Below are 144,179 nucleotides of genomic sequence, written 5' to 3'. Positions count from 1 at the left end.
CGCTGATTGACTCTCAGACACACGTTCACACTCCCGCTCGCCTATTGTCACAAACGCAGATAAGCGGCAGGAGACGCTATGTGTTCACAGTAAGTTAAATGCACGGTGATAGCAAAAGGCGGCGACACATTGGAGATAAGGCACTCATCAATCAGGAACCACTCTGCGTGTTGTCTCGTCAGATATTGTTAAACATTCAATCTAAGTGTAAGATTACACAGCTGTAAGTACCGTATTTTTCCGAGTATAAGTCGCACTGGCCGAAAATGCATAATAAAGAAGGAAAAAAACATATATAAGTCGCATTTTTGGGGGAAATTTAATTGATAAAACCCAACACCAAGAATAGACATTTGAAAGGCAATTTACAAACCTCGTTTCCATATGAGTTGGGAAATTGTGTTAGGTGTAAATATAAACGGAATACAATCATTTGCAAATCCTTTTCAACCCATATTCAATTGAATGCACTACAAAGACAAGATATTTGATGTTGAAACTCATAAACTTTTTTTTTTTTTTTTGCAAATAATTAACTTAGAATTTCATGGCTGCAACACGTGCCAATGTAGTTGGGAAAAGGCATGTTCACCACTGTGTTACATGGCCTTTCCTTTTAACAACACTCAATAAACATTTGGGAACTGAGGAGACACATTTTTTAAGCTTCTCAGGTGGAATTATTTCCCATTCTTGCTTGATGTACAGCTTAAGTTGTTCAACAGTCCGGGGGTCTCCGTTGTGGTATTTTAGGCTTAATAATGCGCCACGCATTTTCAATGGGAGACAGGTCTGGACTACAGGAAGTCCAGTCTAGTACCCGCACTCTTTTACTATGAAGCCACGTTGATGTAACACGTGGCTTGGCATTGTCTTGCTGAAATAAGCAGGGGTGTCCATGGTAACGTTGCTTCGATGGCAACATATGTTGCTCCAAAACCTGTATGTACCTTTCAGCATTAATGGCGCCTTCACAGATGTGTAAGTTACTCAGTCTTGGGCACTAATACACCCCCATACCATCACAGATGCTGGCTTTTCAACTTTGCGCCTACAACCATCCGGATGGTTCTTTTCCTCTTTGGTCCGGAGGAAACGACGTCCACAGTTTCCAAAAACAATTTGAAATGTGGACTCGTCAGACCACAGAACACTTTGCCACTTTGTATCAGTCCATCTTAGATGAGCTCAGGCCTAGCGAAGCCGACGGCATTTCTGGGTGTTCGCCTTGCATAGGAGAGTTTTAACTTGCACTTACAGATGTAGCGACCAACTGTAGTTACTGACAGTGGGTTTCTGAAGTGTTCCTGAGCCCAGGTGGTGATATCCTTTACACACTGATGTCGCTTGTTGATGCAGTACAGCCTGAGGGATCGAAGGTCACGGGCTTAGCTGCTTATGTACAATGATTTCTCCAGATTTGCTGAACCCTTTGATGATATTACGGACCGTAGATGGTGGTTGAGAAAGGTTTTTCTTAAACTGTTCAACAATTTGCTCATGCATTTGTTGACAAAGTGGTGACCCTTGCCCCATCGTTGTTTGTGAATGACTGAGCATTTCATGGAATCTACTTTTATACCCAATCATGGCACCCTCCTGTTCCTAATTTGCCTGTTCACCTGTTGGATGTTCCAAATAAGTGTTTGATGAGCATTCCTCAACTTTATCAGTATTTATTGCCACCTTTCCCAACTTCTTTGTCACGTGTTGCTGGCATCAAATTCTAAAGTTAATAATTATTTGCAAAAAAAAAAATGTTTATCAGTTTGAACATCAAATATGTTGTCTTTGTAGCATATTCAACTGAATATGGGTTGAAAATGATTTGCAAATCATTGTATTCCGTTTATATTTACATCTAACACAATGTCCCAACTCATATGGAAACGGGGTTTGTAAAATAAATAAAGAATAGTGAACAGGCTGAATAAGTGTACGTTATATGAGGCATAAATAACCAACTGAGAACGTGCCTGGTATGTTTACGTAACATATTATGGTAAGAGTCATTCAAATAACTATAACATATAGAACATGCTATACGTTTACCAAACAATCTGTCACTCCTAATCGCTAAATCCCATGAAATCTTATACGTCTAGTCTCTTACGTGAATGAGCTAAATAATATTATTTGATATTTTACGGCAATGTGTTAATAATTTCACACATAAGTCGCTCCTGAGTGTAAGTCGCACCCCCAACCAAGCTATGAAAAAAACTGCGACTTATAGTCCGAAAAATACGGTAAATATTTTTACATGACAACTTTTTCAATGTAAAACACTATTTCAGGATGTTGGTTGACCTAATTTTCCTATAGAAAAAATGGAAATAGAAATACGGTAATCAGTTGCATTGATTGATTGATTGAAACTTTTATTAGTAGATTGTACAGTACAGTACATATTCTGTACAATTGACCACTAAATGGTAACACCCGAATACGTTTTTCAACTTGTTTAACGTAATCAATTCATGGTACACATATATACTATCAGCATAATACAGTCATCACACAAGTTACTCATCAGAGTATATACATTGAATTATTTACATTATTTACAATCCGGGGGGTTTAGGTTTGGTTGATATCAGCACTTCCGTCATCAACAATTGCATCATCTGAGAAATGGACATTGAAACAGTGTAGGTCTGACTTTGTAGGATATGTACAGCGAGCAGTGAACATAGTGAGCTCAGAAAGCATAAGAACAAGTATATACATTTGATTATTTACATTAGATTATTTACAATCCGTGGAGGTGGGATGTGGAGGAGGAAGGTAAATCTACAGGGTCAATCTGTTGCTATTTTTAAATCTTTACTAACTGTTCGGGCTAGCTGTGATGCTTGATAAGCAGAATTCTGTTGCGACATTGTGCATGTTTTTCTGCTTTAAGTTAAAACTGGTGTTTTCGTGTCAATTGGCAGTCACATCCAAAATAAATTATCTTGTTTATTGGCAAAACCAAGTCAGAAGTGCATTCAACTAAGAGCATTATTAGTCTTCAATGCAGCTCAAGGGAAAAGAGGCTTATCTTTAAAGAAAGATAGGAAGCGTCTTAATATTTTTGGCAGCAAAAGAAGCCCCTGCGCAGTAAACACACACACACAGTCTGTTATCTATCCTAAAATACATCTCTTGACTCGTGGGCCGTCTTTTTGCTCGCAGGCGGCTGGACGTACTGCGCCATCGCCTCCTTATGTTTGATGGGTCGATTGGAAGAAGCGCTGACTCAGCGGGAGCTGGACAGGATCCGCCGCTGGTGCATCATGAGACAGCAGAGTGGCTTCCACGGGCGCCCCAACAAACCTGTAGACACGTGTTACTCTTTTTGGGTGGGCGCAACATTAGAGGTACACGTCACATGTTCTGTGTATGGTCACACATTGTTTTGCTGTAAGATATTGTTTTCAAGCACACATTTTTTGTTTCATGTTTGTTGTAATGATTTATTGCACGTTGTGTTCTTTATTACTAGACATTCAGTGTCTGTCAATACTATTGCAATTAGGCAATTCATTATGTAGTTCAGTAATTTAGCTCTCTGGTTTTGTACATAGACTCTCTAAACTGCATGGGTGTCCAAAGTGAGCTCCAGGGGCCATTTGCAACGCACATTTTTTTTAAATTGGTCTGTTGCACATTGTAGAAATAACAATACCAAAAAATTTGAAAACAGTGATTTAAAAAGAAAAAGTTTAAAAACTAAAATCATTACTAAAAACCATAACCCAAAGCTTTGTCTTTAAGTATTACTTTTTGTATCCTTTTTAGAAAATTGTATCTGTTAGTTATCAATATAGCTCAAAAGGTAATATGCTGATTTTGATGAAACCTTAAGGTAATGTCAGAAATGGGATAACGAACAAGTGATTCAAATTTCGGGGTGATCCGCAACAAATGTACTCCGTTACCTTTCAGGGATTTATATTGTTAGGGTTTTATCGATATTCCTTATCGATGCCGCTATACATCAGTTCTCTTATCTGTGCTATTTATAATGGGTGTCAATAAAGATGTGAAAAAAAAAATATTTCTTTTATAAGCACAATAGGTTGTACACCACCAACATAATGTAACATCTCACAGCAAGAAAGTATTTTATCAACACCTGCTTTGTAGGTCTTAAACAAGACAACAATGTTTGCAGTGCAAAGTGCAATGCAGTTATGTCATCATCTTGTTAAAGGGGAACTGCATTTTTGGGGGGAATTTTGCCTATCGTTCACAATCATTATGAAAAACATGACGATTTTTTACGCATTCTAAATATTGAGTAACGTAAATAAAAGTCTCCTTACAGCAGAGCCAATGGGAACTCCACTATTTTATCCATAAAATGTAATAAATAACCATTCAAAAAGTGCCAACAATACTCCATTTACATTTTGTGACTTCAATATTAACCAAGTATTCGTGATATTGTTATTATAGACATTAACGCAGACAAACTATTTATAGCGGCCCTGTGATCACTACCGTGTGTCCCTTTTTGTTTACATCATTGAGTAGTCTACTGCTTCCTATAAGTTTATTCTATATCATGAATCATGCATCTCACCTGGACAGAAGAAGTCTGAGTAGGTATTCCGACAAGTTGGTACCCTTTGGCAGCCATTTAGGACCCGAAAATGGCCAGAACGACACGAAAAGATGCTTCAGAGCAACTTTATGGATTGTTATTACTTAAATGTTTCACTTTTTTGAGTATATTATTGTGGTTTGTGGGTTACTGGATTGCTAGGGGGACGGTTGATAAAGCGCGATTGCGATCAAAACGGGTTCACTTCAAACTGACACTAACTCTTATTTGCATGTGTGAGTTTGAGGGACTTTTGAGGAGAAAATATTGTTGCTACAAACTTTTGTGTGATTTGGCTTCCTTATTTGTAATCATTCCAAGCCACTTATCAGCAGTGTTGGGTTAGTTACTGCAGAGCAGTAACTAGTTACAGTTACTAGTTACTTCATTTCAAAAGTAACTCAGTTACTAACTCAGTTACTTACACCAAAAAGTAATGCATTACTGTGAAAAGTAACTATTTAGTTACTTCTTTTTTTCTTCTTTTTTTTTTTTAAAGCTCCCATTAATGCCCTTTTAGCCTTCATTTCAGTACTGTTATTGCACTGGAGAATAATACAATCTGTTGATCAACTTGACATGCATTTGCATCACTGAACTCTGCTAAGCAATGTGCTCTACATACAACACACAAAGACAAAGATATGTTACAAAGGCCAATTTGTTTCTGGCCAGAACAAATTGACAAAACTATTTTAAATAGCTGCAACATAACGTACATAAGTAACAAACAGCATAATAACAGCATAGATGTAAACCAAGAAAGGCACACACTACATACACAAAGCCTAACCAGGCATTTTCTTTACTGAGCAAAACTCTTTACTGTCGGCCATAAACACATCACCAAAACATTAGTAAAAAAAATGATATCTAGCAAAAGTGGTCATTTTCTGCAGTACAAACCAGACCAAAAGCTACTTTGTTATATCAACAGCAGCCACTCGCTCTTTCTCACGTGTGCCAACACTTGCACATATGGCACTTAGCCAGTGATGAGTTTACAGCCACACAAAAAGTCAGACAACTCCAACACCACACATAAAGTGTAATTCCAGGTCGTTACACTATGATTTACCAATCAAATGTGTGCTTATTCTAGTGTCATTTATTAGGAATCTTAATTTATAAATATTAATTATTAAATGCTGTTAGTATATTAAATAAATACTAATAAAAATATATTTTTTACAAACAGGAAGTTGCAGGAATGTACACATGATCCCCTGCTTACATCTCATTGTGCAACATGTGAATGTTTTAATGGGAACTAAATGAAAGGGGTACAAACTATTTCCAAAGCAGGACCTCCACCCAGACAAACAATACAAGTACACAGTTCATGAAAAACAATATTTGTTGTTATTGTCATTGTAAGTGGGCCTAAACACTTATATTAGAAATGGAAATGACTGCTGTCATTTGATTATAATAATAAGAGAATGTTGTCTGTGTATCTGTGTTGGCCCTGTGATGAGGGGGGGACTTGTCCAGGGTGTACCCTGCCTTCCGCCCGAATGCAGCTGAGATAGGCTCCTGCGACCCCGAAAGAGACAAGCGGTAGTAAAAATGGATGGATGGATGGAGATTGAACTTATTTAGTGAGGTTTGGGACAGGTGTGCTGCTGGTGTAGCCACAGTGTGCACGTGTGATGTTGCCCACATGGGCTCCACTCATGCTCAGGGAGTTTTTGCGTTTGCTCGCACACATGAACAATTAGAGTGACAGAGTGTGTACCTTCAGCGGTGAATGATGAGAAGAGGCAAAGTTAATCCTTAAATGGTGGAGGTGAAGTGGCATCAGAGTCTCTGTCTCTCTTTACTAGCTTCGTCGAAGCCTGTTGCTATGTAGCTTGTTTCAGCAGATTTGAATTGCTGTTTTGGGCAGTAGATGGGATCTTTGATCCAAAGCACAATTTACATTTAACTAAGATGTTCTTTTCTTTGTGCTCGACAAAAGAAAAGTAGTGAAAATATCTCCATGTTAGCAAACTCGACTTCTGGCTCCGCCATGATCAGACACGCCCCCCTCCCCTCCCTCCCTCCACACTCACACACACAGAGCGCACGTCTCTCTTCTCCGGCTTGTGACACAAGAAGAATCAGAACGATGACAGAGCAGCGCTCCGATAAAACACACTTTATACTACATAAAAAGTAACGTAAAATAACGCAGTAACGCATCATGTAGTAACGGTAACTGAGTTACTGAATATAAAAAATAACGCGTTAGATTACTAGTTACCGCCGAAACTAACGGCGTTACAGTAACGCGTTACTTTGTAACGCGTTAGTCCCAACACTGCTTATCAGATTCTACTCGTTTCTTTTTTTATGCGTAGCAGTGGCACCCGAAGTGAATGTGACAATGTGTTATAATTACAACGGCCTTATCATTTGTCTGGTAATTCATGGTCCTTCTGGACCGACCTAATTAGGAAACGGTACCAAATAATACCAGTATTTTGTATACATTCCTCGTTACCTTACGTTCATGTTATGAGCCTCAACTGCTCTGTGTTTGTATTGGTGTTACCCTGCCTCTGCCCACGGAGACAAAGTGAGTGGAAGATGGAGAGAGTTCACTGTGTTCATTTCAATCCGCTACATAGAAGCTCAAAAAGTAACTGTAAAATGTTGATTTAACTTTCAGAAAATGTCAGAAATGGGATAAGATAGAACCTTTTCTCTAGGGACTCAAAGCGCTTTACATGAAACCAATTGTCTACATTTAAGCAACATTTAAGCCAGTGTGGGTGTCATTGGGAATAGGAGGGTGAAATGTCTTGGACCCAACGGCAGTGAATAGGATGGCGGAAGCTGGAATCAAACCTGGAGCCCTCAAGTTGCTGGAATGGCCGCCCTTCCAATTGAGCCGCGGCGCCTCTTGGCCATTAAAAAAAAGAAATTAAAGCTGCAAGCAGCATTGAACAAGCCCTGTGCACCGTGGGATTCATGCGCGTCTGCGGGCACGCATGTCGCATGCCGTCACCTCTTTCCCAACATCCTGACCTACAAAAGGGCCCTTGCCATGCTTTGCATCGCCTGCTTGGGCCCTAATTAATACATTTTCCCCACTCCCAATATTTAAAAAATTAAGACAAATTATTATTGATAATATATGTGTATATATATATATATATATATATATATATATATATATATATATATATATATATATATATATTATGTAATTATTTAATTTTTTACATAAGCGCTAAAAAAAACTATGGAACTATTACATTTCCAAAAAAGGCATAACTAGGACAAAACAAATAACACATAAATACAACAATGACTACATGGAACACATAAGCTTATAACTGTGTGGACAAAAAGTACATAATATCTATTGAAAAAGTTTTCAGTGACCAAGAGAGACGAGAGACCAAAATGTATAGGGGGAAAAGATCATTTTGGTTGACGTATTCTTAGTCTTATTACTATACAAGCATGTGGGTCATAACGGTGCCTGCCAGCGGTACCCACCACAGCGTGATCCAAAAATAAAGAGCTTGACTTAAACAGCAATGAGTAACGCGCTATCACACCAATGGAGCTAATCTGTAAATATGTAGGTCACAGCTGTGCCAGAGGTGCAAAGGAATTTTTTTATATTTATATATTTAAAAAATGGCCAACGTGGAGGTTTTTCATGTTTTTAGGGTTGTTTTGCAAAAAACAGTTGATGGTCATTATAACATGGTCTTGCCTTTTATTGTCTGCTGTCTCAGCTACTAGATGTGTTCCAGTACACCGACTTTGACAAGAACAGAACCTTCATCCTGTCCACGCAGGATCGATTAGTGGGAGGCTTCGCCAAGTGGCCAGACAGCCATCCAGGTATGTGATTGCAAAGCTTAACTGTACAGTATCTGATAAAGGAAAATATACTGACCCTTTTGGTAGACTAGTCTCTAAAATCAGTCATCTTACCCTTTTCATTACCTCCCTGGCTTGTGTTTCTCTCTTTCTTTCTCTCGCGCTGTACGTGCTCTAGTTTGTCCTTATAATGTGTAATTGATGAGGGGATGGAAGTGCTCACGTTACAAACACAAAGCAATGAGGCAAAGCGGTCAGCTCTATTTGAAGCAAACCTCATACATACGGTCGAACAAAAGAGGGGTTGAAAAAAGATGAAAGGTGGATGGATAGAGAGCATTGAGCTCGCTGTGGTTGCGTGTGCTCACATAAAGACGAAGAAGTTAGAAAGCTAAAGATTCCTTGCCACAAAAGGCAGATCAGAAGCACTATAAAAAAAAACAAAAATTGCAATTGTCCAGCTGTAAGACTTTGTATTATTTTAGGGATGGGCTGAGAGATTACGCTAAGCCTTTTATTTTGACGGACTATTTGGCTGGCAGTCGATCCTTTTTACTGCAATCCATATCTGACCATTGTAGTGTGGTCTTTGCTTATTGTGATCAATATATGCGATAGTAAAACACTTTTATTATATATTATAAACGTATCTCTAAAAGAGTGCAATGGTTGCCAGTAACTAACATTTTTCGACTGGACAATTTGTTCTCTAGTTCTATCAAAGAAAGGTCCCCTATTAATATAACATTACTTTTTAAAGTCTCAGACTATTGTGTATTGAAAGTGTGTTGTGTACTTGATGCTGGAATTTTAGACTGTAAAAGTGCTTTAAAGTAAACCCTACCAGGCGCATAGCAGTGTGTGTGTCTGTAGCTTTAATGCTAATGAGCGGAGTGTGACCACATTTGTCTTCAACAAAGTGTCTCCAAGAAATGCTATTATAGTTACACTATGTATAAACTGTGTCCAACGTAATAGATGCCATAAATCACATACAATAACGCAGCATTAAGGAGTGGGACAACTACAGTGCTAACTTTACAGCAGTGTCAGGCTAGGTTAGCCTGTTTGTTGAAGAAAAACACAATGATCATAATGATATCTCATATCCATAGCTGATTATTCCCTTTCTGAGATGTGTAGCAAATACTTTTTTGTACAAAGCTGTCTCAAGTGATGTGGTGGGCGTATACGCGGGGCAGGCTTGTCTAGCTAGGAGCGGCTCAGAGTTGACTCAGAGGTTTTTCCTTAATGATGTCATGAAAAAGCCCCATGTTCAAAAGGGACCTTTCTCTCAAAAGTGGACCAATGAAGTGAAGAAAATTTGTTTTTTTCTAATGTCATAAATCAGCTTATATAGGACACCCATCCATCCATCCATTTTCTACTGCTTACTCCCTTCGGGGACACGGGGGGTGCTGGAGCCTATCTCAGCTGCATTCGGGCGGAAGGCGGAGTACACCCTGGGCCAGGGGTCGGCAACCCAAAATGTTGAAAGAGCCATATTGGACCAAAAATACAAAAACAAATCTGTCTGGAGCCGCAAAAAATTAAAAGCCATATTACATACAGATAGTGTGTCATGAGATATAAATTGAATTAAGAGGACTTAAAGGAAACTAAATGACCTCAAATATACCTATAAATGAGGCATAATGATGCAATATGTACATATAGCTAGCCTAAATAACATGTTAGCATCGATTAGCTTGCAGTCATGCAGTGACCAAATATGTCTGATTAGCACTCCACACAAGTCAATAACATCAACGAAACTCACCTTTGTGCATTCATGCACAACGTTAAAAGTTTGGTGGACAAAATGAGACAGAAAAAGAAGTGGCATAAAACACGTCCCCGAAAGTCGGAGAAAGTTGTACATGTAAACAAACTACAGTGAGTTCAGGGACCGCCAAAATTAGTAGGACAAAACGGCGCTCGCCAAATACTCGAATCAGTGAAGCATGTTTAATACAAACAGTGTGCTTTATAACAATTAGGGAGGTTTGTGTCATGTTTGTCTCCTACAGAAACCATATTAAAACAAAAAAATTTTTTTTTTCCCCCTAATCTTTTTCCATTTTTCATACATTTTTGAAAAAGCTCCAGAGAGCCACCAGGGCGGCGCTAAAGAGCCGCATGCGGCTCTAGAGCCGCGGGTTGCCGACCCCTGCCCTGAGCCAACACAGATAGACAGACAACATTCACATTCACATTCACACACTAGGGACACATTACTGTTAAAACATCATAAAAATTTATTGTGTAAGCGGTAGGGCTGCAGCGATTTATTGATTAAATGGATTACAAAAAAGCATCGATTTGTATTTTGTAGCTTCGATGATTTCTTTAATTACCGTATTTTCCGCACTATAAGGCGCACCGGATTATAAGGCGCACCTTCAATGAATGGCATATTTTAAAACTGTGTCCATATATAAGGCGCACCGCATTATAAGGCGCATAGAATAGATGCTACAGTAGAGGCTGGGGTTACGTTATGCATCCATTAGATGGCGCTGCGCTAAAGGGAATGTCAACAAAACAGTCAGATAGGTCAGTCTAACTTTATTAATAGATTACAAACCAGCGTTCTGACAACTCTGTTCACTCCCAAAATGACTAAACAGCTGCTTTTATTATTTTCCCCGAGGTAAAGTCAGTGACGTGGTGTTTTGTTTATCTTTTAACAGCAAGGTATAACATGTAGTGCAACATTTATATCACATAGTGGAGGGGAACTTTTCCCTGATTCAATAAACACGCAAAAAACCGTCTGATACTGTTACGGTAAATCAAACGTTAGTGCAATCACAATATAGTAACATTCGAAATAGTGCAGAGCAATAGCAATATATCAATAACTCAACGTTGCTCAAACGTCAATGTCACACAGCACAAAATAAACATGTAAAGCTCACTTTATGAAGTTATTCCTCATCCACGGATCCCTCGAATTCTTCTTCTTCAGTGTCCGAATTAAACAATTGGGCGGATACGGCATCCAACATGCCGTCTCGTCGAAGTCGTCATTAATCGAGTCAGTGTCGCTGCTGCTCTATTCCCGTGTTCTACTGCGTGACTGATCATCTTAAGTTTAAACTCTGCGTCGTAAGCGTGTCTCTTAATAGGAGCCATTTTGGGGTCTTTACATAAACAAACAAATGAAAATGAAACGGCACGCCTCGCGCAGTCATATATCCCAGCATGCACTGCGCACTTCTTCTTCCTCTACGGGGGAAAATGAAGTCGGCGGTTGCTTACCGTAGTTGCGATTGATTGATTGATTGATTGATTGAAACTTTTACCTGTTGGAGGCTCAATATTGGTCCATATATAAGGCGCGCCGGATTATAAGGCGCACTGTCAGCTTTTGACAAAATTGGAGGTTTTTAGGTGCGCCTTATAGTGCGGAACATACGGTAGTATAATACGCAGACATTGTATTGCGCAGTGCACACGAGTGCAGTGTACCTATTGATGATGCAGCTTGTGCTGCTAATGATGTGGCCTGTGTGTGGGGGGGTGGAGATGGACGGCCGATGGGAAGAGATGGCTTGGAAAAACGACGACGACAAAGTGGACGAGATTTTGCAATCATTCAAAAGTGAAAAAGACAGACCTTGTGGTGAAATGTATGCACCTGTCAACTGGAGCTGACATTTACTTACTACCAAGGATCCAGCACATAACCAGAAATCATTCTGCATGTTTAAGAGTAGCAAACGGCAATAAGGTAAAAGTCTATTTAGGTACTGCGCATCTCGAAAGTATTCACAGCGCTTTACTTTTTATCCACATGTCGTTATGTTACTTACTAATTCCAAAATGGAATACTTTCGTTTTTGTCCTTAAAATTCTACACACAATGACGCATAATGACGATGTGAAAAATTAGCTTTTTACAAATGTATTAAAAAATAAACTAAGAAATCATAAGCACATAAGTATTTACATCTTTTGCTAAGTACTTTATTGATGCACCTTTGGCAGGAATTACAGCCTCAAGCCTTTTTGTATACGATGCAAACCGCCTTGGCACACCTATCTTTGGACAGTTTCGACCTTTCCTCTATGCAGCTCTTCTCAAGCTCAATCAGGTTGGATGGGAAGCGTCGGTGGTATTGGCCTGGTTTCCTCCAAACATGATGCCTGGCATTCACGCCAAAGAGTTCAAGCTTTGTCTCATCAGACCAGTGAATATTGGTTGTCATAGTCTGAGACTCTTTCAGGTGTATTTTGGCAAACTCCAGGTGGGATCCCATGTGCTTTCCACTGCAAAATGGCTTCTGTCTGGCCACTATACCATACAGGCCTGATTGGTGGATTGCTGCATGGATGGTTGTCCTTTTGGGCTTCACGGTGGCAGAGGGGTTAGTGCATCTGCCTCACAATACGAAGGTCCTGAGTAGTCTTGGGTTCAATCCCGGGCTCGGGATCTTTCTGTGTGGAGTTTGCATGTTCTCCCCGTGACTGCGTGGGTTCCCTCCGGGTACTCCGGCTTCCTCCCACCTCCAAAGACATGCACCTGGGGATAAGTTGATTGGCAACACTAAATTGGCCCTAGTGTGTGGATGTGAGTGTGAATGTTGTCTGTCTATCTGTATTGGCCCTGCGATGAGGTGGCGACTTGTCCAGGGTGTACCCCGCCTTCCGCCCGATTGTAGCTGAGATAGGCTCCAGCGCCCCCCGCGACCCCAAAGGGAATAAGCGGTAGAAAATGGATGGATGGATGGTTGTCCTTTTGTATGGAATGCAGAGACATCCTGGATGAAAACCCAACGCTTCCCATCTAATCTGATGGAGCTTGAGAAGTGCTGCAAAGATGAATGGGCAGAACTGGCCAAAGATAGGTCTGCCACGCTTGTGGCATCGTATTTAAAAAGACTTTAGGCTGGAATTTTTGCCAAAGGTGCATCAACGAAGTTTGAATAGTTAAGTGATTTTTTTTACGTTTTTACTTTTAATACATTTACAAGCATTTGAACTTTTCTGTGTTTTTTTTCTAACAAGATGGGGTGCTGAAGGTACAATGTTTGGGATTTTAGCAAATTGTTGCAATGAAGCAAAGGGAAACATTTAAAGGGGTCTGAATACTTTCCATACCCACTGTATACTCATTAATTTTATATTAAAATTGTATTTCATATTTATTTATATAATATTTTTTTCATCAATTGTATTTCATATTTTTTTTATAATATATTTTTTCCATATTTATTTGTGTGTCTGTGTATGTGTATATATGTGTATGTATATATATATATACCGTATATTACCAAATAGTAGCCCGGGCGTTTATTTCACAAAATGGGGTCAGACCCCGGGCGGCTATTAGGACATGGGCGGTTATTTGCACAAGGGCGTTTATTTATTTTTGCACCAGCCTGCACCAGGCCATTATTTGGTTACAATGGTTAGTGTCCAGTATTTTTTTTCGTACTAAAAACTTTAAATGTAAAAGCTAATGTAAACATACAAACAAAAAAACAAGACTATCAAAAGACAAGAGATCAACAAGGCCTCAACATGACAGTAGTGCAACAATTGTCAAATAGAATACAAATACTAAAAATAAATAAACTTTTTAGATAAAGCAGCCTACCGGGAAAAATAAAATTATGGTACCAAGTACCGTATTTTCCGCACCATAAGGCGCCCTGGGTTATAAGCCGCGCCTTCAATGAACGGCATATTTCAAAACTTTGTCCACCTATAAGCCGCCCCGTGTTATAAGCCGCATCTAACTGCGCTAAAGGAATGTCAAAAAAACAGTCAGATAGGTCAGTCAAACTTTAATAATATATTAAAAACCAGCGTGATGTGGGCGCGCATGGAGTCGTATATCAACATGGACGGAGCTGCGTGAAAAAAGCCACCCGGCCTCTTCGCGTAAACTTACCTTAACCACTCGCTCATCTTTTCTTCATCCATCCATCCTTTCGAGTTAGCTTTTATGATGACGCCGGCTGGAAAGGTCTCTTTTGGCAAGGTCTTCCTTTTGAATATCACCATGGGTGGAAGTTTCTGGCCATTAGCATGGCAAGCTAGAACCACAGTGAAGGATGACTTCTCATTCCCTGTGGTGCGAATATTCACCGTACGTGCTCCCGTTGTATCCACAGTGCGGTTCACAGGAATATCAAAAGTCAGTGGAACCTCGTCCATGTTGATAATGTTCTCTGGCCGGATCTTTTTTTCAGCTATCTTGTTTTTACAATATGCACGGAAAGTAGCCAGCTTTTCTTGAAAGTCTTTAGGCAGTTGCTGTGAAATAGTAGTCCGTGTGCGGATGGAGAGATTGCGTCTTGGAAAACTGTCGCTTAGTAGGAGCCATTTGTGGTCTTTACAGATGTAAACACACAAAGGAAATGAAACGTAATATTCGCGCGCTTCTTCTTCTTCTACGCGGGCGGGTGGTTGCTTACAGTAGAAGAAGAAGCGCTTCCTGTTCTATGGGGGCGGGTGCTTACCTTGGCGGTTGCTTGCGTAGAAGAAGAAGCACTTCCTCTTCTACGGGGAAAAAAGATGGCGGCTGTTTACCGTAGTTGCGAGACCGAAACTTTATGAAAATGAATCTTAATATTAATCCATATATAAAGCGCACCGGGTTATAAGCCGCACTGTCAGCTTTTGAGTAAATTTGTGGTTTTTAGGTGCGGCTAATAGTGCGGAAAATACGGTACTCAAGTATAAAACCCACCATCAAAACAGAACAATAATACTGTCACTGTCCTTTGCCTTAATGCGGATCATTTTGCGGGACACACGGTGGTTCAGTCCACGAACGTGATGTATCCACTGACACAAATTAGCATCAAGCTCGTCGCTCACTTTCTTCCTACCTCCACCAGATAAGCGAGCCCGTTTTCCATCGATTGCCGACTGAGATTGTAGTTCTCCCTTTTTTTGTTTCCATTCTCGTACACGTTTTGGGTCAACGTTAAACTGCCTGGCCGCTGCCAAATCAGAATTCTGCTCCGCATACTTCACAACCGCTAGCTTGAACTTTAAGTCAAACTTTCTGTTCTTCACCCTTAAAGTATTCCCGTCCATCAGTTGTGGTGTACCGGTATCCTGTTCATTCAACTCACTGCTGCTGTTGCTTGCCATGTTGAAACTTTTCCTCGTGGGTTTGTTGTTGTCGTTGAGTGTGTGTTACGCTATATGCGGTCACCCATTGCAATATGTTGATTACCCAGAATCCCCACGTAACGTCTGCTGTTACCGTAATGACCAGAATTATTGCACCTTTGCTTTTCCTTTTAGCTTATAAATTGGGTTTAATGAAGTCAATATGATTTTAATCTAAATTATGCAAAGAACAGCCCATGGGCGGCTATTTGGACATAGGCGTTTATTAGGAAGAGGCGTTTTATTCACCAAAATGATTCCCGGGCGCAGCCACCGCTGCTGCCCACTGCTCCCCTCACCTCCCAGGGGGTGATCAAGGGTGATGGGTCAAATGCAGAGAATAATTTCGCCACACCTAGTGTGTGTGTGACAATCATTGGTACTTTAACTTTAACTTTAATTCACAAAATGGGGTCAGACCCCGGGCGGCTATTAGGACATGAGCGGTTATTTGCACAAGGGCGTTTATTTGGTAATATACGGTGTATATATATATATATATATATATATATATATATATATATATATATATATATTGGTTTTTATATATACATGTGTCCATTTCCATTTATTACAAGTAATAAGAAAACGTAAATGCCTTACTTACCTATCAAGGAAGAAATTAACAAGTTTGGCTTCATATTAAAAAATCTTCTTTGCCTTCAATCGTCTCTATCTTTCAAAAAGGAATCCCCAATACAAATCCTCGTTTTGTTCCTGGCTTTGTCATGAATAAGTTGAGAATTGTAACAACGCCATTTCGATTTACTAAAGTCTGACATGTTTAGTAACTTTACCAGTGGCAGTAGCTCAATGAAGAGGGTGGTACATAACTGGCAACCTGGATGTGACACACTCAGACTTTTTAATTGGTCAAACGGTGGAGAGCAAGGCATCGAAATGAAAACAATAACAATATTTCGGGGCTGTAAATCTAGTTTTGAAATAAGCATATCCTGGCTGAGCTACCGTTATCACTTATAAAGGTATTTGAAAAGAACGCGATTTATTTATGCCTTTTAGGGACAAGCGGTAGAAAAATGGATGGATGGATGGACATATCAGGGCCATTTAATGATGACTTGACATGAAATTATAACATATGGCACCTTTTAAGTGGGTTAGATGGAATTACCGAATACGATTAAAATCAAAAGTAAGATTAATAATTCACTACTATATTTTGAGAGGGCCCCTCTGTTGTGGAATACTTGGTTCCTAAGGTCAAAAAGGTTGAGAACCCCCCGTTAAAAAAAGCACCTTGAGACAAGAATATGTCTTCCTTCACTTGTCATTTTCGCAATTTTATGTGTGAAATTAAAAAATCACAAATCGAATTGCAGTTGCAATTTTGAAGGGAAAAACCGCAAATTTTTTTTCTCTCAAAATCGTGCAGCCCTAATTACATAATTACTAAAGTAATTGATAAGTGCAGCCCTAATAAGCAAAGACCTTTAAAACTGACCAGACTTAAAAATCTCCATGTTATGCCTGCTAACATAATCACAGGAATGAAGAAATGCAGCACGAGTAAATAGATACACATATTAATGCAAGCCTTCTGATTTAACAGCCTTTTTATGTATGTTATCTGATTGTCAGTAACCTTGGATGTTTTATAGCTCCAGTGACGGTTGCGGGTCCAATACACACACACACACACACACACATCACATGATTGAGTCACTATAAATCCAGCGAGCTGTGCTTCGATTGATTCTAATGCAGGTTTCCAATCGTCTATCATTTCATTATAATTCAATTACTGGTCCATTTACTGGTCTGTGCAGCTTTTACGCCGATCCCCGAGGACAGGCAAGGGTTATGGGACTATTTCCTTTGAATTATTCATTATCTGTTTGAAGGAGCAACACAAAGAGAAGGGATGTGTCATGGCAGGGTCAGATGCTTGTTTAATTGAGTAAATGTGACGTGAGGTGACACGCATTGTGGTGTCTTAGCTGAGTGTGTACTGACCTGACACGTGCAGATGCTTTATGCTCGGACACATGATTACCATCCCTGACCTACATTCACCCAGTCACTCTTTTTATTCATCTTTGTCCACCGCCAGACCCTCTGCACGCCTACTTGGGCCTGTGCGGTTTGTCTCTGATCGGAGAGCCCAGCCTGAGGAAGGTCCACCCGGCTCTTAACATCACCCAGAGGGCCTTTGAGCACCTCCTCCAGCTGCAGCAGACATGGAGGGACAATAGCGGCGGCTGTAGTGGACAGCACTGACAGGACGACCATCCAGCATGTTCAGTAAACACACGTCTAAGGAGTCTTTTTTTTACCTAGGTGGCCTAGTGTCCAGCTAGTAACTTTGGAAAGTGGCCTTTCCTTTACATAAAGCTGCCTTTTGGTGAAAAAAAAAAAATATGTGCCAGGACAAAATCACCAGAGACCTGAAGACATAACAGGTGCCAAATTGTCTCCCATCATGATTAAGAATAGAAAGAAAACCTGTGTGGATGTGGAGCAGCAATGTTTAAGGATGTGTTTTGGCTGATTTATAGTTGAACAGTGTTATGTAAGATGGACATGAAACCTTTTAGCAGCACCCTCATGGACAACAGCTTCTTACGCACACAAGACGTAATCATGCATTTGAAGGGGACCAGTCTTAATTCTGACTGAAATTGTGGAAAAAGGTTGAGACCAATCATGTTGTCCTTGGAAGCAAAGCGCCTTCTAAGGACAGGCGGTTCGTAATAACTAACACCTTTCCAGTGCTTTTATTGACCTTTTCAAAGCTTGCCACGCTCAAAAAGGTTAATTCCAGCCCTGCAGCTTTCATCTCCACCCTTCTTCTCCCACCATCTTTGTTTGCTAATGAGGAGGTATGATCAGGTGGTGCTGCACCCAAAGGAGATTAGTAGCCAACAACCACCTGAAGGGACTCTTTGGTCTTCTGGAAGATTGTTCTACAACACCTGCAGGAAACAAAAGAAAACAACAGCTTCTAGGAGCAAGCGGGAATCAAACGTCTCTTAGGGAATTTCTCTTTTTGATCCCGTGAGCTGGCCTGGTTCAGACAGATTCACCATTGCCGACAGTAACTATTTAATGGATCCACTTGATAGCCATCTTTCACCTCAGGCTCTAGTTGCAACGTCCTGTTTTTCCCTATCATTGGTGTGGAATCCTTCCCGAAGCCTTTTTCAGCAAGTGAATCGTAAGCCCCGTTTTAAAGGGGAACATTATCACCAGACCTATGTAAGCGTCAATATATATCTTGATGTTGCAGAAAAAAGACCATATATTTTTTTAACCGATTTCCGAACTCTAAATGGGTGAATTTTGGCGAATTAAACGCCTTTCTATTATTCGCTCTCGGAGTGATCGGGAAGCAATCCGCCATTTTCTCAAACACCGAGTCAAATCAGCTCTGTTATTTTCCGTTTTTTCGACTGTTTTCCGTACCTTGGAGACATCATGCCTCGTCGGTGTGTTGTCGGAGGGTGTAACAACGCGAACGGAGACGGATTCAAGTTGCACCAGTGGCCCAAAGATGCAAAAGTGGCAAGAAATTGGACGTTTGTTCCGCACACTTTACCGACGAAAGCTATGCTACGACAGAGATGGCAAGAATGTGTGGATATCCTGCGACACTCAAAGCAGATGCATTTCCAACGATAAAGTCAAAGAAATCTGCCGCCACACCCCCAGGAAAAGAGAGCGGATGAGGGTATGTCTACAGAATATATTAATTGATGAAAACTGGGCTATCTGCACTCTCAAAGTGCATGTTGTTGCCAAATGTATTTCATATGCTGTAAACCTAGTTCATAGTTGTTAGTTTCCTTTAATGCCAAACAAACACATACCAATCGTTGGTTAGAAGGCGATCGCCGAATTCGTCCTCGCTTTCTCCCGTGTCGCTGGCTTTCGTGTCATTTTCGTCGGTTTCGCTTGCATACGGTTCAAACCGATATGGCTCAATAGCTTCAGTTTCTTCTTCAATTTCGTTTTCGCTACCTGCCTCCACACTACAACCATCCGTTTCAATACATGCGTAATCTGTTGAATCGCTTAAGCCGCTGAAATCCGAGTCTGAATCCGAGCTAATGTCGCTATAAAGTTGCTGTTCTATCCGCCATGTTTGTTTGTATCGGCATCACTATGTGACGTCACAGGAAAATGGACGGGTGTATATAACGATGGTTAAAATCAGGCACTTTGAAGCTTTTTTTAGGGATATTGCGTGATGGGTAAAATTTTGAAAAAAACTTCGAAAAATAAAATAAGCCACTGGGAACTGATTTTTAATGGTTTTAACCCTTCTGAAATTGTGATAATGTTCCTCTTTAAGGAAGATCCTGCAAAATGGCTGTCAATGAAAGATCCAGCATTTATTCACCTTTGCCTTTTTACACAGAACACAATGAACCGAAATATTTCCAATCAGAGGTAGTGTTAGCATCTAGTGTGACGAATACAAAACTTGACAAACAACCACGCTACTGTTAGTTCTAGTGCCTGGTCAGCTGGGGTTCCACATTGGGTGACGCAAACCACTGCTGGCTCACTGGTCGTCATCGCTGCATCATTCTAGCATTTGATACACGGATATAAATGACACACAAGCTAACTTTAGCTTAGCTGTGCCTTACACTCTATCGTCTTCTCAGTCTGTTACGTGCCAACCCTACCGTTTTCCCCGTCAAACTCAAGTATTTTTGTCCTTCTGTCCCAGCGTCTTCCTGTTCCCATAAACTTCAGCTGAAGCAGTGCTTCCCAATTATTTTCTGTTTCGCCCTAAGAAGAAAAAAACCTTCCACGCCTCACACCACTCTCTGCCACGACTGAATAGCATCATTTGTCTAATTGGTATAAGTACACCTCTGCATAACATTGTATCGTTATTAGCAATTGAGAAGAAGAAGATGATCTTTATTGTCGCATGTACAGTGCCCTCCAAAAGTATTGGAACAGTGAGTCCAATTTGTTTATTTTTGTTGTAGACTGAAAACATTTGGGGTTGACATCAAAAGGTGAATATGGGACAAGAGATCAACATTTCAGCTTTCATTTCCAGGTATTTACATCTGGATCTGATACACAACTTAGAAGATAGCATTATTTGTAATGGAACACAACATTTTTAGGTGAGCAATTGTATTGGAACATATAAACTTAAAATAGATAAAAGTGAACAAGGCTTAAGATTTATAGCTACAATGAGCACGTTTTGTAGTGCGCAGCTATTCGAAATGGGGTTTTAAGAACGACACTTCATGATACTGATAAAGCATGTTTCCCGGAGTCACACACGCGCTCCCCGCCAAGGCACCACTTGATAAACATTGCTGTTCAAAATAAAAGCACACCACTGCACCATACTTGCCAACCTTGAGACCTCCGATTTCGGGAGGTGGGGTGGGGGGGTGGGGCGTGGTTAAGAGGGGAGGAGTATATTGACAGCTAGAATTCACCAAGTCAAGTATTTCATACATATATATATATATACACATACATATATATATATATATATACATCCTGAAAATATGCAAACAAAACTGTGTTTGGATAATTGATACTTCAAACTTGCATAAATAAATATTAAGGAATATAACATAACTTGGCTTCTGAGAGCTTCAAAATGTAGTGAATAAAATGCTAAAGTTGTTGATGAACAAGCAATTATTTTAATAATTAAATATGGTCATTTTAAATGAATTATGATCATTTAAAATTAATTATTTCAAATATGTTTATTTTAATGTAAAATTCTATGGCTGGATGTAATGAGTCAGAAAAAATAAAAATAAAAATACAATTAATTTTGATGTTTTTAGCAAAATATAGTAAAAATGTATTTAGTTGTTTTTTTTTTTTTTAATTAATAAATATATTTATTTTTAGGTAAGATAAACATAATAATACAATGTATCTCTAGTCTGGATGATTTAGTTCTTGTTACCCTGTTGTCCTCCCGTAGTGAAAAAAGGCTGTCCTCACTCAGGTCCACATGGAGCTGGAGGGGGCGTGGCCTCCAGCTCCGGCTGAAAATCGGGAGATTTTCGGGAGAATATTTGTCCCGGGAGGTTTTCGGGAGAGGCGCTGAATTTCGAGAGTCTCCCGGAAAATTCGGGAGGGTTGGCAAGTATGCCACTGCACAGGTGACAATGATGACAAATGGACAGCGTTGTAGAGGTGGATGGACATGAAGACATATAAAGCCCACATTTGTATAAATATCTTGACAAATGGGAGGCTTATTTATCTGAAGAGGGAGGTCAAACACTCATCATTTTTTTGTAAGATTTGTAACGCCGATTGTCGGACATCACACAGAGGGAAAAAAATGAAGTGAGCCAGCATGAAAAATCTCTCAAGTGTAATACCAGTTTATTTTTTTATTCACGCTACATCATCTAGAAATGTTACACTTCCCGTGTTTTGTAACGCTAATGTTGCCAATTTGTGTCCTTGACGTGACCAACAGGCTGAGAACCCTCATTCTCACACTTGCCAATAGAGATGTCCGATAATATCGGCCTGCCGATAAATGCTTTAAAATGTATTATATGGGGCGGCATGGCGTAGTGGGTAGAGCAACCGTGCCAGAAACCTGAGGGTTGCAGGTTCGCTCCCCGCCTCTTACCATCCAAAAATCGCTGCCGTTGAGTCCTTGGGCAGGACACTTCACCCTTTGCCCCCGGTGCCACTCACACCGGTGAACTGAATGATGAATGATAGGTGGTGCTCAAATTGCAGCCACGCTTCCGTCAGCCTACCCCAGGGCAGCTGTGGCTATGAAAGTAGCTTACCACCACCACGTGTGAATGATTGATGGGTTCTACATGTAAAGCGACTATGGGTACTTAGAAAAGCGCTATATAAATCCCAGTTATTATTATTATTAATATGGGAAAATATCAGTATCGTTTTTTTAAATTATCGGTATCTTTTTTATTTTTATTTATTTTTTATTTTTTTATTAAATCAACATAAAAACACAAGATACACCTACAATTAGTGCACCAACCCAAAAAACCTCCCTCCCCCATTTGCACTCATTCACACTCATTCACACAAAAGGGTTGTTTCTTTCTGTTATTAATATTCTGGTTCCTACATTATATATCAATATATATCAATACAGTCTGCAAGGGATACAGTCCGTAAGCACACATGATTGTTAATTTTACTCATTTTCATTAATTACTAGTTTCTATGTAACTGTTTTTATATTGTTTTACTTTCTTTTTTATTCAAGAAAATGTTTTTAATTTAATTATCTTATTTTATTTGATTAATTTTTTTTAAAAAAAGGACCTTATCTTCACCATACCTGGTTGTCCAAATTAGGCATAATAATGTGTTAATTCCACGACTGTATACATCAGTATCGGTTGATATCGGTATCGGTAATTAAAGAGTTGGACAATATCGAATATCGGCAAAAAACCATTATCGGACATCCCTACTTGCCAACCTTGAGACCTCCGAATTCGAGAGATGGGCGAGGTTTGGTGGTAGCGGGGGGTGTATATTGTAGCGTCCCGTAAGAGTTAGTGCTGCAAGGGGTTCTGGGTATTTCTTCTGTTGTGTTACGGTGCGGATGTTCTCCCGAAATGTGTTTGTCATTCTTGTTTGGTGTGGGTTCACAGTGTGGTGCATATTTGTAACAGTGTTAAAGTTGTTTATACGGCCACCCTCAGTGTGACCTGTATGGCTGTTGACCAAGTATGCTTTGCATTCACTTATGTGTGTGGAAAAGCCGCATTTATTATGTGACTGGGCCGGCACGCTGTTTGTATGGAGGAAATGCGGATGTGACGACAGGTTGTAGAGGACTATAAAGGCAGTGCCTTTAAGGCATACCCCCAATATTGTTGTCCGGGTGGAAATCGGGAGAAATTCGGGAGAATGGTTGCCCCGGGAGATTTACTGAAATTCGGGAGTCTCCCGGAAAAATCGGGAGGGTTGGTAAGTATGCTCATTCTCACTCGCTGTCTCCTTTCCGCTGATGCGTTCAATGTGACGTGATTTTCAGTTTCCAGCCTCTCCTGTCACAGGTGTTCCTCAGGGCTCAACCGTAGGGCCCTTGCTATTTTATGTTAAATAATCTTTTGTCACTACCACCAGCCACCCCCCCTCATTTTGGCAAGTGAATTGGATCAACTACGAGGAGGGACAAGCAAACATGTTGTGGATTAAGCCATGATGGACCTCATCTTGTAAACGTAAAGGTTGTTGGAACAACACCGTCCCACCTTGGGTAAAAACCAAGAGGAGACTTCTGTCTTCTAAGCCCAGGCAGAGAGATGGAGGAGGAGGGATCACTGAGAGTGGAGCAGCAGGATGAATAAATCATTGGCAACATCCATTATTAAGGGAAACTGGCGGGCAATGGCGTCACCGCTCAAACTCCTTATGACGAGAGAACAATAACAACGCGTCTGTTACTATTATTGTCACCATGTTACAGAATTTCCCTGGCCTGTTTGGAGTGCAAGTGTCATCCGGGAATGGTTGTTTCAGCTGGCCGTCTCAGACACAACAACAAAACTGAACACACACACAATTTTGTCCGCAATCTCCATGATTCTGGCTTTCAAATGCAGCGCTGCTTTATCGGGAGCCCGGATCGATTCTAATGGAATTAGATGCATCTTCTATAAAGCCTGAAGACCGCTCCATTCTGGAAAAGTACTTCTTCGCCACACTAGTTACAACGTGTCACGTAGAGTGTTGTTCTAATGCAGGGGTCGGCAACCTTTACCAGTCAAAGAGCCATTTTGACCAGTTTCACAAATTAAAGATAACAATGGGAGCCACAAGAATTTTTTGAAATTTAAAATGAAATAACACTGCATAAAAAGTATTGTTTTTGCTTTGTGCTATGTATAAACCAAACCAGGGGTCTCAGACACGCTGCCCACACCTTTATATGGAATTTGATTGCTGGTGCGGCACGCAGGTTTTATATGAATGGCGATTGTCAGCGTCGTGCGTGCCGTGATCGTAGAGCATATAACACCTATTACAACCAGCGTGCCTGATCAGCCACATGTTGAATGGAGCTTCCGCTTGCTCACGTAGGTGACAGCAAGGCATACTTGGTCAACAACCACACAGGTTACACTGACGGTGGCGGTATAAAAAAATAAAACTTTAACACTCTTACTAATAATGCACCACACTGTGAACCCACACCAAACAAGAATGACAAACACATTTCGGGAGAACATCTGCACCGTAACACAACATAAACACAACAGGACAAATACCCAGAATCCCATGCAAACCCCGCCCACCTCAACCGACGCACAGAGAGGGGTGGGGGTGAGGGGTGTATAATGTAGCCTGGAAGACTCAGGGCTGCATGGGATTCTGGGTATTTGTTCTGTTATGTTTATGTTGTGTTAAGGTGCAGATGTTCTCCCGAAATGTGTTTGTCATTCTTGTTTGGTTTTGGTTCAAAGTGTGGCGCATTATTAGTAAGAGTGTTAAAGTTGTTTTATATGGTCACCGTCAGTGTAACCTGTGTGGCTGTTGACCAAGTATGCCTTGCTGTCACGTACGTGTGCGAGCAGAAGTTGCAAACTGCATAACAAGGGGTTGGGCTGGCACGCTGTTAATACAGATGTAGAGGGCGCCAAATGCTGCACTATCATGGCACGCACTTATTATAACTGTAAGTAAGAGGCATTAAAATCCGGAAGACTCCCGGGAAATGGGGGAGGGTCGGCAAGTAAGCTGCTGAGCCGCATCAGAGTGATCAAAGAGCCGCATGCGGCTCCGGAGCCGCGGGTTGCCGACCCCTGTTCTAATGTCTCCGCTCGGGATGGTCTCCTGCTGGCCCCACTATGGACTGGACTCCCACTATTATGTTAGATCCACTATGGACTGGACTCTCACAATATTATGCTAGATCCACTCGACGTCCATTGCACCGGTCGCCCAGGGGGGGTGCCCACATCTGCGGTCCCCTCCAAGGTTTCTCATTGTCCCATTGGGTTGAGTTTTTCCTTGCCCTGATGTGGGATCTGAGCCGAGGATGTCGTCGTGGCTTGTGCAGCCCTTTGAGACACTCGTGATTTAGGGCCATATAAGTAAACTGATTGATTGATAATGTCCCTCAGCAATGCTTTTTCCGTCGATTTTTTTTTCCCTCCATCCATCCATCCATCCATCTTCTTCCGCTTATCCGAGGTCGGGTCGCGGGGGCAGCAGCCTAAGCAGGGAAGCCCAGACTTCCCTCTCCCCAGCCACTTCGTCCAGCTCTTCCTGTGGGACCCCGAGGCGTTCCCAGGCCAGCCGGGAGACATAGTCTTCCCAACGTGTCCTGGGTCTTCCCCGCGGCCTCCTACCGGTCGGACGTGCCCTAAACACCTCCCCAGGGACCAATCCATTTTTTTTTTTTTGAAACAGACAAACCGAAAAGTTGAACTTCCGGGAAAACACGCCTTTTTGTTCCTGTAATCAGGATTCTAATGCATTTCTCAGAGGAAGAAAATAAATTCCCTCCGTCGCTTACTCGGCTTTCCAAAGGAAAAGGGAACGAGATCACGCCGCTTACCCGCAGATGGAGCCTGTTACTCGGCCTCAATAGCTGCCTGCTGCCTGGGGGGGGGGTCATTGTTTGGACCCCTCCCACGCCACCCACGGATATACATAATGTAACATGAAATGCCATTTATTTTTTCTATGCTTTGTAGAGACATCAAGTGTAGGCAAAAAGTGTACATGACGATAAATATTTGCAAGCAAGATGTTTCAGCGGGGCGGATATGCAAATGTTGATTGGTTAGCCATGTTTGAATAATGTGAGGAGCCGAGCTTGGCAGCAAATACTACATCTGTGGTAAATAATAAAAACAAAACGCACACATATCCCTGTGTCTTTTGTTTCATCTATATTTACTTATATTAGAATAAACAGATTCGGTGGCATCCGTGCAAACATGAATTTGCATTGAATGAAATGTTTGTCATCAATTTTTCCACATGACTAAATTATGGAAATCTTTGTCTGGAAGACAAAGATTTGTAATCATTTGACCAGTGATTCTCAAACTATGGTACGTGTACCGCTAGTGGTACTCGGAATAAATACATGACTTGTATAAAGTACAGTGTTTTATTTTCCTATATTCAGTGTTACTGTTCAAACTGTGTGTAATGTTATATATATATATATATATATATATACATATATATATATACAGTCGTGGTCAAAAATGTACATACACTTGTAATTAACATAATGTCATGGCTGTCTTGAGTTTCCTATAATTTCTACAACTCTTATTTTTGTTGTGACAGAGTGATTGGAGCACATACTTGTTGGTCACAAAAAAACATTCATGAAGTTTGGTTCTTCTATGAAATGTGACCAAATCTGCTGGGTCAAAAGTATACATACAGCAATGTTAATATTTGGTTACATGTCCTTTGGCAAGTTTCACTGCAATAAGGCGCTTTTGGTAGCCATCCACAAGCTTCCGGTTGAATTTGTGACCACTCCTCTTGACAAAATTGGTGCATTTCAGCTAAATTTGTTTTTTTGTTTCTGACATTGACTTGTTTCTTCAGCATTGTCCACAGGTTTAAGTCAGGACTTTGGGAAGGCCATTCTAAAACCTCAACTTTTACCACTTTTGACAAGTGTTGGAGGTCATTGTCCTGATGGAACACCCAACTTCGCCCAAGACCCAACCTCCGGGCTGATGAGTTTAGGTTGTCCTGAGGAATTTGGAGGTAATCCTCCTTTTTCATTGTCCCATTTACTCTCTGTAAAGCACCAGTTCCATTGGCTGCAAAACAGGCCCAGAGTGTAATACTACCACCACCATGCTTGACGGTAGGTGTGGTGTTCCTGGGATTAAAGGCCTCGCCTTTTCTCCTCCAAACATATTGCTGGGTATTGTGGCCAAACAGCTCAATTTTTGTTTCATCTGACCACAGACCTTTCCCAGCCAAGTTTTTCAACCAGTCTTGCGCAAATTGTCAGTCTTACCAAAAGAACACAAACGTATGAAAAAGCTGACAATGTGATGTCCAAATCTGTGTGAGAAATGTCAAGTTTTAAACTTTGGGGTTCAGTACCCAGCATGTGGCGTATTTGTCAGAAAAAGAACACAGTAGGGGTGTGCCTGTTTTCACACATTTCACTCATTTAGGAGTAGAAGACTGAATGACATCATTCCAACATTTAGTCCCAACATTCTCAATCCAAGGCCTCAAACATCCTGGAAATCTAAATTTAGCTGCAGACATGACAAGCGTCAAGTTGGTCCTTATTTTTTAGCATCACAGATCTCTGCTCCATGTGTTTAAAATGTAGTGTTTGTTCAATAAGAAGACATTTTGTCTTATGTTTACTGTACTAAAGTGCAGACTGACTGATACTGGACTTTCTAAGAATTCTTCCTTGGGGAATTCAGCCCGACCCAAATCGAAGTTGTCCAGAGAGACTATCCTCTAACATCTCATCTGCAGCTGTGTTGAGGTGTGGTGGGATTGTCCCTTTGTGAGACATGCAACCCAACACAAGCACTACAACTACTAGAATCGCGAGACAAGGAGATAGTTCTCAGAAATAATGATGAAGAAACCGGATGATGTTCATCTTTATATTGTTCACCGGTGTCCTATTTTTACACAGGGCGGTTTGTACTTCTCTCTAACTTGACACAGTAACCTTTGTGCTAGACTGTTCCCATGGCAACCATAGTAGTAATACCTTGAGAGTCAAAGAAAAGGGACATTTTCATTGAGCAAATAAAATATATAAAAACACTATCAAAATAGGGACATAACCCCCAACTTGACTTGTAAATTGTGTGTTTGTGATCTCCTACGTTTTATTTCTCCATGCAATGCTGCAAATGTTTCATTGTTTAACAGTGATAACGTTTTGTTGTATTCTAAAAGAAGAACAAACGAATTAATGACAATCGATTTTTGCTTTGAAATTATTGGAAAGTAATACAATTTTGTGGAATAAAAAATCCGTCTGATAAGTCCATTGTCCAATTTTTAAGGTGGAAGGACGAAGGGCTTTGTTGCAAAAAAATCTACCTTTAAAAAAAAAAAAAAAAAAAGTAGCTTGCAATGACATGAGTTTTACTAGATTTTTAGATTTCACAGAATTTAATCTTTTTTTTTTTTTTTTACAATTGTTTTTAGTTTATTAAAATGTTTAATTAAAAATGTTACCAATTTTGTAAAAAAAAAATGTTTTAAAAGGATTTCTTATATTGACAGGTTGTTTTTTATTTTAGACTTTTTTTAAAATTTTTATTTCATAACCATTTCATAATTAAAACGTTTTATCTCCTAACTTTGACTTTATCTCATAAATACAACTTTATCTCCTAATTTCTATTTTACCTCGGAATTTTGTATTTTTATGTCAATATGTCCTTTTTTCCTCGTAATTTCACCTATTTTTTTTTTTAAAAATCTCATAATCCGACTTTCATCTCATAATTCAGATTTTTTTTAATCTCACGAGTAAGACTCTTTTTTTTAAACGTTTAATCTCATAATTCCGACATTCTTATTTTATAACTTCGACTTTTTAATCTCACAATTTTGACTTTTTATACGGAGCCACTAAAGGGACATGGGGGAAAACATTTTTTTTAATAATTTTTGTATTTTTAAAAAAATTTTTAGACATGTATCTCGTGCGCACGAGAAACTTTTTATAAAGTTATAAAAAAAAAAATAATTATTATAAAATAATTATAAAATGTTTTTTTTATTTTTTTTTATAACTTTATAAAAAGTTTCTCGTGCGCACGAGATACATGTCTAAAAAAATTTTAAAAAATACAATAATTATAAAAAAAATGTTTTTCCCCCATGTCCCTTTAGTGGACATGGGGGCACGAGAAACTTTTTATAAAGTTATAAAAAAAATTAATTATAAAATAATTATAAAATGTTTTTATTTTTTTTATTTATAACTTTATAAAAAGTTTCTCGTGCACATGAGATACGTGTCTGAAAAAATAAATAAAAATAATAAAAAAAATAAAAAATTCCCCCATGTCCCTTTACGGCTTTTTTTTTTTTTTATCTCATAATTTTGACTTTTTACCACACAATTTCTCATCTCACAATTTTGACTTTGTATCTTATAATTATGAATTACCATAGGGGTATAAAAAAAAAAATTACTTAAGTGGCGAAAATAGTCTTCCATGAAAAAAAGTGACACATTTAGAAAAATAAGTGTTGCACCAAATATAGTTGCAAAAAAAAAAATAGGGAAGGACTGTACTGCACTTCAATTTTTATGTTGAAAACTTTTCTTTTAGTTTGAAATAAAAAATTTACAAAGATATACAAAAAAATTATCTTTATACCTAAAGTGGTCGTAGCAAAAATGTAAATTTTTTTTGCAATTTTTTTAACACTTTTTCACCTATAATAGTCCCACAGTAAGCATATAGGCACATCATTTCCATTTTCTATTTACAATGTATTATTATTGCCTTGGAGCAACATTCCTTTACTGGAAAGTTTAACGCCAATCAATAAAACATTGCTCCTATTGATTAGTTCATAGGTCACTGGGGGTCAGTTAAGTGTCATTTCCACACACGGACACTCAAACCCCCCCGCACAATCATTACTTCATCATGTTTCATTGATTTCATTCAATAGGAAAAGCCTGACTTTTAACATATTGAGACTGTTCCTGCAGACTACAGAGCAGTAGCCATTGACTGCAATGTGAAAGGGGCTCTGTGATGGGGAGACGTCACCATGAGGGATGCTGGAGATGGTACCCAAGTGAGGGCGGAGGGGGTACCTTCCCTCCCAAATAAATAAAGATTTGTCTACTTGTGGTAAGGAAGGAAGAGAGGGAGGGAGGTGTCAAGCTTGCCTCATCTAAAGCACATCTGCTGTGTGTGTGTATGTGTGTGTGTGTGTGTGTGTGTGTGTGTGCAGTTTTAATACACCTCCCTAGCGCTTGCATCATCCCCATCCTCATCCTCATCCTCATCCTCCACGCCAACCCCTCAGCTGCAGCCATGTCGGACTCGGAGGACATGACGGAGTTCGCCAGCATCGTGGAGCGCATCGAGCGGGGCGAGGTAAGGAGAGACGCCGGCTGACGGTGCACACTGGGCGGCTTAACAGCCGGCAGCGGTCCGCTCGCTGGCCTGCAAAATGTGTTCCGTATGACTCTCGGTGTCACATTTACTGGATTGATCGCTATTAAAAGGAAGGGTGGGCTTCACCTCCTGGACCGTTTTGTGTCACATTTAGATGTTTTATTGTCGTTTTTAATGATTTTTTATTTATTTTTTTAACCAGAGAACGTGCAGGCTGCCATTCATTCTCACTAGCTTCACATATATGATATTGGACTAAAACCACATTCATTATATTCATACTGTACCCTCAACAGTCACTTCATTAGGCACACCCTTCTGTTGTAATGCACATATAATAATGCAACTAATGTTGTTGAACAGTGGAGCCATTTGTTTAAAAATGACATAATGCATCACTTTTGACTGACATGGTCACATATATGCACATGTTTCCAACATTCTTACCAGGTTATAGAATATTAAAAACTGAAATAAACCAATATTTTATAGTCCCACAAAAATATAAACATTTTTTTAATATATATTATCATTTGTCAGTGGCAACTCCTGCATGCTTATTTGTTTTGATTTATTTCATTTTGTTTAATATGTATGTATTATTCGCCTGTATTGAAGCCATTTTCCTCAATTCTGCCGTGTTGGCATGATGATTGTGTGAATGCTCCAAAGCATTCACACATATGGTTTTCTACAACAAAATGCATCTATTTATTGTGTGAATGCACCAAAGCATCCTCCCTTTTTTTTTTTTTACCCCCAAATTCATCTTTTTAAACGTATTACTGTGTGAATGGTTTTCTACACCAAAATGTATCCATTTATTAGTCAACTTGTTATGTGTGAATGCTTTGGAGCATTCACACATATGGTTTTCTACACCAAAATTCATCTTTTTAAACATATTACTGTGTTAATGCTCCAAAGCATTCACACATGGTTTTCTACACCAAAATTCATCTATTTAAATGTATTACTGTGTGACTGCTCCAAAGCATTCACACATATGGTTTTCTACACCAAAATTCATCTATTTAAATGTATTACTGTGTGAATGCTCCAAAGCATTCACACATATGGTTTTCTACACCAAAATTCATCTATATAAAATCTAAGTGGATACATTTTTTGGTGTAGAAAACCATATGTGTGAATGCTCCAAAGCATTCACACAGTAATACGTTTACATTTTATACGTACTACTGTGTGAATGCTCCAAAGCATATGGTTTTCTACACCAAAATTCATCTATTTATTGTGTGAATGCTCCAAAGCATTCACACATATGTTTTTTTACCCCAAAATTCATCTTTTTAAACGTATTACTGTGTGAATGCTCCAAAGCATTCACACATATGGTTTTCTACACCAAAATGTATCCATTTATTAGTCAACTTATGTGTGAATGCTTTGGAGCATTCACACATATGGTTTTCTACACCAAAATTCATCTATTTAAACTTATTACTGTGTTAATGCTCCAAAGCATTCACACATATGGTTTTCTACACCAAAATTCATGTATTTAAACTTATTACTGTGTTAATGCTCCAAAGCATTCACACATATGGTTTTCTACACCAAAATTCATCTATTTCAAGTTTAAATGGATGAATTTTGGTGTAGAAAACCATATGTGTGAATGCTCCAAAGCATTCACACAGTAATACATTTACATTTTATACGTATTACTGTGTGAATGCTCCAAAGCATTCACACATATGGTTTTCTACACCAAAATGAATCTATTTATTGTGTGAATGCTTCAAAGCATTCACACATATGGTTTTCTACACCAACATTCATCTATTTATTATTCAACTTATTATGTGTGAATGCTTTGGAGCATTCACACATATGGTTTTCTACACCAAAATTCATCTTTTTAAACGTATTACTGTGTGAATGCTCCAAAGCATTCACACATATGGTTTTCTACACCAAAATGTATCCATTTATTAGTCAACTTGTTATGTGTGAATGCTCTGGAGCATTCACACATATGGTTTTTTACCCCAAAATTCATCTATTTAAACATATTACTGTGTTAATGCTCCAAAGCATTCACACATATGGTTTTCTACACCAAAATTCATCTATTTAAACATATTACTGTGTTAATGCTCCAAAGCATTCACACATGGTTTTCTACACCAAAATTCATCTATTTAAATGTATTACTGTGTGACTGCTCCAAAGCATTCACACATATGGTTTTCTACACCAAAATTCATCTATTTAAATGTATTACTGTGTGAATGCTCCAAAGCATTCACACATATGGTTTTCTACACCAAAATTCATCTATATAAAATTTAAGTGGATACATTTTTTGGTGTAGAAAACCATATGTGTGAATGCTCCAAAGCATTCACACAGTAATACGTTTACATTTTATACGTACTACTGTGTGAATGCTCCAAAGCATATGGTTTTCTACACCAAAATTCATCTATTTATTGTGTGAATGCTCCAAAGCATTCACACATATGTTTTTTTACCCCAAAATTCATCTTTTTAAACGTATTACTGTGTGAATGCTCCAAAGCATTCACACATATGGTTTTCTACACCAAAATGTATCCATTTATTAGTCAACTTATGTGTGAATGCTTTGGAGCATTCACACATATGGTTTTCTACACCAAAATTCATCTATTTAAACTTATTACTGTGTTAATGCTCCAAAGCATTCACACATATGGTTTTCTACACCAAAATTCATGTATTTAAACTTATTACTGTGTTAATGCTCCAAAGCATTCACACATATGGTTTTCTACACCAAAATTCATCTATTTCAAGTTTAAATGGATGAATTTTGGTGTAGAAAACCATATGTGTGAATGCTCCAAAGCATTCACACAGTAATACATTTACATTTTATACGTATTACTGTGTGAATGCTCCAAAGCATTCACACATATGGTTTTCTACACCAAAATGAATCTATTTATTGTGTGAATGCTTCAAAGCATTCACACATATGGTTTTCTACACCAACATTCATCTATTTATTATTCAACTTATTATGTGTGAATGCTTTGGAGCATTCACACATATGGTTTTCTACACCAAAATTCATCTTTTTAAACGTATTACTGTGTGAATGCTCCAAAGCATTCACACATATGGTTTTCTACACCAAAATGTATCCATTTATTAGTCAACTTGTTATGTGTGAATGCTCTGGAGCATTCACACATATGGTTTTTTACCCCAAAATTCATCTATTTAAACATATTACTGTGTTAATGCTCCAAAGCATTCACACATATGGTTTTCTACACCAAAATTCATCTATTTAAACGTATTACTGTGTGAATGCTCCAAAGCATTCACACATATGGTTTTCTACACCAATATTCATCTATTATTCAACTTATTATGTGTGAATGCTTTGGAGCATTCACACATATGGTTTTCTACACCAAAATTCATCTTTTTAAACGTATTACTGTGTGAATGCTCCAAAGCATTCACACATATGGTTTTCTACACCAAAATGTATCCATTTATTAGTCAACTTGTTATGTGTGAATGCTCCAAAGCATTCACACATATGGTTTTCTACACCAAAATGTATCCATTTATTAGTCAACTTGTTATGTGTGAATGCTCTGGAGCATTCACACATATGTTTTTTTACCCCAAAATTCATCTATTTAAACATATTACTGTGTTAATGCTCCAAAGCATTCACACATATGGTTTTCTACACCAAAATTCATCTATTTAAACGTATTACTGTGTGAATGCTCCAAAGCAATCACACATATGGTTTTCTACACCAATATTCATCTATTATTCAACTTATTATGTGTGAATGCTTTGGAGCATTCACACATATGGTTTTCTACACCAAAATTCATCTTTTTAAACGTATTACTGTGTGAATGCTCCAAAGCATTCACACATATGGTTTTCTACACCAAAATGTATCCATTTATTAGTCAACTTGTTATGTGTGAATGCTCCAAAGCATTCACACATATGGTTTTCTACACCAAAATGTATCCATTTATTAGTCAACTTGTTATGTGTGAATGCTCTGGAGCATTCACACATATGTTTTTTTACCCCAAAATTCATCTATTTAAACATATTACTGTGTTAATGCTCCAAAGCATTCACACATATGGTTTTCTACACCAAAATTCATCTATTTAAACGTATTACTGTGTGAATGCTCCAAAGCAATCACACATATGGTTTTCTACACCAAAATTCATCTTTTTAAACGTATTATTGTGTGAATGCTCCAAAGCATTCACACATATGGTTTTTTACACCAAAATGTATCCATTTATTAGTCAACTTGTTATGTGTGAATGCTCCAAAGCATTCACACATATGGTTTTCTACACCAAAATGTATCCATTTATTAGTCAACTTGTTATGTGTGAATGCTCTGGAGCATTCACACATATGGTTTTTTACCCCAAAATTCATCTATTTAAACATATTACTGTGTTAATGCTCCAAAGCATTCACACATATGGTTTTCTACACCAAAATTCATCTATTTAAACGTATTACTGTGTGAATGCTCCAAAGCATTCACACATATGGTTTTCTACACCAAAATTCATCTATTTCAAGTTTAAATGGATGAATTTTGGTGTAGAAAACCATATGTGTGAATGCTCCAAAGCATTCACACAGTAATACATTTACATTTTATACGTATTACTGTGTGAATGCTCCAAAGCATTCACACATATGGTTTTCTACACCAAAATGAATCTATTTATTGTGTGAATGCTTCAAAGCATTCACACATATGGTTTTCTACACCAACATTCATCTATTTATTATTCAACTTATTATGTGTGAATGCTTTGGAGCATTCACACATATGATTTTCTACACCAAAATTAATCTATTTAAACATATTACTGTGTGAATGTTCCAAAGCATTCACACATATGGTTTTCTACACCAAAATGCATCTATTTATTGTGTAAATGCTCCAAAGCATTCACACATATGGTTTTCTACACCAAAATTCATCTATTTATTGTGTGAATGCCCCAAAGTATTCACATGTATGGTTTTCTACACCAAAATTCATCTATTTATTATTGAACTTGTTATGTGTGAATGCTCCAAAGCATTCACACATATGGTTTTCTACACCAAAATTCATCTATTTATTATTCAACTTATTATTGTGTGAATGTTCCAAAGCATTCACACATATGGTTTTGTACACCAAAATTCATCTATTTATTGTGTGAATGCTCCAAAGCAGTGGTCCCCAACCACCGGGCCGCGGCCCGGTACCGGTCCGTGGACCGGTTGGTACCGGACCGCACAAGAAATAAAAAAATTAAAAATTTTTTATTTTATTTTATTTATTTATTTTTTATTAAATCAACATAAACAACACAATATATACATTATATATCAATATAGATCAATAAAGTCTGCAGTGATACACTCCGTAAGCACACATGATTGTATTTCTTTATGACAAAAAATAAAAAAAATAAAAAATACCAATGCTTTGGAGCATTCAAACATATAGTTTTCTACACCCAAATGCATCTATTTATTGTGTGAATGCTCCAAAGCATTCACACATACGGTTTTCTACACCAAAATGTATCTATTTAGCATTCACACATATGGTTTTCTACACCAAAATTCATCTATTTAAACGTATCATTGTGTGAATGCTCCAAAGCATTCACACAATTAATTATTTCTCTACTTCTTCTTCTTCTCCAGATTTTGGCGCGCTCTACCTTCCACATTATTCACCCGATTCAAGCCGTTCCAACTTCAAACTGTTCAGCCTATTTGGGAATCGCGGGCTTTCCCTTGACAAATTGCAAAAAAATTCCCAAATTTCCTGTAATTCCAGGTTTTGCGGGACATTTTTCCCATTCAAAATGAATTAGCCATTTTTCAAACTTCCACCATTTCCACATTTTTCAACCTATTCAAACCATTCTACTTTCAACACGTCCCACTCACCCTGGACATTCCAACTATCGTGTTTCCAAGTAAAAAAAAATTCCAGGAATTCCCGTTTTTCAAACCCTTTTTTCATGTCGACTACTCCTTCCACGGTTTTTCAACCCACTTCAACCGTTCCACCGTCAAATTATTCCTCTTAATCAAAAAAATGAAGTTGTTTTTTGAACTGTAAAAATTCCCGGTTTTCCTGAAATTCCAGGAATTCCGTAATACTATTTCTCAATTAAAAATGTTACGCCTTCAACATTTTGTCGACTGATTTGAAACATTCTAACACCTACAAGTCACAGCATTCAAAATATTTAGCATTTTCCAAAAAAATCCCAAATTTCCATTAAATTCCCATTGAAAAGAATGGGTCATTTTTCAAAGTTCCACAATTCCCACATATTTTTCCTGATTCACACCGTTCCAACTTCAAACATTTCAGCCTGTTCAGGAATTGAAGTGAATTGAAGTGAATTATATTTATATAGCGCTTTTTCTCTAGTGACTCAAAGCGTTTTACATAGTGAAACCCAATATCTAAGTTACATTTAAACCAGTGTGGGTGGGCACTGGGACCAGGATGGCGGAAGCGGGGATTGAACCTCGAACCCTCAAGTTGCTGGCACGGCCACTCTACCAACCGAGCTATACCGCCCCAATTGTGTTCTCCCTGTCAAGAATTAGTCATTTTGAACTAATAATATTTTGTCCATCCATCCATCTTCTTCCACTTATCCGAGATCGGTTCGCAATTTTGTTTTCCATCCATCCATTTTCTACCGTTTGTCCCTTTTTGGGGTCGCAGGAGCCTATCTCAGCTGCATTCGGGCGGAAGGCGGTGTACACCCTGGACAAGTCGCCCCCTCATCGCAGGGCCAACACAGATAGACAGACAACATTCACACTCACATTCACACACTAGGGCCAATTTAGTGTTGCCAATCAACCTATCCCCAATTAAATCAATTGATTGCGGGGCATGATTTCGATGTTTTTTCTTTTCCTAATAATGAGAAGCCAAAGGGACAAGCGGTAGAAAAAATGGATGGATGGATAGTGCTGCAGGCAGTGTGCACACGCCTCTTGTTTACTCCTTATGTGGCACACTTGGCAGCAGCTGTGCAGTAAGCTTGTGGATAATAAGGAAGAGGGTGCTTCCATTTATTTTAGTATCATTTCAGTGCAAAGTGCACCTGGCGTGATTCAAACATTTTTTAAATGAATTACTGTACTCTCACGGCGTCATTATGCAGGTGTACCTAATCAAGTGTCACCCTAAGTGTGTTAGCATTAGCAGCTTAGCACTCAGGTCGTTAACTGGCGAATTAATGTATGTAGTAAGAGTGCAGTGGAGTCTTTAAAACTCCAGCACTTCACTCCAGCGGTGGTGTCAATATAACGTTTTTACGTTCTGTGGGCAGGAAAACGCGTTAACGTAACAGTTAGGCGATGAATCATTCAACACGTAACAACAATGAATGAATGGACGCCATGTTGGATACGTGAAGTTTACGAGATGCTCTTGAAAGCAACATCCGTTCCTATGGAGATATCCCTTCTCCGCCCCCCTCCCCCCTGCTGGCGTGTTGCCTTCACTGTCAAACTAGTGTGCTGTATTTAGTGGCACTCTCCGCTGCTTGTTGCTGATTCACAACTGCTGCTCGTTCTGCCGCGTCACGAAAAGTTCCCACGGTCTTTCGTTTTCTGTCTTTTATTACATTTGTCGAGAAACGACAGAGACAAAAGAACGCTTTTTTTTTTAAATTTGTGTCTTTCGTCATGACGAGCGAGATGCGGCGAAACAGCACACACGCGGTAAGTTCCAAACTTTTTTTTTTTGGTCAATATTTCGTTGCTGTTCGTACATAAACGTTGACAAAAGCTTCAAACGTACATTATTATTAAAACGTGTTATTTTTATTTTTTTAAATGTTCTTTGATGTATTTGACGTTTTTGTTCCCGTCGCACGTGCCCTGTGTCTTTGATTAACGTCGCCAAACAAACGACAAACATTTGCTCGGTCACTCGTAAACGTGAGCAAGTTGGACGCAAGCTTGTGTGTTTTTCCCTCTATATTTAGCTGTTGGTGGACTTAATCCGTCCTTATGTTACGTCATGTATGATAAAGCAAGTGTAAAGAAGACGCTATTATTGTATTGACGCACTACTGCTAGCAATGTAAGTAGAGATGTCCGATAATGGCTTTTTTGCCGATATTGTCCAACTCTTAATTACCGATGCCGATATATACACTCGTGGGATTAACACATTATTATGCCTAATTTTGTTGTGATGCCCCGCTGGATGCGTTAAACAATGTAACAAAGTTTTCCAAAATAAATCAACTCAAGTTATGGAAAAAAATGCCATATTTATTATTGAAGTCACAAAGTGCATTATTTTTTTTAACATGCCTCAAAACAGCAGCTTGGAATTTGGGACACGCTCTCCCTGAGAGAGCATGAGGAGGTTGAGGGAGTGGGGTTCAGTTGGGGCGGTAGGGGGTAGCGGGGGTGTATATTGTAGAGTCCCGGAAGAGTTAGTGCTGCAAGGGATTCTGGGTATTTGTTCTGTTGTGTGTGTTGTGTTACGGTGCGGATGTTCTACCGAAATGTGTTTTGTCATTCTTGTTTGGTGTGGGTTTACAGTGTGGCGCATATTTGTAACAGTGTTAAAGTTGTTCATACGGCCACCCTCAGTGTGACCTGTATGGCTGTTGACCAAGTATGAATTGCATTCACTTGTGTGTATGAAAAGCCGTAGATATTATGTGATTGGGCCGACACGCAAAGGCAGTGCCTTTTTAAGGCACGTCACCAATATTGTTGTCTGGGTGGAAATCGGGAGAAATTCGGGAGAATGGTTGCCCTGGGAGATTTTCGGGAGGGGCACTGAAGTTCGGGAGTCTCCCGGGAAAATCGGGAGGGTTGGCAAGTAATGACTGGGAGACGCAACTGCTTTGTACTTCTCCCTACGTCCGTGTACCACACCGTACAGCGTCGTTTTAAAAAGTCATACATTTTACTTTTTGAAACCGATACCGATAATTTCCGATATTACATTTTAAAGCATTTATCGGCCGATAATATCGGCAGTCCGATATTATCGGACATCTCTAGTAAATACTAAAAACAATACTATGGCTGAAACTACATAAAGAAGACATGTAGCAAGTAAAACACACTTTGTTAAAAATAAAACAAAAATTGTAGGAATTTGTTACGAAATTCACTTAATTCACTTGCATTAGTTTACGCTACGGGGGCGGTTTTGACTCCGCTAATAATTGGCAACGGGCCACTGTATGCAGCGTCTACGTATCTATATGAACACAGCAGGGGAGCTTGTAAACTACATTCTGTTGGTCTTTAAAGTCCTTGTGCAGGTCTGGATGCTTGTCCTTTAAATGTTTACCCAAGTTTGAAGTATTACCACCTTTGGCACGGCATGTTTTAAAGCACAACTTGATGCCAAAATACCTCCATATTGCGTTTCGTGCACTTTCTTTACTAACCAGTAAAATTGCAGTTCATGCCATTCTCCCTCTTCTGTTTCCACTTGTATGTGCACTGTATGTGTGTGTTGACTCATTCAAGTTGTGCCTTGACTCTTACTCCCAGCAGCGTCACTGCGGTGTGGCAGTATATACAAAAGTACTGGTATTTTTCATAGTACCTTTTTTGATTCATTAGTACTGCTGTACTTTGTTAGTACCGACATACCATACAACCGTAGTGTGCGCCTTTTTTGAACGAAGATTGTCAGGAGGCATCTTAAACTTGTCAGTAGGAAACTCTTTTCTTCTTCAGCATCAAGTATTAATAGCTGGCTGAGTGTTTAAAAACGGGAAGGAAATCCCTACAAATGACATTAAACTCACAGTCCAACACAATTACAAGACAACATGCAAACTGTTAAGTAAAATCACACACTAAGACTTCAAAGATTCTGTTTGAATGCTTTACATTATTTTTTTGGCGATAGTACAAAATAATCATTTTTTATCACAATTATACTCAGACAAAAACAAATGTTGGTAGTCTAACAATATCAGTGAAATATTTAAATGATTTCCTACTATTGGCTCTGATTTAAATCCTGTGGTTTTTTTTTGCCCTTATAGCCCCTCCCACCCCCGTGTCCTGGGACTTATTTCCTAAGTTTGTAAACAATAAGAAAAAATGCTTTAATAATAACATATACAATCTAACCACTCTACCTTTTTAGTTTTCCTGAGGGAACTCTCCTGAAAGAATCAATAAAGTACTATCTATCTCTACCTACCTACCTACCTACTCAGTGGCCTAGTGGTTAGAGTGTCCGCCCTGAGATCGGTAGGTCGTGAGTTCAAACCCCAGCAGAGTCATACCAAAGACTATAAAAATGGAACCCGTTACCTCCCTGCTAGGCACTCAGCATCAAGGGTTGGAATTGGGGGTTAAATCACCGAAAATGGGGCAGCACAGTGGAAGAGGGGTTAGTGCGTCTGCCTCACAATACGAGGGTCCTGAGTAGTCGTGAGTTCAATCCCGGCCTCGGGATCTTTCTGTGTGGAGTTTGCATGTTCTCTGCATGGGTTCCCTCCGGGTACTCCGGCTTCCTCCCACCTCCAAAGACATGCACCTGGGGATAGGTTGATTGGCAACACTAAATTGGCCCTAGTATGTGAATGTGAGTGTGAATGTTGTCTGTCTATCTGTGTTGGCCCTGCGATCAGGTGGTGACTTGTCCAGGGTGTACCCCGCCTTCCGCCCGATTGTAGCTGAGATAGGCTCCAGCGCCCCCCGCGACCCCGAAGGGAATAAGCGGTAGAAAATGGATGGATGGATATCTATCTCTACCTACTCAGTGGCCTATTGGTTAGAGTGTCCGCCCTGAGATCGGTAGGTCATACCAAAGACTATAAAAATGGGACCCATTACCTCCCTGCTTGGCACTCAGCATCAAGGGTTGGAATTGGGGGTTAAATCACCAAAATCACCTGCTGCTCACTGCTCCCCTGACCTCCCAGTGGGTGATCAAGGGTGATGGGTCAAATGCAGAGAATAATTTAGCCACACCTGGTGTGTGTGTGATAGGGGTGTAACGGTACACAAAAATTTCGGTTCGGTACGTACCTCGGTTTAGAGGTCACGGTTCGGTTCATTTTCGGTACAGTAAGAAAACAACAAAATATACATTTTTGGGTTATTTATTTACCAATTTTGCAAAATCTTCCACCAAAAATATTTTTCTTAGTGGAATATTTAATGTGAAGTAATGGGAACCTTGGATAGGTCAATAATTCATAATAACATTGATTTTGATTCAATATTATGTTTTGAGCAATGACAGTTTGAAAGTAAAAAAAACAGCTTTGTTTTATTAGTCAACATTGCAACTTTTTCTAAATTACATTTAACCTTTTAAGCTTTTTTAATTCACTTTCGTTATGTTTTTGTTTATTTTAATCATATTTTTAGAATGTGCCGTGGGCCTTTAAAACATTAGCTGTGGGCCGCAAATGGCCTCCGGGGCACACTTTTGACACTCCTGCTATAGATAATAAAAAATTAAATCTGATAAATATTTGGATAAAAAGGAGAGCCTGGCGACGCATGCGCGTTTATCATAACTCTCTCTCTCTCTCTCTCTCTGTCTCTGCCCCTCTCTCACGAATGGTGCTGCGCGCACAATTTGTTTTGTTTTTAACCCCTTCTTAACCCTGAATGTACATTGAAAATACACGCAACTCAAAATGCCGGACATTTGAGGCATTTAAGAAACTCCGTCCTGACAGCTCCGCAAAAGAGGACATGCCCGGTGAAAAGAGGACGTATGGTTAGTCTATCATAGCCCGTTAGCTGCTAGCATGTGTTGTGCCTAGGTGTGCGTTACGCTACTTAATATGTATGTGTGGAAACTCGTTCGGTACACCTCCGAACCGAACCGGAACCTCCGTACCGAAACGGCTCAATACAAATACATGTACAGTTACACCCCTAGTGTGTGACAATCATTGGTACTTTAACTTTAATATCGACCATATAATGATATTACACTTTGTATCGTTACTGTCGATATTTGTATCAATCCGCCCAAAATGTTCACATACATTTATGATCTTTAGCCTACATTGTACCCTCTTACAGTGTGTAGTGTAGCATATTTAGCTATTCCTCATCCTTTAGGTGTCAGAAACGGAGTTTATTTACCGACATGGAGGCGAGGATTGCACTCTATCGTTGGCCGAATTCATATAATTGATATTTTACTTATTGCACAACCCAAACTGGTGTATATTATTTGCTGTCGATGTCATCAATCCCTGTATTTTATTGACATCAGGCTTTTTCCGATCTTTCCGTTTATGCTACAGTCGGACATTTGATTCTTGCTTGATTTTAATCCATATTTTGTTAAAATATACAGACTATTACTAACGCTGATGACTTCCCCGTCCCAGGTTCCCATCAAGAACATTGAGAGGGAGCTGATCTGTCCCATCTGCAAGGAGCTGTTTACCCACCCTCTCATCCTGCCATGCCAGCACAGCGTTTGCCACAAGTGTGTCAGGGAGCTTCTCATGCTCAACCACGAAGACTCCTTCGACGGCGGCTCGGAGTGCTCGCTGCCCGGGAGCCCCAGGTCGCGTGTGCCCTCGCCCTCCATGGAGCGGCTGGACAGGCTGGTGCGATCAGGTTAGTAAACACTCCCAACGATGGAGAAATGTCCTTCTTATGATGCGACCTTACAGAGAAAATTTACCTTGAAGTGTTTTAAAGTAGGGGGGGTTTAAAAAGATTGATTTACACCCAACACTCGATTCTTATTTTTTTCCGATTCTAAATTGATTCATAATTTGTATTTTTAATTGTACCGTATTTTCCGCACCATAAGGCGCCCTGGGTTATAAGCCGCGCCTTCAATGAACGGCATATTTCAAAACTTTGTCCACCCATAAGCCGCCCCGTGTTGTAAGCCGCATCTAACTGCGCTAAAGGAATGTCAAAAAAACAGTCATGGAATCGTATATCAACATGGACGGAGCTGCTGAAAAAAGCCACCCGGCCTCTTCGCGTAAACTTAAACTTACCTTAACCACTCGCTCATCTTTTCTTCATCCATCCCTTCGAGTTAGCTTTTATGATGACGCCGGCTGGAAAGGTCTCTTTTGGCAAGGTCTTCCTTTTGAATATCACCATGGGTGGAAGTTTCTGGCCATTAGCATGGCAAGCTAGAACCACAGTGAAGGATGACTTCTCATTCCCTGTGGTGCGAATATTCACCGTACGTGCTCCCGTTGTATCCACAGTGCGGTTCACAGGAATATCAGTTGCTGTGAAATAGTAATCCGTGTGCGGATGGAGAGATTGCGTCTTTTCATGAACCGGATCCCTGTCACTTGGTAGGAGCCATTTTGTGGTCTTTACAGATGTAAACACACAAAGGAAATGAAACGTACGGTATATCCGCGCGCTTTTTCTTCTTCTACGCGGGCGGGTGGTTGCTTACAGTAGAAGAAGAAGCGCTTCCTGTTCTATGGGGGCGGGTGCTTACCTTGGCGGTTGCTTGCGTAGAAGAAGAAGCGCTTCCTGTTCTACCGGGAAAAAAGATGGCGGCTGTTTACCGAAGTTGCGAGACCGAAACTTTATGAAAATGAATCTTAATATTTATCCATATATAAAGCGCACCGGGTTATAAGGCGCACTGTCAGCTTTTGAGAAAATTTGTGGTTTTTAGGTGCGCCTTATAGTGCGGAAAATACGGTATACATTTTTTAAATTTTTGTTATACATTTTTTAAGAATCAATTTTTTAAAATAAGTTTTAAGGCCCTCGCCATGCACACTACATCATACGTCAGCAACCAAAACCGGTTTTACAATGTTTAAAAAAAAAAAAATGACGACACCAAATGATACATTGCAAGATTCTGTTTGAATGGAGAATTGTGTTGAATCGCTTCTGAATCGAATCATCAGCCAAAGAATCTGAATCGGATCAAATCGTGATGTGCCCGAAGATTACCACCCCTATTTAAAAGTATATGCATCTCCAAAATAATGGAAAATGAAATGGTCCGTTCCCAAGTCAAGCTGTTTTAAAGTACAGGCAACCTTTTATTGATCTTAATTCTTAATTTATGTGATATTAAGTATAAAAAAAAATCAACAGAAGAACATTTTAATGGCCTAATGCAGCAGATTGTATTTTTGTGCAAATTAAACATTAACTGCTGTTGATATTGATGCATGGAAACAATAGATTAAACAGTTATAATGACAAAGGCCTTTTAATTGTTGCGCAAGTGTAAAAAAGATAACCGTAAACATAAAAAACTGCTAATAATATTAAGAAAAGAATGTTGACAAATGAGGTAGGTTTTATGTAATTTACCAGTACACTTTTCTTCTTTTTTCTTACAAATGTTGAGGCTTATTTTACAAGCTTGAAAACAGTCAACCACTCTGCTATAACAAGTAAGTTTCCCTGTAGGAGGAGTAAGACAAAGGGACAAGGCTTAAAATGGGCCAAGCGTCATTATTATGTGACCCCCCCCCAGCCCCTCGCTCTTGTTGAATGAACACAAACGATTTAATTAATGACAATGTCGCGCACGTCCATTCTTCTAATTTTTTTTATATTTTCTTATGAACGCTTTATGTCTTGCAAATAGAAGTGAAATCAACTTTTGACAAACCGTCTCAAGCCCAACTGTGGTTGAAATTGGTTTTTAAAACTAACAGTAATTAACCAAAGCTTCTTTTCACTGCCTCACTCAGTCAGCACATGGTTGAAGAGTCCAGTTCTAGTCAAAAATCCACATCTTTAAACAGCCAGGAGGGCTGGTAATTTTGTTTTATCAATACATTGAAACCTGTTTATGTTGCAGTCATTTCGTTGTGCGCCTTTAGTACGCTGTGTTAGGATCCACGTTAGTACCGCCATGCTTTTATTTTGAAGCTTACTTTACACTGAGCAATAAGTGACTGTGCACATTTTATTGCAGTGTAAACAGTAGGCATGTAACAATATGAACATTTTATATCCGGGTTATTCTGACTAAAATGATCCGTTGTGCTCAAAAAGTACCGGTACTTATACATACATTGTAATCTTTTGACTGTTTTTAAATTGCTAAAAAAAATATATACGCACTTTTAAAAAGCCCACTATTTTGCATGTTTTGTTTCTTATGTCTAATTGTTGAGTTTTCTGGCAGGCTTTGTGGCGACCTACTCTATTTAGCGGTCCTTAAACGCACTGTAAAAACACCCATGTGTCATATTCCTCCGAATATACAGTATATCAATCACTCTGTTCTGAGAGAGCACAGCTTGTAGGTTCAATGTGCACAATTTAAATAGCTTAGTTGCTCCGACAGCAATGTGTTTATACACGTTTAGATTGGGATATGTAGTTTATTAATGGGCAAATGCATTGTCTCTTGTTTTCATGTTAGTATTTAAGCTAGTGAGCTGGCGCCAGTCAGTCCGTGACTTTATTGCAGTGCACTTATCAATCACGGTTTTTCGATAATTTCGTTGAAAGCTTTACCACGGTTATCAATAATACAGTTTATCGTTACATCCCTAGTAACAAAACAGTAGTTATGTAGTATAGATGTCCGATAATATCGGCCGATAAATGCTTTAAAATTTAGTATCGGAAATTATCGGTATCTGTTTCAAAAAGTAAAATTGATGACTTTTTAAAACGCCGCTGTATAGAGTGGTACACGGACATAGGGAGAAGTACAGAGCGCTAATAAACCTTAAAGGCACTGCCTTTGCGTGCCGGCCCAATCACATATCTACGGCTTTTCACACACACAAGTGAATGCATGCATACTTGGTCAATAGCCATACAGGTCACACTGACGGTGGCCGTATAAACAACTTTAACACTGTTACAAATATGCGCCACACTGTGAACCCACACCAAACAAGAATGACAAACACATTTCGGGAGAACATCCGCACCGTAACACAACATAAACACAACAGAACAAATACCCAGAACCCCGTGCAGCACTAACTCTTCCGGGACGCTACAATATCGGAATACCGGATATCGGCAAAAAAGCCATTATCGGACATCTCTAATGGAAACACAATGAATTATCTGCCAGCTGCTAGCACGGGGACTGCAAAATAAATAACAGTGTCAGCCAGAGGGTATCTGTGTTCGTGATTGGCCTTAAACTGCATTAATAGGCAATTGCGATCATGTACTTATTCACGAAAATTGGTCAATACTGATCGTTTGGCACATCCCTACTTGAAAGATCAGGTGTCCAACAATTTATGCGAAATGGAATGATTTTGATGTCTTTAACGGGTGTATCATGACCAGACCACCAGTGCTAGCGTCTCATTTTGAAAGTTACAAGTGGTTTCCCAGACGACGAGGTCCTGGGTCACACAAGTAACTCTCTATGGGAATGTTATCCACCCCGACTCTCCACGACCTGCATGAGTTTTATGATTGAGCATGTGTTGACACAGGAAACTAAAACCCTTACTTTTTTTTTGAATAAGCAAATCTCTTGAGCACACTGAAAGCCCTCCTTTATGCAAACGTATGAACAGGTTCATTCAGCTAATGTAAAGAATTACGCGCTTGGAAACATTTTCTTGAGGATTATAAATGATGTACATCTTTTATAAGACGATTACAAAACAATATTCAATCTCGTCGGATTTAATAGAGCAACGTTGGAGGCTCTGAAAACTTAAGGAGAGGGTCGCCTATGTGGGATGATTGGTCGCCACAGTGACGCGACCTGCCTGTTAAGGAATGAATGAGGGGATTAGTAGGCAGGGAGAGAATAAATTTGCTATATTTATCAGTGTCCAACTGGGACAGGCCTCACAATGCTGGGAGAGATGAAGGAATGCTTTTAAATTGTTGTCGCTTTCTCAAGGTCTGCGATGACACACCAGAATCTCGCATCTGGAGCTCCAAAACTACTGTTTGAGTAGTTTGTCCTGCATTTTCGGTGTTCACAGCAACACAAATGGAAATTATAAACAAGAGCATTGATATGGTACACTTCTTGTATTAGGGTGAGCTTTGTTACTATTCTAATTTGAGTCGCATGTTCCAACACACGCATTAAATTCACCTTAATGCCAGTTTGCACTGCTTCACACCGAGAGCAGTTGGTAATATTTTAGCAATATAAGGTGATATTGGACTGTTAAATGTGGCGCCCCTCTGGGTTTTGGTCAAAATGCTTTGAAAGAATGCCAGCATGCGTTCAATTGGAGCTGAGTGATATGGGGGAAAAAAAATCATATCATGATATCTACCGTATTTTTCGGAGTATAAGTCGCTCTGGAGTATAAGTCGCACCGGCCGAAAATGCACAATAAAGAAGGAAAAAAACATAAGTCGCACTGGAGTATAAGTCGCATTTTTGGAGGAAATGTATTTGATAAAACCCAACACCAAGAATAGACATTTGAAAGGCAATTTAAAATAAATAAAGAATAGTGAACAACAGGCTGAATAAGTGTACGTTATATGAGGCATAAATAACCAACTGGTATGTTAACATAACATATTATGGTAAGAGTCATTCAAATAACAATAACATATAGAACATGCTATTCGTTTACCAAACAATCTGTCACTCCTAATCGCTAAATCCCATGAAATCTAATACGTCTAGTCTCTTACGTGAATTAGCTAAATAATATTATTTGATATTTTACGGTAATGTGTTAATAATTTCACACATAAGTCGCTCCTGAGTATAAGTCGCACCCCCGGCCAAACTATGAAAAAAACTGCCGACTTATAGTCCGAAAAATACGGTATATGTATCGCGATTTAAATGAAATGGATAACTTTGTAATGCTTCAATGTTACATTGCGAATAACTGAGATGTGATGGCAGCAAAAGGTTATTTTTGACAGATAAATATATTTTATGTTGGGGTTTGAACATAACTGATGTACCGAAACTTGATACAACCGTTTCCAATAACCGGTGCTTTGTACAGTATCGTACTGTATAAATGCCAATATTACTTTACAAATGTCATTTTGCTCACAGCTTTCTGTTATTAATAAAGCTATTGTTATTGTGTAAGTATCATGCACACAGCTGTTCATGGCAATTGCATCATGCACGTAACATGTGAGCACATACACAAACGAAACGGTAATTTCAAATAATTACAATGTGTAATATTATCTGATGTTTTAAACCTTGTTTAATGACAGAACACAAAGTTATTTACTTCCAAGTGTTGGTTTCATTTTGTCCAGTGGCAGACGCGTGTACGTTTTAAAACAAAGTTCTTCTCCGTGTAAGTGCGCTCTGATTTTAATTTTCTAATGTGCACATGAATTTAAGTGCAATATGTCACTATAATAATGCAAATATGATAAATGTTGGTCAAAACAAATCCGAAAGTCACACCATTTGTCCTTTAGCTTGTGGAGTAGAACGGTGTGTGTTATGCCAAAGACAACATTCAGACACACACAAACTATAAACAGACTTCCGACATGGCTTTACGTTTATTATAAACATTTTACTCTTATTTGTTAAATAAAATGTGTCCTATTCCTGGCAATTTACATGACAAAGTGAGACCTCTGTTCAACTTTGGCAACTACATACATGATCTTTGTGCCGCATGGTATTCTGTGCAAATTGCAGTCTTTCGCAAGTGAGTCTTATGTCTGTTATAATGTTTATAAAATTGACACTATTGAAATTGTCTATTACTTTCGAAGGAAAGTATATATTATATATTGTTTTACCCCCCAGGTCTATGTGTCGTACATATACTATACCTTCAACGTATTGTAATCGGTATACAAAATGAATTGCTAAGTTTACCCCCACAAGGTCCATGTTTTCCAACCTATCTTGCTCACATTTTACACACGTGCTTGTCTGTCCCAAATTTCACTGTGATTCGGCTCAACAATCTAATGTTACAGTGTGTGTTTTGTTGAGCTTATTGAGATGTGTGAGACTTTTCAAGTCAATCCGAGTTATGGGGTCAAATGTTGGGGTTTAATAACAGCGCCACCATGTGATGTTTGTCATAAAAATATTAGCACAGGCAACTTGATCTCAAAGGGACTTTCCTAGGTAAATAAAGGTAAAACTAATTTTGTGTGCAGTAATTCAGGAGTAGAAAAGTTACCTTAAAGGGGAAGTGTACTTTTTAATTTTTTTAAATTTTGCCTATCACTCACAACTCATATGAGACAAGCACACATTTTTCTTTTTATATGCATGCTAACTCGTAAATAAACGCCAGCAAAAATCAGCAAACTATGGAGGTATTGGGATTTGCTCTATTCTGCCTATAAAGAGCTCTTAAAAACATCCAAAAACATCAGTTTTTTTATAGCAGTAGATGCTGTATGTATGTAATGTAGTATCAGGCACATTCATAACCTCCTAATATTTACATATTTTGCTCATTTACGCATTAATTTTACAGACACAATACAACGTTCGCTATTTCTTTCAACAACAACAACTACTACTACTAATAATGGCGGACTTCGTGAGAGTAACAACTACTTTGGGACAAATGATCGAAAACCTCATATTTTTGAGCCTGAATATATGGAGGATGACCTACAAGTTTTAGAAGTGGAGTGATAAGCAGATCGAGCAAGTAGAACCATTGATAAACAATAAATACAAACTACGAACATAAAACAAACACTTACTGTACAATGTCTGCTCTCACTAGGCTGCAGACTAATGGGATGTTTATATCTTCCCGTTTGGATGAAGAAAAAATCTTAAACCTCACGCAGGTAAAAAAACAAACAAATGAAACGAGCGTCTTTTCATGTCTTTCTCGCCATTTCCGGGTCTAAGTTGAATGTCAAAGTTGACCAACTTCTCAGTTTATGGCAACAACCTTCAACTATCCAGGTAAGAGGAATGATTTATAATTCAGAATTAACTTTTGCCAATTTAAAGGCAATGCAGCAGTTCACCAGCTCAGTATGTCAATAATTGTAATAGAGAGTTAGGTCTCTGTGATCACGGCGCCGCTAAAAGTAGTTCCCATGTGTTAGTGATTGGTTAATATTCAGGTCACGACATGTAAATGAGGTATTGTTGGCACTTTTTGGATGTTTTTAGAGGGCTTCATGAGCATTAGAAATGACTCCCATTATCTGCATTGTTAGCCACCTCGTACTTGCTGTGTATTACAAGTTAGAATGTATATTTAAAAAAAGAAAGAAAAGGAAAGCCATGTGATCATGTCTCACATAAGGACTGTGAATCATGGGCAACATTTCAAAAAGTGCAGTTCCCCTTTAAACTTATACAAACAAATACGTTGCCATGACTGTCATCATGATGCAGTCATTGTGAACTACTGCACAGTTAAATGTTACATTAGATATAGTTTGCATTTAATTGCTTTATCATATTTGGGTGTATCTAAGGTAAGTATAATGTATGTTGTGTACAAACTTAATATGTTTGTGTTTGCATTCTATTTTCCACACATTTCCATTCTTAACCACTATTTCTTTCCTTCCGCAGTCATATGATCACACGTTTGTGTTTCATATTTATTTGTCACCTCTTTTTGTTGATTGCTTGCAGCCACAGTGCAAAGGTCGCTCGGGAGTCGAGGTAGACGTGGCCTCCGACTGTTCAGTAGCTGTAGTAGTGAGTACTGTGTCCTTGGATCCCCGTTTGTGAAACCCTAGCTTGAATTATCCGCTACGTAGTTCCTTCTGTTGTTTTCTTGAGAAAACACGACGACAAGCAACTCTCACTGATAGGAAATATAGAAGATTTAATGCATTTTTGGCAAATAGCTTGTACTTTTGAATAGCCCAAAACGACACTATATTGATCGAAACAAATGAACGCGAGACCTGCGACAAGGCCATACAACAATGTCAGATGGTGGTCGAATCCTCAAAGTAGGAACTACTTCTATTCACGTGGAGTTCCAAGCCATTGCTGATTGTAATATTTGCGTATACATAAGTAGAAATGGACAAATGGCAGCCTTAGCTTTGGATGCTGCAGTATTATACGCCCCACTCTCAACTTTGCTCTCTGTTTCATTTTAGATTAAATGTCTTCTAAATACAGGATACTTTCCATTTTTGTTCTTGGTATCATGTCCCTCCCTGAAAGCTATCTCTCTCAAACTTAAATCAGATGCTCCTGGGTTTTATGGCATTGCGATCACGCCAATTCACTTAAAGGGGAACATTATCACAATTTCAGAAGGGTTAAAACCATTAAAAATCAGTTCCCAGTGGCTTATTTTATTTTTCGAAGTTTTTTTCAAAATTTTACCCATCACGCAATATCCCTAAAAAAAAAGCTTCAAAGTGCCTGATTTTAACCATCGTTATATACACCCGTCCATTTTCCTGTGACGTCACACAGTGATGCCAATACAAACAAACCGCAAGCTATAGCGACATTAGCTCGGATTCAGACTCGGATTTCAGCGGCTTAAGTGATTCAACAGATTACGCATGTATTGAAACGGATGGTTGTAGTGTGGAGGCAGTTAGCGAAAACGAAATTGAAGAAGAAACTGAAGCTATTGAGCCATATCGGTTTGAACCGTATGCAAGCGAAACCTACAAAAACGACACGACAGCCAGCGACACGGGAGAAAGCGAGGACGAATTCGGCGATCGCCTTCTAACCAACGATTGGTATGTGTTTGTTTGGCATTAAAGGAAACTAACAACTATGAACGAGGTTTACAGCATATGAAATACATTTGGCAACAACATGCACTTTGAGAGTGCAGACAGCCCATTTCAGGCGCGCTAAGAACATATATTTTTCCACGATTTCAGCACTCAGGTTAACCACAAAATACTGCATTACACAAGACTACCTGAATGTACTCGAATGATTGAAAAAAATAAATGTTTTTAAGCTAAATTATTGGTAAACACATTTTATGTATAATAATTTACGTAAAACCGCGAGTAATGAATAAAGTTTTCATCAATTAATATATTCTGTAGACATACCCTCATCCGCTCTCTTTTCCTGAAAGCTGATCTGTCCAGTTTTGGAGTTGATGTCAGCAGGCCAGGGAAGCTAGGGTCGGTAGAAGCGGTGTGAGCCAAGACATCCAGGGGGTTTAGCTCGCTCGTCTGCGGGAACAAACTGCCGCCCTTGCTTGCCGTGCTACCGAGGTCCTTTGTCCCTGAATAGCTCACACAGTCCGGCAGATTCAATGGGGGTCTGGCGGCAGATTTCTTTGACTTTATCGTTGGAAATGCATCTGCTTTGAGTGTCGCAGGATATCCACACATTCTTGCCATCTCTGTCGTAGCATAGCTTTCGTCGGTAAAGTGTGCGGAACAAACGCCTGACCATTTCGTCGGCCTTCCCCACACCCTCGTATTTTGAACAAATTTCGTCCAACTTCTTGCCACTTTCGCATCTTTGGGCCACTGGTGCAACTTGAATCCGTCCCTGTTCGTGTTGTTACACCCTCCGACAACACACCGACGAAAGTGAGAAAATGGCGGATTGCTTCCCGATGTGACGTCACAGCGAGAGCGAATAATAGAAAGGCGTTTAATTCGCCAAAATTCACCCATTTAGAGTTCGGAAATCGGTTAAAAAAATATATGGTCTTTTTTCTGCAACATCAAGGTATATATTGACGCTTACATAGGTCTGGTGATAATGTTCCCCTTTAAGTTCAAGAAGTTCCTGCGAATTGTGCCTTGTAACTTTGTCCGGTCCCCGCACATTTTGGCCGATCATTGTCATTTTTGCCAATGGAACAGGTACGGATATCTTCTGTCTCAAAGCAAGTCACAATGCCTAAATGACCAACTGACACACTGAGATGGGTATAACCTCTGGGGGTAAAATGGAAAGCCAACTCCCAACATAAATGTTCATTAAATAAAATATAAAGGCTCTTAAAATGATTACAGCATGTCGGTTACCAAAAACATTGATAACAAATTTGTAAAATCACAAGTTGACGTAGCATTGTTGGTGGAGGGGGAAAGGGCTCAGGCATTTTTAGGTTTGCAGTTTGGACTTGCAGAGATTCTTAACTCTTTGAAAGCGGTCCCTTAAGGGCCCTTGTCCACTTCACTTATGATCTGCAATGCACCTTTCAGCATTCAACACGCAGCACTAATAATTTTTGCACCGACTATGAAGGAAATCGTCAAACAAGACTGATGACGAGCTAACGTTTGTTTGATTTTGATGCCAATATTGGATTACTATTTGGATACTGATGCATCCTAACTATCCTTTCAAGTTGACACCTTTTTACTGATATGTATTGCCAAGTAAAGTTGGAAACAAAGTATGGCATTCATTGGTTGGTTAAATTGTGGTGTTAATTTTTATTAATTGTGAGTCACAAAAGAGTGCACTACTTTGTTGAGTCAGTCTCGCTGGCTGTTGAAAGAATGGGAAGTAAAGCAATATTCTATTCAACACGACATAGGAGTTCAAAACATTACTAAAGACTTGTTACCATCTTTTTTTCATCAACTGTTAATTTTCCCCATAGTCCATCTTGATTGGTGTGTGACTCCTAGTTTTAAAATTGGGTGACACATGTTCATCATCATGTTGTTTGTCATGACACTTCACCAGGTTGTAAACTGCAAACTCGCTTCACTTCACACACACACACACGACATAGTTGACATGTTTGTTGCTTAGCCACAGCTCTTCCCTCTGCCGCACCCACCTCACCTCATCTTCTGCAGTGTTTATATTTTGTGTGGAAGTAGTCTCCCCTGCTGGTCTGGTGTTGTTTTTTTCCTCACCTGAGGAGTGTTTGATTTAACTTACAGGTCCTCGGAAAAGAAGTGGAAATACAGGCTCGCAAACTGAGATAAATCCAGCACTCCTCACTTCTCCCCAAAAACGTGAAGCAATATTCTTGTCAATGTTTGTTTTTTATTTTTATGTGCTGAGTAGTTTTGTTTCGAGTGTGTTCGGTGTTGTTTGGAGTCCCCGTCTCACTGCTTTGGTGTCTGTGATGTGTGAAATGCATTAGTCACTTGTTATGATGCTGATGCATCAGTAACAAGCATAATATGCTTTCAAAACTCTTGAAAAGTGTCATTACTTTAAAAGGTTGTATGCATTACCTCTGGAAAATATCAGCAAACATTTTAGTATCTTTTCAAGTAAACTTGGATGTTATACTGTATGTCAGAGTAGTCTGTGTACAGCTCTTATATCAGTTGTTTTGTATCAGATGTACAATTGAAAATGAGTCAACAGTCTTTTTGATTGATTGATTGAAACTTTTATTAGTAGATTGCACAGTACAGTACATATTCCGTACAATTGACCACTAAATGGTAACACCCGAATACGTTTTTCAACTTGTTTAAAGTCGGGGTCCACGTAAATCAATTCATGCTACAAATGTATACTATCATCATAATAATACAGTCACCACACAAGTTAATCATCAGAGTATATACATTGAATTATTTACAATCCGGAGGGTGGGATGAGGAGGATTTGGTTGATATTTGTTGTCTTAATGTGGCCTTATTATGCAAAATGAACTTCTCTTACAGAGTGGTACCTGCTGCTGTGTATTTGGGCTCTGCATAAATCCCGAAAAATTTAAATCAAACTGTGGAGTTTTTATGGCGATATTTATAAAATAATCTTGCCTTCTTTCATACTTCCGTCAAACAAGATGTTTGGAATATGCAAAACTAGTGATGTTCTCTGCACCAATGATGTCACCATATTATCCAAATATTTGGTATACATTTACCCACAATGCTTGACACAGTTGTCCTATTTCGCTATCCTCTTGTCGTAGGGCAGACCGGCTCGCACATGCATCCTCTGCTGTTGCCATTTCAAATACAAATTAGGGTATAGTTATAATATTTGTCAGTAGACTCGCTATGGAAATGCTAAAAACTACAACAAAGGTGGCAGGGAAGTGGAGACACGTAAATAAGACTGCCCACAGAACGGCACATCCTGAAGAGGCGGTCTGTAAAACAAACTATGCAACATTTTTGACCAAAGAACCACCATTACATGTCAGGTACACCACAAGGAAGTGTGTGTAAATGTAGATAAAAACAATCTTAATATGAACCCTTCAATAGCTGGCAACACTAGTGAGTACACCTCACAGTACATATTTGGTATGTCTAGCACTACCATAGTCCCCTGATAGCATTACTGGTGTAGCTGGTGGATGTTAGACATCTTGCGTCGTCCTTCTAAATTGGATTCAGTGTTTGAGAAAACCTATTGGCCACTCCATCACCATCCTAAGCAAGGTACTTTTCCTCTTGGTGGTCTGTTTTGACTCCTCATCAAGTTGGAAACATGCCAGGCAGCCCAGTTTCCTTTACAATGTCCCAGTACATGTTAGAACTTCCGTTACCCCTCAATGAACCATGGCTGGCCTTTTTGCGCACTCAGACACACACAGTCCCAGACCATTATGCTACCACCACCATGCTTGACTGTCGGCAAGACACAAGTATAGTCGTACCTCAGTTTACGATTTTTTGGTTCTGTGACCGAGATATTAACTTTAAACGCTTGTATCTGAAATCCACGTGTCAGTGAAATTAAGTTAAATCAATTTATTGGTGCTTGCCCCCCCAAAAAATATAATTGTAACTAACTTAAAACAAACTTTTAGATAAGAAATATTGTATAAAAACAATACAATAGAATGTACTACTCACAAATGCAGTAGTTTTATGAAGTAATGTAATAATCTGGAGACGTCTACGGTATCTCCTTCCAGCTGTTTGTGTCGAACACACGATCATTATATTTTCTTGTTTAAATGTCCACCGTTCAGATATTATTTTAACATTCTTGTCTGACCTTGGACTCATTCTGCTTCAGTATGGTGCAGACAAGCACGCCGGAGCTGCTTTGTCAAGTTGGCGACACATTCGGTCATGTTTGATTGTTAATTTTTTTTTTAATTCAAAGAATATCAGCCATTTCTTCTCAGCAGTGAACTTCACACTCCCTTTCTTCCTTCCCATACGATACAAAGTTAAGTCCTTCTCTTGCTATAAGCTAATGCTAGCAACTAGACCAGAGTTTTTGGGCCGATCTTACTGTTCACTGACGTTTACTACACCAACTAATGGCGGGGGATGCTTGTAACTCAGTTTTTACTAACGACTTAAAGCAAAACAAATAACCCATAGACAACTCTTATCTAAAACTCTTAAGTTGAGACATTATCTTGCTACTCACCTGTGTTGCCAGCTATTTGGACCAAAATGACCATTTGCTACTGACTCATTTTCAGTGGATAGTAAATCTATACAAGTTGTACACTGACTATTTTGAAGTATATACAAGTTTCATTGCTGTTATAAAAATGATTGCTGAAATATAAGAGGTTAGAATCTGTATGTGTGAGTAAGTGTTGATGTGTAACACTGGACATTTAATGCTTACGGTATAACATACTTGCCAACCCTCCTGAATTTTCCGGGAGACTCCCGAATTTCAGTACCTCTTCCGGGACAACCATTCTTCCGAATTTCTCCTGATTTCCAGCCGGACCTGAGTAAGGACAGCCTGTCACGTCTGCTTTTCCGCCATATAAACAGCGTGCCGGCCCAGTCGCGTTATAGCATCTACGGCTTTTGGAGCTCAGTGCGCAACTGCACACACAACAAGAAGGAGACTATTATATATGTCTCCGTTATCCATAGGTTTATCTATAACCCATAAAGTAGGCAGGCGCGGAGCTATTGCTCAGCGTGTGTTTATTCCAGCCGGCACGTTAATACACTGACACACAACATCTGGATTCCCATCATGCATTGCTTCCAAACTACGGCAAGTAGTGTTAAAAAAACATAACAGAGACGAAGCAGAAGAACGAAGAAGAGACAGTCATGGCGACGACAAGTAAGACGAAGAAGTACGCTTGCGAGTTCCAAAATGATTGGAAACAAGAATTTCAGTTAATCCAGGACAGCTCGAAGGAGGAGTATTCTAGGGAGAGATGGAAGATTCCAGACTCTGGTGCATTTGACGAAGGCACTTTTGTGCGTGCCACACAGCAATGCATCATCAGAGAGGGTGTTCAGCATGGTTAGGAAGATAGTGACAGAGAATAGAACGAGGATGGACAATTCAACCCTAAACTCACTCCTTTCCTGCAAATTAAATTTCACAGATGCTGCCCATACCTATGCTCATTCAAACGCTGTGCTACTGGCTGCAAAGCATTGCACTTTCAAATACAGCAATGAGTAGAGGAGTGTTTGTGTGTTTGTGTGTGTGTGTGTGTGTGTGTGTGTGTGTGTGTGTGTGTGTGTGTGTGTGTGTGTGTGTGTGTGTGTGTGTGTGTGTGTGTGTGTGTGTGTGTGTGTGTGTGTGTGTGTGTGTGTGTGTGTGTGTGTGTGTGTGTGTGTGTGTGTGTGTGTGTGAACACTGAAATTTAAGTATTTATTTTATTTATATATATATATATATATATGAAATACTTGAATTTCAGTGAATTCTAGCTATAAATATACTCCTCGCCCTGCCCCCGCCCCCATCTCCCGAATTCGGAGGTCTCAAGGTTGGCAAGTATGCGGTATAAGTAGTTTTAAACCCCGTTTTTTGGCCTCTGTCCAGATTACTATCAACACTTAGTCACTGCTGCTATTAAATGTGGAATGATGTGTGATGTAGTAAAAAAAAAAACATCCTTTTAAAACGTCCCCTTCATGACCGCTTGTCATCATTCTCCCAAATCAACCACCAGATTCTCCTGGTGGACTTTTTTTTTTTATCCCACTGCCTGATGTGATGCATTGTGAGGTGCTTCTTCTATTCAGTGAGGAGTGTACTAGTCATTGTGGGGAATTTGAAGCACAAAGTGAGGCCCTGTGTGTGAACTTAAGAGCAGTCCTATTATTGAATGAAACCAAAGTTAACTTAAGAGCTATGATCACATCTTGGAGATATTTCATCTCATTAGATGTGTGTAGGTGCAACTAATGTTGTGGTCACTTTGTTTATGACTTGATTGATGTATTCACATATAGGGCCTCAGACAAAATTCCAAACAGGCTAATTATACCTTCAAAGCACCACATGAAGTTTTCTCAGTGTTTTTCCCCTCACGCTCCCACACAGGCTCCATCTCCTCTCCGGGCTGGCGCCGAGGATCCGTGACGCCCCGCATTACCGCCATCCCGTGCCCGGGCTGCCAGCACGACATTGACCTGGGCGAGCGCGGCATCAGCATGCTCTTTCGCAACTTCACGCTGGAGAGCATCGTGGAGCGCTACCGTCAGGCGGCGCGGGCGGCCGTGGCCATCATGTGCAACATCTGCAAACCTCCGCAGCTGCAGGAGGCCACCAAGAGCTGCATGGACTGCAAGGCCAGCTACTGCAACGAGTGCTTCAAGCTGCACCACCCTTGGGGAACGCCCAAGGCCCAGCACGAATATGTGGGGCCCACCACCAACTTTAGGCCCAAGGCAAGTACCACCAAATGCTCTTTTAAGGTTCCGTTGGAAATGCTTTAGAAGACATGTAATACACATACAGAGGAACTTGCGTTTACCAACTTGATTGGGTCGTAAATAGAAACGTTTGTATGTTGAACCAAGTTTTGATCCAAGAAACAATTTAAATGCCATTGTGTTCCAGCCTCAACAAAAATAAATTTTTTAGTCAAAGTTTGTGAATTTTAAACTAAGGACTATTTTGTCATCGATTATCTTAACTAGAGATGTCCGATAATGGCTTTTTTGCCAATATCCGATATTTCGATATTGTCCAACTCTTCCGATTCCGATATAAACCGATACAGTCGTGGAATTAACACATTATTATGCCTAATTTTGTTGTGATGCCCCGCTGGATGCATTAAACACTGTAACAAGGTTTCCCAAAATAAATCAACTCAAGTTATGGAAAAAATTGCCAACATGGCACTGCCATATTTATTATTGAAGTCACAAAGTAAATTTTTTTTTTTTTAACATGCCTCAAAACAGCAGCTTGGAATTTGGGACATGCTCTCCCTGAGAGAGCATGAGGAGGTTGAGGTTAGGGGTTGCAGGGTTGAGGTGGGGGAGGGGCGGTAGGGAGGTAGCGGGGGTGTATATTGTAGCATCCCGGAAGAGTTAGTGCTGCAAGGGGTTCTGGGTATTTGTTCTGTTGTGTTTATGTTGTGTTACGGTGCGAATGTTCTCCCGAAATGTGTTTGTCATTCTTGTTTGGTGTGGGTTCACAGTGTGGCGCATATTTGTAACAGTGTTAAAGTTGTTTATACGGCCACCCTCAGTGTGAACTGTATGGCTGTTGACCAAGTATGAATTGCATTCACTTGTGTGTGTGAATAGTCGTAGATATTATGGGACTGGGCCGGCACGCACAGGAAGTGCCTTTAAGGTTTATTGGCGCTCTGTACTTCTCCCTACCGTGGCGTTTTAAAAAGTCAAAAAATTTTACTTTTTGAAACAGATACCGATCATTTCCGATATTACATTTTAAAGCATTTATCGGCCGATCATATCGGCAGTCCGATATTATCGGACATCCCTAATCTTAACGATTAGTCGACTAATCAGATTATGAAGCATAAACCTGTTCAGTGGCTCTAAATTCGCTTTTAAATCAATTTTAAGATATTATAGGCATGCGCTAACTTGTTAAATATTTATTTATACTGTACCTGTGCTGCTCATTAGGCCATTACAGAAAGCAAGGACAGGCCCAGTGCTGACAAAAACCAGGCAGAATTTTCCTTATGAAAACAAAGGATCGTAAAAATAACATCAATAAAAACAAACACCAAAGCGGTCTAAATTCCTTATAAAGAAACAAGCATTTTGTGCACAGGTATATTATTGGTTTTAGATCAATTCCTGACATTTTTAGCAAATTCATTCTGAACCTTTTAGCTACTTAACAGATTGTATATTTATTCTTTTATATCATCGGCGCTGTGGTACCTAACGTTCGTGTGTGCATGTGTGTGAGATTGATGTTCATTAGTGTTACGACGCTGCTTCACACCTGAAGTTTCTGACAAATTAAAAGCACTCAAATTGATATAGACCAAGTTTAGCTGGCTGATTCTGTCTAAAATAATAGTTGAATCTATTTTTCAGACATTGTTAGCAAGGTTACAAGCTGTTGTTTTTTTTTTTTTTACATACAATGGCAATGTACAAACACATTGAGACACTTCCAAAACAATACAAACCCACACTCTGTTCCAATATTCTACATCAATTTAAATAATGAATCAAATTAAAAACAATCCTCATACAAATAAAACCTGTAATAGTTCCTCAGTGTTTGCTCTTACAATAACAATGTCGTTACAGCTTGGTTATTATATAGGTAACGAAACGTAAATGAAGTATTGTTGGCGGATTTTGGATGCAATTTTAAAGCGATTTAGAGGCAGAAAAGATCGCTTCCATTAGCTGCATTGCCAGCCACCAAGAACAAGCCGATTTTTACAATTTAGAACGCAAACAAAACCAAAAAACTTTTGTCTTCTTGTTTCTCCTTAGGATTGTGAACGATATGCAAAATTCCCCCAAAATGCAGTTCCCCTTGCCTAATAAAACCTCAACATCACCACTTTGTGTGTTCGTCAGAGAAATAGCACTTACAATTGTGATGAAGTTAGGGCTGGGCGATATTGCCTTTTTTTAATATTGCGATATTTTAAGGCCATATCGCGATACACGATATATTTCTCGATATTTTGCCTTAGCCTTGAATGGACACTTGATACATATAATCACAGCAGTATGATGATTCTGTGTGTCTACATTAAAACATTCTTCTTCATACTGCATTAATATATATACTTTAAAACTGTCATGCAGAGAAGGAAATCACAACTAAAAAGAATCACAATTTTTTTCATACGGTGTTGATCTGGAAATGTTTGTCTCTGCATTTTGATGGTGTGGGCGTGTGGCACCGAACGGAGATGTTGACATGCGGAGTAAGCACTTTTCATTCTCTAGCAGGTGACTTTTCAAATGATGCTACATATTAGCAGTAATGCTACTTTTTATAGGAACGCTTTTGCCCCACACCTGACAAATTACGGTTGTCTGTTCGACATATTCCCACTTGAAGCCAAACCACCGCCAGATGATGGACCCCTGCTGTTTTTTGGGGGAATTAATTATTCCTTCATTTGTTACCAGATTCACACCTTCTCTCTCTCTCTTATTAACACTCGCACGGCTGCGCTAGCATCACAGCTAACGTTAGCCATGCTGCTACCTGTTTGCTGCGCGAGGGCGTATACGTATGTGACGTATGACGTGACGTATGTAAGAAGGTGCGCTTGTCTGTCTGTGAGAAGGAGACACAAGAAAGAGCGAGGAGAGCCTGTAGTGTAATGCCAGCAGCTAAAAGCAACTGGGTGAGAACGTATACTCGAATATCACGATATAGTCATTTTCTATATCGCACAGAGACAAACCCGCGATATATCGCGTGTATCGATATATCGCCCAGCCCTAGATGAAGTTATAAAAAATTTGTTGCTCCCTTTTTTAAAATGTAATTCAAAGATGGTCTAATTTGAGTTGACAAGATTGCACACCATCTGTCCCCTAAATCAGTGTTTTTCAACCTTTTTTGAGGCAAGGCACATTTTTCTCATTTAAAAAATCCGGAGGCACACCACCAGCAGAAAACGTTCAAAAAAATGAAACTCCACCAGGTCGTCATGCCTTATTTTGAGTTTGTTAGTGTTTTCCTGTGTGTAGTGCTTTAGTTCTTGTCTTGCGCTGTTATTTTGGTGGCCCTTCCTGTTTTGTTGGTGTTTTCCTGTAGCAGTTTCATGTCTTCCTTTTGAGCGCTATTCCGTGCACCTGGTTTGTGTTAGCAAGCAAGGCTATTTACATTGTTGCTATCCTTATTTGTGTGGACATTGTTGATTGTCATGTCAAGAACGGACGTACTTTGTAGACGCAGTAAGTTTTTGCTGTCGTCCAGCGTTCTGTTTCTGTTTACTTTGTAGCCAGTTCAGTTTTACTTTCGTTTTGCATAGCCATTGCCTTTCCCTTTCGTTAATTTTTGGTTTAAGCATTACATACCTTTTTACCTGCACACTGCCTCCTGATGTGGTCTGCATATTGGGATCACAACAAACCATCCTCGTCTCACCCGACACTTTACGACTTTTACAAAGCAATGAACTACCCGCTGCCACCTACTGACATGGAGTATTACGTGGTTTACACAGCACAGACACTAAGCAACGGCACATTATTTGCAGATTATAATTATTCCATCCATCTATTTTCTACCGCTTATTCCCTTTGGGGTCGCGGGGGGCGCTGGAGCCTATCTCAAAAATATTTTTTGGACCAATTAGGTGAAGTTGCATAATTTCCCACGGCACACCAGACAATATCTCTCAGCACACTAGTGTGCCGCGGCACAGTGTTTGGAAAAACTCTGCCCTAAATGTTTTACTCCAGCCAACTGACATGCAACTTATATCGCCAAACAATGAAAAGCGCTGAATATAACATTTTACGACCTGCCAGGAAACTTGTGTGGAGGCTTTCTTCCTGTTTCACTTCACTTTAGGTTTTTTTCTTGTGTTTTTGAGAATGTATGAGATTAGTTTTTTTTTTTTTTTTTTTTTTTTTTTGTGTCGACTTGGCTTTGACGTAATGGATTGTCAAATATGTTGCAGGTGCTGATGTGCCCTGAGCACGAGATGGAGAAGGTGAACATGTACTGTGAAGTGTGCAGGAGGCCCGTGTGCCACCTGTGCAAGCTGGGAGGTACGCACGCCAACCACAGAGTCACCTCCATGAGCAACGCCTACAAGATCCTCAAGGTAAATCAGCCCAAGGTTCAGCGCCTGTACTGTATAAAACCTTTCAGTTGAGCCTTGTCTTCCTCTTCTGCGTGGTTTCAAAGTAGAATTGTTGTACAAAACCGGAACCAGGAGAACCGGTTAATCATTTAACACCTTGTTACGCCTACTTGAGACTATCGTATGCTGCAGCTTTAACTCAAACTGTCTAAGGGGTGAGAACCTGCTTAAATGATATTGGAATATTTTGAAATTATTACCAGACAACCCTTCATGTAGTAATCAATATATTGGAGGAAAATAAGCTATAATGATTCAAGATGAATCATTAAAAAAAGTATCAATTATGTAAAGAAAAATGTTCTTTTACCTTCTATTTTTATAACAAAAACCAATGCCCATTTTTTTTTTTTTTTTTTTTTTTGCAATAAAAATATATTCAAAGCGCTTTTGTCCCACGCCACATCACGCTTCAAATATTGTGGCTTCACCACATTAATAATTACTTATTTATTACAATTTTTTAAAAAGCATATTCTACATTTTTTTGGGGGCCCTAAATTAAGCATTTTCACGCCCAGAAATTGCTAAAAAAACAACAAATATCAATAATACAGTACTATTGGCCACTACATGAGACCAAACCAATTAAGCATACTTGTTTAGTATTGCAGTAACTGATACTAAACTAAACAGGCAGCATGACTATATTGGATTAAATGAGTGTAAATGTGACTAAAACATGTTATTTATTGTCTAGAGGGCTCTCATAATGATGAAAAACATATTTAGAAGGTCGTAAACAGGTTTTTATGGTCTAGCTATGCATTTTTCTATTTTGTGGAAATTCTTTTATCGCGGTCATGTCCGGAATCAATTAACGATAATCAAGACTGTACTACAATTAAAAAAAAATAAAAAATGAAAAACTCAACACAATTCAACAGCAACACTCATCTTTGTCAGTTTTTAACAAAACGTTTTATGTAACACACATGATATATAATTAGTAGAAATGTCTGATAATGTCTTTTTTTGCCGATATCCGATATTTCGATATTGTCCAACTCTTAATTACCGATTCCGATATCAACCGATGCCGATATATGTAGTCGTGGAATTAACACATTATTATGCCTAATTTTGTTGTAATGTCCCGCTGGATGCATTAAACAATGTAACTTTACCATGAATTGATTAACGTGGACCCCGATAAGTTGAAAAACTTATTCGGGTGTTACCGTTTAGTGGTCAATTGTACGGAATATGTACTGTACTGTGCAATCTACTAATACAAGTTTCAATAAATCAATCAAAAACAAGGTTTTCCAAAATAAGAGAACAACTTCAACTCCAATTATGGAAAAAAGTGCCAACATGGCACTGCCATATTTATTATTGAAGTCACAAAGTGCATTATTTTTTTTAACATGCCTCAAAACAGAAACTTGGAATTTGGGACATGCTCTCCTTGAGATAATCCTGATACCCACTACATCTATGAGAAATACTATACTTTGACTTTCACAAAGTGCATTATTTTTTTTTTTTTAACATGCTACAAAAACAATGAAGGCACACAGCTTCAGTCCAGAGTATACTAGAGCTTACTTGCCAACCTTGAGACCTCCGAAAATGGGAGATGAGGATTTGGGGTGTGTATATTGTAGCGTCCCGGAAGAGTTAGTGCTGCAAGGGGTTCTGGGTATTTGTTCTGTTGTGTTTATGTTGTGTTACTTGTTTGGTGTGGGTTCACTGTGTGGCGCATATTTGTAACAGTGTTAAAGTTGTTTATACGGCCACCCTCAGTGTGACCTGTATGGCTCTTGATCAAGTATGCCTTGCATTCACTTGTGTGTGTGTGTTAATGGCGCATATATTATGTGACTGGGCTGGCACGCTGTTTGTATGGAGGAAAAGCGGACGTGACGGCAGGTTGTAGAGGACGTTAAAGGCACGCCCCCAATAATGTTGTCCGGGTGGAAATCAGGCGAATGGTTGCCCCGGGAGATTTTCGGGAGGAGCACTGAAATTCGGGAGTCTCCCGGGAAGATCGGGACGTTAAAACCGATACAGATAATTTCCGATATTACATTTTAAAGCATTTATCGGCCGATGATATCGGACATCTCTGATAATTAGTATCAAAACATTATTGTGATAATGCTTTATTCACACGGTCACCCAAATATGTTGCAAGACAGACTTCACAATCCAAATGTGTTCCACTGCCTTCTTTTTTATATAAAGCAAAGCACTTGAAAGTCATGAGCACAATACTAGTGTACAATGAGCTTGTTCAGGCCGAATCTGTGTGAAATTCAATCAGCTGAGTGTTTGTGTCCTTCTTAATATTTGATGGAAACCATTTGTCCCTCATGAGTTTGTGTCCATTGTGTTCTCAAACTGTGCCAAAGGTGTATCAGATAATACCTTTTTGTTGGCCCGCGACCTGCTTCAGGTTTCGGTCGCTGGGAACATCAATGCTGTTTCATCCCAGGATTACTGTAACTACACACACCGACCACAAAGTATTAGATGCACTTGCACACTAATGCTCACTACAATAAACATATTGTTATGAAACATACCTCTCAGACAGTGTCTCAACATTAGAAGCATTATTATGTGCAGTGTGTTCCTAAAGTCACTGTACACTATTTCCTTTCAGGCATGATTCGGACAGACGAATAGACATTAAAAGCAGTGTTGCAAAATTGCTGCCTGGCAAGAAGTTTTTCCTTCCCGACTGCAGGTCTGCGCCAGTTTGAGAAGCTTTATGACCGTCACACTGCTACAACGCGTAGCCCAATTTTTGCTGCTTTTAATGTCAATTGGCAAGCCAAGGGACTGATACACTTACAAAAACGGCAAAGCCTAAACTGTCAAATACTGATGGCTTCACGTGTGTCCGCATGATACCTGAACTGAAATAGAAAAAAGGAAGTGTATTGTGACTTCTATACATTTAATGATGGGATATCATTACGTTGTCCACTGTAGTGTATGTGAGCCACCTAAAGTCCGCTTAAGTGTGTTTGCATGCTCATCTATGTCCTTCTTACAGGAGAAGCTGGCCAAGAGTATCCATTATCTAATCAGCAAAGAGGACCAAGTGAGGACTCAGATTACTGGCCTGGAGCAGCTCATCAGTCAGACTGAGGTACCATCAGCAACCCTCACCAACAAGAGAAAATGGCTAAATGTTTTTTTGATGAATATACATATACCGTATTTTTCGGACTATAAGTCGCAGTTTTTTTCATTGTTTAGCCGGGTGCCAGTGCGACTTAGGTGTTTTTTTTCCTTCTTTATTATGCATTTTCGGCAGGTGCGACTTATACTCCGGTGCGACTTATTCTCCGAAAAATACGGTAGTTGTTTTTGTTTTTTATTTATTTCTACTGATCTTGTTTATTTTAATGTTTGACCAATTTGGGGTTGTACCATAGCTCATGTCCTGTATATTCTCTTAAAGGAGTCCTATTATGCAAAACCACCTTTTTTTTTTTAACCTGTTTTCTGTATTTGGGATCGCCGTAAGTCCCGAAAATGTTAAATCAAACCACGGAGGCATGGCGGAGACACTTATAAAACAATCTTGCCCTCCTCCAAACTTGCGTCAAATAAGCTGTTTGGAATTTCAGTCTTTAGTGATGTATTTTGGCTTAGTTAAAGGGGAACATTATCACAATTTCAGAAGGGTTAAAACCATTAAAAATCAGTTCCAGGTGGCTTATTTTATTTTTCGAAGTTTTTTTTCAAAATTTTACCCATCACGCAATATCCCTAAAAAAAAAAGCTTCAAAGTGCCTGATTTTAACCATCGTTATATACACGCGTCCATTTTCCTGTGACGTCACATAGTGATGCCAACACAAACAAACATGGTGGATAGAACAGCAAGATATAGCGACATTAGCTCGGATTCAGACTCTGATTTCAGCGGTTTAAGCGATTCAACAGATTACGCATGTATTGAAACGGATGGTTGTAGTGTGGAGGCAGGTAGCGAAAACAAAATTGAAGAAGAAACTGAAGTTATTGAGCCATATCGGTTTGAACCATATGCAAGCGAAACCGACAAATGACACGACAGCCAGCGACACGGGAGAAAGCGAGGACGAATTCGGCGATCGCCTTCTAACCAACGATTGGTATGTGTTTGTTTGGCATTAAAGGAAACCAACAACTATGAACTAGGTTTACAGCATATGAAATACATTTGGCAACAACATGCACTTTGAGAGTGCAGACAGCCCATTTCAGGCGCGCTAAGAACATATATTTTTCCACGATTTCAGCACTCGGGTTAACCATACCTAAATAGACACAAAATACTGCATTACACAAGACTACTCGAATGATTGAAAAAAAATTGTTTTTAAGCTAAATTATTGATAAACACAGTTTATGTATAATAATTTACGTAAAACCGCGAGTAATGAATAAAGTTTTCATCAATTAATATATTCTGTAGACATACCCTTATCCGCTCTCTTTTCCTAAAAGCTGATCTGTCCAGTTTTGGAGTTGATGTCAGCAGGCCAGGGAAGCTAGGGTCTTTATCGTTGGAAATGCATCTGCTTTGAGTGTCGCAGGATATCCACACATTCTTGCCATCTCTGTTGTAGCATAGCTTTCGTCGGTAAAGTGTGCGGAACAAACGACTGACCATTTCGTCAGCTTTCCCCACAGCCTCGTATTTTGAACAAATTTCGTCCAATTTCTTGCCACTTTCGCATCTTTGGGCCACTGGTGCAACTTGAATCCGTCCCTGTTCGTGTTGTTACACCCTCCGACAACACACCGACGAAAGTGAGAAAATGGCGGATTGCTTCCCGATGTGACGTCACAACGTGACGTCATCGCTCTGAGAGCGAATAATAGAAAGGCGTTTAATTCGCCAAAATTCACCCATTTAGAGTTCGGAAATCGGTTAAAAAAAAAAAAAAGGTCTTTTTTCTGCAACATCAAGGTATATATTGACGCTTACATAGATCTGGCGATAATGTTCCCCTTTAAGTCATATCGTAGAAGTTTACCCGAAGAGCTTTCCGCGAGTTTGCCATTTTTATCCAGTTTTATTCAATAAATTTCTTCTTTTTCCTCTATCCTCTTGTTGTGGGGCAGACTGGCTCGTACATGCACATGCATCCTCCGCTGTTACCATTTCTAATACAAAGCAGCAAACCGTTCTAACTTATACCTGTCAGTAGACTTCATGTGGAAGCACAAAAAACTACAACATGGCTGACAGGGTGAAGACTCAGTCGAAGGGGGCTTGGCCTGAAGGAAGGCTTTGGCACGTAAATAAGACCGCCCACCTAACGGAAAATTTTAAATCCAACCATGGAGGCATGGCGGAGACACTTATAAAACAATCTTGCCCTCTTCCAGACTTGTTCCAAATGAGCTGTTTGGAATTTGAGACTTAGGTGATGTATTTTGGCTTAGTTAAGTCAAGGGATATCACCATATATCGTAGAGGTTTACCTGAACAGCTTTCCGTGAGTTTTCCATTTTTATCCAGTTTTATTCAATAAATTGCTTATTTTTCCTCTATCCTCTTGTTGTGGGGCAGACTGGCTCGTCCATGCACATGCATCCTCCACTGTTGCCATTTGTAATACAAAGTAGCAAACAGTTCTAACTTATTGGCGGTCACTCGAACGAGTATGACAATCCTCCTGGTAGGGGTGTATCCCTTTATGGAGGATGCCTGTGCGTGACTTTGTTTTACGTGGGGAGACTGGTGCACAGACAGTCACCACACGATCCTTGACAGAATCGGGTCAGGGTCCAGTGGCATGGAGTCCAAGACGACTGGGGACTCTTTTCTGCTGCAGCCTTCTTCCGCCATCGCAGCAGTTGTGGTAGTTCCTAAATCTACCGTCTTCCGCCTGCTCCGCCTTTGAGGTCTTCACCGTATCCCTGGCTAGTCAGGTACTAGGCCTTTGCCAAGGGCCACCTGGCGTAACAGTAGTAAAGGGGTTAACCTCCTAGTGCCCCAAGACCCCATAGAGGAGCCTCCACTGCCGGATGCACTTTAACATCATGCCCAGGACAACTAACTAACTTATACCTGTCAGTAGACTTCATGTGGAAGCGCTAAAAACTACAACATGGCTGACAGGGTGAAGACTCAGTCGAAGGGGGCTTGGCCTGAAGGAAGGCTTCGGCACGTAAATAAGACCGCCCACCTAACGGCGTATCCTGAAGAGACATTCAGAAAGTGGCTTAAAGAAGGTCTGTGCAACATTTTTACCAAAGTACCACCATTAATTACTTATGTAGAACACAAGTGTAAATTAAATTTAGGAAAAAAACATAAGACCCCTTTTAAAACGGCAAACTGGGACCTAAACAACAGTGCCTCTGCTGGTTACAGCAAAGTGGTGCATTCCATTTTGCCTCAATAACAATTACCGTATTTTTCGGAGTATAAGTCGATCCGGAGTATAAGTCGCACCGGCCGAAAATGCATAATAAAGAAGGGAAAAAGCATAAGTCACACTGGAGTATAAGTCGCATATTTTGGGGAAATTTATTTGATAAAACCCAACACCAAGAATAGACATTTGAAAGGCAATTTAAAATAAATAAAGAATAGTGAACAACAGGCTGAATAAGTGTACGTTATATGAGGCATAAATAACCAACTGAGAACGTGCCTGATATGTTAACGTAACATATTATAGTAAGAGTCATTCAAATAACTATAACATATAGAACATGCTATACGTTTACCAAGCAATCTGTCACTCCTAATCGCTAAATCCCATGAAATCTTATACGTCTAGTCTCTTACGTGAATGAGCTAAATATTATTGTTTGATATTTTACGGTAATGTGTTAATAATTTCACACATAAGTCGCTTCTGAGTATAAGTCGCACCCCCGGCCAAACTATGAAAAAAACTGCGACTTATAGTCCAAAAAATATGGTAATCTATTCTCATGCCTGTCATGAGGGCTCAACAACACATCAACCACTGAAGTCCTCTCTGAATAGGAATTACAATATCTCCCACAGGGTTATGCATTATGGTGGACTACCACCATGGATGTCTAATTTCCAGTTCTCTCGAAACCTGAGAATTGTCAATCCGGATGAACAAAGTATATGTGTCGCGAGTTTAAACCTGTCTGTTGAGTTGAACAGTGTTGTATACAGTGTGTATGTGTGCACTCATTAAGTACAGTACAGTCCAAAAGTTTGGACACACCTCCTCTTTCAATGTGTGTTCTTTTTTTTCATGACTATTTACATTGTAGATTGTCACTGAAGGCATCAAAACTATGAATGAACACATGTGGTGTTATGTACTTAACAAAAAAAGGTGAAATAATTGAAAACATGTTTTATGTTCTATTTTCTTCAAAATAGCCACCCTTTGCTCTGATTACTGTTTTGCACACTCTTGGCATTCTCTTGATGAGCTTCAAGAGGTAGTCACTTGAAATGGTTTTCACTTCACATGTGTGCTTGAAAGAATGCCAAGAGTGTACAAAGCAGTGATCAGAGCAAAGGGAAGCTATTTTTAAGAAACTAGAACAGGGGTCGGTAACCTTTTTGGCTGAGAGGGCCATGAAAGCCAAATATTTAAAAATGTATTTTCGTGAGAGCCATATAATATTCTTTAACTCTGAATACAACTAAATGCGTGCATTTTTAAGTAAGACCAACATTTTTAGAGTATAATAATCATTTTCTATTTAATAACATTGTTATTCTGAAGGTAACCAATATTAAATAAAATACTTCTACCATTAATGCTGCATGGTTTTTCTGATGGCTTTGTAGTCTGGTTGATACGTGGTTAATTTTAACACTGTGATGATCAGCGGAATTATTCATTACTTATCGTGTTAAGCAATGTCAGCTAGGATTTATCTGAGAGCCAGATGCAGTCATCAAAAGAGCCACATCTGGCTCTAGAGCCATAGGTTCCCTACCCCTGAACTAGAATATAAAACATGTTCAGTTGTTTCACCTTTTTTTGTTAAGTACATAACTCCACATGTGTTCATTCATAGTTTTGATGCCTTCAGTGACAATCTACAATATAAATAGTCATGAAAATAAAGAAAACACATTGAATGAGAAGGTGTGTCCAAACTTTTGGCCTGTACTGTACGTTCAGGATCATTATTTAGTAAACCACACCAACACGGAAGCCACGTCATGTGTGTTTCTCTTATCTTCACGCACTGGGTGTAGTTTTCAAAAGAGCAACAGCTGTTGTTCTGAGACAACAACCGCTGTCCAAACAGTATGCTAAAAATAGAGCAAAACTAAAATGCAAGCTTGCACTTATATTTAGGGTGCCTATTTGTGCATATTCCCTGGAGGATGCTCGCTGTGTTTATTCAATGTACTGTTTGTCACCAAAGGAAAATGGCCAGCGAGCAGAACGTCAAGCCAACGAGCACTTTGACCGCCTGTTTGAGACCCTGCAAGAGAGAAAGTCAGAGATGCTGAAATCCGTCGAGCAGTCCCGTAACCGTCGCCTGTTGCAGCTCAGATCCCAGGTGTGTCACTGCTGCTCACAGATTGCATGAAAGTAAAGCGTATGGTTCAAGTCATCTTACGTGTTGGTGTTCCTAGATGGAGGAGTACCAGGGCATGTTGGAGAACAGCGGCCTGGTGGGATACGCCCAAGAGGTGATCAAAGAGACGGACCAGTCCTGCTTTGTTCAGACCGCCAAGCAGCTGCACGTCAGGTATGTTCCTGGCCTGCAATACATCATTTGACCTTTAACCTGTTTACATGTGCCATCTCTTTATTGTTGCTTTGTTACTACAATTTATGCGTTCCTGTTGTGCAAGGTGCCGGTTATTATAAATCAGGGGTGCTCATTACGTCGATCGCGAGCTACCGGTCGATCGCGGAGGGTGTGTCAGTCGATCACCAGCCAGGCATTAAAAAATAGTCCTAAAAATGAGCGATCATAAATCTTCACTATGACGTCACTTTCGTCACTTGATTGACATTCACGGCACCCGAGGGTCTTCTGATATGAAGCTGGCTGCTGCCAGCTCATTAAAATTACCGACTGGAAGGCGAGAAACACTTTATTTCAACTGACTCTGGCGCCGTACCTGTCGTCAAAACTCCAAAGACCGACTGCACAGTTGCGCTAACAAAATAAGAGTCTCAGAAAGCTGGCGTGCACAAGCTAGCAAGCTACGGAGTTTGCCGACAATGTATTTCTTGTAAAGTGTATACAAAGGAGTACGGAAGCTGGACAAATAAGATGCCAAAAACCAACCACTTTCATGTGGTATTGGACAGAAAGGAGGACTTTTTTTTTTCTCCTCCATTCGAAAATGCGGACGTTATCAGCACCACTGTCTGATTCCAATCAATGCAAAAGTTATCAGAATTAGGTAATACACCAACTTATATTCTTGTCTTCATGAAAGAAAGGAATCTATATGTGTTAAACATGCTTGTATTATCTTTAAGCACCTTTAACTTGTTAACAATATTAACTATATGTGTTAAACATGCTTGCATTATCTTTAAACACCTTTAACTTATTAACAATATTAACTATATGTGTTAAACATGCTTGTATTATCATTAAACACCTTTAACTTGTTAACAATATTAACTATATGTGTTAAACATGCTTGCATTATCTTTAAGCACCTTTAACTAGTTAACAATATTAACTATATGTATTAAACATACTTGTATTATCATTAAACACCTTTAATTTATTAACAATATTAACTATATGTGTTAAACATTCTTGTATTATCATTACACACCTTTAATTTATTAACTATATGTGTTAAACATGCTTGCATTATCATTAAACACCTTTAACTTGTTAACAAAAACATATATTTCATAAATAAGTAAATATAAATTATATATATGAATGAGGTAGATCCCCACGACTTGATCAATTGAAAAGTAGCTCGCCTGCAGAAAAAGTGTGAGCACCCCTGATATAAATGGAAGGAGGGAGCGATCGCATTGAGTATGACAAGTACGTTGCCAACCTGTGCGTGAGGGTTTTACTTAGTGGATTATTTTCAGCAATTTTGTTTATACAGTGCACAGTGGTGACTGATAATTTTTTACTTTTTGTGTTTCTATTACAGTTATCATTAACTGTCGGAAGGAGAGGTTGCATGAATTTATACGACACATATTTTTTACGTGCGGACATGTGATCGAATGTGAGCGACCGTACCGTGGAGTTTGATGTTGTGAATTATCTGGAGTCAAGTTTTTAACTCTAATAATAATAATAATAATAATAATAATAATAATAATACATTTTACTTATAAGGCGCCTTTCTGGGCACTCAAGGACACTGTACAAAATCAAAACGATAAAATCAAATTGGATAAAAACAACAAAGATAGATAAGATGATGACAATGAATAAGCAGTCAGGAATAGTTGTGTTTTGAGTCTTGATTTGAAGAGGGATATTGAGTGTAAATTACGAAGGTCTGGTGGTAAAGAGTTCCAAAGATGTGGGACAGAGCGGCTGAAAGCTCGGGCACCCATGGTGGACAGTTTAAATAAGGGGACAGTGAGATGGATGGATGAAGAAGATCTTAGAGAACGTGAGGGCAGGTCAGAGAGATATGACGGAGAGAGGTTATGGATGGCTTTGAAAGTGAGGAGAATTATTTTAAAGTGGATACGATGTTTGATGGGTAGCCAGTGGAGTTGCTGCAGAACAGGGGTGACGTGCTAGATTGAAGGGGTTCTGGTGATTATCCGGGCTGCAGAGTTCTGGAAGCTGAAGTGACTTGCGAGGGAGACCAAACCGACAAGAGTTGCAGTAGTCCAGGCGAGGGGTGACCAGGCTATGGACTATTATGGCAGCAGTATGTAGGGTAAGGGATAGACAAAGTCGATTTCATGTTTCGTAGATGAAAGTAAGCAGACCGGGTAATGTTGTTTATGTGGGCTTGAAAGGAGAGTGTGCTGTTGCGGATGACACCCAGACTCGACTTGGGAGGAGGGTGAGACAGAGGAATTGCCGAGAGTAACGGAAAAAAGCTGTTGGTTTTGGCGAGAATGTTTTTTGTACCGACAAGTCAGATTTTGGTTTTATTATTATTGAGTTGAAGGAAATTGGATGAGAACCACTGCTTGAGTTCACTGAGGCAGTCTGTAAGGAAGGAAGGAGGAAGAGAAGCAGTTGGTTTGGTTGAGATGTAGAGCTGGGTGTCATCTGCATAACAGTGTTTTAAATTTACGGAAAATATTGCCAAGGGGAAGAATGTATATGATAAAAGGCAAGGGACCAAGAACAGAGCCCTGGGGGACACCAGAGGAAACGGAGAGATATGATCTAAACCAGTGAAGAGGTGTGCTTGTGATGCCAATACTGTGCAATCTATGGAGGAGGACAGTGTATGAAATGGTGTCAAAGGCTGCAGTGAGATCTAAGAGGATTAGGATAGTGAGAAGACCAGAATCAGCTGCCAGGAGGAGATCGTTTGTGATTTTTACTAGTGCTGTTTCAGTGCTATGCAGGGGGCGGAAACCAGACTGGAATGAGAGTTAGTTATCATTTACTGTCGGAAGGAGAGGTTGCATGGATTTATACGACACATATTTTTTACGTGCGGACATGTGATCGAATGTGAGCGACCGTACCGTGGAGTTTGATGTTGTGAATTATCTGGAGTCAAGTTTCTAACTCTAAGTAATCACTGATTACTGTCAGGGAGACAAATACCATTTAAAGGACATATACATTGCCTTGCGTGAGTGAGCATACTGTGCACTTTGATTATGTGGATTAATATTAGTCGCTCTGTTAATTTTTACGATGCCAGATGGCGAGTATAAATAATAACCGGGAGGAGGAGTGATTCATCGATTGCGTGCTCATGTGCCCGAGTGTGAGCGAGCATACCGTATTTACCGTATTTATTTCTACTGTGCAAGGTGCCGGTTATCATTAACTGGTGAAAGGGACGATCCTGTTATGTGACATCATTGCATGCAGGAGTAGTCGAGCCTGGTCCAGGCCCACCTTTTTCAAGTGAACTACAATTTATGTGTGAAGTCAAGTGCGTCTGAAGACAAGTTTAAGACCAATAATGATGTCAGATGTCTGTTTTTTTTGTGTGTGTGTGTGTGTATGAAGCGTACCAGCTGTCCAAACGTGCAAAGCCACGTGCACAGGCTACCGAACTTAAGGACCAAGTAAAGAAAATCCTTTTGCCGTGTCGTCCACTCAATGACGCGTGTTTGGACAAATGTGTTTTTGCTGTAATCCTGCTAATTGATCTCCATTAGCAGCTTTGGATAAGAATGGAACCTTTGCACTTACAGGATCATGATACTATGGCCTGTAGCGCTTTCTATTTCTAATCCCCTCTTTCACTTATGAAATCTGACATACCAATGAGTACAAAAGTAAATATGTCAGTTATGGAAATACTGGCTGTACAGTACAGGCCAAAAGTTTGGACACACCTTCTCATTCAATGCACTTTTATTTTCATGACTATTTACATTGTAAAAAGTCACTGAAGGCATCAAAACTACGAATGAACACATGTGGAGTTATGTACTTAACAAAAAAAGGTGAAATAACTGAAAACATGTTTTATATTCAGATCAGATAGGTCTTTATTGTCATTGCAACAAGTACAACGAAACTTTTTTTTCAGCACAAACCCGTTCAAGATTAGACAAACAAACAGTGTACAGGGTTACAGAACAGGAACGCTGATTTGTCGCCATAAGGCGCCCCCGTAAAAGATGGGAAAAAGGTCAAACGCTGGGGAAAACAATGAGAAAAAATATACAATCTAGACTGGGCTCCTAAGGGGGCCTAGTCTGGAGTGGGAAAAAACCTACATGCCATGCACACATAAACACGTTACATTTAGTCACGAGGCGAGTTGGGGCTCTGGAAGGCGACCACTGCCATGAAGCGCTGCCATCCGACCATCACCCGAGGGGAAACAAGCGGTGGTAAAGGCGTGGAATGGGGGAGGGGGTGTGTGTGCGTGTGTGCCCAATTGTCTTGGGTGTGATGATGTAATGTTTTTTATAGACCGAGGCCGATCTGCAAAAGTTCGACTGCAGGTGACGTTGAGGAGGGAGGGAGGTCAAAAGCGTCCATCATTGAGGTGTCCTCGGGGGTGTTTTTCAGAACAGCCTGGTCCTGTTTCCACAGCGTCAAGGCCATTCGAGGGAGTCAAATCGTAGATTAGGATTATATTCTAGTTTCTTCAAAATAGCCACCCTTTGCTCGGATTACTGCTTTGCACACTCTTGGCATTCTCTCGGTGAGCTTCAAGAGGTGGTCACTTGAATTGGTTTTCACTTCACAGGCGTCGTAGTTTTGATGCCTTCAGTGACAATCTACAAGGTAAATAGTCTTGAAAAAAAATAACGTATTGAAATGAGAGGGTGTGTCTAAACTTTTGGCATGTACTGTATTTTGTGGGAGGAACCCCATTTCTTATTTTGAGAAGAAAAAGTTCAACCGTTTTGTCCAACCACTGTTGCTGTGGTGATGTCCTCATGTTTGTATGTGTTTTTGTGTGCGTGTGTCCAGAATCCAAAAGGCCACGGAGTCTCTTAGGACGTTCCAGCCGTCAGCCCACCCCTGCTTTGACGAGTTTGTGTTGGACACGTCCCGAGAAGAGATGCTGCTCAAAGAAATGTGCTTTGGTGGAGGTATGAAAGTCTACTAACAAAATCAATAGGTTGTTTGAAATATGCCCTCTGAGTCGGGGGATGATAAGAGGTCAGAGGTTGTTTGTCAGCTGCTTAATTGGATGAACGAGAGCAAACTGCGGACAGGCTTGTTGTGGAATTTACGGCTTAGTTTGTTGTGGTTTCTCTGGTCGAGACGGACTGTAAATGTAATCTTCAGCTTTTCAAATCTTGGAAAAACAATCTTTAAAATTATAGGGGTATGATCGTTATTGGAGCAAAGAACAGAAGTTTGCAGATAATGTCTAAGAATAAATCTCATGTCAGTGTTTCACCACATTAGCTCAAACCTCAAATAAGTGTTATCATGGAACTAGACACATTTGAACCATAAATACATTGTGTGTGTGTCTCCCAACAATGATTTATACTAGGTTCATATAATGAAATCAATCCTCCTCCTGTTAAGAGGAACAATCATTACAATTCGCTAGCTGGTGGAGTCAATACCTTTCACATGAACCTTTTGTAAGCTCTCATTATCCGCTTTAAATCCTCGGCTGCGCTTAACATAATCATTACATTTTTACTGCTAAAAATGACACGGTTAACCAAGATATGTAAGCAAACTTTCTAACTTACCAACTCAAAGTGGACCTGTGATGAATTTCATAGTTTCCGACTTGTATATAATGTTACAATGTTGGATATTTAAGTTAAACAACGCCAAAGTGCAAATCTTAAGGTTCATAGAATAGAATAGAAAGTACTTTATTGATCCCTGGGGGAAATTCAGCACCACAGTTCGCTCACAATAGACAGTAATAATAATAAATAATATAATATATATTATATATATAATATATAAATAATATAAATGTATTCTACATATACTCTACATTTAAGTGCAGTCAAGGAACATGTGCATTATACAGTCTGATGGCTGTCGGTATGAAGGACCTCCTGTGTCGTTCCGTGTTGCATTTTGGGAGTCTGAGCCTTCCACTGAATGTGCTCATTCTCTCTGCAAGGTCCGAGTGTAGTGGGTGGGAGGTGTTGTCCATAATGGCTAGGAGCTTTGCTAGACTTCTCCTCCCTGACACCACCGCCAGAGAGTCTAGCTCCACTCCCACCACGTTACTGGCCTTCTCTACCAACTTGTCCAGTCTGTTTGCGTCCCTCGCTCTCAGCCCGCTGCCCCAGCAGGCCAACGCGTACAAGAAGGCGCCCGCCACCACCGACTCGTAGAACATCTTCAACATCTTTTGTACAGACGTTGAAGGATCTTAGCCTCCTGTCCCTTCTTGTAGAGTGCCTCCTCCATCCTTCATGCATTGTGGTGTGAGCTTGCACGCAGTTTTGGATGCCTCTGTTTGTGGGGTTTTGGAGTGTGACTACGTTGTGACGTCACAGAGATGGACATTTAGTCAAGGGCGCAACCAAAGGGTTTATGAGGATACACAAAAGGTATTATATTCATCTAATCGTGACATGCGCAGAACACAGACGCACAACATGCAGTGACATAAATTCTGCAAAAAGCAGCTTTTTTTTTAATGCACTCTGAATGGATCTTAGAGTGGCCAGGTGTACCTAATGATGTGACCGGGTGGATCTATATATTTATGAAGTTTATTTCCGAGCGTGTCTAGGAAAAAAAAAAATAGCTATAGATGTCCGATAATGGCTTTTTTGCCGATATCCGATATTGTCCAACTCTTAATTACCGATTCCGATATCAACCGATACCGATATATACAGTCGTGGAATTAACACATTATTATGCCTAATTTTGTTGTGATGCCCCGCTGGATGCATTAAACAATGTAACAAGGTTTTCCAAAATAAATCAACTTAAGTTATGGAAAAAAATGCCAACATGGAACTGCCATATTTATTATAGAAGTCACAAAGTGCATTATTTGTTTTAAAATGCCTCAAAACAGCAGCTTGGAATTTGTGACATGCTCTCCCTGAGAGAGCATGAGGAGGTTGAAGTGGGCGGGGTTGGGGGGGGGGTAGCGGGGGGTTTATATTGTAGCGTCCCAGAAGAGTTAGTGCTGCAAGGGGTTCTGGGTATTTGTTCTGTTGTGTTTATGTTGTGTTACGGTGCGGATGTTCTCCCGAAATGTGTTTGTCATTCTTGTTTGGTGTGGGTTCACAGTGTGGCGCATATTTGTAACAGTGTTAATTAAAGTTGTTTATACGGCCACCCTCAGTGTGACCTGTATGGCTGTTGACCAAGTATGCATTGCATTCACTTGTGTGTGTGTGTATGTGAAAAGCTGTAGATATTATGTGATTGGGCCAGCACGCAAAGGCAGTGCCTTTAAGGTTTGTTGGCGCTCTGTACTTCTTCCGTGTACCACTACGTACAGTGGCGTTTTAAAAAGTCATACATTTTTACTTTTTGAAACCGATACCGATACTTTCCGAACCGATACCGATAATTTCCGATCTTACATTTTAAAGCATTTATCGGCCGATAATATCGGACATCTCTAAAAATAGCGGTGATGACTTTTAAGATTTACATTTAAACAGTGTACATTTTCAAAAGATAAATTATATTTTTGTACAGGGTGGGTCATGGTTTCATTTGTAATCTGGGAATGCCTCTGGAATCAAACATTTTGCAGACACTCAAACGGGTTATAAATGTGACTGTGGAGAAAAATGTACACCAAGGCATATCCAATACATATTATCTAGACCACAATGAAGTGTTTTAAATGTAGATTAAAATCATCATAAATCCCCTTTTAAATTGCTTACTAACTTACTAAGAAGCTAGGTTGCTAACTATTTGATTGATTGATTGAGACTTGTATTAGTAGGTTGCACAGTGAAGTACATATTTCGTACAATTGACCACTAAATGGTAACACCCGAATAAGTTTTTCAACTTGTTTAAGTCGGGGTCCACTTAAATTGATTCATGATACAGATATATACTATCATATATACTATCATCATAATACAGTCATCACACAAGATAATAATCAGGGTGTATACACCCTGACCAACTGATGTTGTAGCGTTCTAGCAAACTTACTGTAGACTTGCTAACCTCCTTGCCTACCAGCTCATTATTAGAAGGCCTCAATTTTGGGAGTTTATGTATTCCTCTAGATTGCCAATATACTTGTGGAGATGGAGGCTTGGTCAATATGACATCATCATATCATTTGATGCATATATTTTCTTTAAAAAGGTTAAAACAAGTATACATTTTAAAACAAATGTGTTACTAGTAATTAGTATGAACACATCTTTTTCTCATCGTTTTGCTGCTAATTGACGATTTTTCAAGTTCTTAGAGACTTCTCCAATCCTTTTAGTGTTTTTATTAAAAACGACTTGCCATAAACCTAGCATCTTTTTCCTAGTGTTATTGCAGACTTTACTCATGTTTATAGACTCTTTATTTCTGTTGCTCGATGTCCGCGACGAACAGCAACAGCTGCTCAGTGGCCTTGTGGTTAGAGTGTCCGCCCTGAGATGGGTAGGTCGTAAGTTGAAACCCCGGCCGAGTCATACCAAAGACTATAAAATGGGAACCATTACCTCCCTGCTTGGCACTCAGCATCAAGGGTTGGAGTTGGGGGTTAAATCACCAAAAATGATTCCCGAGCGCGGCCACCGCTGCTGCTCACTGCTCTCCTCACCTCCCAGTGGGTGGAACAAGGGGATGGGTCAAATGCAGAGGTTAATTTCAACACACCTACCGTATTTTTCAGAGTATAAGTCGCAGCTGCCGAAAATGCATAATAAAGAAGGAAAAAAACATACATAAGTCGCACTGGAGTATAAGTCGCATTTTTTGGGGAAATTTATTTGATAAAACCCAACACCAAGAATAGACATTTGAAAGGCAATTTAAAACAAATAAAGAATAATGAACAACAGGCTGAATAAGTGTACATTATATGAGGCATAAATAACCAACTGAGAACGTGCCTGGTATGTTAACGTAACATATTATGGTAAGAGTCATTCAAATAACTATAACATGTAGAACATGCTATACGTTTACCAAACAATCTGTCACTCCTAATCACTAAATCCCATGAAATCTTAAACGTCTAGTCTCTTACGTGAATGAGCTAAATAATATTATTTGATCTTTTACGGTAATGTGTTAATTTCACACAAGTCCCACCAAACTATGAAAAAAACTGCGACTTACTACCGTATTTTTCGGACTATTTGTGTGTGACTATCAGTGGTACTTTAACTTTAACTTTTAGCTGCAGCGAGCCTTTACTGTCCCAAAACACTCACTCGACGTCACACTTGCTTTGTGCTGCTGCTTCAGCTGTACTTTATCTGCTTGAAAGAGCGCCACTGTCCTCTTAATATTTGCACTTTACCCATTTTGTGGATCGCTGTCCGTGGGTAAATCTCGGATATAATAAAGTGTGTCCGCATCGCAAACTGTCTGTCTTCGCTCTAGACAATTTAGCGTGCGTTTTGCGTACGTCATCACATCCTGTTTTGGCAGTGCTGATCAAGTATTCTTTTTGGTGACAGAATTTTTGTAGCATCACTAGTCTATTGCTTGTATTCCGACCACTGATTTCGTCCAGGAAGTGAAAACCAGTGGTGGTCAATCAAGCCAAGATGGCTGTTGTACAGCAAACAGCGCGCAATTTATCCAAGTATAAAAGAGGCCCATATTTTCCTGCAAAAAGAAGATATGAGCAAAAAATCCAACTATGCAATGGAATAGATCCTTATGCTTCAAAAAAGTATAAGTCGCACCGGCCGAAAATGCATAATAAAGAAGGAAAAAAAACATATATAAGTCGCACTGGAGTATAAGTCTAATTTTTTGGGGACATTTATTTGATAAAACCCAACACCAAGAATAGACATTTGAAAGGCAATTTAAAATAAATAAAGAATAATGAACAACAGGCTGAATAAGTGTACGTTATATGAGGCATAAATAACCAACTGAGAACGTGCCTGGTATGTTAACGTAACATATTATGGTAAGAGTCATTCAAATAACTATAACATATAGAACATGTTATACGTTTACCAAACAATCTGTCACTCCTAATCGCTAAATCCCATGAAATCTTATACGTCTAGTCTCTTACTTGAATGAGCTAGATAATATTATTTGATATTTTACGGTAATGTGTTAATAATTTCACACATAAGTCGCTCCTGAGTATAAGTCGCACCCCCGGCCAAATTATGCAAAAAAAAATGCGACTTATAGTCCGAACAATACGTTATGCATCGTTTTTGCTCGGGTAAGGTTACATTTCATGACTTAACTCGCCAAATTGGTGTTTTTACTAAATGCCCGTAGCAAAACTTGTCCAGATAATATTAAGGTAATACTTAAATGGGAAACACTAAATGTACATCAAACAAACCTTTAACAGAGTGGCCACTGCAAACTGCATTCTTTGACTATGCTCCCTTGGACTGGCATGTGTGGTACTTTAGTTGTAGTTTTTCATAAAATCTTGCACTTTTGATCTAAATGTACATATTGAGAATAGATGCTGGTTTGACCACCACGCGTATTCAATGACCCGAACGTGACGTCATTTTGAATCCAAGCATCAGGGCTTTATTTTCATTCATACAATATAGGGATGTCCCGATCCGATATTTGGATCGGATCGGCTGCCGATATTTGCCAAAAAATGCGTATCGGCAAGGCATGAGTAACTGCCGATCCAGATCCAGTTTCCGGTCCGTGTTTTCCAACGCATGATTTAAATAATACATTCCACTTTTCTGCTGCTCCCTAATTTCCGTTCCGCATTTTGCAGCACACCTTCAACACATCCACAGGTCTGTGGATTCTCACGCAGTTGCTCTTCTCACTATTTCCTGTCTCCTTCTCACAGACAGCAAGCACACCTTCTTACACACGTCAGATACGGTCACGTCATACGTCACATACGTATACGTCTTCTCCCAGCAGAGAGGTAGCAGCATGGCTAACGTTAGCTGTGATGCAAGCGCAGCCATGCGAGCAACGTTCCCTCTAAGGTGCGCGCCTGTGCAATTGCGCACTGCTCAAGCGTCCTCTGCGCACGGCAAATCTATGCCACGCACAAAATCAAATAAAAAAATAAGCGCATAACAATTTTCGACACACGGACACGACAGAGAAAACAGTTTTCGTCATCATAGTTCAAATATTGTAACGTCTGTCGAGACGCTTATCTCCATTCGGTGCCACAAGCCCACACCATCAAAATGCCGAGGAAAACATTTCCAGATCAACACCGTGTGAAAAAAATTGTGATTCTTTTAGTTGTGATTTCCTTCTCTGCATGAAAGTTTAAAAGTAGCATGAAGAAGAATGTTTTAATGTAGACACATAGAATCATCATACTGCTGTGATTATATGCATCAAGTGTTCATTCAAGGCTAAGGCAAAATATCGAGATATATATCGTGTATCGCAATATGGCCTTAAAATATCGCATATCGCCCAGCCCTAGTTTCAATGATGCCATTTCTGTTTGTCATGTATAATTTTGTCTATTTTGTGTTTATCCTTGAATAAACAGGTCAAAGTCTTGTTAGCAACCATTGTGTATTATTCAAACTCCCCTAATTCAGCTGGCTAGTTGTTATCAAGAGTACTAAAACCCTTTTCAACATGATTCTGACAACTAAGTAGGCTAAATAACTTTAAACTTTAATACATGCTCGGATAGGCCAGTATCGGTCAGTTTCGGTATCGGATCGGAAGTGCAAAAACATCGGTATTGGATCGGAAGTGCAAAAACCTGGATCGGGACATCCCTAATACAATATATTACTTTAATTTGTTTTCACTCAAAATACCCTCATTTTTAAGTTCTGGCGGCTTTTTTCTTTGCTGTGACATGTCCCCAAAATAATTTAAATTGGGGGAAATCTTGGAGTTGTATTCAGCTGACTATGGAAATGGGGAGGTTTGGCATCACAGGTAATTTCCTTGTCAGATTAAAATGTTATTGTCAAGGAACAATTACTGTACGTGTTGACTAATTGACCAAAATGACAATTACTGGTAAGCTTGGTTGATTTTGGGTTTGGGAATTAGCAAACTAGCAAGTACTAAGATCAGCCTTCTGATTGATTCCGGGAAACTGGGACCGTTGCCATTTCTGATAACTTTTTTGGCAGAGGTAAACATGTTTATCAAAGATCTGCCAAAAAACAGTTACTAGCTCTGTTGATTAATTGTAGAGCTCATATGCTACTAACTTGCCTTCATGCTGAAAAAACATTAAATAATATTCTTAATCAGCAACTAATGAGGCCTTTTTTTTTTTTTGCTTAGGCACTGCTACTTAGTAGAGCGTTACGTTCACGGTGTTTAATGTATTTACATTCTTGCCCTGATTGCGTAATGACTCAATTGTCGTGCTTGGGCTATTTGCTAATGAGAGTTGGACTCAGACCTTCTATCAATATGTCTACAAAGTATGCACTTAGAAGTACAAGCAGTGCTTCAAGACGTTGTAGTTCTACAGACGAATAGGAAGCACATTGCTGACAATGCAGCTGAGCCCTTTGAGTGGATGCACGTCAACAGCTGACAGCTGCCACTGACTGGACACAAGTGCAAGTAAGATGAGCTTTGTAGGTGGAGAGGAAGAAAAGATTCCTTATGATTACTTTACATCCTTCTATGGAATCTTTTATGAAAGAATGCCTTGAAGGGATCCATGTTTGCTGTTGGCAGCCATGCTTAAATAGTCTCATTATAATGTTGGAGTGAACGATGCTTTTACGTTGAGCTTCAGGCAGGAAGCAAGTTCTCCTGTGCCATTAAAGGACTGCAGTCATTCATTGTAGCGCAGGCAGATGATTATGCGTTTAAGATCACTTTGCCGAGCCTTTAAGCTCTTAACAGTGTGTGCACTATGGAAGTGGCAAATGCTGTCACTTTGTGGCTTCGGAACATGAACACAACAAAAGTATATTTGGGAAGGTTTTTTATGCTACTCCTGTGCAATAATGGAAGTCTGAGAAGCTTCTTTCACAGAGTTGATCCATCAGTTATCTGTTTGTACTTCTTATGCAGAATCCAGTGAAGGGGGACTCCCAAGCTAAATAGTCTAGGGCACCAGGTCGCCCGTAAGGACCAGATGAGTAGCCCGCTGGCCTGTTCTAAAATAGCTCAAATAGCAGCACTTGACAGTGAGCTGCCTCTATTTTTTAAATTTTATTTATTTACTAGCAAGCTGGTCTCGCTTTGCTCGACATTTTTAATTCTAAGAAAATATTTTAAAGACTTGGTTTTCACTAACTGACAAAGAAACAGATAACAGATTTGGTGTCCAGTTCAAAGTGTGACATGATTTATTTAAACATTTGAGAGTTGACTTTTGTATTTTACATGAGTTATTGTTTGTACAAACATGGTGCAAAGTAATTCATGATTTGTTAAAACATGTTCGTGGCTAGCTAGTTAAAATGGGATATTGGGATTTCACAAGACTGTCTTAGAAGTGATCATTTGAAAATGTTCAATTTGAAAAATGTGCACTTAGAGAAAATATAAAAATAAAGTGTTGCATATTGATATTTATCTGTTTCTATAGATATTTATTGTGAGAAATCATTAAGATGATCAGTGTTTCCACAAAGATAAATACCATTAATTATTAATAATAACAGAGTTAAAGGTAAATTGGGCAAATTGGCTATTTCTGGCAATTTATTTAAGTGTGTATCAAACTGGTAGCCCTTCGCATTAATCAGTACTCAAGAAGTAGCTCTTGGTTTCAAAAAGGTTGGTGACCCCTGCTCTAGGGTAGTGGTTCTTAACCTGGGTTCGATCGAACCCTAGGGGTGAGCCGGCCTCAGGGGTTCGGAGGAGCCTCCGCCGCAGAGGTCAAGACACAGTCGACTCATCGCGTAAATTAAAACAATTCCCTATCGGCGTATTATGGATACGAACAATGTTCCCTCTAATTTTCCATATGTGTGAGCAAACGTAAAAACTCCTTGAGCATTCAGTGGAGCACATGTGAGCGACGTCAGACGTGCACATACACTGTGGCCACACCAGCGACACACCTGTTCCAAACCTGACTAAATACCAAGTTAAAGGGGAACATTGTCACAATTTCAGAAGGGTTAAAACCATTAAAAATCAGTTCCCAGTGGCCTTTTTTATTTTTCAAAGTTTTTTTCAAAATTTTACCCATCACGCAATATCCCTAAAAAAAGCTTCAAAGTGCCTGATTTTAACCATCGTTATATACACCCGTCCATTTTCCTGTGACGTCACATAGTGATGCCAATACAAACAAACATGGCGGAAAGAACAGCAAGCTATAGCGACATTAGCTCGGATTCAGACTCGGATTTCAGCGCCTTAAGCGATTCAACAGATTACGCATGTATTGAAACGGATGGTTGTAGTGTGGAGGCAGGTAGCGAAAACGAAATTGAAGAAGAAACTGAAGCTATTGAGCCATATCGGTTTGAACCGTATGCAAGTGAAACCGACAAACGACACGACAGCCAGCGACACGGGAGAAAGCGAGGACGAATTCGGCGATCGCCTTCTAACCAACGATTGGTATGTGTTTGTTTGGCATTAAAGGAAACTAACAACTATGAACTAGGTTTACAGCATATGAAATACATTTGGCAACAACATGCACTTTGAGAGTGCAGACAGCCCATTTCAGGCGCGTTAAGAACATATATTTTTCCACGATTTCAGCACTCAGGTTAACCATACCTAAATAGACACAAAATACTGCATTACACAAGACTACCCGAATGTACTCGAATGATTGTAAAAAATAAATGTTTTTAAGCTAAATTATTGGTAAACACCGTTTATGTATAATAATTTACGTAAAACCGCGAGTAATGAATAAAGATTTCATCAATTAATATATTCTGTAGACATACCCTCATTCGCTCTCTTTTCCTGAAAGCTGATCTGTCCAGTTTTGGAGTTGATGTCAGCATCTGCTTTGAGTGTCGCAGGATATCCACACATTCTTGCCATCTCTGTTGTAGCATAGCTTTCGTCGGTAAAGTGTGCGGAACAAACGACTGAACATTTCGTCGGCTTTCCCCACAGCCTCGTATTTTGAACAAATTTCGTACAATTTCTTGCCACTTTCGAATCTTTGGGCCACTGGTGCAACTTGAATCCGTCCCTGTTCGTGTTGTTACACCCTCCGACAACACACCGACGAAAGTGAGAAAATGGCGGATTGCTTCCCTTCTCCGAGAGCGAATAATAGAAAGGCGTTTAATTCGCCAAAATTCACCCATTTAGAGTTCGGAAATCGGTTAAAAAAATATATGGTCTTTTTTCTGCAACATCAAGGTATATATTGACGCTTACATAGGTCTGGTGATAATGTTCCCCTTTAAATGTTTTATTATTATAATCAAATGGCAGCAGTCATTTCCATGAGATTATTTTCTAAAAAAGTGTTTTGGCCCACTTAAAATGACTTTAACAAAAAATAATGTTTTAAGATCGAAGATGTATCTGAAATCGGAGACATTTCTGTACCCGTGGAACTGAAGCAAACAATTGCCACGCACTTAGATGAGCTTGCAAAGTCTCTCGACAGATATTTCCCTACAAGATAGTCATATCCAGCATGGGTGAGACAGCTGTTCATGTTCGCTGTTGAGACAGTAAATGTCAATGATGAATACCTCAACGAAATCATTGAAATTCAGCAGAGCCAGCCAGGTTCAACAGCAACTCTTCAGAACAACAACGCTCTCAACGTTTTGGTGTCAACAAATGGAAAAGTATCCAGTTATTGCTTAGAAAGCCCTGGGATTTTTTATACCATTTGTTACAACATATCTATGCGAGCTATCCTTTTCGAGGATGGTGGACATAAAAATTAAGAAAAGGAACAGACTTTGTTGTGAAAATGCCATAAGTGCTTGCCGAGGTGAAGCCATGCTTATCTGAACTGGTCTCTCAAAGGCAACAGCAGAAGTCACACTGATTTGCAGGTGTGTAATTTGTTGTGAGTTCATGCACTGTGTTGGTTTTGTTCTGTGAACAAGGTGATGTTCATGCACGGTTCATTTTGTGCACCAGTAAAAACATATAACTTTGTCTTGAATTTGAAAAATGTATTTAATATTTTTTTCACTAAAGAAGGGTTCGGTGAATGCGCATATGAAACTGGTAGGGTTCGGTACCTCAATCAATCAATCAATGTTTATCTATATAGCCCTAAATCACAAGTGTCTCAAAGGGCTGCACAATCCACAACGACATCCTCGGTACAGAGCCCACATAAGGGCAAGGAAAAACTCACCCCAGTGGGAAGTCGATGTGAATGACTATGAGAAACCTTGGAGAGGACCGCATATGTGGGTAACCCCCCCCTCTAGGGGAGACCGAATGCAATGGATGTCGAGTGGGTCTGACATAATATTGTGAGAGTCCAGTCCATAGTGGATCCAACATAATAGTGAGAGTCCAGTCCATAGTGGGTCAGCAGGAAACCATCCCGAGCGGTACCTCTAACAAGGTTAAGAACCACTGCTCTAGGGACAGGTACAATTGCTTTCAAACAGGGCTGGAGAAGTATTTGTCAGGTGTCAAACTTGCTCAAAAAGGTTCATTATGTCTTCATATTCATATACTTTTCAAATTTCATTGTAATCAGACAGGTAGACTTGACAGGTCTGCCTGGTTGGCCACGCCTATTAGAACAGCTGATGGGCACACTGCAAAAAGTCAGTGTTCAAAAACAAGGGAAAAACAATACAAAAATTAGGGGTATTTTATTTGAACTAAGCAAAATTATCTGCCAATAGAACAAGAAAATTTGGCGTGTCAAGACTTTCCAAAACAAGTAAAACTAGCTAACCTCAATGAACCCAAAAATACCTTTTAAAATAAGTATATTCTCACTAGTAACTGTACTACTATACGGATACAAATGTTCTATTGTTTCATTGAAAATTAAACAGCAAAGTCCATTTGGCTGTCATCTGTTTTAATATGAGACACTATTGTGTCAGTCATCTTTTTTTTTTTTTACATGCTTGAAATAAGAAATTATTACTTTAAAAAAGCAGTTTTATACTTGAGTGTTGATGACACAGCTTTGCAACAGTTTATATTCTAGTTTCAAGCACGTTTTACTCAATATAGGTCATTAAATCTCAGCAACAAGCTGTAATATCTTACTGAGATCATTTAGGACCAAAACCTTTAAAACAAGTAAAACACTAACACAAAATCTGCTTAGTGAAAAGAAGAATTATCTTATCAGACAGAAAATAAGCAAATATCACCCTTATTTGAGATTTTTAATCTTACTTCGATTTCATTTTTTGCAGTGCTGAAATATTGCTGCATTCTTGATGGTGTCATTATACAAAACAGCGAAAATAGACAAATGTGGTGGGGGAAAAAGCTTGCGTTGAGCGTTTAGGAAGAAGGATCAAGTTCCGTTTAGCGTGGAAAGTTCCTCAAACTGTTACCACGACAACAGCACTTCTCTCCATCATATTCGTAATATGAAACCAACAAGAGTGAAATAAATGAGTCCATCTCCTCTTTGTAGCGGGAACAGACGACGGAAACGAGAGAAAGCCGATCCCCTGCAGTGAAACTTGGCCGCTCCGTCTGGTACTTCCAGCAGATTGTCCTTTAAGTGCTGATCAGTGGAGTGTAATGGCCCACTGCCCCAATTTGTCTTTGCTTTTTGGGGTCTCCTACAACAGTAAGACCAGGAAGTAATGCCATGAATGTAGTAGTGGAAGTAGTACAAGTCTGTTCTCAAGAGAGTTCAGTTATTAAAGAACCACACATAGTAGAAAACTAGATTTTAATGTAAGTAGGTATTTTATTTCTTTAAAATGTATACCCTATAATAATAACGTAAATTAACTTGGATTGCTTCAAGCATAGGTGGAAGCAGGCTCATGCACTGCAAAAAGTCAGTGTTCAAAAACAAGAAATTTTTTTACAAAAATTAGGGGTATTTTATTTGAACTAAGCAAAATTATTTGCCAATAGAACAAGAAAATTCGGCTTGTCAAGACTTTTCAAAACAAGTAAAATTAGCTAACCTCAGTGAACCCAAAAATACCTTAAAATAAGTATATTCTCACTAATAACAAGTGCACTTTTCTTGGTAGAAAAAAAAACAACCTTTTTGCTCTATGTTGAAAAATATTCTTAAATTAAGTAAATGCTAGTGCCGTTATCTAGAGATGTCCCGATCCAGGTTTTTGCACTTCCGATCCGATACCGATATTGTTTTTGCACTTCCGATCCGATACCGATACTGGCCTATCCGAGCATGTATTAAAGTTTAAAGTTATTTAGCCTACGTAGTTGTCAGATTCATGTTGAAAAGGGTTTTAGTACTCTTGATAACAACTAGCCAGCTGAATTAGGTGAGTTTGAATAATACACAATGGTTGGTAACAAGAAACTGACCTGTTTATTCAAGGATAAACACAAAATAGACAAAATTATACATGACAAACAGAAATGGCATCATTGAAGTAGGGCTGGGCGATATGGCCTTTTTTTAATATTGCGATATTTTAAGGCCATATTGCGATACACGATATATATCTCGATATTTTGCCTTAGCCTTGAATGAACACTTGATGCATATAATCACAGCAGTATGATGATTCTATGTGTCTACATTAAAACATTCTTCTTCATACTGCATTAATATATGCTACTTTTAAACTTTCATGCAGAGAAGGAAATCACAACTAAAAAAAATCGCTATTTTTTTCATACGGTGTTATCTGGAAATGTTTGCCTCGGCATTTTGATGGTGTGGACGTGTGGCACCGAATGGAGATAAGCGTCTCGACAGACGTTACAATATTTGAACAATGATGACGAAAACTGTTTTCTCTGTCGAGTCCGTGTGCCAAAAAATTGTTATGCGCTTATTTTTTTTATTTGATTTTGTGCGTGGCATAGATTTGCCGTGCGCAGAGGACGCTTGAGCAGTGCGCAATTGCACAGGCGCGCACCTTAGAGGGTCACACGGCTGCGCTAGCATCACAGCTAACGTTAGCCATGCTGCTACCTCTCTGCTGGGAGAGGACGTATACGTATGTGACGTATGACGTGACAGTATGTGACGTGTGTAAGAAGGTGCGCTCGCTGTCTGTGAGAGGGAGACACAGGAAAGAGTGAGAAGAGCCTGTCGTGTAATGCCAGCAGCTAAAAGCAACTGCGTGAGAATTCAGACGTGTGGATGTGTTGAAGGTGTGCTGGAAAATGCGGAACGGAAATTAGGGAGCAGCAGAAAAGTGGAATGTATTATTTAAATCGGTGCGTTGGAAAACACGGACCGGAGTTTTTTTAAAATCTGGATCGGCATTTTCCCATGCCTTGCCGATACGCATTTTTTTGCAAATATCGGCGGCCGATCCTATCCAAATATCGGATCGGGACATCCCCACCGTTATCTTGACATAATGATATGCGCTCGGCGTCATGAATTTATTTTCATGCTTGAAATAAGAAATTATTACTTTAAAAAAGTATTTTTATACTTGTGAGTGTTGATGACACAGCTTTGCAACAGTTGATATTCTAGTTTCAAGCATGTTTTACTCAATATAGGTCATCAAATCTCAGCAACAAGCTGTAATATCTTACTGAGATAATTTAGGACCAAAACCCTTAAAACAAGTAAAACACTAACATAAAATCTGCTTAATGAGAAGAATTATCTTATCACACAGAAAATACGATAATATCACCCTTATTTGAGATATTAGATTAGATTTCAGTTTTTGCAGTGTGGTGGAGATGAATATTATTTGACCAAAGTGTTGTCTGAGCTGAGAGAGCATCACACAATTCTAATAATGTGCCTCCATTCTACCACAGAGAAATACAAACGATACAGCTTGAATTAGAGCACAGGCGTGTGTCATCTTGCTTTATCCAATAACAATTGGTATGGAATTCTAATTTAAGAGAAAGTGCTATTTGTCGTTTGGAAGGAGCTTTCGTGTGAAAACCTCTTAACTAGGCTGTGTTACGCAAGAACGTTGTGCGTTGGTTCATTTTTTTTTGTCCATGTTTCCAGCAATGTACAGCACGATTAAAGGCTTTATTGGAGTCTTTTGCTTCTTTACTGGTTGGTCGGTTCATGCATGGCTCAAACTGTTACAATAATTGGTTGTACAGGCAATGTCACGGTTTACCTTTCTTAACTGCTGTAAAAGTGTAAAAATAAGCTAACCACTATCTCTGGTGTGGTGTGTATATTCTTCTTGTCTCATTTGCGTCCTCAACATCCCAGCTGCTCCTTTTTTGGGAATAAGTGTTGCAAAAACACATTTGATGATTACCCTCAAAAGTCTGTATTCTGCATTATGTGAAAAAGCATTTTAATATAATGATAAGTGGTGAACATCTCACATGTATTTATCCCCTTTGTTTTGATTGATTTTAAAGACTTCTTTCCCTTAATTTCTCTAATTGTTTAGTCCCGGATCCCCCTATGATCGACGTCTCCAAGAGCAAAGTCTACAACGAGGCCACCATCATTTGGAAGTTATCTGAGGACCACATACCCACCGACCACCACCTGCTCGAGTACCGCAGGTGGGAACAAACGTACATATTTTTTCGCATCACGTATTAATGTGTTTGTGCTGGGGTGTCAAACTGTTTTTTATTGAGTGCCACATCCAAATATGGCTGCCCTCAGAGGGCCGTTCGTAACAGTGAACATACAGAACAGGCCAAAAGTTTGGACACACCTTCTCATTCAATGCATTTTCTTTATTTTCATGACTATTTACATTGTAGATTGTCACTGAAGGCATCAAAACTATGAATGAACACATGTGGAGTTATGTACTTAACAAAAAAAGGTGAAATAACTGAAAACATGCTTTATATTGTAGTTTCTTCAAAATAGCCACCATTTGCTCTGATTACTACTTTGCACACTCTTGGCATTCTCTTGATGAGCTTCAAGAAGTAGTCACCTGAAAGGGTTTTCACTTCACAGGTGTCATAGTTTTGATGCTTTCAGTGACAATCTACAATGTAAATAGTTTTGGCCTGTACTGTATGTGAATTTAAACGTATAATATCCTCGTTACACAGTTTGCATGTGCAACTGTTTTTGATTTTATTTTTAGAACTGATTGAATAACTTGCTTTGAAATCGTAAGTCAAGGTGAAGAGCAGATTTTCTAATATTTTTGATAACCAAAAAAAAAGGTGCTTGAAACATTGTGGCATCATCAAATATTCAAATGTAGAACATACATCATGCAAGTGCATGCAGTACTTTTTTCTGTCAAAATTGACAAAACAAATGTATTTGGCCAGGAAGTGCTTTATTTCCAGCCTAACGCAGGCCACATAAATGATGTGGCAGAATATTTAAATGTAGCAGACCACATTAAATTCTGAGGCATACCTAGTTAAATGATGTGGAGGGCCACAGAATTCTGTGGCTGACCACATAAAAGTCCCACAAAAGGAGCGGCAGACGTTATGTCTTGCTAACGCCGCGGAAACTCAAGACAACCATAAAAAAGGGCGTGGTGGGCAACACAAATGTTTTGGCTGGCATTACAAATAATGTAGCAGGCCATTTTAAATGATGCGGCGGACTACATAAAATAACATTCCGGGTCACGTAAAATGACATGTTCAGTTCCAGTTTGTGTGGCGGGCCACATAAAATGACGTGTGGCGGGCCTATTTAAATGATGTGGCGGGCCACCTAAAATATCATTCTGGGCCACATAAAATGAAGTGTGGCGGGCTTGTTAAAATGACGTGGCGGGCCTCATAAAATAACATTCCGAGCCTCATAAAATGACGTGTGGCGGGCTTTTTTAAATGATGTGGCGGGCCACCTTAAATGACGTGTGGCGGGCTTGTTTAAATGACGTGGCGGGCCACATAAAATGACGTGTGGCGGGCTTATTTAAATGATGTGGAGGGCCACATAAAATATCATTCGGGGCCACATAAAATGACGTGTGGTGGGCTTATTTAAATGATGTGGCGGGCCACCTAAAATATCATTCCTGGCCACATAAAATGACGTGTGGTGGGCTTATTTAAATGATGTGGCGGGCCACCTAAAATGACGTGTGGTGGGCTTATTTAAATGATGTGGCGGGCCACCTAAAATATCATTCCGGGCCACATAAAATGATGTGTGGCGGACTTGTTTAAATGATGTGGCGGGCCACATAAAATATCCTTCCGGGCCACATAAATAACGTGTGGCGGGCTTATTTAAATGATGTGGCGGGACACCTAAAATAACTTTCCGGGCCACATAAAAGAATGTGGCGGGCTTGTTTAAATGACATGGCGTGCCACATAAAAGAATGTGGCGGGCCAATTAAAAGAATGTGGCGGGCTTGTTTAAATGACGTGGAGGGCCACATAAAAGAATGTGGCGGGCCATATAAAATAACATACCGGGCCACATATAATGCCGTGTGGCGGTCTTGTTTAAATGACGTAGCGGTCCACATAAAATAACATTCCGGGCCACATAAAATGACGTGTGACGGGCTTGTTTATATGACTTGGCGGGCCACATAAAATTACGTGTGGCAGACCACCTAAAATATAATTCCGGGCCACATAAAATGACTTGTGGCAGGCTTGTTTAAATGACGTGGCGGGCCACATAAAATAACATTCCGGGCCACATAAATAGACGTGTGACGGGCTTGTTTATATGACGTGGCGGGCCACATAAAAGAATGTGGCGGGCCACATAAAATTACGTGTGGCGGACCACCTAAAATATAATTCCGGGCCACATAAAATGACTTGTGGCGGGAATGCTTAAATGACGTGGCGGGCCACATAAAAGAACGTGGCAGGCCACGTAAAATAACATTCCGGGTCCACATAAAATTACGTGTGGCGGGCTTGTTTAAATGATGTGGCAGGCCACATTAAAGAATGTGGCGGGCCACGTAAAATAACATTCCGGGTCCACATAAAATTACGTGTGGCGTGCTTGTTTAAATGATGTGGCAGGCCACATAAACGAATGAGGTGGGCCATATAAAATAACATTCCAGCCCACATAAAATTACGTGTGGCGGTCTTGTTTAAATGATGTGGCGTGTAAGTTTAATGTGGTGGGCCACATAAAATGATGTGTGGCGGTGCACATAAAATGACGTGTAACAGGCCACACATGACGGGGTTGGCCAAATTTGGCCCCGGGGCCTTGAGTATGACAGGTGTGTTAGTGTAGGTTTCAGACCCTATTTCCTAAGGTTGACTTGAAATATCTTCCACACATCTAATGATTATACAACTTTGAGAACATGTGTATTACATGTATGCTAGCATGTTGTACCAAGCACAATGATAGGGGGCGCTATGAATCATCAAAATTAGCACACAATATGACCTTAATTTGTGGCATTGTAGTTGTGATGCACATTCTCATGAATTGTTTTAAGATTGGGAGGCCCGAGCCCTTCTCAGGACGCCGGCGAGGACAGCAGCGCGTGGAGGGTCACAGAGCAGGTCTACGGACCCACCGCCGTGGTGTGCGACCTGGATCCTGACTGCTTGTACGCCTTCCGGGTGCGGAGCTGCAGGAACTCCATGCTCAGCCCTTACAGCCCAGAGGTCACCTTCCACACCCCCCCTGCACCTGGTAATGTTGTCCACAGTATACTGTATATTAATTAATTTCCCCCCTAAATATTATTATGGGCAGGATTATAGTGACTCTTAAGCCTGCCTAAACTAACGGCTAATCCCCTTTAGCTCCCAAGAGTTTTCAATTGTTTTTTTTGTTGTTACAAAGATTAACACATGACAGATGCTTCACTTGTGTGCATTTTCAATTTTGAGGCAAGCGGCGCACAATGGAAGCAATGAAGCACAACAATAATTTTAGTAGATCACCATGGTAATGCTTTTTGTGGCGCACATGGCGGGCGAAAGGAGGGAGATTTTTAGACGCACACACACACAGTCTGTTGCACACAGCATCATTTGGAATAGTGTTATGATTGGAGCATCCGCATTCCTGTGCTCTGTGGATCATGGAGGATTGAGTGGCTTCACCGTGCATCAGTAATGAGGAATTTCATAGGATATACACACACACACACACACACACACACACACACACACACACACACACACACACACACACACACACACACACACTGCTGCTATCTTTAGATCTGGCTCATCAGAGTACACGGTCATCGGCCTCAACATTAAGCACACATGCATAATCTAGTGTGGAATTGTTGGCATTACATACTATATTATCATGGTGGCCCTCAAAATGATAATGCCAAAATATTAAAATAAAGCTCTCAGTACAGCAAATTAGTGTTCATAATGGTGTCATACTAGGCAGAAGTAAGCATTACTATGCCCCAGTTGTGATCAGGACTTCCCAAGCACGTGCAAATGGGCACGTCTTCTCCCCGAGGAGACCTCACGTTGCCCATCCATCCACACAATGGTTGAGTGAACAGCCTTGATGTCATTTGGCCCACTAACTATTTTTAGAATGTAATTAATTCCATCTGACTGCTGCTCATGCTGATTTTATTACATTTCATGAGGCTGTGCTTTTTTTAACTGGCGATGTAGAGCTTGTGTTGCAGCGCCCTCGTGTGTCAGGTTGGGGGTGAGCACATCAACTTGCACCTAAAGAGAGATTATGGCTTGGTATTTGAAGTAAGAAGACAAAATGGAAATATGGGAATTACAAATTGTTGCTAGGCAGATTCCTATAGTGGGCTTCATGGGCATTGCATAATGCGGTATCTCAATAGTGAGTACCGTATTTTTCGGAGTATAAGTCGCACCGGCTGAAAATGCATAATAAAGAAGGGAAAAAAACATAAGTCGCATTTTTGGGGAAGTTTATTTGATAAAACCCAACACCAACAACAGGCTGAATAAGTGTACGTTATATGAGGCATAAATAACCAACTGAGAACGTGCCTGGTATGTTAACGTAACATATTATGGTAAGAGTCATTCAAATAACTATAACATATAGAACATGCTATACGTTTACCAAACAATCTGTCATTCCCAATCGCTAAATCCGATGAAATCTTATACGTCTAGTCTCTTACGTGAATTAGCTAAATAATATTATTTGATATTTTACGGTAATGTGTTAATAATTTCACATATAAGTCCATACTTGCCAACCTTGAGACCTCCGATTTCGGGAGGTGGGGGGCGTGGTTAAGAGGGGAGGAGTATATTTTCAGCTAGAATTCACCAAGTCAAGTATTTCATATATATATATATATATATATATATATATATATAATAAAATAAATATATATTTATAGCTAGAATTCACTGAAAGTCAAGTATTTCTTATATATGTATATATATATATATATATATATATATATATATATATATATATATATATATATATATAAATAAATAAATACTTGAATTTCAGTGTTCATTTATTTACACATATACACACACATAACATTCATCTACTCATTGTTGAGTTAAGGGTTGAATTGCCCATCCTTGTTCTATTCTCTGTCACTATTTTTCGAACCATGCTGAACACCCTCTCTGATGATGCATTGCTGTGTGGCACGCACAAAAGTGCTTTCATCAAATGCACTAGATGGCAGTATTGTCCTGTTTAAGAGTGTCACAACATTGCTGTTTACGGCAGACGAACTGCTTTACGGTAGACAAAAACGTGACTGCTGTTGTGTGTTGTTACCGCACTGGGAGGACGTTAATGAAACTGCCTAACAATAAACCCACAAAAGAAACCAAGAACTCGCCCTCGATCATTCTACAGTTATAACGTGGTTGAGCAGGTACGTTGTTTATATTGTGGGTTAGCGGATTCAGGTCCGCATGGACCTGAGTCCGCCTGAATTTCGGGAGATTTTCGGGAGAAAATTTGTCCCGGGAGGTTTTCGGGAGAGTCTCTGAATTTCGGGAGTCTCCCGGAAAATCCGGGAGGGTTGGCAAGTATGCATAAGTCGCTCCTGAGAATAAGTCGCAAAAACTGCGACTTATAGTCTGAAAAATACGGTGCACCTCATTTCAGCAATACTTTTGGATATCTTTGGGGACATTATTAAATGTGTTTATATTGTAGAGTAGTCTGTGTACAGCTAAAACACAGTTGCTCAATAAAATGCAGGATTGAACCCACTTTTCGGAGATACTGTCAGTCAATTTACTATTTGCGTTTTTTTTCTAATTTAGTGCTATTTCTATGTGCAGTTTTTGACTTCCTGTTCAGCGACAAGTGCGGCTTCAGCACAGAGCGTCTCATCCTGAACAAGCGGCGGGACGCGGTGGAGAGCGTGGCCGGCATGGCCTTCCTGCTGGCGGCGGAGCGCGTGCAGACGGGCGGCTACGTAGGACTGGACTACATCATCGGGGACACGGGCATCTCCCAGGGAAGGTAGGCCGACCGCCAGTTTTATCACAGAATGTTAATTAAATCTTCGTGAGTACATTTGTCCCTCGCTGCATTGTGCTTCTAGTATTGCGGCTTCACTACAAGTCCACAATTTTTTGGTCCTAAATTAAGCACATTTCAAGCATAAAAATGACTTAACTAAAACATAAATTCTACAGTACTATTGGCCACCATAGACACCAGAGCAATCAGATCACACTGTTCAGTATGATGGCCACTGATTGGCTCAGCCTCAGGCAGCGTTACTATCTTAGATTAAATTGACTAAAGGGTGTTATTTCATGTCAAGAGGGCTCTTGTCATGTTAAACATAATTACATTTTCCGGACTTTAAAGCGCACTGGGGTAAGTAAAAGCCATTAAATTTTAGGACCAAAAATATTTTTCTATATGTTATCCGCACCAAAGATATGTACATTGCAAAATGAGTTATTTACACACAGATTCTGTAAATGTTTATTTACGTACCTTAATTGTTTCCAAACGTCGGCTCAAACAAAACAGAGGTCATCGTCATGGACCCTTTAACTGCCATGAATTGATTTACGTGGACCCCGACTTAAACAAGTTGAACAACTTATTCGGGTGTTACCATTTAGTGGTCAATTGTACGGAATATGTACTGTACTGTGCAATCTACTAATAAAAGTCTTAATCAATCAATCAATCAATCAAAAGCTCGCTCTCCAAACAGCTAAACAGACTCAATAACTCCACGATGCCGTTTGTTAAATTTTCCGAGAAATTTGTGAAACTGAAACGATACAAAAAAATGCCATCGTAAGAGGGCTGCACGATTATGGCCAAAATAATAATCATGATTATTTTCATCAATATTGAAATCAGGATTATAAATCACGATTGTTTGCTGTTCTTTTGTATTTTTTTTAATTGTAAACAGAATGTGTACCTTAATTTCAAAATGAAATGATAAAAATTAATTGAAAGGCTAACTTAAATAAATATGCCATTGCCGACTGCGACCATAAAATGCAATAAAGTGAAAAAAAAGAGATTATAAAGGCACATATGGAACACATTCATTGTACACAATATATATATATATTATACTCGTAAACGTGTTTGCATATTAGCTAATGCTAACAACGCTAGCTTCATTACATTCCAATAGCACATACAAATATGCATGAAAACACTCTTATAGACATCACACACGGGATGGTTTAGTAAGTATACACTGTTTAAGTTATATTGTAAAACTTATAAACGTTGCTTGGAATGTTAAATGAAGAATCCATACAAGCAGAAATGCTATGGGCGGCGAGAAGACTCAACGGCACTTCTACTTCCGGTTGAGGGGACTAAATGGGAGGACACTGCAGTACCTGCAGTGAGCAAACTCGTTCAATAGATGGCGCCATAGCACAAACAATAACACCTATTCAGTGTAGTTTCTTGTTTTGGAAAACTCAAAAGAAAATTCCATAAATTAGCCGTGTTGTTTTATTTTAATTTAATGAATTTATTTGTCAGGGCAATGTACAATTACATTATGCATAAAGCGGAGATGTGTCAGGTTCAAACACTGATGACATCTATTAAAACAGACGAGAAGCAAGGAATCATGCAGAGACAGAGTTAAATTTTGCTCAATTGAGGAGACACGTTATTTGGGCTGTATTCTAGTTACAGATCCAAACTACGTTCTAAAAGTCCAGCCCGCGTGCTTCCTCTATTTATTTGGGAGGTCCCTGTTTACATCACTGAAGCTGTCGCTGAGGGAAGGGGGTAATCTTGACAACTCCAGTTAAACACAATACATGATTATACAAAAATGCAAATGTGTTGACGCTGGTGATATCGCCTTGTCTCTGCTCTGTCTGCGTCACGGCGGTGTTCGGCCTTGGTGGTCAGCAGGCCGTTCCTGGACACAAACACTGATACCACACACATTGCAATCTTTTGGATTGCCAGCTTTGCACAGACAAAGAAAAATACCACTTCCGCACAATTGACAATAATTATAGCAATGGCCCTTAAGCATAAAAGTTGTGTGATAATGTATACATAATTATTCTAACAAGATGCTAGTACCAGACTGTAGCTTAGTGACTAATTCCCATACTGTATGTAGTCCTAAGGTGGAGGGGTTAAAGTGCATGATGTATAAAGTGCAAGTAATACACCATTCAAATGCATTATTTAAATATAATTCATACATGCATACATACTGATATAATCTACACACAAAAAGCACAACTCAACACACTACTAGTCTTCAGATGAGGTGCAACTTTCATGGTGCATACAGTACAAGTCAATCACATATTATAATCTCAAAAGCTCACCTAAATCACAGGTGCACACATCTCTAGTTATATACAAAACATGTTTTTGCTTCTCTAGTAAAGGAAGTGAGTTAATTATAGTCTGAAATGTATGGTAGAAAGTAGCATACAGGTTTCTCTAGCTATGAAAATATTTGATTCATAATGAATCATTCTTACATCCTAGTCCAGGGGTCGGCAACCTTTACCAGTCAAAGAGCCATTTTGACCAGTTTCACAAATTATAGACAACAATGGGAGCCGCAAATTTATTTGAAATTTTAAATGATATAACACTGCATACAAAGTCTTGTTTTTACTTTGTGCTATGTAAAAACCTGAGGTCTCAGACAAGCTGCCCTCACCTTTATAACGAATTTGAAAGCTGGTGCGGCACGCGGGTTTGAAATGAATGGCGCTTGTCAGCGTCATGCGTGCCGTGATGGTACAGTATAATGCTCCCACTGCAACCAGCGTGCCTGATTAGCCACACGTTGTATGGGGCTTCCGCTTGTTCACGTAGGTGACAGCAATGCATACTTGGTCAACAACCACACAGGTTACACTGACGGTGGCGGTATAAAAAAAAAACTTATAACACTCTTACTAATAATGCGCCACACTGTGAACCCACACCAAACAAGAATGACAAACATATTTCGGGAAAACAACTGCACCGTAACACAACATAAACACAACAGGACAAATACCCAGAATCCCATGCAGCCCTAATTTTTCCGGGATACATTATACACCCCCGTCAGTGTAACCTGTGTGGCTGTTGACCAAGTATGCCTTGCTGTCACGTAGGTGTTCAAGCAGCAGATGTATATTGTGAAACAAGTGTTGGGCTGGCACGCTGTTAATACAGATTGTAGAGGGCTCCAAATGTTGTACCATCATGGCATGCCCTTTTTATAGCTATAAGGGCGAAAATCGGTGAATATTAATTCCGGGAGTTTTCTGCGAGAGGCACTGAAATTTGGAAGTCTCACGGGAAAATTGGGGGGTTCAGCAAGTTAGCTGCTGAGCCGCATCAGAGTGATCAAAGAGCCGTATGCGGCTCCGGAGCCGCGGGTTGCCGACCCCTGTCCTAGTCATTTATGGAACCAATTAACTGCAATAAACAAGGGACAACTGTACTCCATTGTTTTCATAAAGGGACTGGGCACATTTATTTACACAACTGCAGAGAGTTGTAGTCTCCGTTTTTGTCAATTTTTCGGCAAACAATAATACCGTATTTTTCGGACTATAAGTCGCAGTTTTTTTCATAGTTTGGCCGGGCTCCAGTGCGACTGATAATGTTTTTTTCCTTTTTTATTATGCATTTTCAGCAGGTGCGACTTATACTCCGAAAAATACGGTACTTATAATGTATACAACAATTTAATATGCACATTATTCTCCTTTACCAATTTATTCAGGCATTACCTGACACATTTCTGGACACTACTACCCATTAATGTCCAGTAGGTGGTGCTATTTTGTCAGTGGACCTGAAAGAGTTCTTTCCCCAAAGCCCTTGACATGTTTCAAAAGCTTTTTTTTTTCAAACTCCTCTTGAAACGTCAGTTTTACAGATGTGCTGTACAGGCGTTGTGTAATTGAATGACTCCTTTTCCAGACACTACTGGGCCTTTAGGGTGGAGCCTCACTCGTACATGGTCAAAGTGGGTGTGGCCTCAGACACGAAGCTGCTGGAGTGGTTTCACAACCCCAGAGACACCAGCAGCCCAAGGTGAGCAACTTTGGCAATGTTGTGAGCGATGCGCTGACTGAGTCGCCGTCCTTTTTAGTCTTTTGCTGCCCGACTGTAGCACACAATCTGAAGTGATTACGTGGGACTTTAAGCCTGTGATGTAAGAGAAGCAGCGTTAACCCGTAAAGAGCTTATTCCCCAGCCTTTCTCACTGCTTTTGTCCAAAATCGAGCCTTGATGCTGGAAAAGTGCTTTTCGTTAACCCTGTTTGTAGCTTTAATGCTAATGAGCGGTGTTTGGCAGACAATGTGTTGTGTGCTCTACCCACATTATACATTTTTAGTAGAGATGTCCGATAAAGGCTTTTTTGCCGATAGTCCGATATTGTCCAACTCTTAATTGCCGATTCCGATATCAACTGATACAGTTGTGGAATTAACACATTATGCCTACTGCATTTTTCGGAGTATAAGTCGCTCCGGAGTATAAGTCGCACCGGACGGAAATGCATAATAAAGAAGGAAAAACACATATAAGTCGCACTGGAGTATAAGTCACATTTTTGGGGGAAATTTATTTGATAAAACTCAACACCAAGAATAGACATTTGAAATGCAATTTAAAATAAATTAAAAATAGTGAACCACAGGCTGTATAAGTGTACGTTATATGAGGCATAATTAACCAACTGAGAAGGTGCCTGGTATGTTAACGTAACATGTTATGGTAAGAGTCATTCAAATAACTATAACATATAGAACATGCTATACGTTTACCAAACAATCTGTCACTCCTAATCGCTAAATCCCATGAAATCTTATACGTCTAGTCTCTTACGTGAATGAGCTAAATAATATTATTTTATATTTTACGGTAATGTGTTAATAATTTCACACACAAGTAGCTCCTGATAAGTCGCACCCCCGGCCAAACTATGAAAAAAAACTGCGACTTATAGTCCGAAAAATACGGTAAATTTGTTGTGATGCCCCGCTGGATGCATTAAACAATGTAACAAGGTTTTCCAAAATAAATCAACTCAAGTTTTGGAAAAAAAATGCCAACATGGCACTGCCATATTTATTATTGGAGTCACAAAGTGCATTATATTTTTTAACATGCCTCAAAACAGCAGCTTGGAATTTGGGGCATGCTCTCCCTGAGAGAGCATGAGGAGGTTGAGGTGGTGGGGTAGGAGGGTAGCGTGGGGTGTATATTGTAGCGTCCCGGAAGAGTTAGTGCTGCAAGGGGTTCTGGGTAATTGTTCTGTTGAGTTTATGTTGTGTTACGGTGCGGATGTTCTCCCGAAATGGGTTTGTCATTCTTGTTTGGTGTGGGTTCACAGTGTGGCGCATATTTGTAACAGTGTTCAATCAATCATCAATCAATGTTTATTTATATAGCCCTAAATCACAAGTGTCTCAAAGGGATGCACAAGCCACAACGACATCCTCGGTACAAAGCCCACATAAGGGCAAGGAAAAGCTCACCCCAGTGGGACGTCGATGTGAATGACTATGAGAAACCTTGGAGAGGACCGCATATGGGGAGACCGAATGCAATAGATGTCGAGTGGGTCTGACATAATATTGTGAGAGTCCAGTCCATAGTGTTAAAGTTGTTTATACGGCCACCCTCAGTGTGACCTGTATGGCTATTGACCAAGTATGCCTTGCATTCACTTGTGTGTGTGTGTGAAAAGCCGTAGATATTATGTGACTGGGCCGGCACGCAAAGGAAGTGCCTTTAAGGTTTATTGGCGCTCTGTACTTCTCCCTACGTCCGTGTGCACAGCGGCGTTTTAAAAAGTCATACATTTAAATTTTTGAAACCGATACCGATAATTTTGAAACCGATACAACTGACTGTGCAGAAAGTCGGCGACCTCTTTGCACTATGCGCTTCGGAAACCGCTGACTCCTGTCAGTTTACGTGGCCTACCACTTCGTGGCTGAGTTGCTGCTGTTCCATTTTCTTATAATAAAGTCGACAGTTGACTTTGGAATATTTAGGAGTGAGGAAATGTCACGAAAAACTCTGACATGGGAGGAGTTCGGGGAAGCCATGGAAAAGCACTTCCGGACGGCTTCGAAGCGATTCTGGACCACCATCCCCCGTCTCAGGAAGGGGAAGCAGTGCAATGTCAACACCGTGTATGGCGAGGATGGTGTTCTGCTGACCTCTACTGCGGATGTCGTGGATCGGTGGAGGGAATACTTCGAAGACCTCCTCAATCCTACCAGCACGTCTTCCTATGAGGAAGCAGTGCCTGGGGAATCTGTGGTGGGCTCTCCTATTTCTGTGGCTGAGGTTGCCGAGGTAGTTAAAAAGCTCCTCGTGGCAAGGCCCCGGGGGTGGATGAGATCCACCCGGAGTTCCTTAAGGCTCTGGATGTTGTGGGGCTGTCTTGGTTGACAAGACTCTGCAACATCGCGTGGACATCGGGGGCAGTACCTCTGGATTGGCAGACCGGGGTGGTGGTTCCTCTCTTTAAGAAGGGGAACCGGAGGGTGTGTTCCAACTATCGTGGGATCACACTCCTCAGCCTTCCCGGTAAGGTCTATTCAGGTGTACTGGAGAGGAGGCTACGCCGGATAGTCGAACCTCGGATTCAGGAGGAACAGTGTGATTTTGGTCCTGATCGTGGAACTGTGGACCAGCTCTATACTCTCAGCAGGGTCCTTGAGGGTGCATGGGAGTTTGCCCAACCAGTCTACATGTGCTTTGTGGACTTAGAGAAGGCATTCGACCGTGTGGGAGTGCTCAGAGAGTATGGGGTATCGGACTGTCTGATTGTGGCAGTTCGCTCCCTGTATGATCAGTGTCAGAGCTTGGTCCGCATTGCCGGCAGTAAGTCGGACACGTTTCCAGTGAGGGTTGGACTCCGCCAAGGCTGCCCTTTGTCACCGATTCTGTTCATAACCTTTATGGACAGAATTTCTAGGCGCAGTCAAGGCGTTGAGGGGATCTGGTTTGGTGGCTGCAGGATTAGGTCTCTGCTTTTTGCAGATGATGTGGTCCTGATGGCTTCATCTGGCCAGGATCTTCAGCTCTCACTGGATCTGTTCGCAGCCGAGTGTGAAGCGACTGGGATGAGAATCAGCACCTCCAAGTCCGAGTCCATGGTTCTCGCCCGGAAAAGGGTGGAGTGCCATCTACGGGTTGGGGAGGAGATCTTGCCCCAAGTGGAGGAGTTCAAGTATCTCGGAGTCTTGTTCACGAGTGAGGGAAGAGTGGATCGTGAGATCGACAGGCGGATCGGTGCGGCGTCTTCAGTAATGCGGACGCTGTATCGATCCGTTTTGGTGAAGAAGGAGCTGAGCCGGAAGGCAAAGCTCTCAATTTACCGGTCGATCTACGTTCCCATCCTCACCTATGGTCATGAGCTTTGGGTCATGACCGAAAGGACAAGATCACGGGTACAAGCGGCCGAAATGAGTTTCCTCCACCGGGTGGCGGGGCTCTCCCTTAGAGATAGGGTGAGAAGCTCTGTCATCCGGGGAGAGCTCAAAGTAAAGCCGCTGCTCCTCCACATCGAGAGGAGCCAGATGAGGTGGTTCTGGCATCTGGTCAGGATGCCACTCGAACGCCTCCCTAGGGAGGTGTTTAGGGCACGTCCAACCAGTAGGAGGCCACGGGGAAGACTATGTCTCCCGGCTGGCCTGGGAACGCCTCGGGATACCCCGGGAGGAGCTGGACGAAGTGGCTGGGGAGAGAGAGGGAAGTCTGGGCTTCCCTGCTTAGGCTGCTGCCCCCGCGACCCGACCTCGGATAAGCAGAAGAAGATGGATGGATGGATGGAAATGTCACGACTGGATTTGTTGCACAGGTGGCGTCCTATGACAGTTCCACGCTGGAAATCACTGAGAAAGGCCCATTCTTTCACAAATGTTTGTAGAAACAGTCTCCATGCCTAAGTGCTTGATTTTATACACCTGTGGCCGGTCCAAGTGATTAGGACACCTGATTCTCATCATTCGGATGGGTGTCCAAATACTTTTGGCAATATAGTGTACAAACCCCGTTTCCATATGAGTTGGGAAATTGTGTTAGATGTAAATATAAACGGAATACAATGATTTGCAAATCATTTTCAACCCGTATTCAGTTGAATATGCTACAAAGACAACATATTTGATGTTCAAACTGATAAACTTTTTTTTTTGCAAATCATTAACTTTAGAATTTGATGCCAGCAACACGTGACAAAGAAGTTGGGAAAGGTGGCAATAAATACTGATAAAGTTGAGGAATGCTCATCAAACACTTATTTGGAACATCCCACAGGTGAACAAGCAAATTGGGAACAGGTGGGTGCCATGATTGGGTATAAAAGTAGATTCCATGAAATGCTCAGTCATTCACAAACAAGGATGGGGCGAGGGTCACCACTTTGTCAACAAATGCGTGAGCAAATTGTTGAACAGTTTAAGAAAAACCTTTCTCAACCAGCTATTGCAAGGAATTTAGGGATTTCACCATCTACGGTCCGTAATATCATCAAAGGGTTCAGAGAATCTGGAGAAATTACTGCACGTAAGCAGCTAAGACCGTGACCTTCGATCCCTCAGGCTGTACTGCATCAACAAGCGACATCAGTGTGTAAAGGATATCACCACATCAGGAACACTTCAGAAACCCGCTATCTGTAACTACAGTTGGTCGCCACATCTGTAAGTGCAAGTTAAAACTCTCCTATGCAAGGCGAAAACCGTTTATCAACAACACCCAAAAACGCCGTCGGCTTCGCTGGGCCTGAGCTCATCTAAGATGGACTGATACAAAGTAGAAAAGTGTTCTGTGGTCTGACGAGTCCACATTTCAAATAGTTTTTGGAAACTGTGGACGTCGTGTCCTCCGGACCAAAGAGGAAAAGAACCATCCGGATTGTTATAGGGTCAAAGTTGAAAAGCCAGCATCTGTGATGGTATGGGGGTGTATTAGTGCCCAAGACATGGGTAACTTACACATCTGTGAAGGCGCCATTAATGCTGAAAGGTACATACAGGTTTTGGAGCAACATATGTTGCCATCCAAGCAACGTTACCATGGACGCCCCTGCTTATTTCAGCAAGGCAATGCCAAGCCACGTGTTACATCAACGTGGCTTCATAGTAAAAGAGTGCGGGTACTAGACTGGTCTGCCTGTAGTCCAGACCTGTCTCCCATTGAAAATGTGTGGCGCATTATGAAGCCTAAAATACCACAACGGAGACCTCCGGACTGTTGAACAACTTAATCTGTACATCAAGCAAGAATGGGAAAGAATTCCACCTGAGAAGCTTAAAAAATGTGTCTCCTCAGTTCCCAAACGTTTACTGAGTGTTGTTAAAAGGAAAGGCCATGTAACACAGTGGTGAACATGCCCTTTCCCAACTACTTTGGCACGTGTTGCAGCCGTGACATACTAAGTTAATTATTATTTGCAAAAAAAAAATCAAGTTTATGAGTTTGAACATCAAATATGTTGTCTTTGTAGTGCATTCAACTGAATATGGGTTGAAAAGGATTTGCAAATCATTGTATTCCGTTTATATTTACATCTAACACAATTTCCCAACTCATATGGGTTTGTATCTTGTAGCTGATCAATTGTCCTTGTCTCCCAGATACGACCACGACAGCGGCCACGACAGCGGCAGCGAGGACGCCTGTTACGATCTCTCCCAACCCTTCACCCTCCTCACCGTGGGCATGGGCAAACTCTTCATCCCCAAGTCCTCCACGTCCTCGTCCTCCGCGTCCGGCGACCCGGGCAACCGCATGCTCGCCATGCCCCAGCGCCTCGGCGTGTGCCTGGACTACGACGCCCGCCGGGTGTACTTCTACGACGCCGACAGCATGAGGTGCCTTTACGAGCGGCAGGTGGACTGCTCTGGGACCATGTACCCGGCGTTCGGGCTCCTGGGCGGCGCCAAGGTGCAGCTGGAGGAGTTTGTCACCGCCAAGAGACTGGCTTTCTGAGGACCGCCAGAGGGAAGCGTCTCGATTAAGTTTGGCTATGTTTGCACCTGGCGAGGAGTCTCCGACCAGGCCCGATGAGGCAGGTTCCATCAGGGCTAAAAAACCTAAGCTAAGTGTCTCTGTTTTTAACTGAATTAGCAGTTTTAAATGGTCTGTTTTTAACATGCCTTTCATTACTGATCACAGGATTAGGCGAGTAGAGAGCCTGTGTGGCTACGTTAGCAGTTAGCGCCTCCGTGCCTTTCCTTTCTTTCACTTAGTTTGCGTCACAATCACACGTCTTTGCACAATTGTTGAGTAACACAATATCTGTATGTAACTACTGATGAACGTGCACTGGGTTTACCTTCTGATTAGCACTGAAGCAAAAAACACTACCCCCCCCCCCACCCCCCTAACACTGTCATCACTTCATAACACAGGAGCCTCAGTTGTGGTGCAACCCAAGCAGCCTTTTTAACACTTCAGGTTCAAAGTGCTATCTCAAAGAAAAACACTCGCTGCACACACACCGAGGCTTTTTAGGGGTGCTGTCATCTTTTGTCCAGGTGTCTACATGCGACTACCTCCTTGCTGTCAGGCCCGGAAAACCCCCCCTTTTTTTTTGTTTTTGTACCCCCCTCACCAATGTTTGGGTTTGATTTCAAGTCACCTTTGAGTTTGTTTGAACACTGGAATAGTTTGATTTTTATTGTGTCTGGAGTTGAAGTGGACCTGAGAAACTACACTGTAAATTCACTTGCCTCACACTTTTTAAAAAAAAATATTCTCCATGTTGTGTGTCGCTTCGTCATAACACTTTTCTATTTAGCCCAGTCTTAAACAGTTATGTTTGTTTTTGTGCAGCTTGTCCACTGAAGTCACATACTTGAGAAGAAAACAACAATACCTTTTTACGCGTTGAAGGCTTGGCAGCGCTCACTGTTTGATTTCCATGTAAGAATGTAATAATATACACCATAACACCCTCCTTTAGAAATATAAACCAAATCTTTTCCAACCTAACCCAAAACTGGCATGCTGCATGTTAGTAACACTCTCTATATTATAACAACAATATTAATAATAGTTTGTGCAATATTACTCAAATACAAAAGGCAGCCTAGCTTCGACTAAGACACTACATTTGCACTGAGATATTCATGGGATTTAAATGAAAGGCCTCCAACTTGAATTAGAAAGTTTTTCCTTTAAAAATTGTGACTGTTTGACTTCTTTGGAGTTTGTGTGTATGTATGACATGAATGGGAATAATCTTACTGTACTTCATTTGCTGGATTTGTTTCTTTTAAGTGTGAGGATGTCCTCTAATAAAACTGCTGTTTGTAATAAAACTCTTGTCATGTTATGTACATATATTTTTACATTGACTTATTCCACCTGTTCTAGTGTAAACATGTCTTTCAGTATGCACATTGAGCTATTTTATTAGGAAAATGTTGTGATAATCATTTTTAATATTGGCTCCTTTTACAATTTTAGTATTTATATTCTGATACTGTAATTGCGCTACACATTTTCTTTGAATTGTCTGCATACATGAAGCATGACGAACATACAGGAAACTATCCTGTTGAGGTGTATTTAAAATACAAAAACAATATAAACTACAGAAAATATGAAACCAGTCCACTAGCCAACCAGATATAGCACGAGTAGATATGCTGCATAGATTTGCAAAATGGTTTAAAAAAAAACGTTTCACATTATTAGGGGGTGTTGTCTGTAGAATGTTGAGGACAAAATTGAATGTACTCCATTTTGGAATAAGGTTAAAATAAAATATGGAAGTGATGCACTGTAAGGTAATTAAGACAAATTCAGTAGCCTGCTTAAAAAAACAGTTAAATACAACAATATATATATATATATATAAAAAAATGTTTAAATAAAAAAATAGATTAAAAAATAAATTATAAATCCCAAGTATACGTTTTTGATAGGGGCACAATTTTCATAGGTAAAAACAATTTCATTCCATTTTGGAATAAGGTTAAAATAAAATATGGAAGTGATACATTGTAAGGTAATTAAGACAAATTCAGTAGTTTGATGAAAAAAAAACGGTTAAATACAATTTTTTATATATATATATATATATATATATATATATAATAGCCCAAAAAATAAATTATAAATCCCAAGTATACGTTTTTGATTGGGGCACAATTTTCATAGGTAAAAACAATTTAATTTATTCCATTTTTGGAATAAGGTTAAAATAAAATATGGAAGTGATACATTGTAAGGTAATTAAGACAAATTCAGTAGCCTGATGAAAAAAACGGTTTAATACAACTATATATATATATATATATATATATATATATATATATATATATATATATATAAACATTATTTTTAAATAAAAAATAGCTAAAAAAAATTAATTATAAATCCCAAGTATACGTTTTTGATTGGGGCACAATTTTCATAGGTAAAAACAATTTAATTTATTCCATTTTTGGAATAAGGTTAAAATAAAATATGGAAGTGATACATTGTAAGGTAATTAAGACAAATTCAGTAGCCTGATGAAAACAGTTAAATACAACAGAATATATATTTAAAAAAAATGGTTTTAAATAAAAAATAGCTAAAACAAATTAATTATACATCCCATGTATACATTTTTATAGGTAAAAACAATTGAATTTATTAAAATTTTGAAATAAGGTTAAAATAAAATATGGAAGTGATGCACTGTAAGGTAATTAAGAGAAATTCAGCAACCTGATGAAAAAAACAGTTAAATACAACAAAATATATATTTATTTAAAAAAAAAAAAAAAAAAATAGCTGAAAAAAAGAAAAAAAATCCCATGTATACGTTTTTGATAGGGGCACAATTTTCATAGGTAAAAACAATTGAATTTATAAAATTTTTGGAATAAGGTTAAAATAAAATATGGAAGTGATACATCCATCCATCCATCCATTTTTCTACCGCTTGTCCCTTTCGGGGTCACGGGGGGCGCTGGAGCCTATCAGCTGCATTCGAAGCGGAAGGCGGGTACACCCTGGACAAGTCGCCACCTCATCACAGGGCCAACACAGATAGACAGACTGTAAGCTAATTAAGACAAATTCAGTTGCCTGATGAAAAGAAAAAGTTAAATACAACAAAATATTTAAAAAAAAAATAAAAAAATACAGTGTTTTGTTGTAATATATTATGAATCCCAAGTATACATTTTTGATAGGGGCACAATTTTCATAGGTGCAGCTGAGATAGGCTTCAGCACCCCCCGCGACCCCAAAATTAGGGACAAGCGGTAGAAAAAAAATGGATGTAAAATGTAATTTCTACAACTATTTCTAAAAAAAATGTATACAAAAAAATGAAACTACGTATGTTCGAAATGATGTATATTATCAACGTCACACATAGTGAGGCTGACCACCTGTCAATCATCCACCTGCACTCGACGGATGCGGAAAAGGGGGCGTGGCCATGTGTGACGTCACATCCAACGTCTTGCGTCGAACGCGGAAGAAGCGACGTAGGCGCCAGGCAAGGCTGCAGGAAAATGGGAAACGAGCCTCTCCACGTCAAGTAAGGTGTACTAATAACGACGTTATAGCCGCTGCTACCTCCACCATCTTCCCCGCTGGGCCACATCGTCGCTTTCAAGCCTCCGCACCGCCTCTATGAGCTCGGAGCCGAGGAGGACACGCTGGGAACCCGTTGAAGGTAAACTGCACGTCGGCTAGCGGCGGCTATGTCCGCCCGCTGCCTGTTTGCCAGGCGAGGTAGGCTCGGACCGTTTCAGCTGTGCCGTGTCAACATGTCACATTTTGCCGGTTTTTCCGAAGCCTTCCGCGGGTACTGTTGCCTGTCTGTTGACGCGGTGCGCCGTCCGTCGTAGCCGGCTGACAGCTAGCTTTTTGTGGGAGGGGGAAGGTCGCGTCTTCCTTTCCGCCAGCATGACGTCAACGTCACCTTGTTGGATGTGCGGGCGGCAACTTCTGGGGGGGGTTTGTTTTTAACGCCAGGTGTGCGAGCAGGTGGGCGGGTCGGCCTCTCCACTGGCAGAGGTGGGTAGTGTAGCCAGAAATTGTACTCAAGTAAGAGTACTGTTACTTTCGAGATTCATTACCAGAAATTGTACTCGAGTAAGAGTACTGTTATTTTCGAGATTTATTACCAGAAATTGTACTCGAGTAAGACTACTGTTACTTTCGAGATTTATTACCAGAAATCGTACTCAAGTAAGAGTACTGTTACTTTCGAGATTTATTACCAGAAATTGTACTCAAGTAAGAGTACTGTTACTTTCGAGAAATTGTACTCAAGTAAGAGTACTGTTAGTTTCGAGATTTATTACCAGAAATTGTACTCAAGTAAGAGTACTGTTACTTTCGAGATGTATTACCAGAAATTGTACTCAAGTAAGAGTACTGTTACTTTCGAGATTTATTACCAGAAATTGTACCCGAGTAAGAGTACTGTTACTTTCGAGATTTATTACCAGAAATTGTACTCGAGTAAGAGTACTGTTACTTTCGAGATTTATTACCAGAAATTGTACTCAAGTAAGAGTACTGTTACTTTCGAGATTTGTTACCAGAAATTGTACTCAAGAGTACTGTTACTTTCGAGAAATTGTACTCAAGTAAGAGTACTGTTACTTTCGAGATTTATTACCAGAAATTGTACTCAAGTATGAGTGCTGTTACTTTCGAGATTTATTACATAGAAGTCGGTGCTGTCTAAAGCTCGGCAGAGAAACCGTGTTATTCTCCTCAACATCTTGCCCTGATGTGGGATCTGAGCCGAGGATGTCGTTGTGGCTTGTGCAGCCCTTTGAGACACTCGTGATTTAGGGCTATATAAGTAAACATTGATTGATTGATTGAGTATGTGGAAGCTGGTAGCTAATTGCTTTGTAGATGTTGGGAACACGTCGTGTGAGACGACAATGGTTTGTCGCGACTTGCAGATGACAGTGGGAGGCAGGGTGCAGGTAAAAAGGTATCTAATGTTTAAACCAAAAATAAACAAAAGGTGAATGCCCCGAAGAAAAGGCATTAAAGCTGAGGGATGGCTATACAGAACGAAACTAAAACGGAACTGGCGACAAAGTAAACAAAAACAGAATGCTGGACGACAGCAAAGACTTACAGCGTGTGGAGCAGAGACGGCGTCCACAAAGTACATCCGTACATGGCATGACAATCAACAATGTCCCCACAAAAAAAGATAGCAACAACTTAAATATTCTTGATTGCTAAAACAAAGCAGGTGCGGGGAATAGCGCTCAAAGGAAGACATGAAACTGCAACAGGAAAATAGCAAAAAACAGGAAAAGCCACCAAATTAGGAGCGCAAGACAAGAACTAAAACACAACGCACGGGAGCACTACCAAAAAACTCAGAATAAGTCACGGCGTGATGTGACAGGTTGTGACAGTACACCTACTTTGAGACAAGAGCTCTAGTGATGCATGCTTGGTTATGCTTTAAAGTCATATCCAACAATTGCGACGACGACTTTTTATTGTCAACTGAGTTTCGCTCATTTTTACTTTCTCTTCTTACTCCATGCAGAGAATAAACAGCGAAACAGCAAGACGGCACAACCAAACTTAATAGTTGATACTGTTTTGCGATTTGCTGTTTAGCGTGTCCCTCCCATTGCTCACTGATCACTTCCTGTTTTGCTAGGTCACAGCCTGTGAGTGCCTTTGTTCATGCAACCAAACATGCTTCATGCTTTTGACCAAAAAAAATAAAATATATCGACTGTTTTATCAAACACATTGTTGCCCATGCTGATCCACTACAAAAAATGGACGACACTCTCATAATTAATCAATTAGAATTGATTGATTGATTGAAACTTTTATTAGTAGATTGCACAATTCAGTGCATATTCCGTACAATTGACCACTAAATGGTAACACTCGAATACGTTTTTCAACTTGTTTAAGGCGGGGTCCACGTTAATCAATTCATGGTACAAATATATACTGTCATCATAATACAGTCATCACACAAGTTAATCATCAGAGTATGTACATTGAATTATTTACATTATTTACAATCCGGGGGGTGGGATGAGGAGGGTTTGGTTGATATCAGCACTTCAGTCATCAACAATTGTATCACCTGAGAAATGGATATTGAAACAGTGTAGGTCTGACTTGGTAGGATATGTGCAGAGAACATAGTGAGTTCAGATAGCATAAGAACAAGTATATACATTAGAAATAAATTTGATTATTTTCATTTGGTTATTTACAATCCGGGGAGGTGGGATGTGGTGGGGAGAGGGTGTTAGTCAAGGGTTGAAGTTGCCTGGAGGTGTTGTTTTAGTGCGGTTTTGAAGGAGGATAGAGATGCACTTTCTTTTACACCTGTTGGGAGTGCATTCCATATTGATGTGGTATAGAAGGAGAATGAGTTAAGACCTCTGTTAGGTCGGAATCTGGTTTTAACGTGGTTTGTGGAGCTCCCTCTGGTGTTGTGGTTATGGCGGTCAGGTAAGGTAAGGAAGTAGTTTGACATGTACTTCGGTATCAGAGAGGTGTAGCGGATTTTATAGACTAGGCTCAGTGCAAGTTGTTTTAGAAGCTGCCTAGTTCCCCCTCATATAGCCTTGTTTTGCAATGCTTGAGTCCATTTTGATCGGGAGCAGGACTACCTGATAAAGCGTCCAGTTGAAGGTGTTAAAGGTGTTTCCTGTTTTGATAGGAAGTCTTGCCCAAGGCTCACGGGTCAGAGGTCACCATTGTTCACCAAGCCTTCATGATTGTTTGTGTGAATCAGTATTTCTGCATTTGCAGCATCATTTTTAATCCCAAGCACATATTGTTTTGCATTAATTCGTTTTTGAAAATGCAGAGCGCTCAGTCACCCTGTACACACACTAAATTAGTCTGATTTCTCAAATAATTTGGCTCCAAATAAGATTTCTTCAACGCCTAGACTCTTACAGTATTAGGAATAGCCAGTTTCATGGTGTTTTCACAACAATAAGAAGGTCTTTCTAGGAGTCAGGTTGACACATGGAGTGTGTGCAGGCAGGACAAAGGTCAAAAAGGCAGTCTGAGAGAGTGAACCTGAGTGAACCTAGATATATATTTATTAGGGGTGTAACGGTACGTGTATTTGTATTGAACCGTTTCGGTACGGGGGTTCCGGTTCGGTTCGGAGGTGTACCGAACGAGTTTCCACACGTACATATTAAGGAGCGTAACGTACGTTGTGTAAACAATGCACACCGAGGCACAACACACGGCATGCTAGCAGCTAACGGGCTACGATAGACTGACCATACGTCCTCTTTTTACCGGACATGTCCTCTTTTACGGAGCTGTCAGGGCGGAGTTTCTTAAATGCCTCAAATGTCCGGCATTTTGAGTTAGGGTTGCGTGTATTTTCTATGTACGTTCAGGGTTAAGAAGGGGTTGAAAACAAAACAAATTGTGCACGCAGCAGCATTCGTGAGGGAGGGGCAGAGACAGAGAGAGAGAGAGAGTTAAGATAAACGCGCATGCGTCGCCAGGCTCTGCTTTTTATCCATAGGTTTATCAGATTTAATTTTGTATTATCTATAGCAGGATTTTTGCGGCCCACATCTAATGTTTTAAAGGCCCACGGCACATTCTAAAAATACTATTAAAATAAACAAAAACATAACAAAAGTGAAATAAAAAAGCTTAAAGTTTAAATGTCATTTAGAAAAAGTTGCAATGTTGACTAATAAAACAAAGCTGTTTTTTTTTCTTTCAAACTGTCATTGCTCAAAACATAATATTGAATCAAAATCAATGTTATTATGAATTATTGACCTATCCAAGGTTCCGATTACTTCACATCAAATATTCCACTAAGAAAAATATTTTTGGTGGAAGATTTAGCAAATTTGGCAAATAAATAACCCCAAAATGTACATTTTGTTGTTTTCTTACTGTACCGAAAATGAACCGAACCGTGACCTCTAAACCGAGGTATGTACCAAATCGAAATTTTTGTGTACCGTTACACCCCTAATATTTATGTATTAAGTGTATACTTGCTACAGTATTCTAACAATATAATATAAAAAAAACCTACCTGTTAATAAATGTAATACGTTTTCAAAGAGGACGCTAAATACGTCAAATGACACCAGCACATCCCGGCCTGAGGAGAGACTGGTGGAGAGAAACCTCTAGTGAGCAGTATTTTGACACTAAAACTTGTTTATATACACAATGAAATTATTCCAGAGTAACAAATTATAAGTTTGTGTTTCGTTAGTCAGTTGACAACAATAATTAATAATGGTAGAGCCCTCTACTTCGAGACAGCATTGATTTCATTCATTCAGATCACATTGTTGTTCATACTTTATTTAACGATGTAAGAATTGAACATCCATATACAAAAATTGAGAAAACAGTTTTGACATGTAAATCAGCAATTAAAAGTATTTCACTACATAAGGGACGGCGTGGCGCAGTGGAAGAATGGCCGTGCGCGACCCGAGGGTCCCTGGTTCAATCCCCACCTAGTACCAACCTCGTCATGTCCGTTGTGTCCTGAGCAAGACACTTCACCCTTGCTCCTGATGGGTGCTGGTTAGCGCCTTGCATGGCAGCTCCCTCCATCAGTGTGTGAATGTGTGTGTGAATGGGTAAATGTGGAAGTAGTGCCAAAGCGCTTTGAGTACCTTGAAGGTAGAAAAGCGCTATACAAGTACAACCCATTTATCATTTACATAGTTAGTATTAACATTCAGTAGTTCAAACACTTCACCAAAATAGCGATCTTATTGTATGTCTCTGATGATCATAATAACCACAAGTGTCATTTAAACACATTAAAACATTACCAAATGGGCTACAACTAGGGATTTCCGATAATGGCTTCTTTGCCGATATCCGATATTCCGATATTGTCCAACTCTTAATTACCGATACCGATATCAACCGATACAGATATATATAGTCGTGGAATTAACACATTATTATGCCTAATTTGGACAACCTAATTTGGTCCTTTTTAAAAATAAATAAATAAATAAATTAAGATAAATTAAAAACATTTTCTTGAATAAAAAAGAAAGTAAAACAATATAAAAACAGTTACATAGAAACTAGTAATTAATGAAAATGAGTAAAATTAACTGTTAAAGGTTAGTACTATTAGTGGACCAGCAGCACGCACAATCATGTGTGCTTACGGACTGTATCCCTTGCAGACTGTATTGATATATATTGATATATAATGTAGGAACCACAATATTAATAACAGAAAGAAACAACCCTTTTGTGTGAATGAGTGTAAATGGGGGAGGGAGGTTTTTTTGGGTTGGTGCACTAATTGCATACTTGCCAACCCTCCCGGATTTTCCGGGAGACTCCCGAAATTCAGCGCCTCTCCCGAAAATCTCCCGAAAATCTCCCGAAATTCAGGCGGACCTGAGTGACGTGTCGACAACCTGTTTTCACGTCCGCTTTCCCACAAAATAACAGCGTGCCTGCCCAATCACGTTATAACTGTAGAATGATCGAGAGCGAGTTCTTGGTTTCTTATGTGGGTTTATTGTTAGGCAGTTTCATTAACGTCCTCCCAGCGCGGTAACAACACACAACAACAGCAGTCACGTTTTCGTCTACCGTAAAGCAGTTCGTCTGCCGTAAACAGCAATGTTGTGACACTCTTTAACAGGACAATACTGCCATCTACTGTACATGCATATGTGACAATAACATCTACAGCTTTTAGAGAGTGCAGTGCACGACTGCGCACACAACAAGGAGACGAAGCAGAATGCATCATCAGAGAGGGTGTTCAGCATGGTTAGAAAAATAGTGACAGAGAATAGAACAAGGATGGACAATTCAACCCTTAACTCAACAATGAGTAGATGAGTGTTATGTGTGTGTATTTGTGTAAATAAATGAACTCTGAAATTCAAGTATTTCTCTTATTTATATATATATATATATATATATATATATATATATATATATATATATATATATATATATATATATATATATATATATATATATATATATATATAATAATAATAATTTAAAAAAAAAAAAAAAAAAATAATATATATATATATATATATATATATATATAGCTAGAATTCACTGAAAGTCAAGTATATCTTACATATATATATATATATATATATATATATATATATATGAAATACTTGACTTGGTGAATTCTAGCTGTAAATATTCTCCTCCCCTCTTAACCACGCCCCCAACCACGCCCCCTGACCACGCCCCCCCCCACCTCCCGAAATCGAAGGTCTCAAGGTTGGCAAGTATGACTAATTGTAAGTGTATCTTGTGTTTTTTATGTTGATTTAATAAAAAAAACCAAAAAAAAACGATACTGATATAAAAAAAAAACGATACCGATAATTTCCGATATTATATTTTAAAGCATTTATCGGCCGATAAATGTCCGATAATATCGGCAGGCCGATATTATCGGACATCTCTAGCTACAACTAACGATTATTTTGATAGTCGATTAGTCAACGATTATCTTTAATGATTAGTCGACTAATCAGATAATAAAACATACACATATTTAATTCCATGGACTTCTTAATGCAGATTAAGTTATTTTAGGCATGTGCTTACGCACAACAAAGATCACTAATTCGTTCATAAATATTTACTTATACCGTAACTGTGCTGCTCATTTAGCATCCTCCCTCCAAATGTCCGACATCATGTCTCTGCATTAAATGCTCTCTCGTGTCACAGATGTACCGCCATAAAAACTAGGCCCGCTTTTCAAAATAAGCAAGGTATTCATGTTTTTAACAAGAACAAGAGGAAATATCTTCAAACTTTACATGTTATCACTGGCCTTGTTTTTGTGAGTGACCTACTTCCGCCCGGAGAAACAAGAGTGATGTCGCGACTATTTTACGACACGACACATTTTATTGTCGACTAGAGATGCTTTAAATGCTTTAAAATGAAATATCGGAAATTATCGGTATCGGTTTCAAAAAGTCAAATTTATGACTTTTTAAAACGCCGCTGTACGGAGTGGTACACGGACGTAGGGAGAAGTACAGAGCAGTTGCGTCTCCCAGTCATACTTGCCAACCCTTCTCGATTTTCCCGGTAGACTCCCGAATTTCAGTGCCCCTCCCGAAAATCTCCCGGGGCAACCATTCTCCCGAATTTCTCCCAGCCAACAACATAGGAGGCGTGCCTTAAAGGCACTACCTTTACGTGCCGGCCCAATCACATAATATCTACGCCTTTTCACACACACAAGTGAATGCAATTCATACTTGGTCAACAGCCATACAGGTTACACTGAGGGTGGCCGTATAAACAACTTTAACACTGTTACAAATATGCGCCACACCGTGAACCCACAACCAAACAAGAATGACAAACACATTTCGGGAGAACATCCGCACCGTAACACAACATAAACACAACAGAACAAATACCCAGAACCCCTTGTGTTAGAATAATTGTTTCTAAATTATCACAAAAGCTTTGTATTACATTGAGTTCCTGGCAGGGAGACGGGAGCTGTCTTTGGGGCTCGTAAACTCCACTGTGACTTCAAAGCGGACAGATGGCAGGATCTGCCCAATTTCCAGACAAACTCTTTTTGAAGTATTTTACGAACCCTTTTTGAACTATTTTATGGAACTCTTTTTTTGAACTATTTTACGACCTCTTCTTTTGAACTGTTCGGTAACCAAAGGCAACGCTGTTTACGACCCACTTCCCTCTGGAAGCAGCTGTGGTCAGGTGGGGGGAGAAAGTCAAATAAAGGAGGAGTGCAATCTTTTGGCAGAGCGTGGGTGACACTGTAAGAGGTTACAGGTCGACACGTTTTCTCCTCAATATTGAGTCCAAATTTAATTCTGTCTCTGTTTGATTCTTTGCTTCATGTCTTGTTTAATAGATGTCATCAGTGTTTGAACCTGACACCTTGCAGCACTAACTCTTCCGGCATACTTGGTCAACAGCCATACAGGTCACACTGAGGGTGGCCGTATAAACAACTTTAACACTGTTACAAATATGCGCCACACTGTGAACCCACACCAAACAAGAATGACAAAAACATTTCGGGAGAACATCCGCACCGTAACACAACATAAACACAACAGAACAAATACCCAGAAACCCTTGCAGCACTAACTCTTCCGGGACCCTACAATATACACCCCCCACTACCCCCTACCCCGCCCACCTCAACCTCCTCATGCTCTCTCAGGGAGAGCATGTCCCAAATTCCAAGCTGCTGTTTTGAGGCATGTTAAAAAAAAAAGAATGCACTTTGTGACTTCAATAATAAATATGGCAGTGCCATGTTGGCATTTTTTTCCATAACTTGAGTTGATTTATTTTGAAAAACCTTGTTACATTGTTTAATGCATCCAGCGGGGTCATCACAACAAAATTAGGCATAATAATGTGTTCATTCCACGACTGTATATATTGGTATCGGTTGATATCGGAATCGGTAATTAAGAGTTGGACAATATCGGAATATCAGCAAAAAAGCCATTATCGGACATCTCTATTGTCGACTAATCGTTGCAATCGGAAATACAATTATAAATTGTATAGCAAAATAAAATAAAAATGAATACGAAACCACAGCTTCAAAGCACACTGTCACACGACATAAAAAGTATGATTAATGCGACAGCTCTGCCGGCCAGTTGTTTATGATTACAGCCACCTTGCCTCACAGAAATAACCAGAAAGACTCAAAAGGCACCACAAAGTCAAATCAATCAAATACACGCTTATCAATGGCAAATGCCACCTAAAACAGAATAAACAAACCTTAGTTGCAATTATCAAAAAAGTCAGTACATGCTGAAAGGCGCATGAGTGCTGCACAGTATGAGTGTGCACCTCTTTACTAAATTAACGCCATTTCAGCTTTGATACATGTACCATTGTAAAACTAGTTTTTACATTTTACAAGAATCCTCCGCACACTACAATCAGTTTGCCGTGGCTAATGGGCCTGTCTGGTTGCATATTTTTTTAGAGGCAGACTTTTAGATCCAGCTGTTGCATTGAATCGCATTAGATGGTATGTGTTCCCTGTCAAAAAGCCATACAAGCAGAACATTAACACATTTTGTGGCGCTCGTTCTTAAAGGGGAACATTATCACAATTTCAGAATGGTTAAAACCATTAAAAATCAGTTCCCAGTGGCTTATTATATTTTTCGAAGTTTTTTTCAAAATTTTACCCATCACGCAATATCCCTAAAAAAAGCTTCAAAGTGCCTGATTTTAACCATCGTTATAAACACCCGTCCATTTTCCTGTGACGTCACATAGTGATGCCAATACAAACAAACATGGCGGAAAGAACAGCAAGCTATAGCGACATTAGCTCGGATTCAGACTCGGATTTCAGCGGCTTAAGCGATTCAACAGATTACGCATGTATTGAAACGGATGGTTGTAGTGTGGAGGCAGGTAGCGAAAACGAAATTGAAGAAGAAACTGAAGCTATTGAGCCATATCGGTTTGAACCGTATGCAAGCGAAACCGACGAAAACGACACGACAGCCAGCGACACGGGAGAAAGCGAGGACGAATTCGGCGATCGCCTTCTAACCAACGATTGGTATGTGTTTGTTTGGCATTAAAGGAAACTAACAACTATGAACTAGGTTTACAGCATATGAAATACATTTGGCAACAACATGCACTTTGAGAGTGCAGACAGCCCAATTTTCATCAATTAATATATTCTGTAGACATACCCTCATCCGCGCTCTTTTCCTGAAAGCTGATCTGTCCAGTTTAAGGGACGGTGTGAGCCAAGACATCCATGGAGGTTTAGCTCGCTCGTCTGCGGGAACAAACTGCCGCCATTGCTTGCCGTGCTAGCGAGGGCCTTTGTCCCTGAATTGCTCACACACTCCGGCAGATTCAATGGGGGTCTGGCGGCAGATTTCTTTGACTTTATCGTTGGAAATGCATCTGCTTTGAGTGTCGCAGGATATCCACACATTCTTGCCATCTCTGTCGTAGCATAGCTTTCGTCGGTAAAGTGTGCGGAACAAACGTCCAATTTCTTGCCACTTTCGCATCTTTGGGCCACTGGTGCAACTTGAATCCGTCCCTGTTCGTGTTGTTACACCCTCCGACAACACACCGACGAGGCATGATGTCTCCAAGGTGCGGAAAACAGTCGAAAAAAACGGAAAATAACAGAGCTGATTTGACTCGGTGTTTGAGAAAATGGCGGATTGCTTCCCGATGTGACGTCAGGTTGTGACGTCATCGCTCCGAGAGCGAATATTAGAAAGGCGTTTAATTCGCCAAAATTCACCCATTTAGAGTTCGGAAATCGGTTAAAAAAATATATGGTCTTTTTTCTGCAACATCAAGGTATATATTGACGCTTACATAGGTCTGGTGATAATGTTCTCCTTTAATATTTAATGTTCAACTGTGAGTAGTGATAAAGTGATATGGAGTGTGTGACATGCAGACAAATATCCCAGCATGGTTATGCCACATTTGTCATCAATGCGTCACAAACCTCACCCCACAGCTCAGACAAGCGGACACACCCTATCTATGCTAAATATGCAGCTAAGTTGTTGTCTGATTTATTGTGTCTGTGTGTGTGTGTGTGTGTTTTCTTTTAGGAAAAGACTTGATGCTAATCTGTTGGCATATGGTGCCATTAAGAGCATGGCAGGGTGCTCGCCTCAACTCCTCCAGCTATCGACTCAAAATGACACACTGTGTTGATCACAACTAGCAAATATATGAAAGGACTTCTTTTTTTTTTAGAATGGAAGAAAATTGCTAAAGTAATTCTGTCCTTATTCTAGGTCGGGGGTCAGCAACCCGCGGCTCTTTAGTGGGTCCCTGGCGCATTTTTAAAAAAAGGATTGAAAATGGAAAAAGGCGGGGAAAAATATTTGATTTGGTATTTGGTAAACATGTCCTACTAATTTCGGCGGCTTCTTGAACTCACCGTAGTGTGGACTGTGACACAACAGTTTGTTTACATGTAAAATATTCTACTCCTTTGTCTCATTTTGTCCACCAAAAGTTTTATGCTGTGCGTGAATGCACAAAGGTGCGCTTTTTTGATGTTATTCACTTGTTGGAGTTAGGGCTGGGCGATATGGCCTTTTTTTAAATATCGCGATATTTTAAGGCCATATCGCGATACACGATATATATCTCGATATTTTGCTTTAGCCTTGAATGAACACTTGATGCATATAATCACAGCAGTGTGATGATTCTATGTGTCTACATTAAAACATTCTTCTTCATACTGCATTAATATATGCTACTTTTAAACTTTCATGCAGAGAAGGAAATCACAACTAAAAAAAAATCACTATTTTTTTCATACGGTGTTGATCTGGAAATGTTTGCCTCGGCATTATGATGGTGTGGACGTGTGGCACCAAACGGAGATATTGACGTGCGGAGTAAGCCCTCTTGCTTGTCTAGCGGGTGACTTTTCAAATGATGCTACATATTAGCAGTGTGGTCGAGTGTCCTGGGTTCGCCTATACAGTGTACTTATCTAATAAAATAATAAACGGGAGACATTAGAGCAGGTTCGGTAGCCACCGCTTCTTTAATGTCAACATCACACACCTCCTTCCACAACCACACACACCCTACGTCACAGCCCTACGGCAACAACTCTGGAGGGACAAAACTCCTCCTCCTTACCTAACACACTCCGGTAACTTGGGACACCCTGAACTGTTTGTTACAGCAGTAATGCTACTTTTTATAGCAACGCTTTTGCCCCACACTTGACAAATTACGGTTGTCTGTTCCACATATTCCCACTTAAAGCCAAACCACCGCCAGACGATGGACCCCCTGCTGTTTTTCTTGGGAATTAATTATTCCTTCATTTGTTACCAGATTCGCACCTTCTTTGTCTTGTATTAGCGCTCGCACCACTCCGCTAGCATCACAGCTAACGTTAACCATGCTGCTTCCTCTCTGCTCGGGGAGGGCGTATACGTATGTGACGTATGACGTGACAGTATGTGACGTGTGTAAGAAGGTGCGCTTGCTGTCTGTGAGAAGGAAAGAGTGAGTAGAGCCTGTAGTGTAATGCCCGCAGCTAAAAGCAACTGCGTGAGAACGTATGCTCGATATCACGATATAGTCATTTTCTATATCGCACAGAGACAAACCCGCGATATATCGCGTATATCGATATATCGCCCAGCCCTAGTTAGAGTGCTAATCAGGTATATTTGGTCACGACATGACTGCAAGCTAACCAATGCTAACGTGCTATTTAGGCTAGCTGTAAGTACATATAGCATCACTATGCCTCGTTTGTAGATATATTTGAGCTCATTTAATATCCTTTACTTTTATCCTGTGAAGTGAAGTGAAGTGAATTACATTTATATAGCGCTTTTTCTCAAGTGACTCAAAGCGCTTTACATTGTGAAACCCAATATCTAAGTTACATTTAAACCAGTGTGGGTGGCACTGGGAGCAGGTGGGTAAAGTGTCTTGCTCAAGGACACAACGGCAGTGACTAGGATGGCGGAAGCGGGGATCGAACCTGCAACCCTCAAGTTGCTGGCACGGCTGCTCTACCAACCGAGCTATACCGTCCCTCTTTGTATATAATTTAGTTTTGCATGTCTCATGACCCATTTCAGATAGTTGTTTGTGTGCCATGTTGTTCCAGACCACAGCAAACATTACCTAGCTTGCCAAAGATTGTAATACATCTATTAAAAGAAGACAGCCTGCCGTTTCCTTTTAACTTGGACACACACATCTATACCTTTGGCCATTAAAAGCCATTAATTTCCGGGAGTTATCTCACCTTCTGAGTAGCCTCTGATTCACTAAGTTTTTAATGTTGTAAAATGTGTGGAATAAATATTACATTTCAACATTTCTGTCAACAAAGATTTGCTTCAGCCTGCAAAACATAGTCATTTTGATAGTAGGCTAATTGTCAGTGTTTGTAGGTGCCGAACCCCAAGATGCAGAGAAGGCGGAAGGCATTGTACGAGAAAACATGATTTAATTAAACACTAAGGCAAAACAACAAACGAAAGGGTAGCAACAAAAGGCGCGCACAAGGCGGAGAACAAACTTGGTTATGAACTAAAATAGCACAGAGGCTAACTTTGGACAAGAGACAAAAACACTTACTGTGACACGAAGGAACTAGGACATGAGCAGAGTGAAACAAAAGTAGACAGAGCTACAACGACAAGTGTTAAGACAGCTAGTAATGACAATGACAATGACAATAATCCAGCACTGACTGGAGGGGAAGGCAGGTTTAAATAGCAGCTGGCTGATTGACACCAGGTGTGGCCAGGTGCCAATCAGCCACAGCTGAGGGGAAGCAGCACTCAGGGAGACAATCAGGAATAGAAGACAAAATAAAAAGCGCTGACAGAAAACTAAGACAAACGCAGAGGAAAAACTAAAACACAGTCAAACTGTCAGGGACAAGCCTGACACTAATATAGACACTTATGTCATGTGTTGCCTTCATCATAAGACTTACAGGTTTATACGGCTTTTCATTTTTTGCGGCTCCAGACAGATTCGTTTTTTGTATTATTGGTCCAATATGGCTCTTTCAACGTTTTGGGTTGCCGACCCCTGTTCTAGATCAGTGGTTCTTAACCTTGTTGGAGGTACGGAACCCCACCAGTTTCATATGCGCATTCACCGAACCCTTCTTTAGTGAAAAATAAAATGTTGTTTTTTTGTAAATTCAAGACAAAGTTATGTTTTTGGTAACACTTTAGTATGGGGAACATATTCTAAGTAACAAAGACTTAATTTAGAGTTATTTGGTTAGGGTTAGGGCTAGAGGATTAGGGCCAGTGTTAGAGGGTTAGGGTTATAATAAGGCCATGCCGTTTAAAGCATTAACAAGTACTTAATAATGACTAGTTAAGAGGCAATATGTTACTAATTTGCATGTTAATAAGCAACTAATTAATGGTGAATATGTTCCCCATACTAAAGTGTTACCATGTTTTATTACTGGTGCACAAAATGAACCGTGCATGAACATCACCTTGTTCAAAGAACAAAACCAACACAGTGCATAAACTCACAACAAACTACACACCTGCAAATCATTGTGACTTCTGCTGTTGCCGTATCCGTAATACGCCGATAGGGAGAAGTTTTTTATTTGTCTTGACCTCCGCCGAATCCCTGAGCCCGACTCACCGAACCCCTAGGGTTTGATCAAACCCAGGTTAAGAACCACTGTTCTAGGTGTTCTTGTAAGGTTTTGTCTGGCAATGTTTAATCTGTTTTGTTTTTTTTACTTCGTTAAACATCTCATGTTGACTTGTTGAAAAGTAACAGCTCATGTCTTCGTGTTTTACCCCTTATAAAGGTCCTCTATTTTACGAAAGTCGCTATTTGATGGGGATCTTGAATAAAGATAGATTGAGGTGATTATTATTAATTTAGGGGAGTGTATGGACACACATTACACGGCAAAAACTCAAATCTAAGTAAGATGAAATATCTCAAATAAGGGTGATATTTGCTTATTTTCTGTCTGATAGGATAATTCTTCTCACTAAGCAGATTTTATTTTTAGAGTGTTTTACTTGTTTTAAGGGTTTTGGTCCTAAATGATCTCAGTAAGATATTACAGCTTGTTGCTGAGATTTGATGACCTATATTGAGTAAAACATGCTTGAAACTAGAATATCAACTGATGCAAAGCTGTGTCATCAACACTCACAAGTATAAAACTACTTTTTTAAAGTAATAATTTCTTACTTCAAGCATGAAAAAAAAAATCATGATGCCGAGTGCATATCATTATGTCAAGATAATGGCACTAGCATTTACTTAATTTAAGAATATTTTTCAACATATTGAGCAAAAAGGTCTCTTTTTTTTTTCTACCAAGAAAAGTGCACTTGTTATTAGTGAGAATATACTTATTTTAAGGTATTTTTGGGTTCATTGAGGTTAGCTCATTTTCTTGTTCTATTGGCAGATAATTTTGCTTAGTTCAAATAAAATACCCCTAATTTTTGTATTTTTTTTCTTCTTGTTTTTGAACACTAACTTTTTGCAGTGTAGCTGCTGGCCGCTTGTCAGGCGTGGGCCGATATTGTCCAACTCTTAATTACCGATTCCGATATCAACCGATACCGATATATACAGTCGTGGAATTAACACATTATTGTGCATAATTTTGTTGTCATGCCCCGCTGGATGCATTAAACAATGTAACAAGGTTTTCCAAAATAAATCAACTCAAGTTATGGAAAAAAATGCCAACATGGCACTGCCATATTTATTATTGAAGTCACAAAGTGCATCCATCCATCCATTTTCTACCGCTTATTCCCTTCGGGGTCGCGGGGGGCGCTGGAGCCTATCTCAGCTACAATCGGGCGGAAGGCGGGGTACACCCTGGACAAGTCGCCACCTCATCGCAGGGCCAACACAGACAGACAGACAACATTCACACTCACATTCACACACTAGGGCCAATTTAGTGTTGCCAATCAACTTATCCCCAGGTGCATGTCTTTGGAAGTGGGAGGAAGCCGGAGTACCCGGAGGGAACCCACGCAGTCACGGGGAGAACATGCAAACTCCACACAGAAAGATCCCAAGCCCGGGATTGAACCCAAGACTACTCAGGAACAAAGTGCATTATTTTTTTTAACATGCCTCAAAACAGTAGCTTGGAATTTGGGACATGCTCTCCCTGAGAGAGCATGAAGAGGTTGAGGTGGGCGGGGTTGATGTGGGAGGCTAGGGGGTAGCAAGGGGGGGGGGGGGGGGGGGTGTGTGTATATTGTAGCGTCCCGGAAAAGTTAGTGCTGCAAGGGCTTCTGGGTATTTGTTCTGTTGTGTTGATGTTGTGTTTGATGTTCTCCTGAAATGTGTTTGTCATGATTCTTGTTTGGTGTGGGTTCACAGTGTGGCGCATATTTGTAACAGTCTTAAAGTTGTTTATACGGCCACCCTCAGTGTGACCTGTATGGCTGTTGACCAAGTATGCATTGCATTCACTTGTGTGTGTGTGAAAAGCCGTAGATATTAGGTAAATGGGCCGACGCGCAAAGGCAGTGCCTTTTAAGGTTTATTGGCGCTCTGTACTTCTCCCTACGTCCGTGTACACAGCGGCGTTTTAAAAAGTCATACATTTTACTTTTTGAAACCGATACCGATAATTTTGAAACCGATACCGATAATTTACGATATTTCATTTGAAAGTATTTATCGGCCGATAGTATCGGCAGTCCGATATTATCGGACATCTCCAATCAGCATTATAGGCAAATCAGCAATGGCCAATCACTTACTTTTTCACAAAAATTGGCCGATGCTGATGGGCGGATTTATGTAAATCCAATTGCAGAAAATGATGAGAAACACTTTCAAATTTTGAATGAAATGAGCTCAAAGCAAAGCCGCTGCTTTTGTTAAGAAACCATTCTGAGCCTTATCTTATTTAGTTTTTATTTTATATATGTAGACCACATTAACCCTGGCAATGGACTGTGTGTGTGTATACAGGTAAAAGCCAGTAAATTAGAATATTTTGAAAAACTTGATTTATTTCAGTAATTGCATTCAAAAGGTGTAACTTGTACATTATATTTATTCATTGCACACAGACTGATGCATTCAAATGTTTATTTCATTTAATTTTGACGATTTGAAGTGGCAACAAATGAAAATCCAAAATTCCATTGCACCCCAAACCATCACTGATGGTGGAAACTTTACACTAGACTTCAGGCAACGTGGATCCTGTGCCTCTCCTGTCTTCCTCCAGACTCTGGGACCTCGATTTCCAAAGGAAATGCAAAATTTGCATGGTTGGGTGATGGTTTGGGGTGCCATGTCATCTGCTGGTGTCGGTCCACTCTGTTTTCTGAGATCCAGGGTCAACGCAGCCGTCTACCAGCAAGTTTTAGAGCACTTCATGCTTCCTGCTGCTGACCTGCTCTATGGAGATGGAGATTTCAAGTTCCAACAGGACTTGGCGCCTGCACACAGCGCAAAATCTACCCGTGCCTGGTTTACGGACCATGGTATTTCTGTTCTAAATTGGCCCGCCAACTCCCCTGACCTTAGCCCCATAGAAAATCTGTGGGGTATTGTGAAAAGGAAGATGCAGAATGCCAGACCCAAAAACGCAGAAGAGTTGAAGGCCACTATCAGAGCAACCTGGGCTCTCATAACACCTGAGCAGTGCCAGAAACTCATCGACTCCATGCCACGCCGCATTAACGCAGTAATTGAGGCAAAAGGAGCTCCAACCAAGTATTGAGTATTTTACATGCTCATATTTTTCATTTTCATACTTTTCAGTTGGCCAACATTTCTAAAAATCCCTTTTTTGTATTAGCCTTAAGTAATATTCTAATTTTGTGACACACGGAATTTTGGATTTTCATTTGTTGCCACTTCAAATCATCAAAATTAAATGAAATAAACATTTGAATGCATCAGTCTGTGTGCAATGAATAAATATAATGTACAAGTTACACCTTTTGAATGCAATTACTGAAATAAATCAAGTTTTTCAAAATATTCAAATTTACTGGCTTTTACCTGTAGGTATGTTATTATTATTATCCATAGCATTCATGACTGCCTGCTGTTGCACTGATCAGCCTAGTGGTGGCTCACATCCATCACACACAGAGCTATTTGTATTTTTGGGCAGAATTATAATAGTGTTCCCAATGTTAAAAGGATAAAGCCATTGTTTACAAATTTGGTAAATAAATAACCAAAAAATTTACATTTTGTTGTTTTCTTACTGTACCGAAAATGAACCGAACCGTGACCTCTAAACCGAGGTACGTACCGAACCGAATTTTTGTGTACTGTTACACCCTTACTAATTAGCTCTAGTTTCTTCAGTGAAGAGGCGCCTAACCGCTTGCTTTTGAAGCTGTGGCTTTTTGACGGCATGAAAGACAAACCTCAGCCCCACTTAGTAAAAATATGGCTTCGCTACACATTTTCAAATAAATATCTGCCAATTATCCGCCAGTCAGCTCCCTCCCGTGAGCTGCTCACTGGTCAGGACAGAGCCTGTAATCGTCAGTAATCCTTTGTCCAATCACGTCGAGGATGTTTCTTGTGTCTCAAGGTGCTGGGTCAGAGTGCATTGTCCAGGTCAGCTGGACATTGCTGCCTCATCAAACATGTCTCATGCTTTTCTTGATTTTTCTTTTTTCTTTCTTCAGACAAGACAACTTGAGTCGATTCAAGACCTTAGTAAGACGACATGAGCTGACCTTAGATGCTTCCTCATTGTCGTCTTAGCGCTCGTGTCATGCGCAGGCTCTCACTTTGGTTCGTATGAAAGAGGCTTGATCAAATGTGCGCTGAAGGAGGCGCCGCACTTGACAAGCTACCTCAGTGCAGGGAGTTAAAGTAAGCTTATTACGGCGAGATCAAAAACAAAACACTCCAGTTGCTCCTAAAGAAGATACGTGTACGTTGCACTTAAATCACGGAGGGACGACGTCGAGAATGCTAATAATGAAACTGTGAGTATTCAAAATATTAGAATCCCCTTGTAAACTGTGTCACTCCACCACTGTATGTGATAGTTTGTTTTCTTTACAGTAAATGATTTCTCAGCAGTTTTTTGTGAAACTTCTTTTGGGCTTGCCTGTCAGCTAATTATTACCGCGCAATGTTGACACTCACCCGCAGAGGTAATGTTTGGTGCCTTTTTTTGTTTGTCTGTCTGTCTGTTACTGGATTAAAGCTAAAACCACGTGGCTGTGTCTCCGTGAGCGTGAGGTAGATCTGGGCCAAGCAAGAGACCTTAAAGGGGAACATTATCACAATTTCAGAATGGTTAAAACCATTAAAAATCAGTTCCCAGTGGCTTATTTTATTTTTCAAAGTTTTTTTTCCAAATTTTACCCATCACGCAATATCCCTAAAAAAAGCTTCAAAGTGCCTGATTTTAACCACCCGTCCATTTTCCTGTGACGTCACATAGTGAAGCCAACACAAACAAACATGGCGGATAGAACAGCAAGCTATAGCGACATTAGCTCGGATTCAGACTCGGATTTCAGCGGCTTAAGCGATTCAACAGATTACGAATGTATTGAAACGGATGGTTGTAGTGTGGAGGCAGGTAGCGAAAACGAAATTGAAGAAGAAACTGAAGCTATTGAGCCATATCGGTTTGAACCGCATGCAAGCGAAACCGACGAAAACGACACGACAGCCAGCGACACGGGAGAAAGCGAGGACGAATTCGGCGATCGCCTTCTAACCAACGATTGGTATGTGTTTGTTTGGCATTAAAGGAAACTAACAACTATGAACTAGGTTTACAGCATATGAAATACATTTGGCAACAACATGCACTTTGAGAGTGCAGACAGCCCAATTTTCATTAATTAATATATTCTGTAGACATACCCTCATGTCAGCAGGCCAGGGAAGCTAGGGTCGATATTCTTCTCTTGATCATCTTCGGGACGGTGTGAGCCAAGACATCCAGGGGGTTTAGCTCGCTCGTCTGCGGGAACAAACTGCCGCCGTTGCTTGCCGTGCTCCCGAGGTCCTTTGTCCCTGAATTGCTCACACACTCTGGCAGATTCAATGGGGGTCTGGCGGCAGATTTCTTTGACTTTATCGTTGGAAATGCATCTGCTTTGAGTGTCGCAGGATATCCACACATTCTTGCCATCTCTGTCGTAGCATAGCTTTCGTCGGTAAAGTGTGCGGAACAAACGTCCAATTTCTTGCCACTTTCGCATCTTTGGGCCACTGGTGCAACTTGAATCCGTCCCTGTTCGTGTTGTTACACCCTCCGACAACACACCGACGAGGCATGATGTCTCCAAGGTACGGAAAACAGTCGAAAAAACGAAAAATAACAGAGCTGATTTGACTCGGTGTTTGAGAAAATGGCGGATTGCTTCCCGATGCGACGTCACATTGTGACGTCATCGCTCCGAGAGCGAATATTAGAAAGGCGTTTAATTCGCCAAAATTCACCCATTTAGAGTTCGGAAATCGGTTAAAAAAATATATGGTCTTTTTTGTGCAACATCAAGGTATATATTGACGCTTACATAGGTCTGGTGATAATGTTCCCCTTTAATGTTTTCACTGCAAAAAGTCAGTGTTCAAAAACAAGAAAAAAAAATTACAAAAATAAGGGGTATTTTATTTGAACTAAGCAAAATTGTCTGCCAATAGAACAAGAAAATTCGGCTTGTCAAGTAAAATTAGCGGACCTCAACGAACCCAAAAATACCTTAAAATAAGTATATTATCACTAATAACAAGTGCACTTTTCTTGGTAGGAATAAAAAATGAGACCTTTTTGCTCAATATGTTGAAAAATATTCTTAAATTAAGTAAATGCTAGTGCCATTATCTTGACATAATGATATGCGCTCGGCATCATGATTTTTTTTTTCATTCTTGAATTAAGAAATTATTACTTTAAAAAAGTAGTTTTATACTTGTGAGTGTTGATGACACAGCTTTGCAACAGTTGATATTCTAGTTTCAAGCATGTTTTATTCAATATACCGCACTTTTCGGACTATAAGTCGCAGTTTTTTTCATAGTTTGTCCGGGGGTGCGACTTATACTCAGGGGCGACTTATGTGTGAAATTATTAACACGTTACCGTAAAATATCAAATAATATTATTTAGCTCATTCACGTAAGAGACTAGACGTATAAGATTTCATGGGATTTAGCGATTAGGAGTGACAGATTGTTTGGTAAACGTATAGCATGTTCTATATGTTATAGTTATTTGAATGACTCTTACCATAATATGTTACGTTAACATACCAGGCACGTTCTCAGTTGGTTATTTATGCCTCATATAACGTACACTTATTCAGCCTGTTGTTCACTATTCTTTATTTATTTTAAATTGCCTTTCAAATGTCTATTCTTGGTGTTGGGTTTTATCAAATAAATTTCCCCCAAAAATGCGACTTATACTCCAGTGCGACTTATATATGTTTTTTTCCTTCTTTATTATGCATTTTCGGCAGGTGCGACTTATACTCCGGTGCGACTTATACTCCGAAAAATACGGAGCAACAAGCTGTAATATCTTACTGAGATCATTTAGGACCAAAACCCTTAAAACAAGCAAAAGACTCTAACATAAAATCTGCTTAGTGAGAAGAATTATCTTATCGGACAGAAAATAAGCAAATATCACCCTTATTTGAGATATTTAATCGTACTTAGATTTCAGTTTTTGCAGTGTTCGTTTGAAGATCTGTTTAGGAGTTTTTGTCAGAAAAATGAGATTACACTTTCTTTCATACCGGATTTAAAGTAGATTAATGGCTTGAGCGTTAGCTTGTAAATTCTCATATTGTGTTTAATTTCTCGGACACGACAGTGAAGACTGCATCAATTAAAAAGATTGATGGCAGAACCCTCATTAAGCCGTGACCTAAAACGACATCTCGAGATTACAACTAGCAAAAGTGCTACTTGAAATCATAATTTCTCTTGAAACGTGTGAAAAATAGTAGAGACTCTATTTGTTGATGTCATTTGTATTAAGTAGGGGTGTAACGGTACACAAACATTTTGGTTCGGTACGTACCTCGGTTCAGAGGTCACGGTTCGGTTCATTTTCGGTACAGTAAGAAAACAACAAAATATAAATTTTTTGGTTATTTATCCACCAAATTTGTAAACAATGGCTTTATCCTTTTAACATTGGGAACACTATAATAATTCTGCCCACGTTAATCAACATTAAACTGCCTCAAGTTGTTGCTCAGATTAAATACAATGACAAAACTTTTCTTCTACATATAAAAAGTGCAACATTAAACAGTTTCAAGTCAACTCATCATGCTTGATTTATTGCAGCATTTGGGAAGCCTGTAGTTGATTTTTATTATGTAAATGTTATATTTTTATCAACATGTGATAGCAGGGACCCTGCCATTCAAAACTACTAATGATTAATGTAACTATAGCTGAAAAAATGGTACAATAGCAATAGGAGAGACTATTCATCCCTGAACACCATGGAGTTCATGTAGGCTTAATGATGCACTTACATTATTATATCAACTATCAGAGACAAAAATTTCATTTAACATAATGTCCTTTTTTGCTGCTTCAACACAGCTCAATCAACACAGAAAAAGGTCAAGTGAAATAACAGACAGACAGGGCTTTGCTGTCCGTAACACACACACACACGCACGCACCATCATCATCATCGGCGGTCACTCGTGGTCGAGTATGACTGTCCTCCTTCCTGATCCTTGTGGGTCTTCAGGTGGGCGTGGAGGCCGATTCTGGACCCGATTATTCTGGGGCAATGTGGACAAGGGAATGTAGTGGTGGTGGGTTTAGGGTTGGGCCTGTTTGGTGGATGCTCTCTCCTTTCTTAGTCTGCGCTTGTCTTGTGCAGCATGGCGGAGGTCGTCATTATATTGCGCGGCACCCTCACGGATAAGGTTTCTCCACATCGTCCTGTCTGTTGCCTTGACTTCCCAAGACTTAAGGTCTATGCGACACTTTGTCAGGTTTGCCTTGATGTTATCCTTATATCTCTTCTTTTGACCTCCCGGGGCCCGTTTCCCTTCAACAAGCTGGGAACAAGCACACACACACACACACACCGCAAAATGAGCTAACGTTACGCTAAAAGCGAATTAGTCGTCACCTCAAGCCAAGACTGCGAGCGAGCTGAACTGCCTTTATTATTTCTAGAAGGTCAACGGGCTCATAGTGATGTTACTAGTAGTTGACTGGAAGGTGTTTATTATAATTTGGGGAGAGTCCGCAGCCTGATGCTTACCTGCTAAACGCTAAGCACTGACTACATGCGCTCTGAATACGCACTGCTGATTGGCTGTTACCACTCTGTTTGTAACCAATCAGATGGTTGTGTGGGTGGGACAATGCTGGGTGCTGTGTCGAGGACTGACAGAGACAGGCAGAAGGAAACGGAGGCGGCTACTTAATATGTTCGTGTGGAAACTCGTTCGGTACACCTCCGAACCGAACCGAAACCCCCGTACCGAAACGGTTCAATACAAATACACGTACCGTTACACCCCTAGTATTACGTTATTCAGTAAAACAAGTAGGTCTGTGTAGATTCTCAGTCATCCGAGTCATGATAATCCACAAAAGTTGAATGGAGGCAACGGGACTCTTCTTGTTTGCCACGTCAGATAACATCTTCATCATCAACAACAATAACAACCCTATTGTGACCACCCCCAGGGGACACACCCACCTGGGGACACACCTACCAGTGACATACATTTGGAAACCCCACACTTTAGTGTTTAGAGCTAAAGAAGCCTTTTGGACGAAAGCTGAAACGATTCAACGAACAAGACAAGTCCGGTTGCCTCTATTAAACCTTTTGTGGAAGATTGCGTTTGTTTTGAGGATTTACATTCATTTCACTCTGAGGTTGAATGTCATAAGTCGGATAATTCCTTGCAGTCTTGAATATGATCGCAACAAAATATTGGTATGGTCAACTATGGTGATATTTAACCGTACAATTCAAGTATAGATGATGTCTTGTTTCATTTCTGAGTACGCATTCATTTCAGATTGTCATCGGTGTGTTGCCGAAGTCAGAAAGTAATCTATTGGCTTGAATGTGCCATTCTTGTCTTTTGTTGAACCCTACTATGTGTTTATACTCTATGTACTGTACTTATTACAGACCAGCTGTTTGATTATAATGTGCGTCACGGTCTTAGTAACTTTTTCCATTTTATTTACTAGTTTACGAACTATTTACTAATTTGGAAGGTGTTGAAATCACCATGTGACATTGCTAATGCATGTTTATGGCATATCCAATGTAAATTAGCATTAAGCACGGTGGGAGAGGGGTTAGTGCGTCTGCCTCACAATACGAAGGTCCTGAGTAGTCCTGAGTTCAATCCTGGGCTCGGGATCTTTCTGTGTGGATTTTGCATGTTCTCCCCGTGACTGCGTGGGTTCCCCTGGAAAAAAAGTAAATCGCGAAAATCTGACTTAACAGCAACATGACATCACTCTGTGATGTCGTTTGTATTCGTGGTTGTGTTGTTTTTAGGCTGTTCAACTCTGGTGAACAAAGCTTGTTTTTGACCAGTAGAGGGCGGTAAAGCTACACCTTAGGTTTAATTGTGTTGAGCCACATGTGTGCAATGTTGGCTGAGTATATTTTATTTTATATAGTTTATTGTGTAAATGTATTAACACTAAACCTATTTTATTTATGTAAAATACACAATTGACATTATTTATGAAAAATACACAATTGACGTAATACATTTGTAATGTTTATATTTTCAGTCTTACAAACCTAAACAAAGGTAGATGTGTGAATAAATAAAACTGAGGAAGGTAAATAATTAAAAAATGTTACGTTTTGGGGGGCGCATTGCTGCGCTGGTAGCGTTCCTTCCAGGGCAGAAGACAAGCAGGAGTAGCGTGCAGGCAAGATTAAGGTATTTTTAATAAATTAATAAACGAGCAAGCGTGGAGCTAAACAAAACCAAAATGTCAGCAAGGGTGAAAAACGAGGAATGCTAGAGTGTACAAAGATCAGAACGAGGAGAAAAACTGGGAGAACGTAACTGTTGCCTATAGCAGTGTTTTTCAACCACTGATACAGTCCTTGGAGAGGACCGCATATGTGGGTAACCCCCCCCCCCTCTAGGGGAGACCGAATGCAATGGATGTCGAGTGGGTCTGACATAATATTGTGAGAGTCCAGTCCATAGTGGATCCAACATAATAGTAAGAGTCCAGTCCATAGTGGGGCCAGCAGGACACCATCCCGAGCGGAGACGGGTCAGCAGCGCAGAGATGTTCCCAGCCGATGCACAGGCGAGCGGTCCACCCCGGGTCCCGACTCTGGACAGCCAGCACTTCATCCATGGCCATCGGACCTGTGCCCCCCCCATCCACAAGGAAGAGGGGAGCAGAGGAGAAAAGAAAAGAAACTGCAGATCAACTGGTCTAAAAGGGGGGTCTATTTAAAGGCTGGAGTATACAAATGAGTTTTAAGATGGGACTTAAATGCTTCTACTGAGGTAGCATCTCTAATTGTTACCGGGAGGGCATTCCATAGTACTGGAGCCCGAATAGAAAACGCTCTATAGCCCGCAGACTTTTTTTGGGCTCTGGGAATCACTAATAAGCCGGAGTTCTTTGAACGCAGATTTCTTGCCGGGACATATGGTACAATACAATCGACAAGATAGGACGGAGCTAGACCGTGTAGTATTTTATACGTAAGTAGTAAAACCTTAAAGTCACATCTTAAGTGCACAGGAAGCCAGTGCAGGTGAGCCAGTATAGGCGTAATATGATCAAACTTTCTTGTTCTTGTCAAAAGTCTAGCAGCCGCATTTTGTACCAATTGTAATCTTTTAATGCTAGACATAGGGAGAGGGGGAGGGGTTTTCACGGCTGGACTCTAGAAAGAGGTTCCGCAGCCTCCGAAGCAGAACCTCCAGGTTCTGTAACAGCTTCTTCCCTCAGGCCGTAAGACTCTTGAACGCATCATAATTATCCCCTCAACTACCCCCAAAATGGATTAACTCCCTGGAATAAAAAAGACAATATAACATACATCCGTAAACGTGGACGCATGTGAAAATGTGCAATATATTTATCCGTACAGTAATCTATTTATTTATTTATATATATGTATTTATTTTATATATATATTATTTATATATATTTATTTATTTATATATGCACCTTATTGCTTTTTTATCCTGCACTACCATGAGCTTATGTAACGAAATTTCGTTCTTATCTGTGCTGTAAAGTTCAAATTTGAATGACAATAAAAAGGAAGTCTAGTCTAGTCTAGTCAGTGACGTGCGGTGAGGTTGATGGCTGGTGAGGCACTGACTTCATCACAGTCAGATTTACAAACATATGAACCCTAAAGAGTATCTTATTCACCATTTGATTGGCAGCAGTTAATGCGTTATGTTTAAAAGCTCATACCAGCATTCTTCCCTGCTTGGCACTCAGCATCAAGGGTTGGAATTGGGGGTTAAATCACCAAAAATGATTCCCAGGCGCGGCGCCGCTGCTGCCCACTGCTCCCCTCACCTCCCAGGGGGTGATCAAGGGGATGGGTCAAATGCAGAGGACAAATTTCATTACACCTAGTGTGTGTGTGACAATCATTGGTACTTTAACTTAACTTTAACTTTACACATACAAACTGTAGCACACAAAAAAGCACATTTAATTAAAAAAAACGTTATTATGGTCTTACCTTTACTTAGAAACTAAAGCCCTCACTTAAACTTTCCACGTGCAAGATTGAATCTATTTAAAAAAGTGTAACCGAGGGTTTATAAATGTCGCCTATACTGTATGAAACTACAAAATAACAAACACGGAGGCTCCAGTTTACACGAGGACCACTTTATTTACCTTCTTTCAAAAACCTCCGTAACGTGACATCACTTCCGCACTTAGCGCCTTCAAAATAAGAGCTCAAGGCATATACTGTATAACAGCGCATAACAGGAACTTAAAATCACAAAGAGGAAAGCCCATGAAAATAGGTTACAAAAGTTATTTAATAAGAAGCCAAAAAGTGCAAAAACAATAATGTTCGTGTTGGAGGAGTTGTGAATTAGGTACACCTGCAGTCTGCAGGTGTACCTAATGTTGTGTCCCTGCAGTCATTCACAACTCCTCCAACACCAACATTATTGTTTTTGCACTTTTTGGCTTCTTATGAAGTGATTTTTTTAAATAGATTCAATCTTGCACGTGGAAAGTTTAAGTGTGGGCTTTAGTTGATACAACAATTCTACGGCGGGGGTGCAGGAGGCGAGCCTCACACAGTGCGTCTTTTTCAGCCGTTTTATGATCGCTCAGCACAAGAAATACTTTACACACATACAGTTGTTGACAAAATACACTGTACATTATATACCTCAGCTAACTAAACTATGGAAATGTATAATATAGTTCATATAGCAAAACAGTCTCACTGCACAGCAGGCCAGCAGTTAGCCGAGTCATTGCGCAATCCATGTTGCGGCACTGAGTGACGTGCCTCAACTGGCTGCTGTTCACCGCAACGTCTCTTCTCAGTATTTGAACGGCAAATGTGAAAATTCAGCAATTTTGAATAAAAATAATCTAAAACTGGTGAAGTTAAATGGAAAATAACTTTATAGTATAATCACTTGATACATATAACAATTGAATTTTTTTTTTTTCTTTTTACATTTTTTTTCTTTCCATGATGGCAGGTGAGGCCCCGCCTCACCTGCCTCTAGTGACTGCACGTCACTGAGTCTAGTCTAGTCTAATGTGTAACGTGCGGCTTCTTTTTGTGTCTTCCCCAGACTGCCCCACCGCGTCAGCTTATCGATGGGGGAATCAGGCTCGCGTCGCTCCACGCTTGTTTCCCGCCTACCAATCTTCCGTCGGAGCAACAGCAAGCGGCAGGAGTCTTTGCCCTCGTCGCCGTCGTCGGGCGGCAACTGTGTTCACACGTCTTCGCCCTCCAGCACCAACTCCAGCTCCGGGAGCACCGGCAAACGTCGGAGCCTCTTTCGCGCGCCCTCACTCAGCTTCTCGGCCAAACGAAACAGCCACCCGCGTGTGCAGCCAGTCAATTTAAACCTCACGCCGCCGCTGGCGCAGACCACCGACGCCAACGGGAACAACCAGGCGACATCGGCGGCGGGTTCAAACGACGGGAGCGCGCAGCCCAAGTCGCGCCACTCCTTCGGCTTTGGAAGCAGCAAGCATAAGAAAATCACACGTTCTCAGACTGAAGATTTTGACAAAGCGCCATCCTCCTCTTCTTCTACGACCAATCGAAATGTGTTCATCAACTGCCTCAGCGGATCCGGTGCCAACGAGGGCGACGATTCGGGGTTTATCGAAGACTACAGCGGCGGGAGCAGGCGCTCCTCACGTCACAAGAAGCAGCTGCTGCCCAAATCTCTCTCGTCTCACCACCGCTTCTCTCGGACCAACTCCGATCACCACAAGCTGCCGGAGGACAACCTGGAATGCCCCAGCCCCAACACCACCACAACCGTAAAGGCAGGGGGCCTCACCCCGGGGTCGTGGCCGGGTGACGTCGCCCTGGAGAGCTCCCTCCAGTCGCCCATGGTATCAGAAGACCGGACCACGGCCATCACCCCTTCCGAGTTCGTCCCCATCACAGAGGACTCTGACTCTGAGGTTGAAGCCCTGCCAGCTCCGAGCCCTCGACCCACCTTCGTGTCTGGACCGGCCACTGCTCCATCCGAGAGTCCACCTGCCCCACAGACCTTCAGCGGGACTGTCTCTTCCTCACAGGTACTGCTGCTCAAAATGTTGCATGTTTTAGACGGAGAACCGTGACGCCTTTGCCAAATTGTCAATAAAATGTTCCGCTTGTAAATGCACAAATGGGAATAGACGGTATCTGTAAAAAAAAAAAGAGCTGAGCTGTGCGGTGCCCTTGGACTTGAAGAACAAATAATAAAGCAGAAATATTAATGAGTCCAGGGTGCAAAGTATAAAATATGACATAAAACCTGTGCACCAGGCATGAAAAGTCTCGAGTATAAAAAGTCCATGCAAGTCTTCGCAGCCGTGTGCTTCTATTCAAGATTTTATATTCTGCTAAAAATACAAGACCCCTTAGCATGGAGCTATTCAATCACTATTTAGTAAGGGTGTAACGGTACACAAAAATTTCGGTTAGAAGTCACGGTTCGGTTAATTTTCGGTACAGTAAGAAAACAACAAAATATACATTTTTTTGGTTACCGTATTTTTCGGAGTATAAATCGCTCCGGAGTATAAATCGCACCGGCCGAAAATGCATAATAAAGAAGGAAAAAAACATATATAAGTCGCACTGGAGTATAAGTCGCATTTTTTGGGGAAATTTATTTGCTAAAAGCCAACACCAAGAATAGACATTTGAAAGGCAATTTAAAATAAATAAAGAATAGTGAACAACAGGCTGAATAAGTGTATGTTATATGAGGCATAAATAACCAACTGAGAACGTGCCTGGTATGTTAACGTAACATATTATGGTAAGAGTCATTCAAATAACTATAACATATAGAACATGCTATACGTTTACCAAACAATCTGTCACTCCTAATCGCTAAATCCCATGAAATCTTATACGTCTAGTTTCTTACGTGAATGAGCTAAATAATATTATTTGATTTTTTTACGCTAATGTGTTAATAATTTCACAGAGAAGTCGCTCCTGAGTATAAGTCGCAACCCCGGCCAAACTATGAAAAAAAACTGCAACTTATAGTCCGAAAAATACGGTACTTTAAAAAAGTAGTTTTATACTTGTGAGTGTTGATGACACAGCTTTGCAACAGTTGAGATTCTAGTTTCAAGCATGTTTTACTCAATATAGGTCATAAAATCAAACTATGAAAAAAACTGCGACTTATAGTCCGAAAAATAAGGATTTTATTTACCAAATTTGTAAACAATGGCTTTATCCTTTTAACATTGGGAACACTATAATAATTCTGCCCAAAAATAGAAATAGCTCTGTGTGTGATGGATGTGAGCCACCACTAGGCTGATCAGTGCAACAGCAGGCAGTCATGAATGCTAAGCATAATAATAACATACATATACACACAGGGTCCATTGCCAGGGTTAATGTGGTCAACATATATACCGTATTTTTCGGACTATAAGTCGAAGTTTTTTTCATAGTTTGGCCGGGTGTGCGACTTATACTCAGGAGCGACTAATGTGTGAAATTATTAACACATTACCGTAAAATATCAAATAATATTATTTAGCTCATTCACGTAATAGACTAGACGTATAAGATTTCATGGGATTTAGCGATTAGGAGTGACAGATTGTTTGGTAAACGTATAGCATGTTCTATATGTTATAGTTATTTGAATGACTCTTACCATAATATGTTATGTTAACATACTAGGCACGTTCTCAGTTGGTTATTTATGCGTCATATAACGTACACTTATTCAGCCTGTTGTTCACTATTCTTTATTTATTTTAAATTGCCTTTCAAATGTCTATTCTTGGTGTTGGGTTTTATCAAATAAATTTCCCCCAAAAATGCGACTTATACTCCAGTGCGACTTATATATGTTTTTTTCCTTCTTTATTATGCATTTTCATCCGGTGCGACTTATACTCCGGAGCGCCTTATAGTCTGAAAAATACGGTAAAATAAAAACTAAATAAGATAAGGCTCAGAATGGTTTCTTAACAAAACCTTTCTACATATAAAGTGCTTTTTTTGATTGATTGATTGAGACTTTTATTAGTAGATTGCACAGTACAGTACATATTCCGTACAATTGACCACTAAATGGTAACACCCGGATACATTTTTCAACTTGTTTAAGTCGGGGTCCACGTTAATCAACATTAAACTGCCTCAAGTTGTTTCTCAGATTAAATAAAATGACAAAATTACATATAAAAAGTGCAACATTAAACAGTTCCAAGTCAACTCAGCTTCAGATTAACTTTTCTTCCCCCCCCCAGCCTTTAACCCTGGTGACTTTCACTTAATCTTCATGTTTTTTGCCAGAAAAATCTGTTTATCCACATTGTCTGCAGAAAGTGCAGACCTGCTTGCAGTTAAAATGTCTCCAGGTAGTCCCTGGCTAACTTTGCAGTAAGATGATATATGGGCTCATTGTTCTTCCACCATAGAAGTGGGTCAAAATGTAGTTTTTAATGCAATATGGTCTTAAATCTGCTGCTATAAAAACATTTGTTATTGCTTTAGCCCTGCCTGACTCGCCGAGGAGAGGCTGCTTGAATGCGGTGTTTGCACCGCGCTCGTCTTTCTCTTCGTTGAAGCGATGTTCACTTGGGGGTGGTGACGCTTCAAATGGGTTAGCATGTTTGACGTGTTGCCAGAAGCATACCCTACCGCTGCTGAACAATGTCGGCAAACCTCCGTCCTCCATTGTTGTATCGCACCGCGAAGCCGAAGTGTTCCCAAACGGGAGATCTTAACGAGGCAGGAGGGTCTTCCAGCTCTGCCTTTCACATGTTGTCCTAGCCCGGTCGCTGCTAGCATGCTATGTGTTGTGCCTCGGTGTGCATTGTTTACACAACTTGCGGTACGCTACTTAATATGTCCGTGTGCACTGCAAAAACTGAAATCTAAGTAAGATTAAATATCTCAAATAAGGGTGATATTAGGGATGTCCCGATCCAGGTTTTTGCACTTCCGATCTGATACCGATACTGACCGATACTGGCCTATCCGAGCATGTATTAAAGTTTAAAGTTATTTAGCCTACTTAGTTGTCAGAATCATGTTGAAAAGGGTTTTAGTACTCTTTATAACAACTAGCCAGCTGAATTAGGGGAGTTTGAATAATACACAATGGTTGGTAACAAGAAACTGACCTGTTTATTCAAGGATAAACACAAAATAGACAAAATTATACATGACAAACAGAAATGGCATCATTGAACTAGGGCTGGGCGATATGGCCTTTTTTTAATATTGCGATATTTTAAGGCCATATCGCGATACACCATATATATGTGGATATTTTGCCTTAGCCTTGAATGAACACTTGATGCATATAATCACAGCAGTATGATGATTCTATGTGTCTACATTAAAACATTCTTCTTCATACTGCATTAATATATGCTCATTTTAAACTTTCATGCAGAGAAGGAAATCACAACTAAAAAAATCACTATTTCTTTCACACGGTGTTGATCTGGAA

General features: G+C 40.0%; 3 protein-coding genes across 9 annotated transcripts in view; all 3 read left to right on the top strand.

Moving 5' to 3' along the window:
• pggt1b (protein geranylgeranyltransferase type I, beta subunit) overlaps positions 1-20,909 on the top strand; it is a 39,633-nt gene extending 18,724 nt beyond the window's left edge. Inside the window, exons 7-9 of the mRNA XM_061928687.1 lie at positions 3,178-3,362; positions 8,326-8,434; positions 17,622-20,909. Coding sequence (XP_061784671.1) covers positions 3,178-3,362; positions 8,326-8,434; positions 17,622-17,788 — 461 coding nt within the window. The 3' untranslated portion in view covers positions 17,789-20,909. The remainder of the gene's footprint in view (positions 1-3,177; positions 3,363-8,325; positions 8,435-17,621) is intronic.
• A 9,574-nt stretch (positions 20,910-30,483) lies between these two features.
• trim36 (tripartite motif containing 36) lies at positions 30,484-109,793 on the top strand. Of its 5 annotated transcripts, none has more exons than XM_061928942.1 (14): positions 30,484-30,615; positions 43,056-43,290; positions 54,418-54,492; positions 58,721-59,067; positions 63,279-63,425; positions 66,472-66,567; positions 71,802-71,939; positions 72,016-72,131; positions 76,965-77,086; positions 92,534-92,651; positions 95,510-95,709; positions 98,304-98,487; positions 102,421-102,534; positions 108,105-109,793. In XM_061928942.1, exons 1-14 carry the CDS (start codon positions 30,553-30,555, stop codon positions 108,457-108,459), a joined length of 2,310 nt encoding a protein of 769 aa, XP_061784926.1. In that variant the 5' UTR covers positions 30,484-30,552; the 3' UTR covers positions 108,460-109,793. The 5 variants fall into 5 exon arrangements, with proteins under 5 accessions (XP_061784926.1, XP_061784928.1, XP_061784927.1 ...); XM_061928943.1 differs by lacking the exon at positions 30,484-30,615 and adding an exon at positions 37,862-38,424; XM_061928945.2 differs by lacking the exon at positions 30,484-30,615 and adding an exon at positions 38,632-38,788.
• A 2,159-nt stretch (positions 109,794-111,952) lies between these two features.
• Positions 111,953-144,179, top strand: part of ccser1 (coiled-coil serine-rich protein 1) — a 397,790-nt gene continuing 365,563 nt past the window's right edge. Inside the window, exons 1-2 of one of the 3 annotated variants that reach the window (XM_061929002.1) lie at positions 111,953-112,153; positions 139,806-140,772. In XM_061929002.1, coding sequence (XP_061784986.1) covers positions 139,831-140,772 — 942 coding nt within the window. In that variant the 5' untranslated portion in view covers positions 111,953-112,153; positions 139,806-139,830. Of the gene's footprint in view, positions 112,154-130,673; positions 130,977-139,805; positions 140,773-144,179 lie in introns of those variants that run through there. The other 2 variants (XM_061929001.1, XM_061929003.2) reach the window with 2 other exon arrangements.

Source organism: Nerophis lumbriciformis, linkage group LG33 (assembly GCF_033978685.3).
Source record: "Nerophis lumbriciformis linkage group LG33, RoL_Nlum_v2.1, whole genome shotgun sequence".
NCBI lineage: Eukaryota > Metazoa > Chordata > Actinopteri > Syngnathiformes > Syngnathidae > Nerophis > Nerophis lumbriciformis.
This window is presented reverse-complemented; position numbering and strand designations above follow the sequence as displayed.

Excerpts from the sequence above, each read along its gene's own strand:
- trim36 (XM_061928942.1), top strand. The coding sequence starts at position 30,553 with ATGTCGGACTCGGAGGACATGACGGAGTTCGCCAGCATCGTGGAGCGC. Across the intron at positions 59,068-63,278 it reads CCACCAACTTTAGGCCCAAG|GTGCTGATGTGCCCTGAGCA; the intron begins GCAAGTACCACC and ends AATATGTTGCAG. Across the intron at positions 71,940-72,015 it reads TGTTGCAGCTCAGATCCCAG|ATGGAGGAGTACCAGGGCAT; the intron begins GTGTGTCACTGC and ends TGGTGTTCCTAG.